General features: G+C 51.4%; 1 protein-coding gene across 1 annotated transcript; it reads left to right on the top strand.

The window, feature by feature from the left end:
* Positions 1-14,108: 14,108 nt before the first annotated feature.
* Positions 14,109-77,373, top strand: MYO9B (myosin IXB). Its single transcript, XM_056867575.1, has 38 exons — positions 14,109-15,018; positions 24,326-24,420; positions 25,372-25,434; positions 25,732-25,831; positions 28,344-28,444; positions 29,595-29,724; positions 31,043-31,132; positions 32,544-32,660; positions 32,916-33,050; positions 36,651-36,772; positions 37,247-37,388; positions 38,105-38,300; positions 40,167-40,242; positions 41,868-41,957; positions 48,641-48,680; positions 50,945-51,067; positions 51,192-51,272; positions 51,951-52,061; positions 53,485-53,607; positions 55,760-55,909; positions 56,533-56,699; positions 57,444-58,322; positions 59,208-59,274; positions 60,276-60,406; positions 61,206-61,351; positions 65,042-65,232; positions 65,445-65,543; positions 66,763-66,936; positions 67,918-67,959; positions 68,193-68,304; positions 69,510-69,583; positions 70,850-71,042; positions 71,168-71,296; positions 72,031-72,136; positions 72,874-73,005; positions 73,552-73,675; positions 75,656-75,798; positions 77,235-77,373. The coding sequence occupies exons 1-38, from the start codon at positions 14,164-14,166 to the stop codon at positions 77,371-77,373; spliced, it is 5,988 nt and encodes a 1,995-aa protein (XP_056723553.1). The 5' UTR covers positions 14,109-14,163.
* The last annotated feature ends 24,880 nt before the right edge of the window (positions 77,374-102,253 follow it).

Raw genomic sequence — 102,253 nt, 5'->3', positions numbered from 1 at the left:
CCCCGGTGAGCTTATTTGGGCTTTTCTGGCCAGTCGTTTCCACTTCCTGGGGAAGTTCTCCTTCCCTGTGGAGTTCAGAAGGCTCAGAGGTTCCGCGACAGAACTCCTGGTTTCCGGTTCAGCCTCCATTGGAAGGGTCTTGGCCAGCAGGTGCCCAGACCTGAGAATCCTGCAGATCCACAGTCAGGGCAGGGGGGGAGGATTCTGGGCTAGCCGGGGCAAGGGCCTCGGTCTGCACGGGGCGGCTCCCTGCCATTCCAGAGCAGAAATCTACAGCCATCTTCAAGTACTTGAAGGGCTGTCACATAGGGGAATGGTGCCGAGTTGTTTTCTGTTGCCCCAGAAAGTCGGACCAGAACCAACGGGTTGAAATTAAATCAAAAGAGTTTCCGTCTAGACATTAGGAAGAATTTTCTAACAGTGAGAGCAGTTCCTCGGTGGAATAGGCTTCCTCGGGAGGTGGTGAGCTCTCCTTACCTGGAGGTTTTTAAGCAGAGGCTAGATGGCCATCTGTCAGCAATGCTGATTCTGCAACCTTGGGCAGATCATGGGAGGGAGGGCACCTTGGCCATCTTCTGGGCGTGGAGTATGGGGGGGGGTCACTGGGGGTGTGTGGGGAAGGTAGTTGTGAATTTCCTGCATTGTGCAGGGGGTTGGACTAGATGACCCAGGTGGTCCCTTCCAACTCTGATTCTATGAGTCGTGGTTGAGCACCTTCTGGGCATGTTTAACGTCCTGGGTTCAGCTCCTGCTGTCTGCACATAGTTGGGGTCAGGAAGGACCCAGATAGACAAGATGGGGCAGGCCACGGAGCAGCGGTCTGTAATGTGGTACAGCCTCGTGACACATCCAGTGACTTATAGAGAAGGTTGGAGGGGGGAGAGTGTTTGGGGTTATAGGGTCTGAACCCTGGATTCCACCCCACCGTTGGGAGGATTAGCATTTCTTTGTGATGGTCTCTGAACAAGAGATCTTTAAATCATCCTCCAAAGTGTCAGATGAAGAGGGGGGCGCTGTGCTGCGTTTCGAATGTCTGGTTTGGTTTTTGCTACGTTGGAAACCTGTGCTGTGATTTGGGGGAGCCAGCGTGGTGTAGTGGTTAAGAGCGGTGGACTCTGATCTGGAGAACCAGGTTCGATTCCCTTCTACCCATGAGTGGCGGACTCTAATCTGGAGAACCGGGTTGGTTTCCCAACTCCTCCACCTGAAACCAGCTGGGTGATCTTGAGCTAGTCACAGCTCTCTTAGAGCTCTCTCAGCTCCACTGACCTCACAAGGTGTCTGTTGTGGGGAAGGGAAGGTGATTGTAAGCTGGTTTGATTCTCCCTGAAGTGGTAGAGAAAGTTGGCATATTAAAACCAACTCTTCTTCTTGTGCAAACCCCTGGGTCACCTTGCAAGTGGTATTGTGTTTATCTGTTCAGACAACACCTTTCCAGAGATGCCTGAACAGAGGTGGTACCCCAGGTGATGAACGCAGGCTGTGGGTTGCTACCTGCTCAGAATTGCACCCTTGACAACAGGCGGTTTTGCTTGGCACAAGGCTTAGCAGATCCTTGTTGTCTTCCTGTCTGATCTCTTCCCCCCCCACACACACACACATTTTCATGCCCCAGTCCTCTTCAAGCTCTTGGGTGCCTCTTCCAGAGCGCACAGGCTCTGCTTTTTAGGTCTCCTGGGCACCGCTCGAGAGCTCAGCCTGGTAATCCGATGCAGACTGCGGGCACAGATGGCATGCTGAGTCTCAAAGCAAAACTCCTTAAATATTTTAGGCCTCTACTCAATGAGCTTGTGTGTGGGTGGGGGGGCTGTCCTATGCCAGCAGGGTCAGTTCTACTCTCCTGCCAATCATGCAGTTTGGTGAATTCCTTGGTCGTGGCAGGGAGATGCCTAATGTATCTGTGTGAGAGTGGCTGTGGCTCAGGGGTAGAGTATCTGCTTGGCATGCGGAAGGTCCCAGGTTCAATCCCCGGCATCTCCAGTTAAAGTAGGTGATGTGAAAGACCCCTGCCTGAGACTCTGGAGAGCCGTTGCTGGTCTGAGTAGACCAATACTGAATTTGATGGACCAAGGGACTTCATGTGGACCAAGGCATCTTCTTGTGTCCATTACATTTGTTTATTTACTTCATTTATGGGGAAGGGCCATGGCTAAATGGTAGAGCATCTGCTTGGCATGCAGAAGGTCCCAGGTTCAATCCCCAGCATCTCCTGTGAAAGGGACTAGGCAAGGAGGTGATATGGAAAACCTCTGCTTGAGACCCTGGAAAGCCGCTGCCGGTCTGAGTAGACAATAGTGACTTCTCCCTCGCCCAGTGAGTAATTAAACCAGTAATTCGCACCACCAGCCTAAGTAGCAAGGGAGGGGATCAGACACATTCACCACTGATGGGTCCTTCATCAGCCAAGATGGCTGAATGGACCCACGTGTACAGAAGAAGAGTTGGTTTTTATATACCGACTTTCTCTGCCACTTAAGGGAGACTCAAGCCGGCTTACAGTCACCTTCCCTTCCCCTCCCCACAACAAACACCCTGTGGGGTAGGTGGGGCTGAGAGAGTGTGACTAGCCCAAGGTCACCCAGCTGGCTTCATGTGTAGGAGCAGGGGAACAAATCCGGTTCCCCAGATTAGCCTCCGCCGCTCATGTGGAGGAGTGGGGAATCAAACCTGGTTCTCCAGATCAGAGTCCACCGCTCCAACCCACTACACCACCCTGGCTCACGAGGGCTTCCTTTGACCAGTCCCGAATCCACCGCCCGTCAAATTTGTTGGGTGCCCCAAGTTCTAGCTTTATGGGAAAGGGAGGGAAAGCTCTCTGTGTCTCCACTTCCTCTACCGCATGTGTCATTTGTACAAACCTGCATGTCCCGTTCCTCTTTCAGTTGTCTGGGCCGGCCACAGAAGGGCAGGGCTTGTGTGTACCCCCTCTGGGGAAGGGGCTCCCCAAGTGGGCAGCGGTCAGCCAGACATCCTGTGCCAGGTTTCCCTCCCATGGAGGGCTCGTAAAGAGAGCACCTTTTCCTCTCCGCGGTCTGATCCTCGGCGACTATTCCTTGTTTTCTGGTTTTGTGTCTCTCCCCTTCCGGGGGGCCGGTTCATTCCTGCAACGATTCTAGTTTTTAGGGCTTGACTGTTGTCGCCGGCTCCGTCAATCAGCTTTCTGAAGCTTTCCTTTGGGAGATCAGCGGAGTCCCCCGTGTGTGTAGCCTGGGTGGTCCTCTGATTGGAATTGTGTCTTGGATCAGTGGGACGCCAAACCTGGGGAGGGGGCTTTCCACCTTGACCTGAAGCTTCTGTTTTCTAGGAAAGATTCTGGTTACCTTTCTTTTTTTATATTTTCATTGCTGTGTATTGCAACGGAGACTCAATCTCAATTCTACACTCTGTGTTGTGTCTCTGCTCCCTGAATTTCTATTAGGCTTCAAGGCTATCTCTTGATAGAGCATTGGAGGCCTTAGATCGTCAGTGTTATTTTTTTGGGATTGTGCCTTCTTCCGCTCTTCCATCTTATTTTTATCAGTTGACTGTCCCTAAACATCTGAGAACTTTTATTTTGGCTGGGTTAAATGCTTTTTTCCATCCACCGTTTTGCTGGGTAGATTCGCGAGTAGTATCTTACTCTGATAGACGGTGTCCTTGTGGATCCGATCCCTGGATGGATAAAAATCAATTGCTTAAAAAAAAAATCACAAAAATTGGATTTAAAAAACATTTAAATCACAATTTAAATCACTAGTCAGAAAGACTGTATTTAAATAATGGTTTTCTACATAAACAGCACTTCTCATCATGAAGTTGTTTCATTTGGGCCACCAGGCCTTGCATTTCTTCGCGGCAGTGTTTGCGTTTTGTACACGTGCCTGCCTTATCCATAGGAAGAGGAATATTAAAATATTCCCAAACTGGGGCTCTTTTACAGCCTGCTGCCATCATAGGTTTTGTCCTCCAGGGAGAGAATCATATGATAAACCTCAGGCTATACCCACAAAGATCCCAAAAATTGTGTTCTACTCAAAAGATTCCCCTTTCATTTTAACCTCTTGCCTCTCCCTCCTCACACTTAGCTCCTTGTTCAGATCTATTCCACTCCAATCAATCGTCTATTCATTGAACTTCTTGAAACTTAGCATTTAAGAGATAAGGGGTTGATTCTGTGTAAGTAGATTTGCAAAGCAGCAATGGGATTAAGATCTTTTTGTATGTTTATTTTATAACATTTTGCCATGAAGGAGAGGCATGTTATCTCTGCAGGCACCAATTCACAGTTTTGAGAACTGCAAAACCAAGCATCTGTGATAGTATGTTCTAGACAGAAAAACTGCCCAAAATAAGCGTACAGAAACCTCTGGAAGAGCACGACATTGAGAATGGATTAATGGAATTTGTTCACCAAAATAATGTAAACAGTGCGTTGATATACAGCCTCATGCTACATAATTAAAAACTAATCCTTATTTCATGATGAATAACCTTTGGAATATAATGTATCTTAAATAGAAAGCTATATTTAGATAGATTTTTCCTCAAAAAGCATTTTATTTAAAAAAAAACCTATTACATTTTTTAAATCCAATTTTTTAATTAAAAAAAGCCCATTGGTTTTTATCCACCCTGATAATAAGGGAAAGCGCTGTCCAGTAGCAGCCAACTTATGGCAGCCCCGTAGGGTTTTCAAGGCAAGAGACATTCAGAGGTGGTTTGCCATTCCCTGCCTCTGCATAGCAACACTGGACTTCCTTGTGTGTGTGTGTGTGTGTGGGGTGTGTGTGTCTCCCATTCAAGTCCTAACCAGGGCTGACCCTGCCTAGCTTCCGAGATCTGATGGGATCGGGCTGTCCTGGACCACGTTAGCTCAGGACCATAGCTTCAATATGAGGGGGGAATTGCAGGGTGGTATTAGGGTGGTTTGTGTTGTCCATTGGATTATTTGAAGTAAAGCAAGGTAGAGCAATTAGCTAATAGCAACGAAGCCCTAAGGACGATGAGGGTGTGGTGGTGTTATCGGTGTGATAAACGCTCCAGTAGTTGTTTGCTTTTGGGCCTAGAATCGGAGGCTCCGGTGGTATCTCTGGGGCCCGCGGAAGTACCCCAGCTCTGTTTGCGTCTATATGTATTGAAGGAGTGATTTTTAGGCGGCTACCTCACCTGGAAAAAAAAATCCCAGCTGAGAAATACGGGATTCAGAGCAAAAACGGAGGAGAACTCCGTTTTTTTGTGCAAACTCTCTTTTTTATTTTCCCTGCACTGTTCTATCATAATAGTAGCTTTCCCTTTTTAGCTGTGGCATGATTCATTGGTCAAACATGCAGCTTAAAATGATGGGTTTATGTAAAGGAAACCACTACGTTGGGCGGACTGGGCCGGGGCGGGGGGACGCTCCCTCACTTTTTCCAGCAGCACATCGATAGCCGCAGCAAGGGCTCCCTGCGTGCACTTGGCCAGTTCTCGAGTGGAGGCTCTTGGAGAGATTGGGCCAAAGACCTCGAACCCACATCTGCCCAAGAAGTGTTCTGGAACTGCTTGTCAGGGGTGTTTTTTTGGCGTGGGCTCGGATTGCTCCTGCCAGTTCCACCCCTTCGTCTTGCCGAGAGGCCCTGCTTGGCCCTGCTTGGCGCTTCCGGCCAGAAGGTGAGGTTGGAAAGGAGAGGTCCCACCTGGCATGCAAAGTATTCCTCCTCCAAAGCACAGAGGTGCCACAGCCTCCCTCAGCAAGCGTGGATCAGCAGTGCTGCTGAGGAAAAAACGAATCCAACCTGGAGCGTGGCCAGAAGGAAGGAAGGAGCTCCCGGCTCTTATGGGGTGCTCCATCATCCCTCGGTTTGGATGGGCTGAGGAAGAACTTGGAATGCGGAAGAAGAGCTGAGAACTTGCTCAGCTTTTTGCTCCACCTGCCATATGCACAGTAATGGGGTGGCCGCAAAGTCTCCACTTTCCCCTCACTCCCCAGGGGGGTTACCAAAAATAAACTAACTCCCACTGCCCACCTCTAGCGCCCCCCTTCTGCCCTCTTACCCCCCTAGGTAATCCCACAGGGCCTCCCCCCCGCCCGGGGGTGGTACTGCCCACTTTGGGAACCACTGCTCTAGATGGAAGAGAGGAGAAAGAGAGCTTATTCCTTATGCCCTGAGAATTTATAATCTACACTGGGGAGTAATGTTATTTTTTGGTGATCGTATGTTATTTTGATTTGGTCAAATGACTGTAAATTAAAGACTGATTGATACACTGGGGAGTCTACACCATTGAGGGGTCATTCAGATCTTCCATCTTCAAGAGAATACCTTCTAGCAATCTGGCTGTTTCCCTCTCTGTCCCTTCGGGTGCCACCTTCCAGCAGGGCATGAGGTGGCAAAACATTATCCTGCTTCAGCCGGAGTCGTTGGCATAACCGAGGGCTTGAGCGCCCCTGCCCTCAGCTCCCTCCTTCCTGCCAGCTGTGAGTTTGCAGCTGGCTTCCTGAGTGTGCACAGAGTGTAGTCACAATAATATTTGGGGTGAAGTCTTGGTTGGAGGACATTTCTCTATGGATGCCAAACTGGGAATCTGCAGCAGGAGCGGGAAATCGGCAAAAATTGCTCTTCCGTCCTTTGGAAATAGAAAAGCCCCTTCCTTCTGTCGGAGGAGCTTGCGCTGTGCTGGCAGGATGTCACTGTAGGATCCAAGCCTATAAATGCAGGCGATTTATAGCCTGCATCTTTGCAGTTTGCATGTGGGACTTCCAATAAAAAAAGTTTGCAAATGAGGATAAACCACATCACAGACGTTGTTAAAGCTCCGCAGTAAGCGAAATCATAAAACCAGCGCTAAAATCGATCAAAACCATTGCAGAAATGACCGTACAATTAAGAAGGTGCAATTAAGGATCCATAAAACTGCAGTAGCATTAAAATCTCTGGCCTGGATGGTCCAGGCAGGTCCGGTTTCATCAGAGCTCGAAAGCTAAGCAGGGTCGGCCCCACTTAGCCCTTGGGTGGGAGACCACCAAGGAATAACCGGGGCGCTATGCAGAGGCAGAGCCAGGGCCCACCACCTCCAAACATCTCTTGCCTTGAAAGCCCAAGGCACAAAGCAAAATGTTCAAAGTGTCACACCAAAGCCAGCCACTGATGATGCAGCTGGGTGCCGGAGACCCATAAAAAGAATGGGGCGGGGGGGGGGACCATGGGGATGGGCGGGTGGTTAAGGCTGCTGTCCTACTCTGATCCTGCCCCGAGCCCATCGAGTAATTTTTGTGGCACTTTCGGTTCCTTCGTGCTGAGTGTTTCCTGTTTAAATATAGTGTAATTTTAAAGCTCTATTTTTACATCTGTTTGCATAAAAGTAACATGCTGGGAACGCTGGTAGCAGAAGTGCATGAGCAGGGAAGGGCCCGCACCGCCACCACCGTCAAAACGAACGGCGAGAGGGGAGAGATTCCTACATCCCTCTCCCCAAAAAAGGGCAACCTGGCCCACTTGTCTGGCCCCCTCCCCTTTCCCCCTCCTCTTCTATTTCAGTGCTTCAGGGCTGGCTTCGAAGAGCCTCTATTTTTAAAGGCCACCTTTTAATATTTCTGTTCCTTTCATATCGTTTTGTATTGTGTCTTTTTATGCCAATAAAGGAGCGATTGATTGATTGAAGCAGGCTGTTGTGTGGAACCAGCGTGGTGTAGTGGTTAAGAGCGGTGGTTTGGAGCGATGGACTCTGACCTGGAGAACCGGGTTTGGTTCCCCACTCCTCCACATGAAGCCAGCTGGGGGACCTTGGGCTAGTCACGACTCTCTCAGCCCCACCTACCTCACAGGGTGTCTGTTGTGGGGAGGGGAAGGGACTTATTTTATTTCTATCCTGCTTTTCTCTCTTAATGGGTACCCAAAGGGGTTTGCATCATTCTCCTCTGTTTTATCCTCACACCAACCCTGTGAGGCAGATTAGGCTGGGAATGTGCGACTGGCCCAAGGTCACTCAGCAAGTTTCCATGGCGCGAGTGGGGATTTGAATCTGGGTCCTCCCAGGTCCTATTCCCACACGTTAGCCACCACGCCACGCTGATTATTACAGTATTGTTATTTGACTAGTATTATGTGTTTTTGACTGTTTGTAGCGGATCCCGTGAACTTATTTACCATTACAGCCGAGAGTGTGTTTGACGTAGGGACGTTGCATCTTGCTGCTTTGCCTCTTTTTAATAAATACTGTTTTTATTTTTCAAACATATAAAACAAAACATACAAACGTACACATCAAATTCTTACATTATAATGGAACTTCCTTTATTACTTGAACGTGAATCAGACCTTTGGTCCATCAAAGTCAGTATTGTCTACTCAGACCGGCAGCGGCTCTCCAGGGTCTCAGGCAGAGAAGGGTCTTTCACATCACTTCCTTGCCTGGTCCCTTTAACGGGAGATGCCGGGGATTGACCTGGGACCTTCTGCATGCCAAGGAGAGGCTCTACCACTGAGCCACGGCCCCTCCCCAACTTGCATTTTATTATACCTTCTTTGAATATTATATTTGCATTTCTTACTTAAATTCTTAGATTCTGTTATTTTTATTAGTTCAGCTATATGCTCAAAAATTACTTTCCATTTTTCGTAAAAATCAGAGGTGGATCTGTTATCCACTAAAGAAGTTAACTTAGCTGTGGTTGCATATTCTGCTACTCTGCTTGTCCACTCAGTTACATCTGGGTTTGCTGCTCGGCTTTTGTTCTTACTGGCTGGTTTTTCTTACCTTTTGAAGTTCCTGAGCAGCCGGGTTTTAATGTTTTTGTTGTACGTAAATAATCTTGGATCTCCCCAGAACAACAACGGCATGAATTTCCGTAGTGAAGCCAGGCACTGGTCTGTGCCGGCTGCCGTGCTGCGGGGATCACAAGAGGGAGGGCACCTTGGCCATCTTCTGGGCATGGAGTAGGGGGTCACTGGGGATGTGGGGGGGGAGGTAGTTGTAAATTTCCTGCATTGTGCAGGGGGGCTGGACTAGATGTCCCTGGCGGTCCCTTCCAACTCTAGGATTCTATGATTCTTGGCTCTAGGGAAGCTGGGGGAAATGTTCCCCTCAACGGTGCTGCTGGACATCAACTTAGTTTTGCTGCTGCAGGCCCACCCCTCTGGGGTTCTCGCTTCAAAAGGCCTGCCGAACGAATGAGGATGGGCCAGCAGGAAGTGGTTCTCCCCACCCCCCCACCGGCTTCATGCTCAGGCCTGGTCTGAAGCGTCTGGTTTCAGCCAGTACAGCCTGGGACAGGGAATGGGGAAGGCTGCCTCCTACCTGTGTTTGCAGTCCACCTCTGCGGGGGTCATCTGCTGAAGCTGGAGGCTGAGAGATTCCAATCAGAAAAAAGGAAGTATTTATTCACACAATGCAGAGTTAAATGGTGGAACTCCCTGCCCCAGGATGTGGTGATGGCTGCCGACTTGGAAGGCTTTAAGAGGGGAGCGGACATATTCATGGAGGAGAGGGGTATTCATGGCTATTAGTTAAAATGGATTAGTTAAGAGGGGAGCAGACATATTCATGGAGGAAAGGGGTATTCATGGCTATTAGTTAAAATGGATACTAGTCATTCTGCATACCTTTTCTCTAAAGTATCAGAGGAGCATGCCTATAATATTAGGTGCTGTGGAACACAGGCAGGTTGGTGCTGCTGCACTCGTCTTGTTTGGGGGCTTCCTGGAGGCACCTGGCTGGCCGCTGTGTGAACAGACTGCTGGACTTGATGGGCCTGGGTCTGATCCAGCAGGGCTTTCCTTATGTTCTTATGTAGGACAGGGCTACCCATGGTTACTAGTCAAAATGAATACTAGTCATGATGCAAACCTATTCCCTCCAGGATCAGAGGAGCAGGCCTATGGCATTAAGTGCTGTGGAACACAGGGTGAATAATGCTGCTACAGTCTGTCTTGTTTGTGGGCTTCCTGGAGGCACCTGGTTGGCCTCTGTGTGAACAGACTGCTGGACTTGATGGGCCTGGGTCTGACCCTGCAGGGTTTTTCTTATGAAGTTCTAAGGTTTGAAGAGAGGAGTGGACCTGTTCATAGAGGAGAGAGCAACCCATGGCTACTAGTCAAAATGGCTACTAGTCATGATGCATCCCTATTCTCTCCAGGATCAGAGGAGCAGGCCTATTACCTTAGGTGCTGTGGAACACAGGCAGTGCTGCTGCAGTCGTCTTGTTTGGGGGCTTCCTAGAGGCACCTGGTTGGCCTCTGTGTGGACAGACTACTGGACTTGATGGGCCTGGCTCTGGTCCAGCAGGGCTTTTCTTATGGCAATTGTGGCCCCCATTCCCAATCTCAGGTGCCCTTGGAAGGCAATCCTGTTCTCTTGGACATTTATGGGAAAATTTTGTTCCGCCGCTCCCTGTCCATTGATTGTGGGTTTGCTGAAGTTCTTGGGACTGTCCATTGCTTTCTGCCACCTGCTGATTTAATTTATATTTTGCCCTTATGATGATTTATGTTGTCCGTTGCCGGGGGTGTGTGTGGCTACGATGGCGTGTGAGTGTGCTTCCAATGTGTTTGTGAGTTAAGTGTCATCAAGTCGCTTCCAACTCATGGTGACCTTATGAATCAATGTCCTCCAAAATGTCCTGTCTTTGACAGCCTTGCTCAGATCTTTCAAACTGAAGGCTGTGGCTTCCTTTATTGAGTATATCCATCTCTTGTTGGGTCTTCCTCTTTTCCTATCATGACTGTCTTTTCTAGTGACTCTTGTCTTCTCGTAACGTGACCAAAATATGACAGCCTCAGTTTAGTCATTTTAGCTTCTAGGGTCAGTTTAGGCTTGATTTGATCTATAACCCACTGATTTGTTTTTTGGGCAGTCCACGGTATCCGTAATAACACTCTCTTCCAACACCACATTTCAAAGGAATCGACTTTCTTCCTATCAGCTTTCTTCATTGACCAGCTCTCACACCCATACATAGTAATAGGGAAGACGATGGCATGAATTAACTTGATCTTGGTAGCCAGTGACACATCCTTACAATACATCTACAAAAAGCTCAACTTTTTCGATAGGTTGTGCTTTTTTGCAAACTGGACTGGGCGGCTGTGCATCGCCTGCTTTGTCCGCCCCAGCGGGCCCCACCCATTTTCTAAAAATGCTTGGTGGACACCAGAAAAGGCAGCGCGGGCCCCAGGGTGCCTACGAGCATCATGTCGGGGGACTCTTGCTGTAGATGTCTTGCCTTTCTTGCTAAGGAGAATACCTCTTTTTACCTGCCTCAGATGACTCAGTTGTTGTCGTTTTTAAAAAATATATATTTTTAAATATGGGATACAGAAATTAAAGAGGGGATTTTAGGTGGGGAAACAAAAGGAAAAAATCATAAACATAGCAAGGTAAAACAACCACCTGAAGCATTATTATTGGAGTCCCTGCTATTTTTGCTGCTAGGATATTTTCTATCAATGTTAAAAATTATTACTAAACAGAAATATAAATTCTGCCTTTTTAAACCAGCTACTATATCAGTTTGAATTTTCAATACAATACCATGTGGTTATTTTTTTAAAAAAACTTTTCTACCTTTCCGCATCTGCAATTATACCTAACTATAACGAAGCTACTGTTGAATATGTCTCATACATTATTTCAATTCAATTACATGTCTTTGCTTACTTCACATATCCCCTTTATCGCTTGATAAATTCTCATTTTCTTAATATGATATTCATATTATGTTTCCTTGTTTTACCTCTGTATATTACTAATTCTTAATAATAGTGTCCTCATATTAGTTATCTTAAGCAAATTATCAATCTATTCAGAGATGACTCAGTTGTTGTCGGCGGCTGCGCTTCCTCCATCCCGCCTGTGCCGCCGGGGCCTCTGCCAGCTGCCAGTCACCAGATATCGTCGCCCAGCTGCCTGCCGGAGGCTGTGGGTGGCCAGGTAGCCTCCCCGGGCAAGGCTGATCAGAAGAGAGGCGAGCGGAGAGTCGCAAGCAGAAGTGAGTGGACAGGGGAGAAAGTGGCACTCCTTCTAGGGAGGACGCCTCTGCAGCTGCTGCCGGTGCAGGGAAGTTAATTTGAGGCTCTGTTTGCCCCCAAAATAGAAATTCCGTCACGGTGAGGCGGACGGGGCAGCTTTCCACTTGGGGCAACGGAGGATGTGGTTGCAGGTGAGCGGTGCCGTGACCTCTGAGCCAGTTTGCCTGGCCTGTTGCGCCACTCGGAGAGATGAGACAGGCACTTGGCAACTGGTTCGTGGTTGGAGGGGGGCAGAATGGCCGATTCACCGGAGCTGTGGGGGAAAGAAGCGTTCGTTGGTCCTTTGGGATGCGTCCGCTTCTCTCCCAGTCAAGCCATTTAACTGTACGTGTACGTAGAATTGTTTGTATTGTTGTTGACTCTGCCGGTGGACCGATGAAGCTTTATGCGCAAACGGAGGAAGTGTGATATCCGAAAACTCCGTCCCCTGATTCTTGATATTTATACTTACCGGTGATCCAGAGCTGATCTCCTGTAAGTGAAAAGAAAAAAGATATTTCATTTGAAGAAGAAAGCAACTTCTCGGTGGTCAGACCAGAACCAACGGGTTGAAATTAAATCAAAAGAGTTTCCGTCTAGACATTAGGAAGTACTTTCTAACAGTCAGAGCGATTCCTCAGTGGAACAGGCTTCCTCGGGAGGTGGTGAGCACTCCTTCCCTGGAGGTTTTTAAGCAGAGGCTAGATGGCCATCCGTTAGCAATGCTGATTCTATGACCTTAGGCAGATCATGAGAGGGAGGGCATCTTGGCCATCTTCTGGGTCACTGGGGGTGTGGGGGGGGGAGATAGTTGTGAATTTCCTGCATTGTGCAGGGGGTTGGACTAGATGACCCTGGTGGTCCCTTCCAACTCTATGATTCTATGATTGACTCTATTCCCTGTTGCTTATTTGGATTTTGGACTAGTGATATATTTTGCCCATTTGAGGGCAGTTGAGCTGGTTTGCTATTTAATGTTATATTGTTATCTATTCTGTGACCTATTTGAATCTGTTACCATTGTAATAATTAGAGATTAGCCAGCGTGCTTTTGTGTTCTGTAGAGTCTCTCCCAGCAAGAGCAGCCAAGGGTCCAGTGGTACCTTTTTCTGGTTGAATTCTATAAAGATAGAATTAAGGAAGATCTGAACACACTGGAAAAGTGGGCGGATGTGAACAAGGTGCAATTCAACAAGTATAAGTGCCGAGTTCTATATCTGGGTAACAAAAATGGGGGACATGTATACTGGATGGGGGATATGCTTCTGGGTAGCAGTGTGTGTGAACAAGATCTTGGGGTATGGTGGATCGTAAGTTAAATATGAGCAGCCAATGTGATGCAGTGACAAAAAAGGCTAATGCAGTCTTGGGGTGCATGAACATAGGCATAACATCCAAATCGCAAGATGTCATAGTCCCGCTGTACACTGCATAGGTCGGGCCACACCTGGAGTATCGTGTGCAGTTCTGGAGGCCTCAATTCAAAAAAGATGTGAACAGAATCGAGTGGGAGCAGAGGAGAGCGACGAGGATGATCAGGGGCCTGGAGATCAAGCCCTACAAGGAAAGGCGGGGGGAACTAGGCATGTTCAGTCTGGAGAAGAGGAGGTTGAGGGGGGACAGGATTGCTATCTTTAAGTGTTTGAAGGGCTCTCAGAGGAGGGCAGGGGGCTTCTCCTCTTGCCAGCAGAGGAAAGGACTCGCAATAATGGGTTTAAATCAAAGGTGGAAAGGTACCGGCTGGATATGAGGATTTTTTTTCACAGTAAGAGTTGTTCAGCAGTGGACTCAGCTACCTAGGGAGGTGGTGAGCTTTCCCTCACTGGCGGTCTTTAAGCAGAGGCTGCACAAGCACTTGTCAGGGATGCTCTAGGTTGATCCTGCATTAAGCAGGGGGTTGGACTAGATGGCCTGTATGGCCCCTTCCAGTTGTATGATTTTATGATTCCCCTCCCCTGTCTCCCAGGATATCTCCCCTACCTTCCTCCCTTTGCTGCTCACACCTCGGCCTCTTCAGCCGGCCTTTCCCCCATCCTCTGGCACCCACCCCCTTCCCCGCCCCAGACAGAGCCCACTCTCCCCCAGAGCTCCGCCGCCCCCCTGCTGGGACCGGCCTCTGACGCTCTTCTTCCTTGTTTGCAGGTGACAGAGCCCAGCGCAGCGAGCCGGGCCGGCATGCCGAGGCAGGGCGTGGGCCAGGATGAGTTCAAAAGACGCCGGCGGTGCCGTGTGCCAAGATGGGGCGTCCTATAACCTCCACATTTACCCCCAGCTCTCAACGGAGAGCACCTCCTGCTGCCGGGTGACTGCCACCAAGGACGCCACCACCGCCGATGTCATTCGGGATGCCATTGGCGCCTTGAAGCTGGACGTGTCGAAGCACTACGTGCTGGTGGAGGTGAAGGAGTCCGGGGGGGAGGAATGGGTGCTGGATGGGAGCGACTCCCCCGTCCACCGGGTCCTGCTGTGGCCCCGCAGGGCCCGGGACGACCACCCCCAGCGAGAGGGCTACTACTTCCTCCTGCAAGAGCGGAACGCCGACGGGACCATCAAGTACTTCCACATGCAGCTGGCCTCGGAGGGGGAGCCGGAGGGGGAGGAGGCGGCCGCCCGGCGGCTGGCTGAGAGGGGCTTCCTCCCCTGGCAGCAGGAGGACTTCAACGACTTGTGCAACCTGCCCAGCCTGACGGAGACCACGCTGCTGGAGAACCTCAAGCGGCGCTTCCTGAAGCAGAAGATCTACACCTACGTGGGGAGCATCCTCATCGCCATCAACCCCTTCCAGTTCCTGCCCATCTACAACCCCAAGTACGTCCAGCTCTACGAGAACCACCAGCTGGGCAAGCTGGAGCCCCACATCTTCGCCATCGCCGACGTGGCCTACCACACCATGCTCAAGAAGCGCCTCAACCAGTGCATCGTCATCTCCGGGGAGAGCGGCTCCGGGAAGACGCAGAGCACCAACTTCCTAATCCACTGCCTCACGGCCCTCAGCCAGAAGGGCTACGCCAGCGGGGTGGAGAGAACCATCCTGGGAGCGGGGCCCGTGCTGGAGGTAACGCCTCGCGTTTGAAATCTCTCTTGCGCTGCCTTTTCTCAAGGAGGAGGTTGGAGCCAGCATGGTGTAGTGGTTAAGAGCGGTGGTTTGGGGTGGGGTTGGTTTCCCCACTCCTCCATATGAAGCCAGCTGGGTGACCTTGGGCTAGTCACAGCTCTCTTAGAACTCTCTCAGCCTCACCTACCTCACAGGGTGGCTGCCATTTTAGAGCGCAGCATTACCGGTAAAGGGAATTTCTTATTGACCCTCGGCTTATACGCGGGTCAATAGGAAATTCCCTTTTCTGGCCTCAAATTTGGGGGGGTCGGCTTATACTCGGGTCGGCTTATACCCGAGTATATATGGTACTCACATTGAATCTCATTTGCCATTTTAATGCCCATTCTTCCAGTATGCAGAGATCCTTCTGGAGCTCTTCACAGTCCGGTTTTGTTTTAACCGCCCTAAATAATTTGGTGTCATCTGCAAACTTGGCTACTTCACTGTTTAACCCCAACTCCTGGTCATTGATGAACAGGTTGAAAAGCACCAGTCCCAACACAGATCCCTCAGGCACCCACTGCTCACATCCTGCCATTGTGAGAACTGACCATTGATTCCTACTCTCTGCTTCCTATTTTTCAGTCAGCTCTCAATCCATAAGAGGACTTGTCCTCTTATCCCGTGACTATGAAGTTTGCTTAGCAGTCTTTGGTGGGGGACTTTGTCAAAAGCTTTTTGGAAATCCAAATACACAATATCCACAGGCTCATTCCTGTCCACATACTTATTTATTGACACTTTCAAAAAACTAATAGGTTAGTGAGACAGGACCTACCCTTACAGAAGCCATGTTGGGTTTTGCCCAGCAGACCTTGCCCTTCTATATGCTTGACAATTCTATCTTTAATAATGCTTTCCACTAATTTACCCGGAACAGACGTTAAGCTAACTGGCCTGTAATTTCCTGGGTCCCCCCTGGAACCTTTTTTTATAAATGGGTGTTACATTGGCCATTCTCCAGTCCTCTGGTACAGAGGCTGATCGAAAGGACATATTACATATCTTTGTTAGAAGTTCAGCAATTTCCCATTTGAGTTCTTGAAGAACTCTAGGATGAATACCGTCTGGCCCCTGTGACTTGTTAGTTTGCAGTTTGTCTAGACGTTCTAGGACTTCCTGCCTTGTTACCACTATTTGCCTCAGTTCCTCATTTTCCCCTCTCCAAAATCTCTATTCAGGAGAAGGAATCTGCCCTGTATCTTTAACAGTGAAGACAGATGAGAAGAATTCATTTAGTTTTTCAGCAATCGCTTTATCCTCCCTTAGAGTTCCTTTACTCTCATTGTATTCAAATGGTCCAACCGCTTCCCTAGCTGGTTTCCTACTCTTAATATTCTTACAGAATTTCTTATTGTTTGTTTTGATGTGTTTAGCAATAAGCCCCTCAAAAAAATTTTTGCATCTCTACTTATCTGCTTGCATTTCCTTTGTGCAAGTTTGTGTTTGCTGTTGTTCGCCTCGTTTGGCCAAACCTTCCAGTCTCTGAAGGAAGACTTTTTTTCTCTACCGTATATACTCGCGTATAAGCCGAGTTTTTCAGCCCAAAAAAAGGGCTGAAAAAGCCGAACTCGGCTTATACGCGGGTCAATACGGTAGAGGAGGGAGGGGGGAACTTACCGCCATCACCGCCGCCATCGCCGCTGGCCCGCGCACCTTTCCCCAGCCGGCAGCAACCTTCCTGGGCCGGCAGGAGACCCCTGCAGGCCGCGCCACCGCCGCGCCCATGCGCCTTCCTCCTGCCGGCAGCGGCCTGGAGGGGCCTCCTGCCGGCCCAGGAAGGTCCTGCCGCCGCCGCCGATTCGCCGCCTCTCCCGGTGAGTACGGGGTTCAGGGGCTCTTCCCCCTCCCCCCCTTGGATGGCAGTGGGGTCGGGGTGGGTCGGGAGGGCCCGGGAGGTCGGCGGGAGGGCGACCTGGGGCAGGGGCGAGATCATCCCTGCGCTCTAAAATGGCGGCCGCCATTTTAGAGCGCAGCATTGCGGTAAAGGGAATTTCTTATTGACCCTCGGCTTATACGCGGGTCAATAAGAAAGTCCCTTTTCTGGCCTCAAATTTGGGGGGGTCGGCTTATACTCGGGTCGGCTTATACCCGAGTATATACGGTAATTGCTTCCTTCACCTTACCCGTTAGCCATGGTGGTGACCTCTTGGACTTATTACTACCTTTCCTGACCTGCGGTATACAAGCTAGCTGAGCCTCTAGTAATGTGGACTTGAGTAACCCCCAAGCCTTTTCCAGAGATTTAACCCTCCTAACTGTTCCTTTCAACTTCCTCTTTACCAGTTTTCTCATTTTAGAGAAGTTCCCTCTTTTAAAGTCAAAGGTAATTGTGTGAGATTTCCCAGTCACTTTCCCACTTGCATATAAATTAAATTTGATGCCATTGTGATCACTATTGCCAACTGGCTCAACTATATCCACATCCCGCACTAAGTCACTGGCAGCACCACAGAGTATTAAATTTAGGATTGCCTCCCCTCTGGTTGGGTCTGTGACCAACTGTTTGAGGGCACAGTCATTTAGGATGTCTAAAATTTTTATCTCTTTGGCTTGACATACATTTATCTAGTCAATATGAGGGAAGTTGAAGTCTCCCATTATTACTACTTCATCACCTTTACATGCTTCCCTAATTTCATTCTCCATCTCAAGATCACCCTGAGCCATTTGGTCAGGGGGCCGATAGAACGTCCCCAGTACTAAATCTCCTTTGGGGCCCGGAATCATCACCCATAAGGATTCTGTGGACGAGTCTACCCTTTTTATGGTCTCTAGCTTATTAGACACTATGCCTTCCTTGATATACATAGCAACACCCCCTCCAATATGCCTTTCCCTGTCATTTCTATATAGTTTGTAACCAGGGATGACTGTATCCCACTAGTTCTCTCCCCTCCACCAGGTTTCTGTAATGCTCACTATCTCCATGTTTTCTCTTAAAACCATGCACTCTAATTCCCCCATTTTTGCTTGGAGGCTTCTAGCATTCGCAAACAAACACCTCCACCCTGTTTCTCTCTTTCGATTTGCCTGGCATGTGCCTTTGGGTATCTTTAAGTGGCTATCCCTCTTTTTTCCCCCATTCCCTTTCATGTCCAAGTAATTCCTATGTGGGCAATCTGAAGCAATTTTCCCTTTGTCCGTATGCACTGAGTTTGCCCGAACCGGATGCTTCTCAGTCTCAGCTCCTGTCGGCTTTCCCCCCAGGTGCTCTGCCACCTTTTTTATATTACGTGCCAGCAGTCTGGTTCCATCCTGGTTCAAGTGGAGCCCATCCCTTTTGTATAGGCCCGGCTTGTCCCAAAATGTTGCCCAGTTCCTTACAAATCTAAAGCCCTCTTCCCTGCACCACCGTCTCATCCACTATTTCATCCCCAGAGTCCTTAGTCACCTCAGCTCATCCAGTTGAGCTACCTTGGCCTCAAGGAAGTGAACTTGCTTCCTGAGAGCCAGGAGCTCCCTGCACCGAGCACACACCCACGACTTCTGTCCAGCAGGCAGATAATCATACATGTGACACTCCATGCAGCACACTGGATAGCCCCCGACCCCTGCTGGCTTTCTAACTTCATAACAGGTATTTAATTAATTAATTATTATATTATTCTTTGGTGTTGTAACCCTGCCCTTTACTCTCTTGCACTCTTCCTGTACCAAATAAGAACTGAGTGCCGAAGTTCCTTGCCCTGCAGCTATCTGCTGCTAATTCACATAGATATTCAAGTTGCTCGGTACTCCAACTGGATGGAGAGAGTTACTCTGCCAAGATAACAAGATTTTATACTCACCCTACAGATCCCCAGTCATGATCCACACGGCAAGAGCTCTTGTGCTCTCGCCCTTCGGCTCGTACCTCTGGCGAGCAGGAGCCTTGGAATTTAAATGCTCACAGCCTCCACCTCTCACACACAAGCTCCAATCACAACAACCCCACTTAACAAGGTAACAATCAAGCTTTCAGGCAGCAATCAACCTTTATCACCCACCGGCACAACAATCACAACCCTCTCCCAGCAAACCTCAATTAAATTCTCAGTTTAGTTAGGCTTCCCAGTGTTTTAAAAAAGGCAAAGTTTAAACTTACCCCTGCCTGTAGTCCCCAGCTCAGCTCAGCTGAATCAAAATGCAGCCTGGATCAGGGTGAATTAATCTGTAGCGTGGGTCTAAAGATACTGGCCTTCTTTGCAGAGTGACGGCCGGGAAAGGGCTGCTCGTTCCTGCCACTGTCACGGCAGCTGCTGACCCCCTTTTGCCATCCCCACATCCTACATGTGGGGCTGTGTTTGAGGGAAAGTTGCTTGCCAAAGAAGACCTCCTGATGATTCTATGACCTTAGGCAGATGATGAGAAGGAGGGCATCTTGGCCATCTTCAGGGCGTGGAGTAGGGGGTCACTGGGGGCATGGGGGGTAGTTGTGAATTTCCTGCATTGTGCAGGGTCATAGATGACCCTGGTGGTCCCTTCCAGCTCTATGGTTCTATGAGGTGGCAGCAGGGCTGGGGTCAGGTACTTCCCGAGGCCTGGCTCGGTCCCCCTTCGCCCTGGTGCTGCCGTCTTTAACACTTGTTCTCCTTAGGCACCTGTCTGCAGATGGAGAATGGCAGGAGAGCTGCTGTGTGTGTGTGCGAGGGGGTCTTTTTCTGTTTGCCTTAAATTAGTGAAGCTCTGACTTGGCCTGGGCTTGGGCCAGGATGCTTTGGCACATCTGCATATCTTGTTTTTTCCCCATTCTCTGTTGGAAAGCAGAAGTGCCTTTTATCTCCAGACTTAGGAACTCTTTTGAGTTTGCATTTGTGGCTTCTAACCTCAAACAGGAAGAGGCGGCTGTGACGACCGCCTGCCTTGGGGATCAGCTGATTGCGCTGCTGCCCGCGCGGTTATCTTCTTCCGGCGGCAGGGGGAGAAGAAGCCCCGCCCTTAAACGAAGGCATGTGGGAATGAGCAAAACACATCTCGGGTCAACTGCTGGAGCAGAGACTCCATGGCTAAAATTAAATATGGTAGTGGATCGCTCAATGAAGACGTCAACCCAGTGTGCGGCTGCTGTAAAAAAAGGCACATTTCATGCTGGCCATAATTAGACGAGGAATAGAGAATAAAGCTGGTGCTGTCACACTGCCCTTGTACAAATCTATGGTGAGAACACACTTGGAATACCGTGTACAGTTCTGGTCACCACACCTAAAAAAGGATATTGCAGAGATTGAGAAGGTGCAGAAAAGAGCAACCAAAATTACCAGGGGATTAGAGCAACGGCCCTATGAAGAGTGGTTAAAACGCTTAGGGCTGTTTAGCTTGGAAAGAAGGCAGTTAAGGGGAGACATGATAGAGGTCTATAAAATTATGCATGGCTTGGAGAGAGGGGACAGGGAGAAGCTTTTCTTCTCTCATAAAACTAGAATGTGGGGTCATCTGCTGAAGTTGGAGGGTGAGAGATTTGAAACAGACAAAAGGATGTATTTCTTCACACAACACATAGTTAAATGGTAAAACTTCCTGCCCCAGGATGTGGTGATGGCTGCCAACTTGGAAGGCTTTAAAAGGGGAATTGACATGTTCATGGAGGAGAGGGGGCTATCCATGGCTACTAGTCAAACTGGATACTAGTCATGATGCATACCTATTCTCTCCAGGATCAGAGGAGCAGGCCAATTCTATTAGGTGTTTTGGAACACAGGCAGGATGGTTCTGCTGCAGTTGTCTTGTTTGTGGGCTTCCTAGAGGCACCTGCTTGGCCACTGTGTGAACAGATTGCTGGACTTGATGGGCCTGGGTCTGATCCAGCAGGGGCTTTCTTCTGTTCTTATGTAAATTTTGGCTCCCAAGTTGTGTTCCCAGGGATCAGTGCCTTCTGAATAGATGCATATGGCACATGAAAGCTGTTCAGCCCATTTAAAAAGTTTTGGCTGGCTTAGCTGAACCAATGGCTAGTGGGGAGGGTGGAATTTGGGGCCTCTCCCGTTCTCCTTTTCGGGGGCTCAGGTGAGTGCGTGGGGGTGTGTGTGTTTTGGAGCCGTCTCACAGGCAGCAGGACAGCTGGAAAGACCCTATGGTGAGATGTGTGTGGGAGGTGGGGTTGAATTTAGTCATCACCAGCCCAAAGGCCAAGTTGCAGAGGGCTGCGAAGGGAGCGCAGGTGGTGCACCAGCTAAATGTGAGCCGGGGTGGCGGGTGCTGCTGCTGGCCCACAGGGAAAACAGCCGGGAAGGGGGGCTGGCTGGGGGAGCCGCTCCAAACCAGAGAACGGGGCAAAAAAATCAAAGCTGGTGAAGGAGAGGGCCTTGCTTGCAACATGAGTGTGCACATGTGCAAAGCAAGGCCAGCGGTGAAACGGTGCATTGTTTTGCAGTCTCTTCCTTTGAAATGCACCACTGCCAGCAGCAAGGTCGAGAATTAAAGAGAGTGAATAACTGAGTGAAAAATCAGCAATTTCCCCCCTCCAGGCCAAACCAGAAAAACTGAACAATCGGCGTGAGTTGAATAGAAGAGCTTCCATCAGGCACCTTCCCTTCCTCTCCCCACAACAGACACCCTGTGAGGTTGGTGGGGCCAAGAAAGCTGTGACTAGCCCATGGTCACCCAGCTGGCTTCGTGTGTAGGAAGTAGGGAAACCAACCCGGTTCACCAGATTAGCCTCCGCCGCTCATGTGGAGGAGTGGGGAGTGAAACCCGGTTCTCCAGATCAGATTCCACCACTCCAAACCACCGCTCTTAACCACTGGCTCTTGGATTGGAAACCACTAAGGAAGTCCTGGGTTGCTATGCAGAGGCAGGCAATGGCAGACCACCTCTGAACATCTCTTGCCTTGACCTGGACTGGGCAGGCTCAGCCAATCCCATCAGATCTTGGATGCTAAGCAGGGTCCGCCCTGGTTAGTTCTTGGATGGGAGACCACCGAGGAAGTCCAGGGCTGCTACGCAGAGGCAGGCATTGGCAAAACACCCCTGAACGTCTCTGGCCTTGAAAACCCCACAGGGTCGTCGTCAGCCAGCTGTGACTTGACGGCACTTTCACGCCAGGAACTCAGCCTGGCCTGGAAAGCCCAAGGTTGTTGATGAAGCCCGGCTCTACCCCGGCACTGGATTTGGAGCCGCTGCGGCTCCAGCAGGGCTCGGAGCTTGCGTATCTCCCGCTTTGCCAACACACGTTGCAATTACACTAGAGCAGGGGTGTGGGACTCATCTGTTCTGACGGCTGGATATGACATAAATGTCACTTGGTCGGGCCGGGCCATGCCTCGCCAGCCCAGATTGACCATGTGTACCAGCCCGCAGCGGGCTCACCAGCTCAGATCAGGAGTGGGGCGGGGGGGGGGGGGCTTCCTCGGCTGGTTTGCGGGCCAGATAAGAGCTCTCAAGGGGTCAGATCTGGCCTACCAGCCTTATGTTTGACACCCCTGCACTAGGGTGTCTTCAGGCTGTGTAGGCATAAGGGCATGCTTGTCACGCATGAACACATGAAGCTGCCTTATACTGAATCAGGCCCCCCCTTGGTCCATCAAAGTCAGTATTGTTTGCTCTGACTGGCAGCGGCTCTCCAGGGTCTCAGGCAGAGGTCTTTCGCATCACCTACTTGCCTGGTCCCTTTATCTGGAGATGCCACTGGGGATTGAACCTGGGACCTTCTGCATGCCAAGCAGATGCTCCGCCACTGAGTCACGGCCCCTCCCCTAAATCATCCTAAACAGCATGTAAACAGGGTTTAGGATTGCACCATGAGATGAGGCTGTGGGGGAAGGGCAACCCATGGCCCCCACCTGCCCTCCAAAACAAGCAGCCTTTGGGTGCCGCCAATGCTGTCTGGCTACAGTTTTCCTCATGGTTTAGCTCCCCCCCTCCCTTGTAAATCCGTTTTGGAAAACCGGCCCCACGCTTAAACTGAATGCCAAAGGTATGAGGTCACCGCGGAGCCCTTTAAAACTCTGCTGCTGACGTGGGCGATTGCAAGGGGGGGGGAGGGCGTGGAGAAATGCAGGGAATCAGGCCGGGTAGAACAGTTGACATCAGTCTTGAAATGCGTCCACTTGCTGAGCAAGCGTGCGCGCCAGTTGGTTGCTGTTAACAACTCAAAACAAGTCGGCGTGCAACCAACGAGAGAGCCTTTTACGCAACCTCGGAACATAACCCCCAAATCTTTGGTCCCTCTGCCTGTGTGCGGAAGGCAGAATGATCCCTGAGGGGAGGGGAGGCGCCAATTTTTATGTGTCACGGATACTGAGTGAGATCTCTGGCTACGAGACGCTTATTGGGAACCCAGTGGGATCGACTTCCAGGCAAACGCCCACAGGATCAGGCTCCGAGTGGACAGGACTCCCTGGAAACAAGGACTGGTAGTCCCTGAGCAAAACCGCCAGCATGCCACTTAGTCAGCTCTGCAGGGCTGCAAATCCTCAGCACCGAAGGACGGAGCATGTGTGAAGGGGGGGAGGACAGGGTCACTTCTGTAGGTGATGGGGAGGGACACATAGAGGCCGAGGACTTGGCCTGAGAGCCAGCGTGGTGTGGTGGTTTGGAGTGGTGGAGTCTGATCTGGAGAACCGGGTTGGTTTCCCCACTCCTCTACATGAAGCCTGCTGGGTGACCTTGGGCTAGTCACAGTTCTCTTAGAGCTCTCTCAGCCCCACTTACTTCACAGGGTGTCTGTTGTAGGGAGGGGAAGAGAAGGTGATTGTAAGCCGGTTTGATTCTCGTTTAAGTGGTAGAGAAAGTCGGCATATAAAAACCAATTCTTTTTCTTCCGATGTTGCCTCCTGGCGCTTGATTCAGAGGTTGTCTGCCTCTGGATGTGGAAGGTTCCCCTTACTAACCATGGTTTGTAGCCGTTGATGGACCCTCTCCCTCCATGAAGGTGTCGTAATCCCCCTTTAAAGCCATCTATGCCTGTGGCATACATCCTCCAGCAGTGAATTCTGTATTTTAGTCAGTCATTGAGTAAAGAGGCATTTCATTCTGTCCATCCTGAATCTATTGCCCATCAACATCATTTCAGTCCCAGATTCTTCAGCCTTTCCTCCAAGCAAAGGTGTTCCCACCCCTGAATCATTCGGGCTGCCCTTTTCTGTACCTTTTCCAACTCCACAATACCCTTTTTAAGATGAAGCAAGGAGAACAGACCCCCATCACATGGTGCAGCGAGGACAGGGCTCGCTGGCCGTGTGGGTCAGAAGCCCCACATCTCCTGGCTGATCTGCTGTAGAGGCTTTCCAGAAACTTGGGGTGAGAGAGGTCTTGAGAGAGAAATGTTCTTTTGCTTCATTCGCAGGCCTTTGGAAATGCAAAGACAGCCCATAATAACAACTCCAGCCGCTTTGGGAAATTCATTCAGGTCAACTATTTGGAGAATGGCATCGTCCGGGGGTGAGTGGGGCAGGCTTGCTTGCTGGATAGGGGGTTGGAGGGAAGCCTTCAGAGACACCCCTCCACACACCCGTAAGAACATCAGAAGAATTGTGATGATAAGTATTGTGTTCAGATTTGGGGACCACAATTTAAGAAGGATGTAGACAAGCAGGAACGTGTCCAGAGGAGAGCAACAAAGATGGTGAGGAGTCCGGAGACCAAGTCCTATGACAAAAGGTTGAAGGAACTGGATATGTTTAGCCTGAAGAGGAGAAGACTGAGAGGTGATATGATAACCATCTACAAGTACTTGAAGGGCTGTCACATAGAGGAGGGTGCCGAGTTGTTTTCTGTTGCTCCAGAAGGTTGGACCAGAACTAACGATTTAAAATTAAATCTAAAGAGTTTCCATCTAGACATTAGGAAGAATTTTCTAACAGTTAGAGCAGTTCCTCAGTGCAACAGGCTTCCTTGGGAAGTGGTGAGCTCTCCTTCCGTGGAGGTTTTTAGGCAAAGGCTAGATGGCTGCCTGTCAGCAATGCTGATTCTATAACCTTAGGCAGATAATGAGAGGGAGGGCATCTTGGCCATCTTCTGGGCATGGAGTATGTGTCACTGGGGGTGTGGGGGGGAGGCAGTTGTGAATTTCCTGCATTGTGCAGGGGGTTGGACTAGATGACCCTGGTAGTCCCTTCCAACTCTATGATTCTTTGAATTCTCACCTGCTTGAGGCAGATGGCAGGTGGCAATCTTTCCAGGTTTGGGGAAGATTGCAATCATGCATGAACACCCGGAAAGCCGAGGATGACTAGGGGTGCCCTATGGATGCTTCCGCCCTCCGCCCCCCCGGCCAAATCAAACACACTTCAGTTTTGGGTGCCACACCAGAGCGCAGAACCTCCGTGGGGGAGCCACCTCTGTGAGGTTCCTCAGCCCCAGGCCTGATGTCTTCCTTCTGCTGTCTTCCAGGGCCGTCGTTGAAAAGTATCTGCTTGAAAAATCTCGTTTGGTCTCTCAGGAAAAGAACGAAAGGTAAAACTCATGGGATGTCTCGCTGGAGCTGCTGCACGTTCGGCTTTACTTATTATAAATCAAACTTTCTGTACTAAAAGTACCCCAAATAGGGAACTGGGTTCGAGTTGTTGGCAGATGAGTCTCTTTGGGGGGGAGGGGAGCTGCAGAGTGGAGGGGGGCTCTGGAAGGGCTTTGCTGAAGAAATGGGGCTTGGGAGGCAAAGAGGGGGGGTCAGCTTGGAGTACTGAGGGGGGGCTGTCTAGCCAGAAGGAGCACCTTCTCCGAACCAACCGAAGTGTGCCTTTGCTCTTGCAGGAATTACCATGTGTTTTACTATTTGCTGCTTGGTGCCAGCGAAGAGGAGCGCAAGCAATTCCACCTCAAGCAGCCTGAAGATTACTTCTACCTCAACCAGGTACGCAGCAGTCCTCTGTGTGCAGTTGTGGCCGACAGATGCGACTGGCCCCTCTAGAGGGGAGAACAAGCCCGCTGGGTGTTCCGCCCTCAGGGTTCTGCACAAATGTGTGCTCAGCACCACTTCTGGGGGGCAGAAATGCCTTGTGGGGGGTGGTCTTCCATTGCTGGAGTGGTGTGCTACCCCGAAGCAACACCTCCTGGTGACTCAGGCCCTGCGAGATTTGCCCTGATCCCGCAAGGCGGAGATGTACCTCCCAGCTTATGAGTGAGGGCAGCAACGGCTCCATCTTGGCTGGCCTCCCTGGTCCACCTGGGTCCTGCTTTTCCGCCTCCTCACGTGGCTGGCCTGCCACCGCGGCTGGTAGTTTTGTAGTCGCCACCTGGATTCTTTGGTTTTAAGCTGATTAAGTGGATTTTACTCCCAGGTTTTTCATTGTGATTTATTATATTATGTATTGTGATATTGTTTTAAACGGAATGCACTGTTGTTGTTATTGACACGAGCCACCCTGAGCCAGCCTTGGCCAGGAGTGGGATAAAAGTCTAATAAAATAAATACAATAAATAGTGCTTCTCAGTTGCATGTCTCTTCATGCGTGCCTTTTTTCCAGTCTCAGAGGAGCATGCCTATTATCTTAGGTGCGGTGGCACACAGGCAAGATAACACTGCTGCATCCATCTTGCTTGTGGGCTTCCTGGAGGCACCTGGTTGGGCACTGTGAGAACAGACTGCTGGACTTGATGGGCCTGGGTCTGATCCAGCAGGGCTTTCCTTATGTTCTTATGTGAAATACCACTTCTTTTCAGTTTACAGTGAGAATGGGTCTCTGATCCAGAACTCACATTGCCTGAGAGAGAATGATCCAGCATCAAATCTTCAGACAGATAACAGTGAAGCAGCTAATGTCAAAAGCCCGCCCACCCCTGAGTATCACCTCCATATAGCACAATGTTGAAAAATGCTAGTTGAGTGTAAAGTTGTTTTTGTGTGTGTGAACCTCTTGTGGCCCCCTCCCCCATCAGAGGCAGCCGTGTGCTCATTTGGTAGTCAAGCATAACCACCCCCCAAATCAGCACTATTGATTTGCTGTATTATATTTTTGTCTTACTTACCAGCCAGATTGAAATAAAAAGCTGGGCTGCCTCTCTCCCCACCCCCCCACAAAAAAAGGCCCCTCTCAGTGAGTATGTAGATAAGGTTTTCCTAGCTAAGGCTGTCATAAGGGCTACATCACTAATACAGTGGAAGCCGCGTGGTTGTTCTATCCTCCAACAAAGGCCCTGTGATGTGTTTGGGGACTGCCATGAATAGAACAGGGACCGCTGGCAAACTGTGCAGATTATCCAGATCTGGGCATGCTGGCTGTGTAGGAAGAGGGTTTCCCCATCACAGAGAGGAGAAAAGGACCGCTTTTCCGGCGGCCGATTTGAGGTGGAATGAATGCAGCTGGGCAGACTTGCCCCGAGTCCATGGCTCAGGGCTTTGCGTACTGATGGTTCCCAGGTTCGATCCCTGGTATCAAGGCCAGTTGAAGGTTTTTGCAGGCCTTGGGCAGAGAGTTCCCAGGGGCCCCCTCCCCGCTTCCGCCCACCACCAGGTCCTGCTCACACCCGCATTCCCTCCCACCTCCCCGAGAGACCTCCAGCTGCCCATGCTCACAGCCGCCCGCACTGTCCGCAACCCTTTCCCTGGTGGCACCGGGAAGCGCGGGCAGCTGGAAGCCTGGGTGGTAGAGTACTAGCAAGTCGGGGGGGGGGGGGGTTGGCAGCAGTGGGCCTTTCCAGAAGCCCTGGGGGGCTGGCAGCTGCCCCACCTCAGGCTATGCCCTGCCTGGTACCTCCCGATCTTGGGCCTTGGGAAAGAACTCGGGCCCTGGTCAAGACCTCAGTGCCGGTCAGCACAGGTGATAGTGAACAAGGTGTGCTAGTCATGAGGCTGGGATTTCACTCCACTTGGTGATGTGGTGGTTAAGAGTGGTGGTTTGGAGTGGTGGACTCTGATCTGGAGAACCAGGTTCGACTCCCCCTCCACATGAGCGGCGGAGGCTAATCTGGTGAACTGGGTTGGTTTCCTCATTCCTGCATGTGAAGCCAGCTGGGTGACCTTGGGCTAGTCACACTCTCTCAGCCCCACCTACCTCATAGGGTGTCTGTTGTGGGGAGGGGAAGGGAAGGTGATTGTAAACCGGTTTGAGTCTTAAGTGGTAGAGAAAGTCGGCATATAAAAACCAACTCTTCTCCTCCTTCTTTTGTTGGTGATGGTAGCATCCTCTTGGGTAGTTACTAGAGAGCAATTTCCTGCCTGGCTGATAACCCCAAACCCACAATAATAAGGTTTTAGGACTCCTTCAAGATAAGTCTTATTCCCTCCCCCGCAAAACACAGTGTCAAAAACCTGCAATTCTAAACTTTTCAGTTCTGATCTGCTTTTCTGGTTCCGGGCGTCTTAGAGGGGGCTCCTGCGTGTGTCCCCGCTGGTTCTCTGAGTCTGGCGGCCTCTTTCTTGACAGCATAACTTGAAAATCGAAGACGGAGAAGACCTGCAACACGACTTTGAGCGGCTAAAGCAGGCCATGGAGATGGTGGGGTTCCTGCCGGCAACCAAGAAACAGTGAGTCGGGCCTACTTGGGGAGCTGGTTTTTCTCCACAGGGGTTCCCGGAGATCAATTTTAACTGAAGATCCATTTTAGACCCATTTGAACTAAAACATCAAGTATCATAAGCCGTGCATGTGCTTTAGGCCTGGGGAAGTTATTTGCCCTTTGCCTACTCGCCATATTGATTCTATGGGTTCATTTAGACCAGAGGTTTCTGGCCTTTGCGGTACGGTGACCCACAAGCCCAAATTTAGCTGGTGTGGTGGCCCCACTTTAAAATACAAAACCAGTAAAGCTGCAGAAGCCCCCATGCGACCCACCTCCACAGACTGGGAAACACAAGCTGTGTATGAATGGGAATCGGCATGTTAGACTTGGTTCAAATCCCCACGCTAGCCTGAAGCGGGCCAGTAATTGCCTGTCTGCCTAACCTGCCTACACCTACAGGGCTGCTGAGAGAGTAAAAAGGAGCAGAACGGCATAACCCCCTCCCCCGGAGCCTTCTGAAGGAAGGGTTGGCTGGAATTCTAATTAAAGGGTTTTCCACGTGAGGCAGCCACTCTCTCGTTGCTGCAGACAGACGGCCTGGTCCACACCCTTGCCGAGGCAAACTAACCCTTGCCACTCATCAAGAGAGACGGCATCTTTCCCCTCCAGTGTAGGGGGGAAAGACCTTTCTCTGCCTGAGATCCTGGAGACCCATCTGAGCTGGAGGGCCCTGATGGCCTTACTCCTTCCACTGGTGGGGCCCCAGGACCTTCTGGACAGCTTCCGAGCCCAGGTTGTAAAACCAAGCAGTTGTTAAAAGCTGGGGGTGGTAAATAACCCAAAGTCTTGTGGCCTGGCACCTGGAAGGACGTAAGGGGAGACACCAGGCAACCCGTCTTTGAGAAGAGGCTTCCACAAGCTACAAGAGGGTGGTGCTCACGGAAGATTCTGCGCCGAATTCCCCCTCTGGCAGTCCCCTCTCTGGTGGATCAGGGGCTGCTTCTTATGTGTGTTTGTTTGCTGAGGTTCACTGCTTGTGTTGGGAGCCCCCTTGGATGTTTTTAACAGAGTGGGAGGATTGTAAATACTTTAAAATATTTAACAGTTGGTCTCGGATTAAACTTGGTGCCCAAAGAAAACTTTCCCTGCTTGTTGTTGTAATTCCCCTTCCCCAGAATTTTTTCAGTGCTGTCTGCTATCCTTTACCTGGGAAACGTCACCTACAGCAAGAAGGCGGCTGGTTGGGACGAGGGGCTGGAAGTGGGGCCCCCTGAAGTGCTCGACATCCTTTCTCAGCTTCTGAAGGTATCTCGCTCCTTATTTTTAGATCTGCCACGGTCTTGTGAGGGAGGGACTGGTTGATCCAGGGCACTGGGGGACGGTTGCAAACCAAACACGTGATCTGCCTTCGCCAGGGGTGAAAGAATGGGTGTTTGGGGGCGGCCACGGTAGGAAATTGCAGGTGGACAGCCCTGCAAGCGGGAAAGGAGTGGGGCAGGATCAGCTTCAGGCGGAGTTGTCATGTGCTCCCCTCTCCTCCGCTGGTGTATTGAGAAAGTGGGTTAAAGTTCTCCTCTTGTGCCAAACTATTGGATTCAGAGCAGTGGTCACTACGCTGTGTTCCAGATGGTTTTGATAAGCAGTCCCACAACATGTAGATTTCCAAGGATAAGGTGCTGGTCATGACCTTCAACGTTCTTAAAATGGTTTGGGACAAGGGCACTGAGAAGATCTCCTCTGTCAACATGCACCTGCCGTTCAGTTATGATTTTCTGGAGAGGTCCATTTTAGTGCGCCCCCTGACCTGGATGGCCCAGGCTAGCCTGATCTCATCAGATCTCAGAAGCTAAGCAGAGTCGGCCCTGGTTAGTGTGTGGATGGGAGACCACCAAGGAAGTCTAGGGTTGCTATGCAGAGGCAGGCAATGGCAAACCCACCTCTGTTAGTCTCTTGCCTTGAGGTCTCCATAAGTCAGCTGTGACTTGATGGCGCTTTACATACACACACACACACACAGCCTCTGAACTGAATTACTACTAGAGGCGGAGCTTTCTCTGTGGTAGCACCTTGCTGTTAGAACACCTTTCCACAGATACTTGTCGGAAACACGGCCTGTTTAGTTTTGACTTACAGGTATTTTCCCCATAGTTTTCATTTATTTTTCTCACACCTTTGTGCTACCATTTTAGGGCTTGTTTACTGTGCTGTATTTTAATTGTCATTGTGCAGGGGGGGTATATTGGGCAAGATTCGGGGATCTGCTTTTTAACTCCCTTTGAATTGCTGCCATTTTTTTCGGAAGGAAAACTGAAAAATACTGAAAAGGTATTTTTCAGGTTGTTTTCGGTTTGGCTTTGCCGAACGCATACCCCTAGGTAGAATGTCAGACTCGGATATCAGACTTGGATGCAGGAGACCTGGGTTCTGCTCCCCATTCTACTATGAATCTCCTTAGGCTGCTTGCTCTTTCTGACTCACCTACCTCACAGGGGTGTCATGAGGATCACGTAAAGAAGTGAGAACCCTCCGCTTTGCGGTGGAAGGGTGGGATACCACTTGCCCTAAGCAGACTAGACCTGCCCTGCTATGCTTCTCAACCTTGTTTTCTCCTCCCTACCTGTAGGTGAAACGCGAAATCTTAGTGGAAGTGCTGACAAAAAGAAAAACGGTGACCGTGAACGACAAGCTTATCCTGCCCTACAGCCTCAGCGAAGTGAGCACCCTGCGGAAGAGCGCGGGGAAGGGGGGGCAGTGAAAACCAGCCAGCTCGGGGGTGGGGTGGGGGGCAGAGAACCAGGGCTGCTGTAGACTTTTGCAGGAAAACTGGACTTCTGAGGTAAGGTTGAGGAACAGTGGCTTCAAGGGGGCAGGCTGCAAAGGTTGTGAATCAGAGACAGCCACAGATCATGAATGGCATAGTTAAACTGTGGAACTCCCTGCCCCAGGATGTGGTGATGGCTGCCAACTTGGAAGGCTTTAAGAGGGGGAGTGGACACGTTCATGAAGGAGAGGGGTGTTCATGGCTACTAGGGGTATCCATGGCTACTAGTTAAAATGGATACTAGTCATGATGCATACCTATTCTCTCCAGGGTCAGAAGAGCGTGCCAAATATATTAGGTGCTATGGAAAGTAGGCAGGATGGTTCTGCTGCAGTCATCTTGTTTGTGGGCTTCCTAAAGGTGCCTGGTTGACCACTGTGTGAACAGACTGCTGGACTTGATGGGCTTTGGGTCTGATCCAGTAGGGCTTTTCCTATGTTCTTATGGAGGACAGAGCTATCAATTGCTACCAGTCAATTGCTACTTGGTGGGCCTCAGTCTGATCCAGCAGGGCTTTTCTTATGTTCTTATATAATGGTCTCTTCTCCCCCACCTTGTGATGGTGGGAGTGGTCCGCCCGCTTCCAGGGTGTTTACCTGTGCAGTGTCCTCCTGCTGCACTTGGGAGTCCAGAGATGCTGCCGTGAAAAGGCAGGAGCGGGCCAACCCTCACCCCCCTCCTCCTGACCACTTAGTGGCAACGCATGGTCTACAGAGGCTAAAATAACACTTTCTTCATGTGGGGGTTGGGGGCCAAGGATGAGATTCCAGCTTCTTCTGAGGTTTGGGGTATGGCTGTGGATATGAAAAATGAGGAAGGGGTTCACAGCTGTGAGAAGGTCAGCAGGGAGAATCTCCTGCAAACGTCTGCACCGCTCTTAGTCTTTGAGTCCGGATTTGTCCTCTCTGACTGGCAGCAGCTCTCCAGGGTCTCGGGCACAGCGAGATCTTCTCATCCCCAGCCCCTTTAGACCCTTTGCTCTGGAAATTGACCCTGGGGCCTTTGACATGTGACGGTAGCCTTCAGCCATTGAGTAAAGCTCCCCCCCCTAGTGCGTGCTCTCTTGGTTTCTTTCTGGATGATACCGTCTCTCTTCAAAGAGGGGAGTTCGCTGTACAGACCAGCATCTAACAGTGTGCGCTCTAAGCAACAAAAGTCAGCAAAGCCACGCTGCAGTCGTGAATGTGGGTCATCCCTGCAGGGGTATTGTAGTTTTCCTTCCCTTGTGGGGTGAGGCTGGGAGCACCCAGAGCGTCCGGGAGAGGGGAAATGCAGCGCGCTGCATCTGTATCTTTCTCCGCAGGCCATCACTGCCCGCGACTCCATGGCCAAGTCGCTGTACAGCGCACTCTTCGATTGGATAGTTCTGCGAATTAACCACGCTCTCCTCAACAAGAAGGACATGGAGGAGTCCGTCACGGTACGTCCCCCTGCAAGCGGCAGCCCCAGGGCCGGTGCCTCAGAGCCGAGTGGGGGGCAGTTGTGCAGGGCCGTTGGCCATGGTGCAGCCAGCATACCACGCGTTTTTCTGGGTTTGGCTGGTGGGAGGGCATTGGGGCAGTTGAGTCGTGGAGGGTGGGAAAAGAAGGTTGCCTCGGCATTCGCAGTTTGGTGGCAAGACTCTTACGAAGGAAGCGGCGGTCTCATGACTCTGCCCCCCTCCCCGCCTTCACAGTGCTTGTCCATCGGGGTCCTCGATATCTTTGGCTTCGAAGACTTCAAAACCAACAGTTTCGAGCAGTTCTGCATAAATTACGCCAACGAGCAGCTGCAGTATTACTTCAATCAACACATTTTCAAACTGGAACAGGTGAGGCGCTGAGGACGGAGGCCTCCAGGCCCCCCCGACAAGGTGGCAGGCAAGAGGGAGACATCATGGCCTTAGCCGGGCCGCCCACCCCCCATCCACCCCGATCCTGGCCTATGTTACTGAACAACAAATTCACAGCAGCGCAGGCCAAAATATACACAATAAATTACAATAAAGATATGATAGACTGTATTGTGTGAGCCAGCAAGGATACACACACAATAATATATGCATCAACAAGATACAAAAATAAATATATCAAGGAGCTGAAACGTAGTCAACGCTTTCGTGGTCCCAGTGCCCAAAGACCACAGTAGTAGTAGAAACGGCGAGGCATTAAGTAAAACGCGACAGGATCCCGGTAAAGCTGTCCTGTTTTGCAATGTCTGAGTAACCAAGGTTGGGTGTGGGGGGGAAATATATATATAAATAATGAAAATATAATTTATTAGAAGCACTACGTCAAGATTAAAATTATTTAAAAAACGTCAAAACAGCACAATGGCATTTCCTAAGGTTGATATCTTATAACCACCTGTCAGACGCATTTCGGCCTATTTGGTCTTCCTCAGTGGTCAATTGAAACGTCTCCCATATAAGATGTGTGTGCAGTTATCCACCTGGTAAAACAATGTGACGTGCTGTTTTAACGTTTTTAAAATAATTTTTATCTTGATATAGCGCTTTAAATACATTATATTTTCATTATTTATATATATTTTTTCTTCCCACCCAACCTTGGGTACCCAGCTTCTGTTTTCTAGGTTGGGTTTCATTCCCCTCTTTTTCCTTCTACTGTTTCGCCTTGTCTTGATCAGATGTTTAAATGCTCCTCGTATGATTCAAATTGTACAGAGCGACCTGCAAATTGCAGTATTGCAAATTCCCAATGTCGATCTAGGACTCATGGGTCCAAATAAATGTTTCTTTGAAGAGAGACAGCTTGATTTCTCTAACGCTTATGAACAAGCACCTCAGGCTTTCTTATTTGCAGTCGGGCCTCGGATCCGTTCAGCCCTGCGCTGACCGCCAGGGCCTCAGGCAAAGGGGTCCCTGAACTGGCGCTGCCGGGACTGTCCTCATCGAGCCAGGGCCCCTGGAGACTGACTTCCCCGTTTCTGGGGTGTTTTAGAATCCCTTCTTCTCCGTAACTCGACGGCAACTGTTTGCAGCCTGTTCGTGGGGTGAATCCATCCTGCCTCTACCTTAGGCGGCTCTAAATCCAACAGAAGAGCTGCTTAACTTGGAGGGAGGCTCCTTTGGCCCGGGGGGAGTCTTCAAACTTGAGCCAAAAGGAAAGGTGCGGTAGAGGTATTTCAATAAACAAACAGATAACATTTCCTCGGCGCAGTGGAGTGGGGTCCACGCCAGTGTTTGTGACACTTTTCGCCTGCCCTTCCTCTGTGGCGCTCACGGTGGCCTGTGTCATTTCCCCCCTTCTGTTTAAGGGAGTTGGGAATGTTTAGTCTGGAGAAGAGGAGGTTGAGGGGAGACAGGATTGCTCCCTTTAAGTATTTGAAGGGCTGACACTTAGAGGAGGGCAGGGAGCTGTTCCTGTTGGCAGCAGAGGAGAGGACTCGCTATAATGGGTTTAAATTTCAAGAGGATACCAACTGGATATTAGGAAACATTTTTTTACAGTAAGGCCATTTTTGCATGGTAATTAGCAGCGCGTTCCAGGCTGAATTGCCCTGCGTATTTTTTTGAATTTTGCACACTGAACCGTCATTCCAGAAGTGACTGCGAAGCCGGCGCATACCTGCTTTGCATTACTAAAGAGCCCATTTAACGCGACCTTTGCTGTTTGCTGCGAAGAATGCCCCTCAAGGAACCATGCGAAACAACAGAGGTGCATTAGCTGTGCACATGCTAATGGCTATTCAAACAGGAACAAAGGAGCAGGCGAGTGGGGGGTGGAATTTCCCCCTTTTGCATAGGGACAGTGAATAGGCATTTTTAAAGGTGCATTTTAAAGAAGAGCTTTGAGCAAGCATCGAAATTGACCATGTAGAAATATTTGACAATGGAATCAGCCACCTAGGAAGGTGGTGAGCTCCCCTTCACTGGCGGTCTTTAAGCAGAGGCTGGACAAACACTTGTCAGGGATGGGGAACCTCAGGCCCAGGGGCCGGATCCGGCCAGCGAGATCATTTTCCCTGGCCCTCAAGCCGATTCCGGGAGCTCCAGGCCCCTGCCACTCAAGCTCTCCCTATTTAGGCTCTCCCCTCGGCACTTCGGGCATTGCTGGCAGGCACGCGTGTAAAATTGATGCTGATTGGGTAATTGTTGGGCCGTTTCTCCCAACTCTCCCCACTTTCTGCTCCTGGAGAGACACACAACTTCCACCCAAAACATGCGCCTGGCCGGAAGCCCCCCTCCCCTTTCTCTCACCGGCTGTTTCCAGGTGAGTGGGTGGCGTGCTATGCCCTCCCTTCGCTCTCCAGCTTGAAGCTGCTTGAGCGCCCGGAGCTCGTTCCACCATCTCCCGTCGCCTGGCTACCGTTGGCTTCTCCCTCCCCTCGCTCACCCCTGTTTATGTGTGTGTGGAAGTGGGGCATTCCCCGCCAGGCCACTAGCATGGCCCGGTGAGTGCATGTGTGAAAGTATGGAAGGGGGGGGGAGCCGAAAAGCTTCCCCCAGTCGCGTGTGGAGTGGGGGGGGGGAACCAAGAAGGTTTCCCCGCCGGGCTGCTAGTGAGGCCCTGTGAGTGCGTATGTGAAAGTGGGGAGGGGGGGAAGCTGAGAGAAGGCTTCCCCAATCATGTGTGTGTGTGTTTGAAAGTGGGGAGGGGAGGGAAGCCAAGAAGGCTTCCCCCAATCGTGTGTGTTCATGTGTGTGTGTGGGAAACCTCCCTCCCTTTCCTTCCTTTCCTTCCTTCCCTCTCTCCCTCCTCTGCATAGCCTCTCCTAGGGTTCATAGAATCATAGAGTTGGAAGGGACCACCAGGGTCATCTAGTCCAACCCCCTGCACAATGCAGGAAATTAACAACTACCTCCCCCCACATCCCCAGTGTCCCCAAACCTCCCCCCGCCATGCAGGATCCCACAATCAAAGCACTCCCGACAGATGGCCATCTAGTCTTCTTAAAGACCTCCAAAGATGGGGACTCCACCACCCTCCAGGTGGTGGCTGGAGACCTGGCAACCCTAGCCTTCCTTCCCTCCCTCCTCTGCATAGCCTCTCCTAGGGTTGCCAACCTCCAGGTGGTGGCTGGAGACCTTGCAACCCTGGCCTCTCTCTCCCCCCCCCCCCCCCGCCGGGAGATCTACACCTGGTATGGCCCCTGAATTATGTTATAAATGGGCAAATGGCCCTTGGCAGGAAAAAGGTTCCCCACCCCTGCTCTAGGCGGATCCTGCATTGAGCAGGGGGTTGGACTAGATGGCCTCTTTGACCCTTCCAACTGTATGATTCCATGATCCTCACAGCTTCCCTGGGAGGTGGGTGAGGCTGCAAAGCTGGAAGGGTGCGCACGTTCATGTGTGTTGGGTGAAGCCTTCACGTGACAGTGCTGTGTGGCCTTTTCCCACAAGTGTGGGGCGACAGGGGGACCCAGGAGCCCCACAGTGGACTCACCGCTGCCTTTGGATTGTCCGTAGGAGGAGTATCAGAGCGAAGGAATAGAGTGGCACAACATCTCCTACACTGACAACGTGGCCTGCATCCACCTGATCAGCAAGAAACCCACCGGCCTCTTTTACCTCCTAGACGAAGAAAGCAAGTAAGTGTGGTTGGGGGGGGGGGGCGGGGAGATGGAAGTAGGGCAGCAGGCAGCAGCGGAGGAGGCACCAGCGAGCAGTGGCATGGACAAGCGTGGAACGGATCACGGCCAGCCTGGAGGTAAACACTCCTCCCCAAGAGACGCACTCCACACCCCGCAAGGAAGCCCCGCGGTTGTGGCTTCACGTGAGCGGCGGAGGCTAATCCGGTGAACTGGATTTGTTTCCCTGCTCCTACACACAGAGCCTGCTTTGTGACCTTGGGCTAGTCACATTCTCTCAGCCCCACCTATCTCACAGGGTGTCTGTTGTGGGGAGGGGAAGGGAAGGAGATAGTAAGCCGGTTAAGTGGTAGAGAAAGTTGGCATATAAAAACCAACTCCTCCTTCTAAGTGGAATTGTCCCCTCACAACTGGGTAGTGGAACCGAATCTCTGCTGACCCCTCTGTGTCCTGCTTCCTTTCTTGTCCCTGCAGCTTCCCTCACGCCACCAGCCAGACCCTCCTGGCCAAATTCAAGCAGCAGCACGAGGACAGCCGGTTCTTCATGGGGACCCCGGTCCTGGAACCCGCCTTCATCATCCAGCACTTTGCAGGCAAAGTGAAATACCAGATCAAGGTACGGGGGGAGGCTGAGCTCTGCTTGAGCCTGGAATGCGGGGGGGGGGGCATCCCGCGGGACCAGGCTGAAGCTCCAGCTGCCCCAGCCCCCTGTTTCCAACAGTGGTCAGCTCGGTACCCCACAGGGGAGCTCCTGTCCCTTGATGAAAGACAGAGGTTCTGTTTAGCTCTCTCATCTACTAGACCACTCCAAGGATTCGTGGAATAGTTTTTTAAAAACCCGTTAGGGTAGCAGCTGCTGCCGTTTGTGGCAGAGGGTTCCGTGAGCAGGTTGTCCAAAGACGCTCCGGGTGTGGTATCGTCTAGCCTGGCCCTCTGTGTCATAGAATCATAGAGTTGGAAGGGACCACCAGGGTCATCTAGTCCAACCCCCTGCACAATGCAGGAAATTCACAACTACCTCCCCCCCCACACCCCCAGTGACCCCCTACTCCATGCCCAGAAGATGGCCAAGGTGCCCTCCCTCTCATCATCTGCCTAAGGTCACAGAATCAGCCTTGCTGACAGATGGCCATCTAGCCTCTGCTTCAAAACCTCCAGGGAAGGAGAGCTCACCACCTCCCTAGGAAGCCTGTTCCACTGAGGAACCGCTCTAACCTAGAAAATCCTTTCTGATGTCTAGACGGAAACTCTTTTGATTTAATTTCAACCCGTTGGTTCTGGTCCGAGCTTCTGGTGTCCTCTCGATCTGACCTCTCCCTTTGCGCTCGGCAGGATTTCCGCGAGAAGAACATGGACTACATGCGGCCGGACATCGTGGCCTTGTTGCGAGGCAGCGACAGCGCCTACGTCCGCGAGCTCATCGGGATGGACCCAGTGGCCGTTTTCCGCTGGGCCACCCTTCGGGCTGCAGTCCAAGCCATGGCAGTCTTTGCAGAAGCCGGCCGCCAGAAAGCTCAGAAGACCGCCGGTGAGGACAAGCCAGGGGCAGAGGGGTGGCGGGAACCTCCCCTAACAAGGCCAGAGGCAGTTGTCCATTGTTCAGAGGGATAGGGTGGGGGACGGGACTCGCTGATAGTCTGTTTGTGGAGGAGTGGGATTTGCACAGCCAGCAATGAGAAGGCTGGCCCCCAATTTCAGAAGATGGCCAGTGAGAGTCGTTTTGAGCCCATTTTGTGACTGACATCCGCTGCCCAGGGTCTCAGACAAAGGTCTCTCATGTCGCCTTCTGCACAATCGTTTTTTTTTAACTGGGGGCACTTGGGGTTGAACCTGAGACCTTCTGCATGCTAAGCAGATGCCCTTCCACTGAGCCACAGACCCTCCCTAAATGAAGCTGCTGAATGTGCACCCTCTTTCTGGGGACAGTGTACCCCATCTTTGCCAGTGCAACCAGACTAGAATTCTTAACTATTCCAACCTTTTGAAGACTTTTCTTCTTGGCCGAACACAATGCCTTACCCCCTCAATGAACTATTTGGCAGATTCCTAGATAGCCCCATCAAACAGGGAGCCTGCCCGTGTGGAAAGGCAAAGACAGGAGGAACGCTTACCCGTTTTTTATTCAGTTGTGACTTATATTCTTCTGTAAGCTCTTATTACTCCATTGATTTTACACTTGCCTGTTTGTTCTCACGACTGTCATTTAATCTATCTGCTGCCTGGTAAAGATAAGGCTGTTACTCTATCCTTGGGTTATTATTTAACAACCGCTTTGAAGAAACACTGAAAGTTATAAGCAAGTTATGCCCAAATGCTTATTTGTATGCAGGGGTTCTTGCTGCCTTCTCATTGGGTATTTTGAACTGGGTGTTTCCTCCTTCTTTTCTGTACGCTGTAATCCACCTTTAATGTCAGTGAGAAATGGCAATGAGAGAGGTGAGCTATAAATTAAACTAAAGCAACCCCTTGGTCCGGCTTTCCCAGTCCTGCCTCCTCTGGCTGGCAGCGGCTCCCCTGGATCTCAGGCAGAGAAAGTTCTTTCCCAGCACCTGCTGCCTGAGATCCTTGTGACTGGAGATGTTCAGGACGGAACTTGGGAACTCCTGCCTGCAGCGTGGGGGTTCCACCTCCAAGCAGGCCCCTCTGGCTAAAAGCAAAAATGCATCATTGGAGGTTTTGGCTCACTGTCATCCAAAGCTGCCTTATGCCCGAGTCAGTCCATCTCGCTCTGAATTGCCTGCTCCAATCGGCAGGGGCTCTCCGGGGTCTCAAGCAGAGACACGTCTTTCACAGCAGCTGCTGTGGGGAGGGGCTGTGGCTCAGTGGCAGAACATCTGCTTGGCATGCAGAAGGTTCCTGGTTCAATCCCTGGCATCTCCAGTTAAAGGGAATAGGCAGGTAGGTGATGTGAAAGGCCTCTGCCTGAGACCCTGGAGAGCCGTTGCCGGTCTGAGTAAACAATACTGACTTTGAAGGACCAAGGGTCTGATTTGGTACAAGGCAGCTTCATGTGTACATGTGTATTTGGGAGGGGCTGTGGCTCAGTGGCAGAGCCTCTGCTTGGCACGCAGAAGGTCCCAGGTTCAATCCCCGGCATCTCCAGTTAAAGGGACTAGGCAAGTAGGTGACGTGAAAGGCCTTTGCCTGAGATGTTGGAGAGCCGCTGCCGGTCTGAGTACTGACTTCGATGGACCAAGGGTCTGATTCGGTATAAGGCAGCTTCATGTGTTCATGTGCCTCCGGAGACTCTTAAATTGGCCACTGAACCTGGGGCCTTCAGCAGGCAAAGCAGGAAGGGGTCCCCAGCACTGAACCACGGCCTCTCCCAAGTGCTAGAGAATGCCTCTTCATAAGCATGGGGCTCCTTTCTTTGTTCTTCTTCTGTCCCTTCCAGGTGTGGTGCGCCATGGGCCCCGGATCCCCCTCGGAGAACTGCAGCAAGCCAACACCCCGATCGAAAGAGCTTACCGGTAGGCGGCACACTTTGTTTGCATTCCACTCCTCGTCCCGGGCCCTTTGGACGAGAAAGGAGACCTCAGCTGGCCTGGCTTCCTGCTGTGCTGTTGGCTGTACCGTAGCAGCTGCTTGCCAGACCCCGGCTAGCTGGCAGAGCCCAGCAGCTCTTGCCCGTGGCTGAGAGCTCTCGCAGTGGAATCCTGTGCTCCACATGCATTGCCAAAACCAGCATGTTTCCTCAGTCGGCACACAGGCGTCTCCTCCTCCCTCCTGTCAAGTAGAGCCCTTTGGAGGAACTGCCAGAAGTAAATGTCCTGTGCAGAAGAAGGCCCGAGGGTCTTGGCCGTTTTCTGCCTTGGCCGTGCAAGCAGAAGGAGCCCTGTTCCATTGTGAACGCTTGTTCTGATATTAAAAGAACCTGTGTCCAGTGTGGGCCTGTGGTGGTGTCGTGGCGAGAGTGCTGGGCTAGGACCTGGGAGACCCCGGTTCAAATCCCTGCCGGGCCACAGAATCTTGCACTCTGCCTAACCTACCTCGCAGGATTGTTGTGAGGGTGGGACGGAGGAGGGGAGAATGATATAAGCTGCTTTGGGTCCCCCCAGGGAGAAAGGCAGGGAATAAGTGAAGAAAATGAATATTTCACAGAAATGCAGGCATGTCTGGGCAGCTTTTGAGGGTCAGCATCTCTCTCTCTCTCTCTCTCTCTCTCTCTCTCTCTCTCTCTCTCTCTCTCTCTCTCTCTCTCTCTGTCTCTGTCTCTGTCTCTGTCTCTCTGTCTCTCTCTCTCTCTCTCTCTCTCTCTCTCTCTCTCTCTCTCTCTCTCTCTCTCTCTCTCTTCTCCTGCTTCCCCTCTCTATACGCGATTTGTCGCTCAAGAAGCTTCTCTCAGTTCTTGCAGCTGCATCCCCCGGCCTTGACTGTCAGCAGGGAGGGTTTCTGCCCCACGTGGGAGCTTGGAAGTTCTGGGACCATCCCAGGTCTCCCCACCCAGGCCCCTCCCTTCCTTTCTATTCTCTTGATATTTCCGCTGCCACTCACTAGCCAGACTATCTCCTGCCGAAGGACAGGCCCTCTAGCGCTTTTTACTGTGTTGCCACTGAAAGACTTGGGTCTGTGCCGGTGTCTCCCACTTCACTTTTGCTAGCTCTTGAGGGGACCAGTTCACTGTGGGGGCCAAGGAATAAACCGCAGCCCCCTCCCCTTTACGTCTCCTCGATAACGAGGAGAGCCTGTTTATTCCTGGGGTCACAGGCACCCAGAAAATGCCCCATTTATCTCAGTTTCTGGACGCCAGTGGTTTATGGCCTTTTTTCTAGGGAGACAGCACTTAATGTCAGAGATGGGGATTTGGGAAGGGCAGGGATGCATTGGGAAGGATATAGGCAAAATGCCAGCGGTGCAGTAAAAGAGAGCAGATACTTATTAAATTACGCATCATGCGTTAAAGCGAAATGTTATTCATGTTTAAAATATCTGCTCTCTTTTTTTGCGCTGTTGGAAGGCTTGCCTACTTTTCCTTGGTGTCTGGTGACGTCCTTCTGTTTTTCTCTGGGGTACAACGGTCCTTCCTCCTCCTCCTCCTCTTCCTTCTCCTCCTCCGCTCAATAGTTCAGCTTCTCTGCATGTTCCCTTTTTGCAGCCGCTCAGTGCTTGATTTCTCATTTGATTACTCTGAGGATTTTCCCATAATCGCTTTCGAAGACATCCTAGCTTCGTACGGAAGCAAGAAGTAAGTGGGAAGAGCTAGATCGCTTTGCCCTTGGCAGCCCGGGGAGGCACACTCCTGGGCAGATGGACCTTCTGAGTATGCCAAGCGTAGGAAGCGAGAGGCGTTTTAAAAGGGCGAAAGAACCCGCTGCTGGTTCTGCCGCAATCGTTGCTCCGCGGTAACCAAGACTTGCGTTCAGGGCTCAGATCGCTGCAGCGGTAATGCCATCTGCGCCATCCCTTGTTCCAAGTTTGCTTGGTGGTACAAAGTGGTAATCGTCTTTTTTTAAAGTCACGAGACATTTCAGAAGGCCGTTGCCACCGTCCCAAAGCCAAAAAGTCTCTTGACTGCCGGTGCATCTCAGAACAGGCCACAGTGGTTCCTCTGCCCAGGTGTGGCTTTCATACTTCTATTGTTGTTTTCTTTGTTTTTTTATTTTATTTTATTTTATTTTTGGTTTGTGCCTCTCTGGAGGGTGGCAAAAGGTAAGTGTGCTCCTGTCTGCAGCATGGTGCATGGTGTACGGCTGGTAACGCCCTCCGCGCCTTCCCAGGCTGACTTTGGCAGTTAAACACACAGTAGAGAAATTTGCAGGGGGAAGCCGCAAACGTGGGCTATGAAAAGACAAACCCATTCCGGCTCCTCAAACAGAGTTGGAGAGGAACCTAGCAGAGCGCGTCAAATTAGATTAATTTCAAAATTAATTTTAATCATTCGAATTGGATGTTATTTAAAAAAAAAATCTGCAGTATAAGTTATGTCTTTAAAAGTGACCTGGTTTAAAAGAAAACTAAATTAATTACCAAAGTCAATACTAATAATTTCCTCAGACTGAATCTGTGACCCTTTACCCAAATGGACTGACTTAAATCTTCTTTTTTACATGAAAAATAAATAAAAGAATCATCAACCAAAATGTGGCAGACCACAGACAATGAATGCCCACTCAAGAAGTCGCAAAGAAACACCAAAAAGGGCTTCCTTGGCTAGTTTCTAATATCTTCAATGCAGTTTCCAGATATAATATTAGTTCTTGTGCCAGTTATGAGCTTTTAAACTGTGGGTTGGGTCCGAATCATCTGTTCTGCTAGCGGTGGTGCTCTCCTCCAGTGTAAGCCTGGTTGGCCACTGTGTGAACAAGACTGCTGGAATTGATGGGCCTCGGTCTGGTCCAGCAGGGCTTTTCTGATGTTTAAGCCTTCCCCTGATGCAAGATGCTAAGGGGCGGAAGGCGCCTTGTGCTGTTGGAGAGCACCGCTGCTAATGGGATGTAGACGTAGCCCCATGTCAGCCACCTACTGTAGGTATTTCCATCTTGTGATACAGTTGATTGGTTACCAGCCCTTTCTTCTTGCAAGCTCTGGGCACCAAAGCCTTTGAGGAAGTGATCTCGCTTAGTGTCCTTGGATGTGTACGAAGAGAGCCAAGTAGAAATCCTTCATTTCCCAGTTGCTCCCTGTAAATTCTGTAGAGCAGAAGGCTACAGTTTGAGGTTGCCTAGGCAGAGCCTATCAATAGTCTGAAGACTGTACTTAGTTATCAATCCACATGCATTTATAGCAACGACTTTCAGTTTGTGTTGCCATTCTGGAAAAGCATGAAATCCAGAACTTTATGACTATTGGCCCTGTCCTAAGACCCCACCCCCACCCCAACTCTGCATTCTCTGCAGAGAAGAGAGCAGAAGCGCTCAGCCCGAGGAGCAGAGAGCATAGCAATTGCGCTGGCGTTGATAGTAACCCTGTTAACCAATCATGGTGCAGTGGTTTAGGTGTGGGGCGGGCACGGGTGCAGGGGAAGAGGATCCCCCGCCTTTTCCCGGAGAAGGGAGATGCAGACATTCGGGGCCATAGACAAGCCCCACACAACGGTGCCGTCACAGACACTCCTCCCAACTAGTCCTCAGAGTTTACACAGTTCTTTCGGCGGCTGGGATTGGCTACAGCCTTAGTATCCTGACCTGCGTTGGTACTTGGGGGACGGGTCTTACATAGGTCTTATCTGGTACTCAGTACTGAGGTGTACTGGCTTGCTTTCACCCCTGAGTAGAACAGTGGGGGGGAGGGAACCTAGTAGACTAATTATCAGGGGGTTTTAATTTGCTTCTTGGCATAGCTCATTTGCAGGGAGATCGATGCGACCAAGGGCTGCTAGATCAAGGCGCTTGGCTGGTTCAGATTCCCGGCCAAAGGGCCAGTTCAGGCTGGAGGAGTCTTTATTTTATTTCCTACACTTTTACCCCGCCCTCCCCAGCCAAAAGCTGGGCTCAGGGTGGCTCACAAGATAGCTGCACAAAATAAAACAGAATAGAAACATTAAAACAGCATTAAAATGGCCTGGAATTCTAATATCAAGATTTTTGGCTCACCTTGAACTCCAGGCCGTGCCCTTCTGAGCACTGGGTGGGTGGAATCCCAACAGCCTTTTGACAAAAAAAACCCCTTCTGGTGGTGATCCTGGGGCCTGCAGGTACATGATGCCGTGTGAAGAAGGGAGGGCAGGAGAAGGCAGGAGGGGACCTAAGTGAGATCATCCCTCCTCCTGTTATAAAAATGGGAAGGAATGACAGGATCCAACCAGTTTTGTATGATCTGAAATACTTCCCTGGCAAAGGAAGCTGGACATTTTGTAAGAGCCTCTTCCCCCAAAGAGGCTCTACTCCAGGGCATATGGAGAAGTCACAGAAAGGGAAATTGATTCCTCCTTAGAATCATAGAATCATGGAGTTGGAAGGGACCACCAGGGTCATCAAGTCCAACCCCCTGCACAATGCAGGAAATTCACAACTACCTCCCCACCCCACACCCCCAGTGACACATACTCCATGTCCAGAAGATGGCCAATATGCCTTCCCTCTCATCATCTGCTTAAGGTCATAGAGTCAGCCTTGCTGACAGATGGCCATCTAGCCTCTGCTTAAAAACCTCCAGGGAAGGAGAGCTTAGCTCCTCCCGAGGAAGCCTGTTCCACTGAGGAACCGCTCTGACTGCTAGAAAATCCTTCCTGATGTCTAGACAGAAACTCATTTGATTTAATTTCAACCTGTTGGTTCTGGTCCGACCTTCTGGGGCAACAGAAAACAATATTCTGTACTCAAAATTATTCTGATTCCAAGTCACTCTTCCTGGGACAAGCCGAGGATTATTTCGTTTTTGGCACCTAAAATGTGCACGTTTAACACCACGTTGGCCTGGGAAATCCTCTCTTTGACCATCCTGAAAGCATGCTGGGTCATGATGGGGCTCATCTATGTAATTCCTGGTGATTCTCTTTCACAACTGTCTTGTGTGTATGTGTGTGTGTGTGTATGTGTCCATCTGTCTTGGGTCTGTTTCCCCGTCCCCCTCCCACCGTAGGGATTTGCATGAGCAAATAGTCAGGAGCATAAAGGGACTGCCCTGGCAGGGCGAAGATCCCCGCAGGCTTCTCCAGTCGCTCGGCCGGCTCCGGCAGCCCTGTTGCCAGTTCCTGTGAGTTTGGGGTGGTGGGAGAGACGGGGGTGGGGGCAGGAGGAGGAGGAGGAGGGGCGGTCTTTCTTTGTCTGTCTTTTTGATTTACAAATTGTTCAGAACAAAATGTCTTGGGCAGGACTGAGCAGACATTTGCACATGCGCCAAAGCTTGTGTCTTATACGTTGTCCGTTTGCAGGTGTTGAGGGCTGCCACTATCCCACCCCACCTCGTTGCACAATTTGGAATGTGTAGGAATTAGAAGCATAGAGCTGGAAAGGAGCCCAAAGGTCATAGAGTCATAGAGTTGGAAGGGACCACCAGGGTCATCTAGTCCGGCCCCCTGCACAATGCAGGAAACTCACAACTACCACCACCCCCACACATCTCAGTGACCCCTGCTCCATGCCCAGAAGATGAGGGGGGACCCCCCAGGATCCCTGGCCAATCTGGGCTGGAGGAAAATTCCTTCCTGACCCCAAAGTGGTGATCATCATTACCCTGAGCATATAAGAAAGGGTCACGAGAGCCAAGCACTGACACAACCCTTCCTGCCCTCCCTCTCATGATCTGCCTAAGTTCACAGAATCAGCCTTGCTCTCAGATGGCCCTCTGGCCTCTGCTGAAAAACCTCCAGGGAAGGAGAGCTCACCACCTCCTGAGGAAGCCTGTTCCACTGAGGAACCGCTCTTAACTGTCGGAAACATCTTCCTAATGTTTATCCGAAGACTCTTTTGATTTAATTTCAAATTGTGGACATGTGGGTAGAATTTCTCCTCTGGAACATACAACCCTCTGGCTTTGACTTGCCTTTGCGCCCGTGCGCACGGCCCCCCCACAAATGTTAGCCAGCTGTCGCTTGCAGCTGCCAATAGGCCCTCTTCTCCCCAAGCCCTCTGGCATGCAGAGGGGTCTTCTGATGAGATCCTTGGGGTGGGAATCTCTCTGCTGCTGGCGATCCTGTTTGCCAGGGATGCTTTTTCTGTGGCGAGAGATTTGTAGATGTCTCTACAGGGAAACACATGGTGGGAACACGTTTGCTGCGAGTGGAGTCGTCTTTCCAGGTTCCCTTGCAGAGAAAGGTCTTTCCCAGGACCTGCTGCCCAGTATCCTTTGCCTGGAGGTGCTAGAGACTAAACCCAGAACCTCTCGTGTGTAGAGCCCGGCTTTGCCAAGCACCCCCCCCCCCAATTCAGGTGGCCTTATACTGAGTCAGATCTTCAGCCTGTTGAAGCGTTGGTTGGATCTTGCTGACCTGCTTTGCTAGCGATGGCCCTTTCCCCGATGCAAGAGCCTCTTAAGAGCACAAGAAAAGCCCTGCTGGATCAGACCCAGGCCCGTCAAGTCCAGCAGTCTGTCCACACAGGGCCAACCAGGTGCCTCTAGGAAGCCCACAAGCAAGACGACTGCAGCAGCATCGTCCTGCCTGTGCTCCACGGCACCTAATACAATAGGCATGCTCCTCTGATCCTGGAGATATGCATCATGACTAGTAGCCATTTTGACTAGTAGCCATGGATAGCTCCGTCCTTCATAAGAACATAAGGAAAGCCCTGCTGGATCAGACCAAGGCCCATCAGGCCCAGCAGTCTGTTCACACAGTGGCCAACCGGGTGCCTCTAGGAAGCCCACAAACAAGGCAACTGCAGCAGCAGCATCCTATTTGCATTCCACAGCACCCAATAGAATAGGCCTGCTCCTCTGATCCTGGAGAGAATAGGTATGCATCATGACTAGTATCTATTTTTACTAGTAGCCATGAAAACCCTCTCCTCCATGAACATGTCCACTCCCTTCTTAAAGCCTTCCAAGTTGGCAGCCATCACCACAACTTGGAGCAGGGATTCCACAATTTATGCATTGTGTGAAGAAATACTTCTATGTGTTTTGAATCTCTCACCCTCCAGCTTCAGCAGATGACCCCTCGTTCTGGTATTATGAGAGAGGGAGAAACGCTTCTCCCTGTCCCCTCTCTCCATACCACGCATAATTTTATAGACTTCTATCATATCTCCTCCTCTTGGGTCCTTGTGCTAGAGGGAAGCACTGTAGCTAGCAGGGCAGATCTGTGGACCCAACCCAGCATTCTGCCCTGTGACCCACAGGGCAGAAAGGGGCCTCCTCAGCCCCTCCGTCTTTTAAAAGGAGATGCCACACTTTGAAATTCATAATGCCAGCATGGTGTAGTGGTTAGGAGCCGTGGACTCTAATCTGGAGAACTGGGTTGGTTTCCCCCCTCCTCCACATGAAGCCTGCTGGGTGATCTTGGGCCAGTCACAGCTCTCTCAGCCCCACCTACTTCACAAGGTGTCTGTTGTGGGGAGAGGAAGGGATGGAGACTGTAACCTGTATGATTCTCCTTAAAAGGTAGAGAAAATTGGCATATAAAAACCAACTCTTCTTCTTCTTCATACAATAGATCCATAGTTACCTTACTAGCTGGCTATTCAAATAAATTGTCCCCCAAAAAATCACATCCCTCTCCCAGGTCAAGGCTTCCATTTGTTTAAGAAGAAGAAGAGTTGGTTTTTATATGCTGACTTTCTCTACCACTTAAGGGAGACTCAAACCAGCTTACGATCACCTCCCCTTCCCCTCCCCACAAAAGACACCCTGTGAGGTAGGTGGGGCTGAGAGAGCTGTGACTAGCCCAAGGTCACCCAGCTGGCTTCGTGTGTAAGAGAGAGGAAACAAATCCAGTCCACCAGATTAGCCTCCGCCGCTCATGTGGAAGAGTGGGGGATCAAACCCAGTTCTCCAGATCAGACTCCACCGCTCCAATTAAAGGTTGGTTATTGTGTCTGAGCTCTCTGGGAGTGGGGTCAAGCATATTTTATGAGTTGCTTTAGTGTCTAGGAGTACCCATATTGGCCAAAAGTTGTGAGCTGAGCTGTTCTTGCTTTAAAAAGAGCTACACAGTGGCTGTTAGACGTCAAGAATGTGTAGTCTTGTTTATGCAGCGATGACAATCTGGGTGGTGTCCTTGTTTTTTTATTTTTGTAGAGTCTGAAATTATTGACTTTGGCGGGGGGGGGGGGCTTTAAGTACCAGCCAAGGCTGCCCAGCAAAACTTGCAGGACTTGGCAACGTAGAATCAGTTCATTGGGAGCTCCTTCAGTGACCTTTCCTCTTAGCCCCCCCACCCATTAGAAATGCATCACTTCCTCAGCTTTGTTCCGTCTGATTTACAAGATGCAGCTTTTGAAACACTGTTAGTATTTTCTCTCCGATGATATTTTTTTAATGTTTCAACAGGAAAAGTAGAGGGGCCAAGCAAAAACAGCTCATCCCAAAGGTAAGGCCTGTATGTGCGCGTGTAAGAAGAAGAGCTGCTGCCCTGGGGGGGAGGAATGCATATGCCTGTGTTTGTATATAGTCACACGGCACAAGCATTTAAGATGCACTGAGCCAAATCCATAGATTCATAGAGTTGGAAGGGGGCCATACAGGCCATCTAGTCCAACGCCCTGCTCAGTGCAGGATCAGCCTGGAGCATCCCTGGCAAGTGCTTGTCCAGCCTCTGCTTAAAGACTGCCAGTGAGGGGGAGAACTCACCACCTCCCTAAGAAGCTGATTTTAATGTTGAACAACTCTCACTGTAAAAACTTTTTCCCTAATATCCAGCCGGTACCTTTCCTCCCGCAATTTAGACCCATTCTTGCGAGTCCTCTCCTCTGCTGCCAACAGGAACAGCTCCCTGCCCTCCTCTAAGCATCAGCCCTTCAAAATACTTAGAAAGAGCAATCATGTCCCCCCTCAACCTCCTCCTCTTCAGACTAAACATTCCCAACTCCCTCAGCTTTGTCCTGCTGTCCAGGGACCTCCACTTGCATTAAAAATGAAGCCTTACGTACCTAGCCCTCTTCATAAGGTTGATAAGGCCCTATGCACTGCTGTTATAAGGTATCGTATTCCATTGAGGTCGAAAAAGATGACAGACTCCTTGCAAAGGCAGCATACAGTGCAATCCTATGCTGAGTTACTCCAGTCTACACTCATTGGAATGAATGGGCTCAGACTGGAGTAACTCTCCTTAGAATTGCACTGATACAAACTTTTAAAAAATAACCAGTAACCCTGTAAATAATGTGTCAGACTACCTAAAGAATTATGAGATGCACCAGCAGTTTTGTTCTAGGTGTTAGGGCTAAAAATCAAGGCAGTTGCCATCCTGAGGGGCTGTCGCTCAGTGGTAGAGCTCGTGCTTGACATGGAGAAGGTCCCACGTTCAATCCCCAGCATCTCAATTGAAAGGATTGAGTGGGAAGTGATGTGAACTACCTCTGTCTGAGACCTTGGGGAGCGGCTGCCAGTCTGAGAAGACAGTCCTAACCTTGATAGACCAAGAGTCTGATTCAGTAGAAGTTATGGGATTTGGCAGCGACAGGGGACAAGCGATGGCTCATTACTAAACAAGAATCTAAGTCTAAAGGCTGTTTTTGTTCTAGCAGAAGCATCCATGGATTGGAGCCCACTTAAGCTTAGTCCACAAAAGCTTCTGCCAGAATTAAAGACTCCAGCAGAACTGTGGAAGGGGACGCCCAGACTCCTGTTTGCTTTTGCAGCTCCCCTTTGGGAATTAAAAGAATCTCAAGTCCAAAATTATCCCTTTCCTAAGGAAATGTCGATTGTTTTTTAGAGAACTTACGAACAGTAATGTGGATTTGAAAAAGCGGAGGCTGGCAGACAGGCAGGCAGGCAGAGGGTTTTTAGTTCACTATAACAGGACATTGCAACATGTGCTCAACTGGTTGTGGTGTGCATTAATGGAATAGTTTATCTTGATTTCAGTAAGGCTTTTGATAAGGTTCCACATAGATAAGGTTCCACATAGTGTTCTTGAAGGGCTGTCATAGAGAGGAGGGTGCCGAGTTGTTTTCTTCTGCTCTAGAAGGTTGGATCAGAACCAACAGGTTGAAATTAAATCAAAAGGGTTTCCGTCTAGATATTAGGAAGAATTTTCTAACAGTTCTAGTGGTTCCTCAGTGGAGCAGGCTTCATCAGAAGGTGGTGGGCTCTCCTTTCCTGGAGGTTTTTAAGAAGAAGCTAGATGGCCATCTGTCAGCAATGCTGATTCTATGACCTTAGGCAGATGATGAGAGGGAGGGCATCTTGGCCATCTTCTGGGCATGGAGCGGGGGTGACTGGGGGTGTGGGGGGGGGGAGGTAGTTGTGAATTTCCTGCATTGTGCAGGGGGTTGGACTAGATGACCCTGGTGGTCCCTTCCAACTCTATGATTCTATGACTTATCATTATAACAGATATGAAAAGGCTGAAAATACCTGGATAGGGTCTGTCAAAAGGCTCTGGCAAGGAGGTGCGCTGAGGAGGCCCTCAAGTTGTCAGGGTACACAGGACGCCGTGATTTCTATGTTTGCCCTTCTCTGTGGCCAGAGGCAAAATAACCAAGTCCTGGCCCAAGTGTGGTGGCAGAACTGTTCCTTGACTGCCCAGCCACGCCAGGCTTTTCCCTCTGGCAGCATGACTTCCATCCTGGGCTGAGGGCTCCAGCCTCCATGCGCTTGGGGGTGTAACCAGGGTCGATCTCTCGGACATAGAACCTGCTGGACTCCAAGTCCCTGAAGCTCATTGTGAGCATGACGCTGCATGACCGCACCACAAAATCCTTGCTGCACCTACACAAGAAGAAGAAGCCACCTAGCATCAGCGCTCAGTTCCAGGTAAGAGGATGCCCGACTGAGGACCTTTCTCTTATGACTTGCCTTGGGAATGGGGGAGGACACCCCAAACGTACTCTGTGGGGAAGCAGCCCCTGACAACTCCCTGCTGTGTGTCTCATTCCAGACTTCCCTCAACAAGCTCCTTGAGACCCTGGGGAAAGCGGAACCGTTTTTCATCCGTTGCATCCGCTCCAATTCTGAGAAGGTAGGTGGGCGGCACCCCTTCTAAGCAAGGGATGGGTTGGATCCAGACCTTGGGCGGGATTCCAAAGTACTCGTTGACCCCTGAAAGGAGTCTTCCATTTGTGGGACATCTTGGAGTCCAACTCCCCCCACCTAAGCACCCTGCTTTAGATGCAGCGAGGGGCGGGGGGGATCTAGCTTGACCCTCACCTGGTGGCCGTAACCATGCATTAGGGCGGTGAATTCCGTCAATTAATTATGTTGTTTCCTCTGACACCAAAGGTGGTTACCATTAAAAAGTGGGTAGCATTGTGAAACTCTTCCAATTGGATCTGTACACCATGGGTACTATTAAAAAACAACGAAGAAGGGGAGGGGCTGTGTCTCAGTGTTAGAGCATCTGCTTGGCATGCAGAAGGTCCCAGGTTCAATCCCCAGCATCTTCAGTTAAAGACCCTTTTCTGCCTGAGACCCTGGAGAGCTGCTGCCGGTCTGAGCAGACAATACTGACTTTGATGGACCAAGGGTCTGATTCAGTAGAAGGCAGCTTCATGTGTTCATGTGATAGCCCTCTAAAAAGCTCGGTAGGCAGTTGACAGTGGTGCAGTCAACGACTGGAGAACAGAACTTTTGTTTTGGACTTCGGAAGACGCGTATATGTGTGTGAGGACATACATCCACCATCTCTGTTACCTTTCAGAGGGAGCTGTTCTTTGACGAGAGGCTGGTGCTACAGCAGTTGAGATACACCGGGATGTTGGAGACCGTGAGAATCCGGCAGTCCGGCTACAGTGCCAAATTTACCTTCCAGGTATTTTCTGGCACCACCCTTTGTGTTCATCAGAAGGGTCAGGAAGAGTCATTTGACTGACCGTTTCGTGTTGAGCAGACCCTGCCGAAGATTAATCCCGCTAAACGTTGGAGCCAGCGGACTTGTAGAACGGCTCTCTCTCCTCCCCGGTGATCTTGAGACTCTCCCGATAACTGGTTCCCTCCTTCTTTTAATAGTTGTCATCTGCCTCAGGAACCAAATGCACACAATTTAGTCGTAGAATTGGAAGGGGCCTTAGAGGCTGCCTAGTCCTGCCCCCTGAAATCTAGAGCATCCCAATGGATGGCTGTCCTGCAAGAGAGAGCCATCCCCCCACCCCACCCCGTTAACTGTTTCAACTGTCAAACTGCTCTTTTTGTTAGGAACTTTCTCTCAGTGTGCAACCGAAATCTCCCCTCCTGTAACTTAAGTCTGTTAAATCTAGCCCTGCCCTTTGGAGCCGTAGAGAACAGCAGAGTCTTGTCCTTCTTCCATTTGGGGCTTTTGAGCTTACAAGTAGATATGGACAAATTTGGCTTTTTCTTTAAGTTTTGTACATGGCTTTTTATCTCACCTATTTTCCCTGGCAAAATTCCAGCTTTCGTCACTTATACAAGAACAGGCATCAATTTTAACAATATTTCTGTCAAATTCTTGTTGGGGAGATGAGCTAACCTTAGCTTCACTCTGGAAACTTAAACTTCCAAATCTAACTAGAGTGGTTCACAGTTGTTGTTTTTTAAAAAAAACATCCCTACTTAAAACCAAGCCAGAGGGGAAGTCCGTATTCTCTGGCAGTGGTTCCTTCTGCGTCCTAGCAGCCTCAACTGTGCACTGGACTGTGAAGGGAATGTGTGACAGGGCAGCCCTGGCACCACCCAGAAAGAGGCAGCAACGGTGCCAGGGATTGTTGGCCTCTCTAGCGGTGCTTGTCCGGCAGGTGCATTCCTGCAGTCCACATGAGCGCCAGCCAGGGCAGAGGCTCCTTAGCAGAGCCTTATTGTGTAGATGGGGCTGGTTCTGTCACCCCATGCCAGGGACTTCCCTCCCCGCCTAATCCTGCATTGCAAGGATGGGGCTTGGACTAGCCAATCGCAGTGGCCCAGGAGGGGATGCCCATCATTTTGGCCATCTTCTGGGCCTGGAGTAGGGGTCACTGGGAGTGTGGGGGGGGAGGTAGTTGTGAATTTCCTGCATTGTGCAGCGGGTTGGACTAGATGACCCTGGTGGTCCCTTCCAGCTCTATAATTCTGTCCCACTGCCACATTGTGACACCCAAACAGTCTCTTGGCTGGATCCCTGACCCTAACCCCCTGCCAGGGGCATTGCGGGACCCTCTTGGTCTGGCGGGCATTTGGGAATCCGCATTGGGCCTGGCCTTCTGACGTCTCACTGAAGCCCATCTTGCTTCTCGCCTTCCCAGGATTTCGTAGACCAGTTCCAAGTGCTGCTTCCCAAGAACACCAAGGCCACCAAGGAGGAGATCTCCACTCTGCTGACCAAGTTGGAACTGGACACCAGCAGCTACCAGATAGGGAAGACCAAGGTCTGTACATATTTTTTTTAAAAAGGGGAGGGGCTGTGGCTCAGTGGTAGAGCACCTGCTTGGCATGCAGAAGGTCCCAGGTTCAATCCCCAGGGGCATCTCCAGTTAAAGGGACCAGGCAAGTAGGTGATGTAAAAGACCCCTGCCTGAGACCCTGGAGAGCCGCTGCGGGTCTGAGTAGACAGTACTGTCAGGGCCGTGTCTTCTATCATGGCCCTCTGCCGGGCTGCGGGTTAAGCCATGTCAGTCCTCTATAACAAACAGTCTTGTCTTCAGAGTTGTCCCTTGAGTAACTGCTGTGCTAAAGTTCCCTGTCGCCTACTGTGAAACGACACCCCCTTTTCGCACCGGATACGTTTGTCAGGTCCTCAAGCCAATCTAGGTCGTCTCAAAAAGTCACTCGCTCAGACAGGCATGTCAGAAGCAGGTAAACATTTATTGAGAGCATCTAGTAAGCATGGATACACTGCAGCTTCAAAGCTGTGAATACAGGCCTGGGCTGCAAAGCCTAAAGCATGGTTACACGATTACATCACAGGTGCAAGATCAAACGGCCTGGGAAACAGCAAGATAGCAGAGCACAGGGGAAAGGAGGGAAGAAGGAGTGAAACAGGAATCTAAACACGGCCTGGCTGTTAGCTACTCAAGGTCGGGACTCGGGAGGGGTGAGGAACAGGGAGTGGGAATCACAGAGCAACTGAACAGCAAACACAGGCCTAAAACATGTCAGGAGCCTGAACCAGGATCTGACCGCTTGTACGGGCCAGACCCAGAGTTGAAAGAAACAATTCAACAGACTTCCTCACAACGTTATACCAAAATAAATACAGGTATTCCCCCTCCGGGAGGCACGTTTATTTACAGTTAGGAGGTGCTGCAATGAATCCTGGTGAGGGGTCTGGAGACCAAGTCCCGTGAGGAAAGGTTGAAGGAGCTGGGAATGTTTAGCCTGCAGAGAAGACTGAGAAGGGACATGATGACCATCTTCAAGTACTTCAAGGGTTGTCGTATGGAGGAGGGTGTATATGGATATCAAATAATAATCTTAATCTATTTCAAGATAATTATGTGAACCAATGGCAACAGATAAAAAAGGATCTGATAAGGTGGGAAAAACTGCCATTATCACTGTGGGGAAAAATTTCAGTAGTCAAAATGATGTTATTACCTAAAATGCTTTTTTTGTTTCAAAACCTTCCAATAGTTAAGGGTGTACAGATATTTGATGTTTGGAAAAAAGACATTGTGAGATTTCTCTGGGGTAAAGAAAGACACAGGATTGCATATAATAACTTAATTGAACAAAAAGATACGGGAGGATTTGGATTACCAGATTTGAAAATGTATTATCAAGCAGCATGCTTCACCTGGATCAAAAATTGGATCCTCTTAGAGAATCCGAAATTATTAGAATTAGAAGGATTTAAGTTGAGATTTGGGTGGCATGCTTACTTGTGGTATGAAAAGGAGAAAGTAAATAAAGAATTTAATTCTCATATTATTAGGAAAAACTTACTACAAATATGGAATAAATATAAAGAAGTTTTTGAAAGTAAAACACCCGGCTGGATTAACCCTATAGAAGCATTTATGAGAAGAGGTGCACACTTAAATTTGGATTGTAATAACTATAGAGAAATAACAGAATACAAAGATGGTATATGGGTATTGAAATCAAGAGAAGAACTGCTGATTAAAGACTGCTGATTCCCTGGAGGTTTTAGAGCAGAGGCTAGATGGCCACCTGTCAGCAATGCTGATCCTATGACCTTGGGCAGATCATGAGAGGGAGGGCACCTTGGCCATCTTCTGGGCATGGAGTAGGGGTCACTGGGGGTGTTGGGGGGGAGGTAGTTGTGAATTTCCTGCATTGTGCAGGAGGCTGGACTAGATGACCCTGGTGGTCCCTTCCAACTTATGATTCTATGACAGCCATATTAGCCACTTTCAGCCGAAGCAATATGGAGTTTGGTGGCACCTTGAAAGATCTGGGGTTGTTATATGCAGTGTGGGTTATGCAGGTGTCTGTGGTTGCGCACTCCCCACATATGCCTGCGCAAGGAGTGCTGCATTCACTGGGCTAGTTCTCATAAAAAAGGCGTTGGAGGAGGGGGAAGCGGTGCTCCTCCCAGTGACGGGGGTGTCGTTCCAGGTGTTCATGAAGGAGGCCGCGAGGCAGCTGCTCCAGGACACCCTTCACAAGGAAGTCATCCGGAAGATCGTCCTCCTCCAGAGCTGGCTGCGGATGGGACTGGAGAGGAGGCGCTTCCTCCGGATGCGCCAGGCGGCCATCTCCGTGCAGGTACGGGCAACTCCCCTCTCGCTGCCATAGAGCCTGGCCCCCACTGCCCTCGGATTCCCTCGGGAGCCAGCGTGGTGTAGTGGTTAAGAGCGGTGGTTTGGACCAGTGGACTCTGATCTGGAGAACCGGGTTTGATTCCCCAACTGCTCCACATGAGCGGCAGAGGCCAATCTGGTGAACTGGGTTGGTTTCCCTGCTCCTACATATGAAGCCAGCTGGGTGACGTTGGGATACTCACAGTTCTCTTAGAGCTCTCTCAGCCCCACCTACATCACAGGTGCCTGTTTGTGGGGAGGGGAAGGGAAGGTGATTGGAAGCCAGTTTGATTCTTCCTTCAATGGTAGAGAAAGTCAGCATACAAAAACCAACTCTTCTTCTTAATCTTCTTCGTCTTCTTGAACTGGGTTTGTTTCCCCACTCCTCCACATGAAGCCAGCTGGGTGACCTTGGGCTAGTCACAGCTCTCTTAGAGCTCTCTCAGCCCCACCTACCTCACAGGGTGTCTGCTGTGGGGAGGGGAAGGGAAGGTGATTGTAAGCCGGTTTTCATCTCCCTTAAATGGTAGAGAAAGTCGGCATTAAAAAACCCAACTCTTTTTCCCACCTGTGCCTTCTGGCCCACAGGCTTGCTGGCGAGCGCACCATGTCCGGAGGGCGAGAGAGAGGGGTAGAGCTGCGGTCTGCATCCAGTCGGCCTGGCGGGGCTACAGGGAGTGGAAATCTTACCAGCAGCAGAGGAAAAGGATTTGCTTCCTGCAGGCCGTGGTCAGGGGACGCCTGCAGCGCAAGCGGTGAGTGGCATCAGAAGTTGGACCCCGGGGTGTGTGAGCACAGATGCGGGCAGCGGGGCCGCCTCGTCACCCTTGGGGACCGTCTGCTTGTCCAAAGGAAGTCGTGTTGGCCTGATCTCTCTTAGAAGCTTGAGTGCCTCTGGAGGATTGTGTCCGTTTTTCTACTGAAACATTGTGCTGTATTTCTTGTGCATACTGGAACTGTCTCTATTTTAGGCTGCAAGCAATATTGGGGCTTTTCTGGCTGTAATATTGTGGCGCATTTTTTGTGCCTGCTATTGTTACTGCCTAGGAATTGTGGTTTAGGCTTATTGCCATACCTGAGATATTTGGATGTATTGGTTTGTTATGGTTTGTATGTCCTGTGATATGTGGATATATGTATAGTATTAGTAGATGTGCACATATAGGATGCTGGTTAATTGTTATTTGGTTTGTATGTTGAATATATATTTTGATATTGATTAGTGTTGTACTGTGGCCATTCTATGTGATTTCTGCTACTACTCTCTCATGTTGAGGCATCTTCACCATGGGCGGCCAAAGGAAGCAGGTGCAGCTTTTCAGCCAATGGGGATCAGGTGTCCTGGTGGGCCAGTAGAATCCTGCCAGGCCTTAGCCTTCATCATCCGATGGGACGGAAAGGCGTTGAGCCTGGGACGGGCTGCATGCCAAGCCAGCTGCTTGACCGCTGAGCCACGGGCCCTCTCTGAATTTTTTTGTGTTTCATAATCTTTGCTCTAGATTTCTCCAGATGGTTACAGAGGGGCAGGAAAAGGAAGCCGAGCAGCACACCGACCCCGGGCAAGAGAACCGGTCAAGTTCGGCAGAGGAACCTGCTCCGGACCAGGGAGCTGCAGAACCCGAGATGCAGCGGAGTAAGAGCCCCGGAACGGTGGCCGAGGACGAGCCAGCAGGGAAACAGGCGCCACCTCCCCAGAAAAGCGCGGCCAGCAGTCGGGAGAAGCGGGAATCCCGCCGGCAGAGGGGATTGGAGCACAACGAGCTGCAGAACAAGCATGTGGCATTTGCGTTGGAGGGGCAGGCAGGAGCCCTCAGCAGGGAAAGCAGCCCCCTTCGAGAGGAGGAGGGGGAGCCGGAGGGCCAAGGGCCATTGGAGGAGGCCGCCTCACCCAAACCTTCTCCCGAGGGCCCCACAGTAGACCGGGCTCAAGAGACTGGTGAGCCGCCCCTTCCTTTGGACAACGGTACTTTGGTTTTGAACCCCCCCTCCAAATCGCAGGAGGGAGGGGCCAGCGTGGACACGAACGGGCTGGGGAGGCCGGAAGGCCACAAGAGCCAGATCCGGGGCAGCCAAAGCTTCGTGTGTCCCGAGAGGCCCTCGGAGCTGGCCCTCAACCTCCAGAACCACCTGGCTGCCAGTAGGAGCTTCCGGGGCCCTGCCAAGCTGTCCGGAGACAGGCACCAGCCAGGGGCCCCGAAGGAGCTGGGCAGCCCCACCTCCTTCCAGATCCAGCGGTACCAGGACGACATTGAGAAGCTGCGGGACAAGCGGGAGCGCTGGAAGGGGAAGAGGCACCTGGGTGGAGGGCAGAGCGACGCCCTCAGCCAGTCCCTGGAGGAGAGGAGCCAGCCCTACCCATCTCCGCCCCTGCCGCTCGTGTGAGTGCTGGTCCTTGCTGGAACTTGCTCTGGGCGTAGGAGGATGGGGGTGGGAGGAACTGGGGTGGATGGAGCTGACCGGAGCTAGTTTCCATCTAGACATTAGGAAGAATTTTCTAACGGTTAGAGCGGTTGCACAGTGGAACAGGCTCCCTTGGGATTTGGGTGGAGGGGGCAGAGGGCTGCCCGGCACTGTGCAGAGAATCATAGAGTTGGAAGGAACCACCAGGGTCATCTAGTCCAACCTCCTGCACAATGCAGGAAATTCACAACTACCTCCCCCCCCCCCACACACACACCCAGTGACCCCCTACTCCATGCCCAGAGGATGGCCAAGGTGTCCTCCCTCTCATGATCGGCCTAAGGTCATAGAATCAGCCTTGCTGACAGATGGCCATCTAGCCTCTGCTTCAAAACCTCCAGGGAAGGAGCACTTACCACCTCCCAAGGAAGCCTGTTCCACCGAGGAACCGCTCTGTCAGAAAATTCTTCCTAATGTCTAGACGGAAACTCTTCTGATTTCATTTCAACCCGTTGGTTCTGGTCCGACCTTCTGGGGCAACACTCCTTGCCTCTTGGACTATTCTTGATCCCTGTTTGTTTCCCTTTTCCCTTTGGTTGATTTTCAAAATCCACATTTCTCTGCATGCCTGGGAAGTCGCGCCAGGTTTGTAGAAACGGGGTGTGTGTTCCCTGGTGTGTGTGTTGCCCGGCAGCTCCCAGATAAAAGGCCACCAGATGCCCTCTGGAGTAAAAAGATGTCACAAGTTCCCAGCAGGTGAAGCGGGGGGGCAGGGGGGATTGATGGACCCCTGGCTGAGAAAAGGCCCCCACCGCAGAGCTTGTGGTTCCGTTTTCCAATGCTGCTTTCTTGTCTCCCTGCAGGAGGAAAGAGATGGCGTCTTCCCTGGACGACCTTCACAAGCTTGCCCCGCTCACCCCCGCTGGCCAGGTAGGGTAGCGGCTCAGCCCTGTCCTCATGGAGGGGTGGGGGGCTGGCAGTAGAAGGGCCGGTGGTGTGTTTCTGTTCCCGAAGGGTGGGCGCCGGGAGGGCCCGGTCCAGGTGGAGGGCCCCACGGCTCATTAGAGGGGCACCAGGTGTGCGTCGCCAGGTAGTAGATCTCCCCAGGGAGGTCCAGTGACAGAGCACCCGCTGGGCACGCAGCAGGCCAGTGCAAAGGGCCAGGCCATCAGTGATGTGAGAGGCCTCAGCTGGAGAGTCTTCCTGACGGAGGAGACGGGACTAACCCAGTTAGACCCAGAGTGTCCCTCAAGGACAGCTTTGCCTGAGTGGCTGAATAGTCCCGCTGTACACTGCGTTGGTCAGGCCACACCTGGAGGCCTCACTTCAAAACGGATGGGGACAAAATTGAACTGGTGGCAGAGGAGAGCGACAAGGATGATTGGGGGGCCTGGAGACCGAGCCCTGCGAGGAAAGGCTGAGGGAGTTGGGAACGTTTAGTCTGGAGAAGAGGCGTCTGAGAGGGGACAGGATCGCTCTCTTTAAGTATCTGAAGGGCTGTCACTTAGAGGAGGGCAGGGAGTTGTTCCTGTTGGCAGCAGAGGATCATAGGACTCACAATAATGGGTTTAAATTGCGGGAGGAAAGGTACCGGCTGGATATTAGGAATTTATTTTTTAAGTAAGAGTTGTTCATCAGTAGAATCGGCTTCCTAGCAAGGTGGTGAGCTCCCCCTCGCTGGCAGTCTTTAAGCAGAAACAAACCTGTCAGGGATGTTCTAGGCTGATCCTGCATTGAGCAGGGGGTTGGGCTAGATGGCCTCTATAGCCCCTTCCAGCTCAAGGATTCTATGATTCTCTTCTATGAGTCCAGCCACGTGGTCCCTTCAGCAAGTCCACCCTTGACGTTACACGGACGTCAGCTATGTGACCGAAATGTGCCTGGGGCTGGGAAGGCCACGTCTCTTCCTCTTTCCTCTTCTCGCCCCACAGCAGTCCCCAGACGCCTTGGACAGCTACGGGAGCAGCAGGAAGCAGCTCGTGCCGAGGAAGGCCGGGGAGCCGCCTGCCGCCCTCGACGTGGCCGCCCCGGCCTCGGTGCCTGGCCAGCAGGGGGACGGCAAGTACGTGTGTTCTGGCATCAGCCAAGTGGCGCCGGAGGAATCGCATAATTAGCAAATGGGCGGGGGGGGGGGAGATCCACAGGCAAGAGAGACCCCCCCACACACACACACACGCTCTGGGACACGGTCTGATTTTCCTCTCTTCCAACACGAGCCTCTTCGTTGTGCAGGCCGGGGTGTTCTGCAGCTTAGCCACCAGTCCCCTCCCCCACCCCCAGCAGTGCAGCTGGGTCTTTGCAAAAACCTTGGCTATCCACAGCTGCCGGGGGACCCATGCTGGCAGGAGGGATTGCATGTTGCCTTGCAGCTGATTTCCTTGCAGCTGAATCCCTCCAGCAATCAGCTGCAAGGCAAAATGCAATCCCTCCTGCCAGCATGGTATTGTGGTTAAGAGCGGTGGACTCTGATCTGGAGAGCTGGGTTTGTTTCCCCCACTCCTCCATGTGAACGGCAGATGCTAGTCTGGTGAACCGGGTCAGTTTCTCCACTCCTACACATGAAGCCAGCTGGGTGACCTTGGGCTAGTCACAGCTCTCTCAGCCCCACCTCCCTCACAGGGTGTCTGTTGTGGGGAGGGGAAGGGAAGGTGATTGTAAGCCAATTTAATTCTTTCTTAAGCGGTAGAGAAAGTCGGCATATGAAAACCCACTTTTCTTCTTCTTCTTCCTGCACATTCTCCCACACAGACCCCACAGCAGCAGCATCTTTGCCTCCCCTTATGCCGCCCTGTTTCGCTTTGATTCTGCAACCAAAATGCTGCTTCTCTCCAGTTTCGTGTGAATTGCTTTTCTCTCGCCAGGTCCGCATTCAAGATCCCCCTGAGGAGGCTCCTGGGGAAGAAGACGGAGAAGAAGACCTTCAAGGACAGCTCTGATGTGGTGGAGGAGGGGGAGGCTGTCCCTCTCCTTTCATGTGTGCTGGCAACTGAGGAAAAGGTGGCGGAAGGTGAGGATTGATTGGCCTGTATCTGTTCCATCCTTAACAGAGAGAACAAGCAAGCAGGGCGGGGTGGGGGGGGACTTCCTGTGAAGCTGCTCAGGTCTTCCCCTCCCTCTCATTATCTGCCTAAGGTCATAGAATCAGCATTGCTGACAGATGGCCATCCTCCAGGGAAGGAGATCTCACTGTCTCCCGAGGAAGCCTGTTCCACTGAGGAACCGCTCTCACTGTTAGGAAATTCTTCCTAATGTCTAGATGATAAACTCTTTTGATTTAATTTCAACCAGTCTTCTCCTCTTCAGGCTAAACAATACCCCGCTCCTTCAACCTTTCCTCATAGGACTTGGTCTCCAGACCCCTCACCATTTTTGTTGCCCACCTCTGGACACGTTCCAGCTTTCTACACCTTTCTTAAATTGTGGTGCCCCAAACTGAACACAGTACTCTAGGTGAGGTCTAACCAGAGCAGAGTAAAGCGATACCATCACTTCGCGTGATCTGGACACTATACTTCTGTTGATATAGCCCAAGATCACATTTGCCTTTTTTAGTTACCGCATTACACAGCTGACTCATGTTCAGTGTTTGGTCTACTAAGACCCCAAGATCCTTTTCGCTCACACTACTGCTAAGACAAGTCTCCCCCGTCCTATAATTATGCATTTGATTTTTCCTACCTAAATGCAGAACTTTACATTTGTCTTTGTTGAAGTGCATTATATTAGTTTTAGCTCAATTCTCCAGCCTGTCAAGATCATTCTGTACAACTGTACACGCAATTCCATTTAGCAGGGGACACTCTAAGAGCTGTTGGTTGCAGTGGGGATTACCCAGTTTGTTTTTGGCACTGTCAGGAAGCGAGGGGATGGTTCCAATTGATCTTCTGACTGAAAAGGCTATTTTACTAAATTTTAAATGGAATTAGCAGGCAAACAAAACAATCGCATAGAACTGATTGATGTGAATAGCTACCAACCGGTGGCTGCGGCGTAGAAGGGGGGAGGAGGAACTCTTCACTTCGTTTCTCCATTTCTTTTTTTTTATATATAAAATTTTTTAATTGTTTTTTCATACATTCGATACAATCAATTAACATTACCTTTCAATCTTTTCTAATTCTCAATTAAGACTAACATATATATAACAATTATCTTCCCCTGCTTTGACTTCCCCTCTTCCTTCTTCTATCTCTAACTTATCTTCGTAATCCTCTTAGCAATTATTTTCTAATTCTTTATAAAAAATTTTTTTGTAAAACCTTCTACAGTTATTAAAAAAGAAAGAAAAATAGAAACAAGAAAATTAACCTAGTCTAAGTTGTAACCTTTAACATTTTGCACATTAAGTTCATTTTTGCAATAAACAGTCCACGCCTCCCACTCCTTAACAAATTCATCATTATCTTTTTGATTTATTAACTCAGTCAATTTTGCCATTTCTGCTAGTTCAAACATTTTATGAATCCAATCAGTTCTGTCCGGTATTTCAGACATTTTCCATTTAGCTGCGTATACCATTCTCGCAGCTGTGGTGGCATAGAGTAAAAAAGTCCGTTGTGTTATAATGTGGTCCGGTATAATGCTTAACAACATTATCTCTGAAGTTTTAGGGATGTTTTGTTGTAGAATTAACCTTAGCTCATTGTATATCATATCCCAAAAGTTTTTAGCTTTATCACAAAGCCACCAAACATGATGAAATGAGCCAACTTTATCCTGACATTTCCAGCAGTTTGGTGACATTGTACTGTACATTGCAGACAATTTTTTCGGTGTCAAGTACCATCTGTACGTTTCTCCATTTCTTTGCCCCGGGACAGTCCTCCACCCACGTTTCTGCTCAGGAAGAGGCTTATCTAGGAATACAGGAAATCACAGTGGATGGATGGGCCTCACTCAGTGCAGCATCAAAATAAATCCTACTTTTCTTGAACATAGAGTGGGAGTGACAGAAAGTCCACTGCCCTACAGTTTCTTGTAAACTTCCTGGAAAAAGTTTTAAAGCCAAACCAGAGACTTCCAACTACTTAGTAGCTATTCTGTATTGAATTACTTGCCTGCATCTGACTTATCAGTCTGGAAAATACAAAAAGACACAGACAACCATGGAAATTAATTATCAAGAGATACAAGAAGTACTTGTCAAGAATTTTGAACAGATCTCAAAACAACAAGAACAATCAGCTACACAAATGACTTTATTTATTTCTCAAAAACTTGATGGTTTCATAAACGAGATCAAGGAAATAAAAGATCAAATCATAGTAATGAAAAATGGCATGAACCAGATGGAATCTACAGTTAAAAATATTACTGGAGAATTGAAAGAAGCTAAAACGGACATGGAACTCCAAGCACAACAAATTAAAGGATTACAATTTCAGGAACAGAGAGTGAAGGATCAATTGGCTGTTTTGGACCTACAGTTGAGAGAATCTAACCTGCGAATACGCAATTTGCCAGAAAGACTGGGAGGCACCAGACAGACCATGATTAAATCACTTGCCCACATATTTCAATTAAATGAACAAGAATTGGACTATGCAATAAATAAAATATACAGAATCCTCTTGTCAACTCGAGTACAGAAAACAAAATCCAGAGAGATTTTGATTTCCTTCTTTGATATCAGGATGAAAAATATTATCATGAAATTTCATATGGAGAATCTTTTGTCTGTAGATGACACACCGCTAATAATTCTTAAAGACATTCCTCGCCATTTGATTGAAAAGAGAAGTATCTACAAAGACTTTACTGAGATATTGAGAAATAAGGGAATAAAATATTGCTGGTTGCTGCCACAAGGTCTTACCTTCACCTACAAACAGATCAAACATGCTATCAACTCACCTGAAGATGCCAAAATTTTTTTAATAAGAAATAATGAATTGACAGAACCCACTACAGAAATGCAAAAAGAAGAACAGACAGCTCAGGGAGCAAGGGATGATGACCGTCACAGACAAGAGACCATCTCAAGAAAGCCCATAGATGACAACAAGAACTCCAGACAGAAAAAAAAGTTTAAAAAGAAGGGCTAAGAAAGCCGGAAGAATTTTAATTCGATTTTTATAAGGGGAATGGGGGGAGTAGAGGTATTACAATATTAAATTAGTTTTTTTCCTAGGGATTTATGCTTTTTAAGAACTAATCCATTATAATATGACAGAGATGAGTAATTGGAGAATAGTGTATTAATATATTTTGTGTTCTCTCTGTTTGTTTGTTTTTCTGATGGTTTATTCTTTTTTCCCTGCTTATTGTTATCATTATTAATTATGTAAAGGTACTATATAAGGGGGAATTATAACATTTAAATAATAATATATCAGGATTAGAAAATATTAATACAAAGGAGATACCAGATTAATGTTGGGAGAGAGGAAGTCGGTGGGGAAGTTCACATTTAATTAGATTTAATGTTGAAGACTTACACCTAAATATTTGTTAATGCTTTGTTGGTTTAAAGATTAGTATATAGGTTGTATTGTCAAATGAGATGTGTGGTAATTATTGAAAAATTTAAAAAAGTTATATTAAAAAAAAAAGGAAGCGAGGGGACGGGGGGTCATTGCTGAGCAGAGACATGGGACAGCCTTGGGATTTTCTGATTTCCTGGGGACCAACCCAAAGGAACAAGGAAGGGCTCGTGAGCCTGTTCCTTCACATAAACTATCTCAATTCTTTTCCCCAGCTACTTCCTGGCATCTGAATCACCCCCAAGACGAGGAACGTCCCACAAAGGAAACGGGCAAAGCCAAGAGAACCCGCACCCTTAAGATCAGGAAAGCCAAGACGGCCCCTGAGAAGTGGCGGGCGCCTTTCTCGCGAGAGATTGCCAATGCCAACGAGCTGAAGTACTTGGATGAATTCCTCCTGAACAAGGTGAGAGACGGCAACCCAAGCACAGTCATACACATCGTTGGTAGCACGATCTATTCTGGTCAGGTCAGAGGGTGAGGGTAATCTTGGTGCAGGATTTGGAGGGGTGGGGTGGGCGTGGCTGAATCCTGTCCTTAAAATGTACCTAAAAGGGGGATTGGTCAGATGTCCTTTGCTCCCTGCCCTGTTGAGAAGTTCATGTTGCTCCTTTCCAGATCAACGATCTCCATTCCCAGAAGTCTGCGGGCGAGTGCTTGTTCTTTGAGGCCACCGAAAAGTTCAGAGGGAACATCAAAACCATGTATTCTGCCCCTGTAAGTCGCTTGTACAGAAGCTTTAGACTGGGAGGGGGCTTGGTTAATTTTACCCTCATTGGGTTAGGCCATGTGTGCTTGTGGAACTCCTTGCTGCAGGGTATATCTAGCAGAAAAACTGGCTTGAAACAGAATGGTAGGTAGCTTCATTTGTCCATTTAAAAAAACCTGAAAGCTCAGGGAATAAGAGAGGATTAAAATGGATGACTTTTTGCATGGAAGATGAGGGGTCTGGAGGCCAAGTCCTATAAGGAAAGTTTGTAGGAGCTGGGTATGTTTACCCTACAGAGGAGAAGACTGAGAGGGCGCCCAGCTCCCCCACCCCATTGCTCCCATTCCAGCTTCAGGAATGTGTTCCACAAAGAGGCCAGTGAAACTTTGAAGTGGTCTGCTTGAGATCCCCCTTTGTAGGTATTTATTTTAGTTTGCAACAAGAATGTTGCTCTGCCTTAAATATTTTTGAGGAAGCTTCCAAGCCCCCAAGTAGAATGGCAAACAAGAAGCGCTTTTTTAAAAGCATGCAAGCGGCACCGCATGAATAAAAAGGATCACCCCAACCCCCTTGTGAAAAGCAGTGCCAGTGGAATAATACCCGAAGGCTGAAAAGAAGAAGAGATGTTTTTTATATGCTGACCTTCTCTACCACTTAAGGTAGACTCAAACCAGCTTACAATCACCTTCCCTTCCCCTTCCCACAAACAGACACCCTGTGATGTAGGTGGGGCTGAGAGAGCTTTAAGAGAGCTGTGACTAGCCCAAGGGCACCCAGCAGGCTTCATGTGAAAGAGCAGGGAAACCAACCAGGTTCACCAGATTAGCCTCCGCCGCTCATGTGGAGGAGTGGGGAATCCAGCCCGGTTCTCCAGATCAGAGTCCACCACTCCAAACCAACCCTCTTAACCACTACACAACACTGGCTGTCTGGCCATAAAAACATCAAAACTTACTACATGTTAAAATCATAAATGAGTCTGCCAAGATAAGGAGGGAGTGTATAAAAATATCTGAAAAATAAAAACATGGAACCGACTGCCAGTTCAGCACAAGGGTGAGCACCTCTGGAAGGGCAGTGCCAAGCTCTTGGCCGGATACCTGGGCAAGCAGACGGTTAATACACCTGTCGGGTTGTTGGTGCACACTTGGTGTCCCTAAACATTGTGTGTGTGTGTGTGGGGTGTGTGTGATTATTCTGTTAACGTTTGTCCTCCTCTTCTGTTAGAACGGGCAGATCCATGTTGGCTATCAGGACCTGATGGACAACTACCAGCTCCTCGTGGTCAACCTGGCCAAGCAGAGAGAAGAGAAGGACGTGAAGCTGGTCTTGAATCTTTTCCAGTCCCTCCTGGACGAATTTGCCCGCGGCTACGCCAAGAGGGAGCTGGAGCACCACAAGGTCGGTTGTCGCCTTCCTGCGTGGGACCTCCTGCGGTGGGGTGGGGAGCCCAGGCTGCTTTTTCTGGAGAGAGTGGGGCCAGGGTCACGTCCAGGATTGCTGGAGGGGGAGGGAGCCTTCCCTGCTCTCACTGCAGAGGCTGGCTCACTCTGTGTGGATCCTGAATTGCACCCAATCCTGCAGTGTTTCTTTTGAAGAGGGGGGGAGGCTCATCTTACTCCAGGGTGCTTGGAGTCCCGCCGCAGCACGAGGCTTTGCTTTCGGCTGCACCGGCCTGGATTTCTAGGGCGTGAGAGGAGAGGGGGCCAGGGGAAGCAGCCCGTTGGCCGCTCTGATCTGCCAGGCAGAATGCCTTGGAGGAATGAGGCTGCCCACACCCAGGAAGAATTTATCAGGGGTGCCTGGTGTGGGGGCTATGGGTGCCACGGTGCCCACCGCTACCTTTCCTGGCACCCACCGAAGGCTTTTACAGAGTGGGTGGGGCCAAGTGGGACTTTGTCCCAGCGAGGCTTCTGACTGGTCACTGGAGATTTGATGGGCCGTGCAGATTTTAAAAAACGTCGCTTGGGCAGCAGCAGCCCCCGCACGGCACAAGACTCTCCCCGGTATGACGGAAGGCAAGCTGCGGCAGCCATTTTGTTGCTGGCTCTGCCTCCTGTGGCAACCATTCTGCTGCAGCCGTTTTGTGGCTGTGCCCATCACACCGGGTCAGGATTCAAAAGGTGCCTGCAGGTTTAAAAAAGGCTGAGGACCTCAGATCTACGTACCAGGGCCCCCATTAGGCCCAAATGCCAGGTCTCCAGGGAGTGCCCTCCTCCCGCTGTCTTAGATGGAAAAGGACCCCTTGACCCAAGAAGAGGTTTCTCTTCTCTCCATGCTTTTGAGAGCAGCCAAAGGGAGGGGGGCAGTGGTGGGGGAAGGCCCAGGAGGCTGCCTCTGCACCCAGGGTCAACGTGCCTTTTTCTCCTTTTCCTCCTGCAGCAGAGCAAAGCCCAGAAAAAGAAAAGGAAGCACGAGCGCGTGGTAAGTGGCGCTGTTATGTTCGGGATCCCGTCGGCTGTCAGATGGGGGGGGGGGATTTGTGCTTGGCAGCTGCAAAAAGCAGCAAGCCTCTCTCAGAATTGGAGAAAGAGGGGAAGAAATGGGAGGGATGTTATAGCGGGGTAGGGATGCGAGGGCGCGTATGGGTTTGGCTTCCCTCCCCCTGGGAGCAGGAGGCTGATCCTCACCCCCCCTTTTCCTCCCTGGGCCTCCAGATCGAAGAGCTCCTCGGCCACGTCTTTGTCAGCTACCAGGTGAACATCCTGCAGTCCTGTGAGCTCTGCAGCTCCTACATCTGGCCCATGGAGAAGGCCTGCCTTTGCAGCAGTGAGTGGGGCTTTGCGGGGCGGGGGGCCGACCCAGGGAGCCGCCTTTCGAGGGCAGCCAACAAGAGCGTGGAGGATTTGTTCCCGGGGAGATGGGAAGACTGCACAGTGGTGGGAAATCCCCTCCCCCATGCAGATAAGACATGAAACTGCTTTATACTGAATCAGACACACACACCCTTGGTCCATCAAAGTCAGTACTGTCTACTCAGGCCGGCAGCGGCTCTGCAGAGTCTCAGGCAGAGAGGTCTTTCACATCACCTACTTGCCTAGTCCCTTTAACTGGAGGTGCCCCTGGGGATTGAACCTGGGACCTTCTGCATGCCCAGCAGAAGCTCTACCACTGAGCCACGGCCCTTCCCCCTTGGGGAGACAGGATCCCCAAGGTGCCAGGCTGAGGCTGGGAGTGTGGCTTGGTTAAGGTTCTCTACCTACTGAGGACACAACAGAGGCAAGATTTGAACTGGGAACCGTATGACTCACAGCTCTTAGCCTCTAGGCTGCAGCTGCAATTTGCAGTGATCTTTTCCATTTATTGACTACTTCTGTACCCTGCCATTCTCTCCCAACAGAGACCTGAAGTGGCGTACATCAATCTGCCCTCCTCCATTTTATCCTCACAACTATCCTGTGAGATTGGCCTAAGGCCCAGAATGTCTCACTGGCCTAAGGTCACCCAGCAAGATTCTGTGGCAGAGCAGGGATTCGAACCTGTGTCTCTCAGATCCTAGTCTGACACCAGGGGTCCTCAACTTGGTACCCATGGGTGTTCGCCAACACCTTTCCTTGCACCCGACAAGTGTTTTTAGGAAGTGGGTGGAGTCAGGTGGGGCTTTTGCCCAGCAAGGCTTCTGCTTGATTATGGGAGATTTGATTGGCTGGGCAGATTTTTTTTTTGAAGTTGTTTTGGCAGCAGCTGCTACCACAGCACAAGGATCCGCACCATGTTGCTGAGGTTAAGCTTTGGCAGCCATTTCGTAGCTGTGGCTCCACCTCCTCCGGCAAGCATTGTTGGGGCAGCCGTTTTGTTGCTGAGCCCACCGTGCCGCATCAGAATCCCCAGTGTGCCCGCAGGCTCCAGAGGCTCGAGACCCCTGCTCTCCCCACTTACCCAGGCAGGCTCCAGTAGCTGGGTGGGTGAGGGGAAGTCCACGGGAGTCCAGGGTGTGCTCTAACAAGCCCCCCCTTCTCTTTTGCCCCCTCCAGTCTGCAAGCTGACTTGCCATAAGAAGTGCCTGTGCCGTGTCCAGAGTAGCTGCACCTCGTGCTCTGGGAAGAAGGTACCCATCATCATCATCAACCTTAATTGCTCATCGACAAAAGTCTTAAGCATTTACATTGCACAAGGGAAACAGTTTTACAGAAACAGCCCCGATCCCATTGTAGCTTCACACAGAATAGAACCATTGTGTCGTGACGGTTTTACAGCCGTTACATGCGTTCGATATTTCGCAACCTGGTAAATTTTCTCGCTGTCAGCGTCGAGGTCAGATAAGAGGAACGACATAGTCCCAGGTTCTAAGGGAAGATCATACTTGGCTAGAATGGGTAAAATCCAGCGAGTTCTCTCTACCTGGGAAGAAGGTAGGAAAAGGCCTCTCCCAACCTTCGCCACCGTTGCAAACGCATCGATCCCTTCTTGCATCTTTCGCAGCCTCCTTCGGACACAAAGGCCCTCCAGGGGCTGCTCTTGGGGAGACGGAAAGACTGCACAGTGGTGGAAGAGCCCTGGCGGGCCCCTGTCTCCTCCTCCTAGGCAGCAGGGGGGCTCCAGAGCGCAGGTCTTGCATCAGGGCAGGCTCCTGTCTTCAGAAACCGGCCCAAATTGCCCTGCCCAGAGCGTTCGTCTGGAATTGGGGGGCAACCAGAACGCTGCTTGGCAGTGACCGTTCCCTGGGCCCTTCCTGGCCCCTCTTGACCTTCTGCACGCTCCTCCGGTTGAGGAAGTATGTGCGGCTGTGGCCACAGTCTCATTATAAAATAATTCAATAAAAACACATCACAAACTATAACGATAACTGTTACTGGGGGTATGCGAAGCGAAACATAAAAAGTCTTTATCAGCTGGTAGAAGACACCAATAGAGGGTGACAGATGACTCTCCCTCGGGAGGGAGTTCATGTGAACCCATGAAGCTGCCCTTCTACTGAACCAGACCCCCCCCTCGGTCCATCAAAGTCAGTCTTGTCTACTCAGACCGGTAGCGGCTCTCCAGGGTCTCAGGTGGAGGTCTTGCTCATCACCTCTTTGCCTGGTCCCTTTAACTGGAGATGCCGGGAGTTGAACGTGAGACCTTCTGCATGCCAAGCAGAGGCTCTACCATTGACCCACAGCCCCTCCCCATTCCAAAGTTTTGGTGCCACGACCGAGAAGTCCCTATCTCAGGTCGCAAACCTTCTGGGCTCAGATTAGGCATCAGTTTAAGGAAACGGCATCCCGCTTTGAAGCGAGCCTTCGCTTCGTGCCTTTTGTTGTACAGGGTTGCATGTTCTTGCTTCTGTATCTGAAACATACCCTTGATGATGCTTGGCTTTTTCCTGCTGCAGGATGACCAGGATCCAGAGCCTCGTCACTTTGGGGTGTGCGTGAGTGCCTTGACCAGCGAGAAGAACTCCGTCCCCGTTGTCATGGAGAAGCTGCTGGAGTACGTGGAGATGCACGGGCTCTACACCGAAGGCATCTACCGGAAGTCAGGCTCGGCCAATCGTATGAGGGAGCTGAAGCAGTCCCTACAGGCGGGTAAGCCTGGCACTGCCGCCTGCAGGGTGAATTGCCCTCCCACCCCCACTCCTGCTTGGGACTTGGGGCCTGGGCAGGTGCCCCGTGCCAGGCTGCCAAAACCCTCCCCTTCTCTTCCTTCCCAGACCCGAACTCGGTGCGGCTGGAGAATTACCCGGTTCACACCATCGCGGGCATCTTCAAACAGTGGCTTCGGGAACTGCCTGACCCGCTCATGACGTTTGCCCAATACAATGACTTCCTCCGGGCGGTGGGTGAGTGTTCTGGGGTGCAGGGGGGAGGGGTCTGGAGTCCTTCACCAACCCCCCACGGAGCTGCAGACCTAGATGAAGAAGAGTTGGTTTTTCTATGCCGACTTTCTCTACCACTTAAGGAAGAATCAAACCAGCTCACAATCTCCTTCCCTTCCCCTCCCCACAACAGACACCCTGTGAGGTAGGTGGGGCTGAGAGAGTGTGACTGGCCCAAGGTCACCCAGCTGGCTTCATGCGTAGGAGCAGGGAAACAAATCCAGTTCACCAGATTAGCCTCCCCCGCTCATGCGAAGGAGTGGGGAATCGAGCCCGGTTCTCCAGATCAGAGCCCACCCCTCCAAATCACTACACCACGCTGTCTCGGCTGGGGGCTGCTCTAGCGCCTGATTCAGCATTCCGAGGTCCAAAATGTTCTGCTGTGTTGCATTGCTGGTTTGGACATCAGTGCTGCTTATTGCTTATTTCTCTAATGCTGCCGCTTTGAATTCCCCGTCACAAGATTGTCCGTCCCTTTCCATGCAGCTAACTGGCCGGTATCTTGAGACGTGACAAGACGTCGGCCACTGCGAGCCCCCTTGCGTGTGGCTGACCGACAGGGAGGGATGTTAATTATTTAGAAATGTTTCTGGGAATCAGCCCCCAACGTGCAGGAGATGAGAGGAGGAAGCCCCCCCCCCCTGCTGCTGGCATTACATGGCCAGACGTGTGTCTTCACTTCCTCTCCCCCCTCGCAGAGCTCCCCGGGAAGCAAGAGCGGCTCAGCGCCATCTACAGTGTCCTTGAGCAGCTCCCGCAAGCCAACCACAACACCCTGGAGAGGCTCATTTTCCACCTTGTCAAGTAAGACGGGGTCTTTCTGGAATACTTTCTTGAATAGGAGGGGGCCGAGTTTTTTTCTGTTGCCCCGGAAGGTCGGACCAGAACCAACGGGTAGAAATTAAATCAAAAGATTTAATTCCATCTAACAGTCAGAACAGTCCATCAAAGTCTGTACTGTCTACTCAGACCGGCAGCGGCTCTCCAGGGTCTCAGGCAGAGAAAGGTCTTTCACATCACCTCCTTGCCCAGTCCCTTTAACTGGAGATGCCAGGGATTGAACCTGGGACCTTCTGCATGCCAAGCAGAGGCTGTACCACTGAGCCACAGCCCCTCCTTGTGGAAAAGGTGGGCAGGGTTACTCAGTGCCAGAAAGGAAGGGAATGGTTAGCAGCCCCTTGGCAATCTCTGCCGAGGACATTTCAGTGTCCCTGGAAGGGGGCCCAGAGCGGGAGGGTGTCTGTGTCTTTTCCTCAGATGTTGTTTGGGGCGATTTGGCCTGTGAGCAAAGTGAGTTGAAGCGGGGGGGGGGGTGTTCCAGGGCAGGCTGCTTGGGGCAGGAGGGGCTCCCGGGAAGAAGCTGCCCCCTAAGAACCAAGAACAGGCCTGGGATTGCCAGGGAAGGTGGATGGCCTGAATTAAGGCTGAAAGACCGGGAGATGGTAGCTGACCCCCCCCCCCGGGGCACCCGCGTTTCTGGGCCTGAGCCGGCTTTGTCAGACGCTTGAGCCTCTCTTCTGTCCCCTCCTCCCCCTCTGCAGGGTAGCTCTGGTGGAAGACATCAACCGTATGTCCCCCAACGCCCTGGCCATCGTTTTCGCCCCCTGCCTCTTGCGCTGCCCGGACAACTTTGACCCCCTCACGAGCATGAAGGACGTCTCCAAAACGACCATGTGAGTTGACCCCCGGACCCCTTGCAGGGAGGGGCCTCACGGATTCCCTAGGACTCCCTTTCTTTCCGCAAGTGAAATGGGGGAAATTATAGCACTGCTTCCTTCCCCCCCCCCCCACTCTGGTTTTTGAGCACTTCTCCTGCAATCTGAGGTTCCCCCTGCGTGGTTTGCCCAGCTGTTCTCTCTCAAACATGAAGGGACCTTTCAAGGGATTGCTTTTCCCCACTCTGAATTTACCCAAGAGGGGCTGTAGAGTCCGAGGGAAGAAGGGCCCCCCAACAGGGATAGCCAAAGGGAGGGGACGTTGAGTTAATAGCTTGTGAGCCCCCCCCCAGCAGCCCCCACACCCCAAGGACTGAGGTCCACTCATTCAGGCCCCACCACCCATGGCGGCGTCCACCTCTTGCTCCCCACTCCCCCTCCGCTCTGCCAAGTGGTCCCCCCACCCCACCCCCGAAGGGAAGACCTTTCTTTGGTCCTCTCTCCTCCATGGCTGGTCTTCTTCTTCTCTCCTTCCCCCACCCCCCCCCCCCCGGCTCCACGCAGATGTGTGGAGATGATCATCAAGGAGCAGATGAGGAAGTACAAGATCAAAATGGACGACATTTGCCAGCTGGAGGCCGAAGAGAGCATTGTCTTCCGGCGGCTGTCGCTACTCGGGCAGAACCCGGTGAGCAGGGGGCAGGAGAGGGGTGGGGGTGCAGATTCCCTGTCCGTGGGGGGCTGGGCAGAAGGTGTCCCAAGGGCAGCCGTCCCACTGACCCGCTGGGAGGCAGCCCCAGATGTACCCTGCCCGCTGGGCTGCTGCTGAGCTGCTGGGTGGGTCTGTGTCCTGTCTGGCCGCTGGCTGGCTACTCTAGCTGGGGCGTTGGGCAGGGAAACTGTGGTGTCGGTCAGCCGTTTGTAGGAGCCAGCAGGAGTTCCCTGGGAGATGACCATGGGGGTCCTGGCTGTCCTTCGCGCAGGCTTTGTCTGGGCGACAGAAGCAGGGTGGGGCAGGATACCCTCATGTGACATTGCTGAGCCTTAGAGGGGGATAGAATCATAGAATCATAAGAGTTGGAAGGGACCACCAGGGTCATCTAGTCCAACCCCTTGCACAATGCAGGGAATTCACAACTACCTCCCCCACCAACACACACACACACTTTGTCCTGAATCACTCTGTGATTTTATTTGGGTAGACAAAAATTAATGGGGCAACAATTAATGTGATTCATTATGAGAGGGAGGGCATCTTAGCCATCTTCTGGACATGGAGCAGGGGTCACTGGTGGTGTGGGAGGTAGTTGTGAATTTCCTGCATTGTGCAGTGGGCTAGACTAGATGACCATGGTGGTCCCTTCCAATTCTATGATTCTGTGACCTCCAGGGACCCTGACTCCATGCCCAGAAGATGGTCAAAATAACCCCTCCAGGATTCCTGGCCATTCTGGCCTGGAGGGAAATTGCTTCCTGACCCCAAAGTGGCGATCGGCATTTCCTTGGGCATGTTAAGAAAGGATGTGTAATCCTTTGCAGGCCTGGCTGAGGGAGGGCTCCCAAGTTAGCCCCCAGGGGTTCCCAGAGAGGGAGGGGGAGCAGCCTGAAGGGAAGAGGAAGACTTGGGTGAAGGTGTGTGTGGAGTGGGGGGGAACCTGCGTCCTTAGAGGACGGGAAGCAATGCAACCAGCCCCAGAGGATGCCTGAGCATCCTCAACATAAAGTGTGGGTCTCCATTAGGAACCGAAACAGAGGAGCGGCTCTTCTCCTGATCCAAGGGCAGTTGGAAGCAACCCCTCCCTGCATTTGGTCAACATGGCCTTCATCTCTCTTTCTCTTTAGCTGTGGCCTGTAAAACTTGGTTTTTCTTCTCCCCGGGCGGGAGCGCTGGTAGGTGCCAGGCCTTAGAGGCCGTGTCCCTCGGTGCATGAAAAATGCTCCCTCCGCCCTCCACAGACACAGCATGAGTTGAAGCTGCCTGGGTGCTCCTCTGGGCCAGGACCCCCTATCCACGCTGCCTGCCTGCCGCATCACCCACCCCCCAACCCCCTTGCATGCTCTGGCTGTCTTGCTACTCATGTTTACCTGCTGGCCAGTCAACCAGTGTTACTGATTGGTGGTTGCAAGAAAGGGAGCATGAAGTGGGGGGTTTTCTTCTGGGAAAGAGGGGTGCCTGCCGGGGGGGAGAGCTCAGTCCTGCTTGAAAGGCCCCCACCCTGGACTTGGAAACCTCCACATTTATTTGCCTGCCTTCTTATTTTTATTGTAGAATGTATACTATATTTATATGTATACCATATAAATATACCTATATAAATATAGGTTGCGGTCCTCTGCACATGCTCAGAAGCACCTTTTGGTCGCTGCTTTGTGCAGAGGACAGCTCTGGGAAGAGCAGTTTGCAGAGTCGGGCCGTTTATTCCAAGCGGTTCTCGCTTTATGCCTGGGTGGGTGGGCCGGGCCCAGAAACGGGCTCCTGATCTTTGTCCTGCTCGCCTGCCTCTTCTTTAAGTCCAGAGAGGGGCACGAAGGAGCTGGCGAGCGGCAGATGTCCTGGCCTCCCTTGGAAGCTGTGCTCTGACTCCTGGCCAACCTCCCAGAGTGACGAAAGGCTGGCCAGGGAGGCCTCCGCCCCGGCGGGTGCCTCACCTTCCTCTCCATCTTGCAGAGCAAAAGCCCCCCCAGCACCAGAGCAAACAACAGCAGCTCCCCCAAGCTGGTTTTTCTACCAGAGGAAGAGGAGGCAGCAGAAGCTGACAACCGGGAGAAGGAGCTGCTGATGGAGCGGATCCAGTCGATCAAGGAGGAGAAGTGAGTGGGGCCCACCCTGGCTGGGGGGTGCGAGCGAGTGGGGCCACCCCCCACAAACGCACAAGCCGCATCCGGGTGAACAGGAGCGGTGCTGGAAGAGAGCCCCCTTTGGGTGTTGGGACGGTCTTTGGGTAGCAGAAGCTGCCCCTTGCCTGTGCAGGGGGGCTTCCACTGCCAAGGAGAGGGAAGAGGTCGAGGGTCTCCTCCTGTGTAGGAAACCCTCTTTGTGTGCCCAGTGGCTTTCCAATCCTCCCTGAGGGCTGAGCCGGAAGCTCTCTGGCAGCGCCTGCCCCACACACATCGCCAGCCCCCTCCCACACCCCTTCGCCTCTGGGATTTCAAGGGAGGCAGGCCCAGGAGGTGTGAGTGAGGGAGAGAAGCGAAGTACCAAAATGGGGTTCGCGGAGCCAGAACAGGGGCGGAAAAGGACCGCCCAGCAGACGGAGGGAGAAGATCTCAGAGGCAATCACATGAACGCCTGAATCTGCCTCATACTGAATCAGACCCCCCACCTTGGTCCATCAAAGTCAGTATTGTCTGCTCTGACCGGCAGCGGCTCTCCAGGGTCTCAGGCAGGGGTCTTTCCCATCACCTACTTGCCTGGTCCCTTTAACTGGAGATGCCGGGGATTGAACCTGGGACCTTCGGCATGCCAAGCAAAGGCTCTACCACTAAGCCACAGTCTTATCTACTCAGACTGGCAGCAGCTCTCCAGGGTCTCAGGCAGGAGTCTTTCACATCACCTACTTGCCTAGTCCCTTTAACTGGAGATGCCGGGGATCGAACCTGGGACCTTCTGCATGCCAAGCGGATGTTCTGCCACTGAGCCACAGCCCCCTCCAGTACAGATCAGGCGGCGCATCTGTACTGCCCTCCCTTGAGGGAAAGTAAATGCTTCTGTCATCTCCAGCTCGGATCGTATGGATCCACGCCACTGGCAGTGGCATTTTCCTCTAGGCCAGGGGTGTTAGCCTGCGCTATGGTGCGGGCCAACACTTTCCCTGGTGCCCGCAAAGTGCACCCACCACACTATGCCAAAATTCCTAAGGACTCCCCCACCCAAAAGGTTGGGGACCCCTGCTGTAGCTGGAGGAGCCTTTCCTGGCACAGAGGACTCTTCTGGCATCGGGGAGGAAAAGGCCGTTGCAGCAGGACGGATCTGCAAGGCCCAGAGTCCCGCCTCGGCTATGACCGAATGCGCCCACTTCTTGCCCTGCGCCCCCAGCTTTCCCAGGCTGCCCTCCGGTCTCTCCTTCATTTATGTCTTTCTTTCTGTGTGACCTCGGCCCAGCCAGCCTCTGCCGGCGTGCCTCAGCTGTGGGCACAGCCCCTTTCCTGCCATTGGGTGGGGTGGGGGCTTGTGGGCAGGCCTCTCTTCTGCTGGGGCACACATGCTGCCGGCTGGGGGGGGTCGTAACCAGCTCTCTCCTGCCCAGGGAAGACATCACGTACCGGCTGCCGGAACTGGACCAGCGGGGCTCCGACGAGGAGAACCTCGACTCGGAGACCTCAGCCAGCACCGAGAGCCTGCTGGAGGACCGGGGCGGCCCGGTGGAGCACGCTGCCCAGTGTTAAGGTACCCGGCCCCTCGGCGGTCCTTCTCATGCCCCGGCACCCTGCTGCTTGCTGGCTTTGCCTGGCCGGTCAGCGGCCGTCCCGGCAGGCCTTGCTGAATTTTAAAACTGGTCCTCACTCTTGGGGTGTCTTGTCCTTCCCTCCCTTCCAGTGCCTTCATCCAGCCACCAGATTCGTTGGGAGCGCCGAGTGTTTTGCAATTCCCAGCCACAGCAACCTGCTTCCCCTCCACTTCGGCCACAAGGAACTGGCGGTCCTCTCTGGCCCCCGAGGGGAAGGGACGTCGGCAACCTCCAGCGACGGCCACAGCTAATCTCAGACTCTCTGGGACTGCAGGGCTTGACAGAACCTCCCAGCGCACAACGCTGCCTCTTACTGCTGAGTGGGAAAGCGGCGGGTTTTGTGGGCTGGCAGGTCGGGTTGCCTCCACGTAGGTTCCCCTTGGGTCACCTGCAGGCCTCGCTCGGGAGCCGTCAGACAGCTGCACGCGCGAGCCCCAGAAGAGGCCTTCTGACCCCTCTTTGCCGGCGGGCAAGTCTGGTACTTGGAGCTGTTTTGCTGGGAAGGAAGGAATGATCCTGGTTGTGCGTCTCACACTGGGCCCTCTTCAGGAAAGCCCCCTGGGTTCCCCCACCCCCGCTCTTTCTCTTGTTGTGCCTTTGCTTGCAGCGGACTCCAGCAGGGCGGAGAGCCAAGAGGACAGGGACCGTTTTTGCTTTAACTCTCTTGACTCCTCTGCCCTCTTTTTACGACGACATTCCGAGTGGTTTACAGAACTTTTAATTTTGTAATAACCATTTGATTGATGGAGACCAAAAATATATCTTGTTGTTTATACTAATAATACATTGCACTTTTTGGGGAAAAAAATACACAAGTTGTGTTTTGTTCTTGGTGAGGTGTCTTTCACACACACACCCATGAAGATTTGAAGCTGCCTTCTACTGAATCAGACCCCCCTTGGTCCATCAAAGTCAGTCTTGACTACTCAGACCAGCAGTGGCTCTCCAGGGTCTCTGGAATCGGTCTTTCACATCACCTACTTGCCTAGTCCTTTTAACTGGAGATGTCACTGGGGATTGAACCTGGAACCTTCTGCATGCCAAAAATGCTCTACCACTAAGTTTTGGCCCCTTCCCAGTCTCAAGATAGTCAGGCCCCTCCTGGAGGACCTGCCAAAATAATGGCAGGACCAGGCTAGCATGACCCCCTGAAGGTTTGCACAGAAAGCGTGGCCCCTGGGGAGGGGGGGAAGAGGCAGTTTTTAAAAAAACAAGTGTCCAGAGCCACTAAGATCGCGCTCCAGGGTGTGATGCCCAGCAAAACAGTTATTAAGCTCATGAGCTTCAAAACTGTAATCTTGTTTATAGCAGCTGAGTGGGGGGGGTTGTTAAAAAGAAACACTCCCCCCCCGCTGCCTCAGGCTGCATCTCCACACACTCTCCCCACTCCCAAACAGACACAGTAGAGCACGGGTACTCTGTACAATTCCTGTTTATTTTCAAGAATTAAGTCTTGTTTTAATTCATTTTTCTTCAAAAGCAGCAGTAGCCCACTAACAAACCTGAGCAAGTCTGATCATCAACTATAAAGAGGAAAAAGGCTTTTACCTTAAAGCAAGAGAAACTAAACTTTTTTTAAAAAAAAAAAAGGGTCAGAGGAAGAAGAAACGCACAGAAGGTTCCTAGATCAATTTAAAGATTAAAGAATACTTAAGTTTAACCCTTCCACCGCCATCACCCCCTTTGGCCCCCCTCCCTTGTGGCTTTCAGTCTCCCCGCACACATCCTTTGAAGCAGAGAGAGGCCACGGTCATCTGCTCGGGCACATCCCTCTGCCCTGGGCCGCTGGCACACAGTGACGACTCTCCACACAGCAATAGCTGCACAACTTTCCCTGCCTGTTCCTTGCCTCAGCCCCCCGCCCCGCAAGCTGGCACTCCCCACCCCGGGAGTTCAAAATCTGTGACTAGATTGGCATCGTGATCGACTAGCCCCTCTGAACACCTGGTTCCCCTTTTTTTAAAAAAAGCCTCAAGCCCTTCTCTGTTACATCTCTGCCATTAAATGGGCAATTGGCTGGCTTTCATCCCGGGAACCTGGGCGTTCAGAGGGGCAGGACCACGGGAGTGGGTTGTCCCAGGGCAATGGCCAGCTGTGCCCTGTGGGTTCTTTGAAACCACGCAAGCAGGGAACGTGGCGTGCCCACGCAGGGTGGAGATCTTCAAAAGCGCACACCTTCCCGGCCACATGGTATGCAAAGATGCTGTGTTTGCTGGCTGCCTTGATCGTCCCCCCTTTCGCGTCGAGGCTCGAGGTGAATCGCAGAATATGACCTTTCCAAAAAATATCGCAGTAAAAAGTGGCCAATTAGGAGGCGAGGCCATGGGGACGGTTGAAAAGAGAGAAGAAGAAAAAGAAACCCCAAAGACCCGTTTGGAGGCCCACCCAGAGCAAAACCTTCCAGGTGTGGGAGCAGCCTCTTGGCCCCCTGGTGCTGTTCTGAGGCTGCAGATGCTCGCCAGCGTCCCCTCCTGCCCCTCCGGGGGTCGATCCGGAAACATACAGAAGGAAACTCGGTCAGCACAGCGGGGGCCTCAGAGTGGCGAGAAGAGGGAGGCGTCCATCTCCGGCGTCACCTTCGCGTGTAAAGAGGGGAGGCCGACCCCGAATTCTGGAAGAGAAAAGGGAGAGGAGCAGAGGTCAGCAGGAAAGGGCGGCAGCGGCTCTCCAGGGTCTCAGGCTGAGGTCTTTCACATCACCTCCTTGCCTCCTTTAACTGGAGATGCCAGGGATTGAACCTGGGACCTTCTGCATGCCAAGCAGAGCCACAGCCCTTCCCTTTGGCAGCTCCAGTTAAAAGGGGGCTTGGAAAGGCACCTCTCGACCAGAGACCCTGGAGAGCTGCCACTAGTTCGAGCACCTGCTTTGCACGCAGAAGATCCCAGGTTCAGAGTCCAGCATCTGCAATCAGCAGGCTGTAAGGGAAGGTCTCCCCGCTCTGGGAAATGGCCAGGTATCCTGCATGCGCCCACAGGTTTTAACAGCCACCCTGAGGCCCTGGGTGGGACAGAAGCCACAGCTCAGTGGGGAAGTCACAGCTCTTATACAGCAGACGGCCCAGGCTCAATCTCTAGCAAGAGGCGCTTGGGGAGAAAGACTTGGAAAAGATCTCCGGCATCCTGGAAAGCGACTGCCAGGAAAAGGAGATCTAGATGGATCAAGAGCCCGGCTGCGGCTGCTTCTCCGCGAGCAAAAACCAACAGTGATGCTCTTGCTGTCAGGCAGAAGGTCCGTAGCTCAGAGGCCCAGCCCCTGCTTTGCATGGAGAGGGGCTGGGGTTCGATCCCTGGCATCTCCCGCTAAAAGTTCAGGTTTGTTGGTGCCGGCTGGCAAAGACTCCCGCCTGCCTGGACTGCATGCGAATTTCTCCGCCAGGCAGTGGTGGGGCCCGAGGAACAGAATAGGGGCGTTGCATAGATTTTGCGTTTCGGGCCAAGAGCCAACAACAGGGAAGGCAGAGAGAAGGGAATCCCCTCCCCATCCTCCCCTCCCCCCGCTGGCTCTCACCCATTTCCCCGTCCAGGCGGCCGGGCAGGGGGGGGTTCTTGCGGTGGTCCTCCGTGTGCTGGGTTATCTTCTCCCGCGAGGTGGTGGAGTAGGGGCACTGCAGGCAGGTGTAGCGGCCCCGGGTGTGTTCCCACACGATGCGACTATTGGAGGAGTGACCTGCGAGTGGGGAGAGGGACACAAATGGCAGTGGAAGGCCGATGCAGACTCCCCGTTGCCTTCCAGTGGGCCGTGTTCCTGTGCCATTCCTGCCCCCACGGTGCCCGTCCAGCTAGGGGGAGATCTGGGCCCGTGGCAGCCACAGGGGGCCCAAGTTCCTTTCCTGTGGTCAAACCCAGGTGAGGCTCAACAACCACAAACACGGGGCAACTCCAGAGCAGCTGCCTGGAGTCATCGGGGCTTCCCTGGCCTTGGTGCCGGTCTCCACCCTGCCCACTCCGGGGGCATCAACCTTTTCCAGCCGACTTTCGATTCAAAGCTGCAGAACAAGAAAGGTGCTGCTAGCTATGGGGCCCTATCGTGCCTGACGCACACACACTTTTACATTCATGGCACTTTTTGTCAGGATAGGCATGGGCCGAGAGACCCTGCTTACGTGACCCACCCTGGCCCCTGGCCCACATGGCTTGCTAATGGAATGTTTGTGCCACAAACCCATTTTTGGGGAGGGGGGATTAGAACCCTCCAAGACAGAATTCCCACCCACTCCGTAATCCAGAGAACAAACCAGTTTGCAAAGCAGACAAAATGGCAAATTGGAATTTCCAGTAATAGTGAAAATATTTAATTTCCAAGCATGCAGGATGGGAAGTCTGAAGTTGTTGTGTGCCTGATGACGCACCAGGGAAAGACAGCTGTGCACAAACTCTGCACCTGTCAGACGGGGCAGGGACCGCTTCAAACCTGTCCTCTGTTGCCATGAGGACTAGGAATTTACAGGGAGCGGGGGTGGGGGCATGCCAAAGGCCTGCCTCTATATAACCTGAAGGGCTGTCCTAGAGAGGAGGGGGCCGAGTGGTTTTCTGTTGCTCCGGAAGGTCGGACCAGAACCAACGGGTTGAAATTAAGTCAAAAGAGTTTTCGTCTAGACATTAGGAAGAATTTTCTAACAGTTAGAGCTGTTCCTCAGTGGAACGAGGCTTCCTCGGGAGGTGGTGGGCTCTCCTTCCCTGGAGGTTTTTAAGCAGTCTAGATGGCCATCTGTCAGCAATGCTGATTCTATGACCTCAGGAAGATGATGAAAGGGGAGGGCACCTTGGCCATCTTCTGGGCATGGAGCAGGGGGTCACTGGGTGTGGGAGGGCAGGTAGTTGTGAGTTTCCTGCATTGTGCAGGGAGTTGGACAAGATGGCCCTGGTGGTCCCTTTCAACTCTATGAATCTATGAAATCTGTATTAGCAACAGGAGGAGATTTTGGCACCACCCATTTTAGCGCCTGTGGAAAAACGCTCCGAACCAAAGCTCCCTCCCTTCTTACCTTGGCTTTTCTTCCATACAGCATTGGAGACGGGAAGGCCTTGGCCGGGCAGGTACGGCCGGAGACGGTTCTGAGGTAAAGGGAACGGCGGGGGGTGCATATAGGGCATGAACGGCCCCAGTACTGAAGGTGGCCCGGAGGCACGTGGCAGGGGGGGCGATCCAAAAAGGGAGGGCTCCAGCAGAGGAAAGGGGTGCGAAGCCGAGGAGGGCGACGCCGCAGGTCCCAAGGGGGGGCCTGCGGCCAGCGAGTCTCTCGCCAGGGCCGAGGCCGCCTCCGTTCCGCTGGGCAGGATGGCTTCCTTCTTCAGGTGCTGGAGGATGGCCTGGAATTTGGGGTGCCGGTCCAGCGACTTCCCCGGGGGCTCCTTCCCCGAGCCAGAGGTAGCAGGAAAGGCAGGCTTCTCCTCCAGCGGGGCTGGCGAAGGGCCGCTGTGGTCGGAGCAGACGTGGAGGTGTTTGAAGAGGGAGCGGTACGTCTGGAAGCGCAGTAGGCAGTTCTCGCACCTGGAAGAGCCAAGGGTCAGGCCTGAAACTGCCGCTCCGAAAGACAAATGCAGGCTCCCCAGTGGGGCGCCGCATGTGTCCCCCCCCCACGGACGAACAACCTCGAGCACGTGCCCACATAACTGCATTGGCTCAAGCTGCAGCCGTATGCCTCTTCCCCAGAACCCTGCTCAAACCCCTTTTAAACGTCTCATCGAGCGATTACAAGTGACACGCACACAGTCTGAGGCAAATCTGCCCAGCTGCTCTTAGGCTAGACAGACTTTTGGGATGATCTAGAGCACTTCTTAAGGCTGTCTATCAGTTGCTATGAGCTCTCCTTATGTAGAGAACCTCCAGGTTGAGGGGCAGTCTACCCTGCAAGCTGGAGTACATGCAACGGGCAAGGCCACCGCCTTTCCCACCCTGCCTCTGGGCTTCCCGTGGGCCCCTGGTTGTCTCCTGTTAAAATGGGAAGCTGGGCTCGATGGACCCCACTTGGGTTTTAGCCAGACAGGTTTAAGGAAAAGCAGCATCAAAGATTTAAGAGGCAGGTATTGCAGCAGGGAAATGTAAGTAGGGATAGATGAGGGGGGAGTTCCCCCACAGTTCAGAAAAGAGCTTACTTGAAGTAACGGTTTGGCTTGCAGTGGATCTTGGTGTGCTCCATGAGATCTTGCATGGAAGGGAAGGTTTCCGCACAGCCCAGAAAGGAGCAGCGGAAGGTTTTGCCTGGGAGAAAAAACAATGCTCAGAAGGAGGGGTGGGGGCATGCATCCTCTCTGCCTCCCCCCCAGCCTCGCTCGATGCTGGGCCCAAACTCCCTTTGTGGGGAGTCACTGGGATGGGAAGAGGCTCTTTCCACCCACTCGGGAAAAAAAATCCTAGCTGGCTAATTCTGGGAGTCCTAAGAGCTTAAAGGGTAAAGCCACACGGAGCTGGGTGTGGAACAGGGGGAGAATTCACCAAACCAGGAAAGGTATCCCACAAGTCGTTTTTTGGGGGGCAAGGAATTGAGCTCCAGCTGGGTTTTGTACATCCCCCAAATGATAAGTGGCCACAACTTTTTTTAGTCTCAGTTAAAAAAACTACAACACCCTTCTTGCTCTTATTTTCTCCTTCAACCACTAAAAACAAATCTTGGACCCTTTCCCCCACTATGAATAACCCAGCCATCCCAGGGGAAAGGCTGCATAAGGTAGGGACAGGGCCTGGAAAAAAAAATCAGGTTCCTTGCTATTTGTTGTTTCTTATTCCCAAATGCATTCCATTCACAGAAGCACCCAAATTTGATTCTCTTGCAGGCCAAATTTATTGGGAGAAGAAGAAGAGGAGTTGGTTTTTAATATGCTGACTTTCTCTACCGCTTAAGGGTGACTCAAACCGGCTTGCAGTCACCTTCCCCTCCCTTCCCCTCCCTACAACAGACACCCTGTGGGGTGGGTGGGGCTTAGAGAGAGTGACTAGCCCAAGTTCATCCAGCTGGCTTCGTGTGCAGGAGTGGGGAAACAAATCCAGTTCACCAGATTAGCCTCCGACTCTCAAATGGAGGGAGTGGGGAATCAAACCCGGTTCTCCAGATCAGAGTCCACCGCTCCAAACCACCGCTCTTAACCACCACACCACGCTGAGATGTAGGCAGCCGATCGCAAGGTGCGTGGGCTTTTTTGTAGATGCTTGAAAATAGCTGGAAAGCTCCAAAGGAAGGGGGCGTAAGACGAAAGTGGTCCGACCCCCCCCCCGCCTCTCTATGCTGCCACACTCATCCCACCCTCCCCGCAAGCCATGGCTTACCCTCCAGTGACTGCGTGGGCCTGTAGTGAACACCCAGGTGGTCCAGCAGCTCCCTCATGCTCCGGAAAGCCATGCGGCAGCCGTCACCTGAGCACTGGTAGCGCTTCCCTGGAAGGGATCGACAGCTAATAAACAAATCAGGATCATGTCTAATCTAACTGCATGCCCCTGAGTGTTCACATAGATAACCCCACACACACACACACACACACAACCTTTTTCCCCACAGTGTTTTTACTGAGACAACAGTGTTCCACCTTGATGTTTACCTTGGGCAGACCTGCGCTTTGGCAGTCGCAGGTTTCGGGTTCGAATCCCACTGCCGGCACTCGGAACGGGGTGGTTCTGGCTTCCAAACGACCCTGGATCGCTACAACCTGAGAAAACAAAAATGAAGTTCAGGTAAAGAGGGTAAAAGACAAACCCCCCAGCCTTTCTGTATTCAACTTGGTTTGCTAACTTGGGAGGGATCCCCCCTATTGTTAACTGTGAGGTTTCCTGGTGTGGGGCTTTGGGCTTTGTTACCAGCCCAGGACGACTGTTCAGCGGAACATTTCTCCCTTCAGATGTCCCAGCGAACAGATCTGAACCCGTGGTGAGAATGTTAGACCAAGACCAGGGTTCAAATCACCACTTGCCATGAAATTTGCTGAGCGACCTTAGAGCGGTCACTCACCCTAAGCTACCCCACATGGTTGCTATGAGGATAAAACAGAGGAAACCCTGTGTATGCCACCCCTAGCTCCCTGGAAGAGGGGCAGGATAAAAATGCACTAAATCAATCAGAAACTGGGATTTGAAGCATGCAATCCAATGGAGATTATCGCATTTTTTAAAAGTGCTTTCCAAAACGTTTTACAAACTGTTACGAGTTGTGGAATTGTATTGGCAATGCAGGTCCCCTGCCTTTTTGAGCCTGCGGGCACCTTTGGAAATCTGGCACAGCATGGCGGGCACAGCCACAAAATGGCTGCCGCGGTAGGTGGAGCCAGCCACAAAATGGCTGCCGCGGTAGGTGGAGCCAGCCACAAAATGGCTGCCGCAGCTTACTTTCAATCACACAGGGAAAATCCTTCTGCTGTGGCGGCAGCTGCTGCCAAACCAACATTTACAGAAATCTGCTCAGCCAATCAAACCGGACAAAACACCGCGGAGGCAGCCGCCCCTGGAGGAACGTCGTTTTAATCTGCAACTCAGAACTTCAACGGCCCCACCCCACTTTCTAAACCCACTTGGTGGGCACCGAGAAAGGCGTGGGCAGGCAATGTCGTGCCCCCAGGCACCAAACTGGGGACCCCTGGCTTCGATACACAGGCTGCGTGAGACCACGTCTCCGTGGGGCAGAGACTCGTCTTGGCTCGAGAGGCATGCCCAGAGGAGGCTGCATCGTTCACTGAATGCCCCCCACCCGGTCGATTGTACGGATTCACTCTGCTGTAATCTGTCTTGACTCCCAGTGGGAAAGGCAGACTATAAATACTGTAAATAAAAGAGTACATTTATTTGAGGACAGTTTAGGACAGCCATGAGTATCATCTTCTGCTGGCCTCCCTATTCCCCCCCCTTCATTTTTACGTTACTCTTGTTATTGAGGGGGGGGGCAACCTACTGCTTATTCCAGGCACTATGGGCTAAATTAGGCGCAGTGTGAAGTTTTAAGGTTTTTAATTGGGTTTTATTGTTTAATTTTAGAATTATTAATTTTATTGTTGATATTTTGATGTGTTTGAGTGATGTTACCAACCCTGGGCCCTGGTTTTGGCCGGGGAAGGCGGGTTCTAAGCTGAAAAAATAAATATAAATAAATAAATAAATTTGTCAGTGGCCAAAAAACTTTCCCGGCCCAGGCAACCAAACTCAGGAGGATGTTCTAAAGCAACAGAAGAGGGCGGGGCTGTTTCGAACGCACATTTTCCCATTTCTTCTTTGTTAATTCTGGGAATGGGAAGATCTCAGGAGACCGCCTTCTCCTCTCTTGACCCGCCAGCGCTGCTGGGATACAGGCTGGGCCTGGCTCTGGGGTTTCCAAACAGTTTTCCCAAGGAAGGTGGGGAGAAGGGAGGATTTCCTTGGGTGCGTTTCCAACAACACCCCCGGAAGAAGACTGGGATGATGGAGGAATTTTCCCCAAATCAGCTCCTGCCAGGCAGGGCTGGTGCTCTTCTGGGCACATCTTTGGACCTGGCGTTGGCTGCAGGTATTCCTGTTTTGGGCAGCTGTTTCTCCTTTCGGCAGGAGAGGAGAGGCCTGCCACCGGCCAGGGGCAGCAGCATGTATGCAGCCGCTCCAGAGTGTTTCAGGGTTCCACGCCCTCGCCGGTTTTGAGAAATACGGCTTCTGTAAAGGTAGGTCCTGTCTCGCTAAACTTTTAGGGTTTTTTGAAAGTGTCAATAAGCATGTGGACAGGAATGAGCCTGTGGACATTGTGTATTTGGATTTCCAAAAGGCTTTTGACAAAGTCCCCCACCAAAGACTGCTAAGCAAACTTCACAGTCATGGGATAAGAGGACAAGTCCTCTTTTGGATTGAGAGCTGGCTGAAAAATAGGAAGCAGAGAGTAGGAATCAATGGTCAGTTCTCACAATGCCAGGATGTGAGCAGTGGGGTCCCTCGGGGATCTGTGTTAGGACCAGGGAGAAGCTTTTCTCCCTCTGTCATAATACTAGAATGCAGGGTCATCGGCTGAAGCCGGAGGGTGAGAGATTCAAAACAGACAAAAGGAAGTATTTCTTCACACAACGCAGTCAAATTGCGGAACTCCCTGCCCCAGGGTGTGGTGATGGCTGCCAACTTGGAAGGCTTTAAGAGGGGCGTGGACATGTTCATAGAGGAGAGGGGTATTCATGGCTACTAGTCAAAATGGATACTAGTAATGAGGCATGCATGTTCTCTCCAGGATCAGAGGAGCATGCCTATTATATTAGGTGCTGTGGAATGCAGGCGGGATAACGCTGCTGCAGTCGGCTTGTTTGGGGGCTTCCTAGAGGCACCAGGTTGGCCCCTGTGTGAACAGACTGTGGTCAGAACATTTCTGAGAGCAAATGTTCTCACTGGCAGAAACCACTTCATGGCTCCTGGGCATTTGATGTCACACGGTGTGTAGGACGTTGTGCAGGAGTGTTGTCTTTTTTTGGGGGGGGGGGAAATCACCAATCTTTGGCTGCAGGTGGAGAGCGCTCCTCAGTTTCTCCTACACGTTTAAACGTCCCCGTAGCAGACCTTCAGTATGCTAATATGCTGACTAGCCAACCATTCAATTAAAATAGTTGCCATCAACAAAGCCGACAAGGCTTGGCTGGTTATTATTTTGATAAGTTCCCTCAAAGTAACTAGCTGGGTCCTCCCGTCATGACTTTACAGCACTGGTTCCCAACCGGGGGTCCATGGACCCCCAGGGGTCCGCGAGAACTAAATTAAGGTCCACGAAACAAAGTTATAAACCCATAATAAATTTATATTTTCAATTAAAAGTTCTCTATTATAAAATATATATATTCAAATATTATTCTAAGTTTAATGTTTAACTAATAAAAAAGTCCTAGTGGTCCCTGGTCAAAAAAAGGTTGGGAACCACTGCTTTACAGCGTTAACTGCAGCTGGATGTGTTTTGTCGACAGCCATCCCTATCTCCTTTCTCCGAAAAATGCTAGGCGCAACAGCCTCAGCAACTAGCAGAAGAGAAACGGCACCGCATAAACACTCTCTCCCAGCTAGATAACTGAATAGTTCTTATTCGGGTTTTATCGCAGGAGATAATCTCACCGCCGCTGCCTCGCCACCACCATCTTGGGAGTGATCAGAGAGTTGGAAGGAGTGGATCCATCCAAGGACAACACTACACTGGAGGAGGATCTGAAAGTCTCTTTTAGGCCATTTATGCTTGGTAATTAGCAGCCCGTTCCAGGCTGAATTGCCCCACATATTTTTTTTTTTATTTTTCACACCGAACGGTCATTCCAGAAGTGACTGCGAAGCCGGCGCATACCTGCTTTGCATTACTTAAGAGCCCCTTTAACGCGACCTTTGGTGCTTGCTCTGCCCCCGCTGCGAAGAATCCCCTGAAGGAACCATGCAAAATAACAGTGGCGCGTTAGCTATGCACATGCTAATGGCAATGCAAAGAGGAACAAAGCAGCAGGTGAGTGGGGGGGTGGAATTTTTCCTTTTGCATCGGGACCGTGAATAGGCATTTTTAAAGTTGCATTTTAAAAAGGAGCTTTGTGCAAGCATCAAAACTGACCCTGCATAAATGGCCTTAAAGACTTACCACCCCAGGAGAAACACTGGATTATGAATACGCTTGAATCTCTAAAGACCAAAGAGTGGCAGCATCATTCTGCTCCCCCCGCGCCCCAAGTAGCAATGGTGGCCCCATGCTTAACCCTCTGCTGTACCTCATGGGATAGGGCGGGATATAAATCTAATAAATAATTGCACTTACCCCCCAGAGAAGACGACGTGGGTTCCTCCTCCTTGACTTTGCTTTGTGGGAGGCCGGGTGAAGCCCTGAGGTCCTGGCACGCAAGGGTGGCATCAGAATGGGCCGGCGGGCTGGGCACCGGGGACGGGGTCTTGTCCTGGCAAACAACAATTATATTCCTCTGTACTAAACAGAATGCTACATATGAAAAAAAGTACAGGATGCCAAGCAGAACGTCCACTCACCCAAAATATATTGAGAACTACACAGACTCAATATCTACATGTGGTCCAAACCATCCAAAATGCGCTCATCTAATCCAAAAATAGATGTCAGAATACATGACAGGAGGCAGTTGTGAATTCCCTGCAGTGCGCAGGGGGTTGGACTAGATGACCCTGGTGGTCCCTTCCAACTCTACGAATCTATGGCTGTTACCGCACTTGTACTCCCAGTGATGTATTAAGAGTTTGGAAATGTTATAAAAAATCCTGTTGGCCCTTTGTTTGGCCCCTTGAGCTGCAAAGGCGTCTTCCGACCACTTGTAAGCCGTGGGAGCCACAAACCCCTTTGAAAGCGACGTTCTTTATAACATTCCCAAACCCTTGATACCTCGCTGGGAATACCTCGTGCGGCAACAGCCTATGACGCACTATGCGATGCAAACACCGTTCCAATAGAAGAATCTGCCAAGCAAAGTGTGAATTAAGAAGCCAGGAAAAACCCAAAGTTATAATAATTACTTGTTAGCTTTCTGAAGTAGAGCAGCAAACTCCTTAAATAATCATAAGAAATGCATGACGTTTATTATCAGAGCGAACCTATATCTGCATGTGCATCTCCGCATCCAGACGACCGTCGGCTTGAGAGATGCAACAGTTTTAACGCAGCCTAATTCTTTGTACGAGTAAGATGTTTTTTTCTCTGTTTGGTGAACACTTTGCCTTTCCCTGCACCCCCACCCCACCCCCCTTTTTACCTTCTGTACCCCCAATAAAAGAAAAGAAGAAGAAGCCGAATACTGGAAGCCCCAATACTGGAAATACCACCGGTTTGGACCACCTGTCGATGTCGACCCTGGGTGCTTCTCGAGGTCTTACGGGGTGAGCCGGAGGGTCCGCGGGGCATCCAGGGGGGGGGGCTTTTCTCATAGGGGGCTTCTTGTTAAAGCAGGGTGATAAATCGATAGGCTTAACTGGCGCCATCCCCTGGGGGGGGGCAGTTTTAGCAGAAGGGCGAGTTGAGAACCAGCCCTGGGGGGGGGGGGTCTTTCCGAAGGCGGGGTTGTCCAGCCCCCCCCACCTCCTCCTTGAACTGTCGCAAAGCCCCTCCCATCGCCCCCGTGCAACAGCCTTGCGAGGTAGGCTAGGAGCAGCTCCCCGGGGTCGTACCCCCCCCGCCCCTCTCTATCTCTCGGCCTTCCCCGGGGGGGGGGCTTCGGGCAACCGGGTTGGGCCTGGTGGGGGTCCCACCGACACCCCCCCTCCCGGGCCTTTGCAAGGGGCTCCTGCTGGCAGCTTCTGCTGGGGGGGGGGCTTCCCTAGTGGGTGGGGGGCGCCTTCCCCGGGCCGGGGGTGTATGTGTGTGTCTGGGGGGGGGGGCTCTCCTAACACCCCCCCGCCCGACGACCCTGGGCCGCACCTCCGACGGGTCTGGTTCGCGGGACCCCCCCCCCCGCGGGAGACCCGCGGGGGGGGGGTCCCGCGAACCAGACCCGTCGGAGGTGCGGCCCAGGGTCGTCGACTTGGGACCCCCCCCCATGCAAACACACACACACGCATGCATGCATGCATGCACGCACCCCCCCCCCCGGTTGCAAGGCTGGGCGCGTGCAAAGGCTGGGGGGTTGGGGTGGGGGGTCTCTCTCTGCCCCCCCGTCGCTGGAAAGGGTGGGGGGCTGCGCCTCTTCCCCCCCCCAGTCCCATACCCCCACCCCACCCCCCCGTACCATCCCAGCTGTCGGGGGGGGGCTGTCAGAGGCCGCCCCGACGAGGAGCCATCTTGCAGCCGCACAGCCGTCGGGAGGGGAAGGAAGAAGGGAGGGAGGGGCAGGCGGAAAAAGCCCCCCCCCCGAGTCCCCGCCTCCTCCTCCTCGGACCGTGCCAGGGGCGCCCCCCAGCGGCGCCAGAGGGAGGGGCAGGGGCGATGCAGACCCCCTCCATCCCGCCCGCCCCGCCCCCGACGGCAGGTGCAAGGGGCAGGGAGGGGACCCCGGCTTGGGGGGAGGCCCGAAAGCAATGGAAGCAAACGGGGGGGGGGGCTTTATTTTTTATTATTTTTTATATAAAAAATTATTTGTATAACATAAACACATAAAACTAAACAAAACAAATACAATAACAAAAAGAAGATACAAAGTATCCATTATGTAATCTACTTGTGTGTTGCGGGTGTTCAGGGCTGTCAGGTCGCTTCCGACTCGTGGCGACCCTATGAATGAAAGTCCTCCAAAACGTCCTCGCTTGGACGGCCTCGCTCAGGTCCTGCCAATTGAAGGCTGATAGAATCTACTTAATAGAATCAAAAGTACAAAATTCATAATGCCAACAAATTCAAAAGAGCAAGACAGACCCCGGTCGCACAGCCCGGATAACCCACAAGAACCCATGAACTCTGACCGTGAAAGCCCCTTCGACAACATTCATAATATCCTTTTGACCCACCAGGCTTCCGGAGAAGTGTCTCTAGACAGTTTGAAAATTACATTATTATATTATATTACATTATATTATTACATTATATTATATTATTATTATATTACATTATTAATAAAAAGTTAAACTTATTTCTATAACTCATTAACTAATATATCAATTATATAATCTACTTATTCTAGCTGTATTTCATTCTAGCTGTACCTGAAGAAGTGAGCTGTGGCTCACGAAAGCTCATAACCCTGCCAGAAAATATTTTTGTTAGTCTTTAAGGTGCTCCTGGACTCTTGCCCTGTTCTGCTACTACAATCAACATAACCAAAATTACAAAATTCATAATATCCTTTTGACCCACCAGGCTTCCGGAGAAGTGTCTCTAGACAGTTTGAAAATTACATTATTATATTATATTACATTACATTATATTACATTATATTATACATTATATTATATTATTACATTATATTATATTATTATTATATTACATTATTAATAAAAAGTTAAACTTATTTCTATAACTCATTAACTAATATATCAATTATATAATCTACTTATTCTAGCTGTATTTCATTCTAGCTGTACCTGAAGAAGTGAGCTGTGGCTCACGAAAGCTCATAACCCTGCCAGAAAATATTTTTGTTAGTCTTTAAGGTGCTCCTGGACTCTTGCCCTGTTCTGCTACTACAATCAACATAACCAAAATTACAAAATTCATAATATCCTTTTGACCCACCAGGCTTCCGGAGAAGTGTCTCTAGACAGTTTGAAAATTACATTATTATATTATATTACATTACATTATATTACATTATATTATACATTATATTATATTATTACATTATATTATATTATTATTATATTACATTATTAATAAAAAGTTAAACTTATTTCTATAACTCATTAACTAATATATCAATTATATAATCTACTTATTCTAGCTGTATTTCATTCTAGCTGTACCCGAAGAAGTGAGCTGTGGCTCACGAAAGCTCATAACCCTGCCAGAAAATATTTTTGTTAGTCTTTAAGGTGCTCCTGGACTCTTGCCCTGTTCTGCTACTACAATCAACATAACCAAAATTACAAAATTCATAATATCCTTTTGACCCACCAGGCTTCCGGAGAAGTGTCTCTAGACAGTTTGAAAATTACATTATTATATTATATTACATTACATTATATTACATTATATTATACATTATATTATATTATTACATTATATTATATTATTATTATATTACATTATTAATAAAAAGTTAAACTTATTTCTATAACTCATTAACTAATATATCAATTATATAATCTACTTATTCTAGCTGTATTTCATTCTAGCTGTACCTGAAGAAGTGAGCTGTGGCTCACGAAAGCTCATAACCCTGCCAGAAAATATTTTTGTTAGTCTTTAAGGTGCTCCTGGACTCTTGCCCTGTTCTGCTACTACAATCAACATAACCAAAATTACAAAATTCATATCCTTTTGACCCACCAGGCTTCCGGAGAAGTGTCTCTAGACAGTTTGAAAATTACATTATTATATTATATTACATTACATTATATTACATTATATTATACATTATATTATATTATTACATTATATTATATTATAATTATATTACATTATTAATAAAAAGTTAAACTTATTTCTATAACTCATTAACTAATATATCAATTATATAATCTACTTATTCTAGCTGTATTTCATTCTAGCTGTACCCGAAGAAGTGAGCTGTGGCTCACGAAAGCTCATAACCCTGCCAGAAAATATTTTTGCTAGCCTTTAAGGTGCTCCTGGACTCTTGCCCTTTCCTACTACTATAATCTACTTAACATGATCAAAATTACAAAATTCATAATATCCTTTTGACCCACCACCCGCCAAAAAAGTGACCCGTCACCAGGCTTCTGGAGAAATGTCGAGACAGTTTGAAAATTACATTATTAATAATAAAATAAAAAAGTTAAACTTATTTCTATAACTCATTAACTAATATAGTAAAATCCATTTTTGCCAGTTTATCCCTAGGGGCCCTTTAGGTTTCCAGCTGTCCTTGGTCCACAACCGATAGTCGGTTTTTTTGTGTTGAACATATGCTACATGGTCATTTATGGACCTACTAGGTCTCTAAAGCCATTTGCACATCGCCAAATATGTGTATTTTATCAAAGTAATGGTTGAACTGAAATACAATTAAGAAGTATATCAATAGTGAAATAATTATTAAGCTCTAGCTTAAAATGATTTTTAATTCATGTGTGTTAAGTGCCGTCAACTCCTGGCGACCCTATGAATCAAAAGGGCAAGAGTCCAGGAGCACCTTAAAGACTCACAAAAATATTTTCTGGTAGGGTATGAGCTTTCGTGAGCCACAGCTCACTTCTTCAGATAGAAAGAGAAACTGTTTTTCTATCTGAAGTGAGCTGTGGCTCACGAAAGCTCATACCCTACCAGAAAATATTTTTGTGAGTCTTTAAGGTGCTCCTGGACCCTTGCCCTTTTCTACTACTGCAGACAGAGTAACACAGCTACCCACTGTGAATTATCTTCTATGAATCAAAGTCCTCCCAAAACGTCCTGTCTTTGACAGCCTTGCTCAGGTCTTGCAAATTGAGGGCCGTGGCTTCCTTTACAGAGTCCGTCCATCTCTGGTTGGGTCTTCCTCTTCTCCTGCTGCCCTCCACTTTTCCTAACGTGACGGTCTTTTTATTCATAACAAACTTAATAATGCAAACACCATTGCTGCATGTAGGTTTTATTTTGTTTTTTATCTTGTATTTTGGAAATGTACATCCAGTTGTTTTTTTCCTTTAAAATTTTTTTTTTGGGGGGGGGGGGACCGCCAAGAGACTTGGGCCCTAAGCTATAGCTTGTTTAACTTATACGTAAATCTGGCCAGACCTTTCTTTTGCACCCTGGGCGAGGCTCGCCACCGGCACGACACACACACACACACCCAATTGCAAACTGATTTTCAAAAACAAATGTGTCTTGTAGGAAAGAAATAAAAACACAAAACTTGAAACTGCTGATTTTTTTTTAATTGCCCCTCTGGTCAAAGTGGGAAGGGACCACTAGGGTCATCTAGTCCAACCCCCTGCAGGAAATTCACAACTGCCTCCCCCCTACACCCCCAGTGACCCCTACTCCATGCCCAGAAGATCATCTAGTCCAGCCCCCTGCACAAGGCAGGAAATTCACAACTACCTTCCCCCCCACACCCCCAAGTGAGCCCTACTCCATGCCCAGAAGATGGTCCCAACAGGGTCATCTAGTCCAACCCCCTGCACAAGGCAGGAAATTCACAACTATCTTCCCCACCCCCCACCCCTCTCATCATCTGCCTTAAGGTCCTAGCATCAGCACAGCTGACAGATGGTCGTCTAGCCTCTGCTTCAAAACTTCCAGGTCAGTTCTGCGCCCTAGGCAACCACGTAGTTAAAGAACCGGCCATGAATAGGACACAAGTAAGACTTATGTGGATCCACCTTCTGATGTCCCCCCCTTTAAAAATGTATGACTTTTCTTATGCTTTTTTCCCCGTTGTCCCTGGAAATTTATTTAGTCTGCAGTGTTCTTAAAGTTTAATTTAAATTAAAAAAAAAACATGCACACATGTTAATTTTAACACAAGACAACCCACATGTCAGCACTGTCTCTCCATGCGCACGTGCATGCTAACATCCTGAGCGTTTCAGGGGACATGTACCATACTGAGCTGAGGGGAGCGGGGAGATTGCCTGGACAGGATTCCTTTCTCTGTGTGTGCCCCCCCCCCATCTTAACCTCTTTTAGTCCTAGCTGCACAAGAGATGGCCACACCGCCTCCTTGAAGTCAGGTATCAAGAGTTTGCAAACAGGATCCAGCTTTCTTTCCAAGAGGTAGTTGTGAATTTCCTGCATTGTACAGGGGGTTGGACTAGATTACTCTGGGGGTCCCTCCCAACTCTATGATTCTAAGTCCCCCCTACACCCCACAGGTATCTGGGGTGTGTCTGTGTGCCATCAAGACACAGCTGACTTATGGCAACCCATTAGGGTTTTCAAGGCCAGAGACATTCAGAGGTGGTTGGCCTTTGCCTGCCTCTGTGTTGGCTGAGAAAGTTCTGAGAAAACTGTGACTGGCACAAGGTCACCCAGCAGGCTTCATGTGGAGGAGCAGAGAATCAGTGAGCATACACGTCTGTGTAGCAGTGTATGTGAACAAGATCTGAAAGGTAAAAATGGACCTGGAAAAGGGCCCGACCCCCCACCACAAAGGAGGAGGGAGTGAGGAAGAGCACACTACCCCTTTCACATAGGGCAGCGGGCCAAGGCCAGGGTGGCCCCAATGCATGAGGGGCAGCCCCCTTCCCCCACCATCAGACCAGCAGGACTTTCCTCAACGTGCCGGCGGGAGGGGATTCAGCCTCAAAAAGGGTCAAGAGGGCGCTCGTGGTGGTCCGCTTTTCTCCCGACTACATCAGGCAGGCCAGCCTCTCATTTCCCTGGCTCACGGACAGCCCAAGCAGCAAAGAACACCGGTTGATACAAAGTCCGTCTTGCCGAGCCATGGTTTCGCCGCCTTGGTTGTCCTTTGCACCCAGCTGCAATACGGGGCGACAGGCCTACACTTACAGGGCTGTTGTGAATTACCTACGTGCAGTGCTTTGAACGGTTAGAAAACGGAGGTGGACTGCATCCGCTGCTAGCAAAAAATATTACTCAGAAACGTGTAAACTACAACAATTTTTATTCAATAGTCAACTGCTGAACACAGGAATAAGTGAACGGGGGGTGGGTGCGTCGGCTCCCGCCTTGGAGGAAGAGACGGCTGAGCGACCCGGGCCTCTCAAGAAGACAGTGGTCCCTTCTACAGGAGCAGCCTCTGGCATCCTGCCCCTTTAGGAACGGAGATCTCCTGCTCCACTTAAAGCCAGAGCCCCCCTTGGGAGCTGGTTTCCATCGCAGGGCTCCCCAAGATGCCCTCCACTGTGGGCAGCCATAGAGGACCCAGAGGTGCGTTTCTGCCACAGCACCTGGACACAGGTCGGGGGAGCGACTGCGGCTTCCCAAGATGCACCTCTCAAATGCTTTTCCCACAGAAGTAGAGGGGTATGAAGTTCCACACAGGGTGGTTTCAAAAGGAAAGGAAAAATTCTGACTTGTGAAAATCCAAAGATCAAAACTGCTCAGATAGAAACACCCACAGGAACTGCAGCGAACATCGCCTCAGGTGGGGGGGGGGGAGGCCAGAGCCGCCCAAGGAAAACCTCTGCGGGCTCAAGTCTGTTTTGCTGAGCGGGACGGCCTCCATCGCGGGTGGCTGTGGCAGAGGAAGAGAAGCCGGGCAGTCTGCATCCTCTGCTGCTAGGGGGGTGGGGGCTGCTCCCGGGACGAGGCGCTTGCAGGTGCTTCTCGGTGGCGAGGAATTCTCAGAACCGGCAGCTGGCGGGGGCCACCACACCGCAAGCGCCGCTCGGCCCTCTCAGCGCCACCGGGCCGGATCCTGCCCTTTGGTCCCTGGGCTGCGGCTGTCCTCCCCTCGCGGGTTGGCTGCAAAACAAGCGAGAGCTCTGAGCTGGTAGGGAGTTGTTAAGAAGCAGGCAAGGCCCAGGCAAACGCCCGGTTGCTGGAGACTCTCCTCCAGAGAGGGACCGTCCCTGTCTCATCCTGCGCTCAAGCCTCTCTCCCCTCTCCTCAGCCCTCCCCAGAGCACCTCCCTTGAGCACACAAGAAGGTGCAAAGGCTCCCCGTCCTCGGGCGCCACCAGCAAAGAGGCCAGGGCCCCTGCGCTGAGTTCACGGACTGCCTCCAGATACTCAGGCAGACTGGCTCTAGAAAAGCCGAGCTTGTCGGGCCTGCGCTACACAGGCCAAAGGAGCTGACTCAGCATAAGGCACTTCCGTATGCTAACCTGCTCACGGCTCAGCGTCCAGAAAAGCTCAAGCAGCAGGGCTGGGAAAAGGCCTCTCTCTGCCAGACTCCAGGGAGTTGCTGCCTGCCAGGACAGAAAGACCTGGGAAGGGGCCGTGGCTCGGTGGCAGAGCATCTGCTTGGAATGCAGAAGGTCCCAGGTTCAATCCCCAATGGCATCTCCAACTAACGGGACCAGGCAAGTAGGTGATGTGAGAGACCTCCGCCTGAGACCCTGGAGAGCCGCTGCTGGTCTGAGTAGACAATGCTGACTTTGACGGACCGATGGTCTTACTCAGTAGAAGGCAGCTTCCTGTGTTCATGTGTGACCTGGGTCACCAGTGGGCCAACCATTTGACCCCACAGCAGGCAGCCTCTGTTTTGCTTTGGGAGGAACTGGAGTCCCATTAGTCAGGCACCCTGGACTGGCTTTGCGGAGAGTAGCAACAGCCACACAGCGTCTGTTTTTGCACTTCCTCACCGCTAACGATTGAGCCAGGGCATATCAAGCTGCCCCCGAGAGAGTGGGGTAGCCCTCCTGCAGAAGGTCCACTTGACAGAGAGGGGCCTCCTTCCCCTGACAAAGCTGTTACAGCCGTATCCCCTCCCCAGGGGTCCAGATAGCTCAAAGAGACAACAGTGTGTGTGTGGGGGTGTGTGTGTCACCTATCCATCTCCTTTCTTCAGCGTTTCAGAAAGAACACTCCCCTCTGGATTTATCACCACCAGGGAAGAGTGAATGGGGCACTCTCACTCACCGTGAGGGTGGCTGCAGACTCTCTTACTGAAGAGACAGCAGAAACTCCTAAAAACGGAGCCGAGGAGCAGCGTCCATGGCCTCCAAAGCCAGCACGCACCCAAGCCTCAGAAAGGGTTCGGAAAGAACCTCCTCTGTGCCCCCAATTAATAGCCAGCAGTCTTGGAAACGAACCAGTGGCCCTAGGAGGGCAGAGTGCCCCTGGCCATGAGCCTGACACTCGCCTGTGAGCTCAGCCGGCTGGTAGGCCAGTGTGGATTTCTTCAGCTGGTTCCGTACAGCTAGTAGGTTCTTCGTGACTTCTGCCAACGCTTAGCTTTTAAGCTTCTAACCCTCTGGTGTGCTAATTAATACAAATGGTCTAGAGAACTTAGAACGAAGATGCCAGCCATGGCTGTGAAGCACAATGTCAGAATGGTGCCATTAAGAACATAAGGAAAGCCATGTTGGATTAGACCCAGGCCCATCACGTCCAGCAGTCTGTCCACACAGTGGCCAACCAGGTGCCTCTAGGAAGCCCCCAAACAAGACGGCTGCAGCAGCACCATCCTGCCTAAGTTCCACAGCACCTCATATAACAGGCCTGCTCCCCTGATCCTGGAGAGAATAGGCATGCATCATGACTAGTATCCATTTTAACTAGTAGCCATGAATATTCCTCTCCTCCATGAACATGTCCACTCCCCTCTTAAAGCCTTCCAAGTTGGCAGCCATCACCACATCCTGGGGCAGGGAGTTCCGCAATTTAACTACGTGTTGTGTGAAGAAAAGGCAGGCAATGGATGCCTCAAAGCTGAACTCAGTGAAATTCTCACATGAGCAGCTAGAAGGTGCAGAGGCTGAAGCGTCACACCTTCTGGCAACCAGTCAAAACGGCTCAGTCCTTACCTGCGCCTCGCTTGTAGGACCCCGGGCCAGTGGCCGGCGGGTGGTAACGGGCCTTGAAATAGGGTCTTCTCTGCGGCTGCTTGTAGTAGGGTGCCCGAGCGAATGCGTGGAACCCTTTCCCGGGCATTCTTCTCGTGGGCCCAGACAGCTCGGGGAACTGCTTAATGATCACCTTCAACAGCTTCACTTTGTCTTCTGCGAAAAGCAACCCGTCGGTGCCTCGGCCTTTCATTTTGGACGCCACCGACCGGAGTCGCGGGTTGATGGTGGCGAGGACCTGGGAACGGCACTGCAAGATCAGCATGTGGTTGATGGTGGCAATGAAGCGAATGAGATGGCGGCCCCACTCGCGCAGCTCCAAGGGGTCTACCCTCTTCGCCTTCTCGATGGCTTCCTCTGCCATCTGGCAGATGGTCATGGCCGGCGCCAGCATGTCCAAAACCTCATTCTGGACCTTCTGCGTGACCTGCGTGGCACGCTGTATATTCCGCTCTTCCTTCTTCTTCAGCAAGTACAGGAGATCCGGGTTGATCTGAGGGGTCTCAGACGACCTGTCAGGCAGCGTGGGACGGGGGCAGATGGTCATCAGCTGCTTCCGCACATTGGGTCGCAGGTTGTTTGGACAATTCATCCACCACTGAACCACCGAATCACACGGCGTCCACCCCTCTGGGGCTGTACAGCTGCTAGAGACCAGGTGAGCGCTTGTCCCGGGACTGTCTCTGCCTCCGGCATATGGATCCTTCTCCTCGTCTTCCCTCTCGTGGCTATCGTTTTCTGCTCCAGTTTCACCTACATCCCCATCTGCCCTATACCTCCTGGGGCTGCCCCACTTTCCTCTTGCCTCTCTGTTAGGACTCTGCCACTCCCTCTTGAGGCTATCTGACCTGCCTTCGTCTCTGTGAAGGCTCTGATCGCTCCCTTCCCGGCACCACGCTGAACTCCACCTGCTCCCGGCCTTGTCGGGACCCCCCTGGCCCTGTTCCCTGGCATCGTGTCTGGAGCGTTCCTGCCTTTTGGGGCTGCCCCAGCCGCCCTGCCTTCTGGCGGCAGGGCTGTGCTGTTCTCTCCCCCGCCTCTCAGCCCTGCCCCACCTGCCCCCCGCCCCGTCAGAGCCGCCCTCGGCCTGCTCCCTGCTAGGCGGGCACCAGCGGTGGTCCTCTCTCAGGTCCCTGCCAGGGCTCCCCCAGCCTTGCTCTCGGCCGGGGCTCTGGCTTCCTTCTCCCCTCCTCCCCCCACCCTCGGCGCCCCACCTCTCCCCATCCCCACCGGGGCTTCCCTCCCAGGCGGGGGGGCGCCCCAGGTTCCTGGAGGGATCCCAGCCCCCCTCCCTGCTAGGGCTCCCCCAGCCCCCCTCCCTGCTGGGGCTCCCCCAGCCCCTGCCGTCCCCCCCCTCGGGGCCCTGCTGCTGCTGCTGCCTACGGGGGCCTCTGGGGGGCTCCCAAGCCCCCTGCCCGCCGGGGGGCCCTCCCCCCTCCCTCTGGGGGCTGCCCCACCCGCCCCCGCCGCCCGGCCCCCACTGCTCCCAGGCGGGGCCGCCCCGCGGAGGCCTCTGGCCTCCGGGCCTGCCCCAGGGCTCGCCCGCCGGGCGGCCCCTGCCCCGCCGCCCCCTGGCCCAGGGGAGGAGCGGGGGGGGCGGGGGCGGGCCCGGCCCGGCCGCCCCCTCGGGCCCCGCCGGCTCCCAGCGGCTGCGCCGCGGCGGAGGCCAGCCCTCGTCCTCCGCCGGGCCCCAGCCCCGCCCGCGCTTCTGGCGGCGGCGGGGGCGGTGGGGGGCCGAGGAGGGGGCGGGCGCGGTGGGGCTCGGGGCCGGCGGCGGCTGCGACATGGCTGCCCCTTCCGCGCGCGCGATGGCGGAGGCCCTCGCCGGAAGTATCCGGCCGCCGCTTCCGCTTCCGCTCGAGGGAACCGACTTCCGCCTCGTCGTCGTCACGGAAACGGCGGCCAGCTTCCGCTTTCGGGAGGGAGGGAGAGAGGGACAGAGCGTTGAGAGTGGCGCATGCGCGTCGCGGGTTTTGTGTTCTAGCGGGGAGGGCGGCTCATGGCGGGGAAACAGAGAGGCGGAAGGCACCTCCAGGGGTCATCTAGTCCAACCCCCTTCACAACTACCCTCCCCCAGTGACTCCCCCCCACACACACACACTTCATGACCAGAAGATGGCCAAATAAAAAAGCCCTCCAGGACCCCTGGCTAATCTGGCCTGGAGGAAAATGACTTAGAATCATAGAATGTCACAAGAGTTGGAAGGGACCACCAGGGGCCATCTAGTCCAACCCCCTGCACAAGGCAGGAAATTCACAACTACCTCTCCCCCCGCAGTGAGTGAGCCACATTCATGCCCAGAAGATGGCCAAGGTGCTCTCCCTCTCATTTGCCTTAAGGTCATAGCATCAGCACTGCTTACAGATGGCTGTCTAGCCTCTGCTTCAAAACCTCCAGGTCAGTTCTGCGCCCCATTGAGGTCTGCGGCCTAGGCAACCGCGTAGTTCCTCTAATGGTAGCAACCAGCCATGAGTAGGAGACAAGTCTTTTGTGGATCCACCTTGTGATGTCCCCCCCTTTAAAAATGTATGACTTTTGTTATGCTTTCCCCCCCCCAGTTGTCCCGGGAAATTGATTTAGTCTGCAATGTTAATAGTTTAAATTTAAAAAACAACAACATGCACACATGTTAATTTTAACACAAGACAACCCGCCTGTCAGCACTGTCTCTCCATGCTAACATCCTGAGCGTTTCAGGGGACATGTACCATACTGAGCTGAGGGGAGCGGGGAGATTGCCTGGACAGGATTCCTTTCTCTGTGTGTGCCCCCCCCCATCTTAACCTCTTTTAGTCCTAGCTGCACAAGAGATGGCCACACCACCTCCTTGAAGTCAGGTATCGAGTTTGCAAACAGGATTCAGCTTTCTTTCCAAGAGGTAGTTGTGAATTTCCTGCATTGTACAG

The sequence above is a fragment of the Euleptes europaea genome, chromosome 2 (genome assembly GCF_029931775.1).
Source record: "Euleptes europaea isolate rEulEur1 chromosome 2, rEulEur1.hap1, whole genome shotgun sequence".
NCBI lineage: Eukaryota > Metazoa > Chordata > Lepidosauria > Squamata > Sphaerodactylidae > Euleptes > Euleptes europaea.
The sequence above is the reverse complement of the archived record's forward strand: the minus strand, read 5'-3'. Positions and strand labels throughout refer to the sequence as shown.

What these genes read in the sequence shown, in the direction of transcription:
- MYO9B (XM_056867575.1), top strand. Translation starts at nt 14,164, where the DNA reads ATGAGTTCAAAAGACGCCGGCGGTGCCGTGTGCCAAGATGGGGCGTCC. An exon ending in CTCCTAGACGAAGAAAGCAA is followed by an intron (nt 36,773 to 37,246) that starts GTAAGTGTGGTT and finishes TTGTCCCTGCAG; the next exon opens with CTTCCCTCACGCCACCAGCC. An exon ending in CCGATCGAAAGAGCTTACCG is followed by an intron (nt 40,243 to 41,867) that starts GTAGGCGGCACA and finishes CCCTTTTTGCAG; the next exon opens with CCGCTCAGTGCTTGATTTCT.